At 45.6% G+C, this 142,515-nt stretch overlaps 7 protein-coding genes across 12 annotated transcripts; 5 read left to right on the forward strand and 2 right to left on the reverse strand.

Moving 5' to 3' along the window:
• Positions 1-24,886: 24,886 nt before the first annotated feature.
• Positions 24,887-36,908, forward strand: ccdc80 (coiled-coil domain containing 80). The gene is made up of 7 exons (XM_018750071.2): positions 24,887-27,140; positions 27,703-27,859; positions 30,297-30,433; positions 32,053-32,204; positions 33,038-33,141; positions 34,716-34,799; positions 36,398-36,908. Exons 1-7 carry the CDS (start codon positions 25,419-25,421, stop codon positions 36,718-36,720), a joined length of 2,679 nt encoding a protein of 892 aa, XP_018605587.1. The 5' UTR covers positions 24,887-25,418; the 3' UTR covers positions 36,721-36,908.
• Positions 36,909-38,246: 1,338 nt separating this feature from the next.
• slc35a5 (solute carrier family 35 member A5) lies at positions 38,247-43,671 on the reverse strand. 4 transcript variants are annotated; one of them, XM_018750073.2, is made up of 7 exons: positions 43,372-43,671; positions 42,700-42,877; positions 42,511-42,609; positions 41,439-41,572; positions 41,287-41,354; positions 40,181-40,976; positions 38,247-38,689 (listed from the first exon to the last, which is right to left on the reverse strand). In XM_018750073.2, exons 2-7 carry the CDS (start codon positions 42,827-42,829, stop codon positions 38,618-38,620), a joined length of 1,299 nt encoding a protein of 432 aa, XP_018605589.1. In that variant the 5' UTR covers positions 42,830-42,877; positions 43,372-43,671; the 3' UTR covers positions 38,247-38,617. The 4 variants fall into 4 exon arrangements, 3 of the variants coding, with proteins under 3 accessions (XP_018605589.1, XP_018605588.1, XP_029107273.1); XM_018750072.2 differs by having other exon boundaries at positions 42,700-42,885; positions 43,372-43,670; XR_001966046.2 differs by having other exon boundaries at positions 38,630-38,689; positions 39,926-40,976; positions 42,700-42,885.
• Positions 43,672-43,700: 29 nt separating this feature from the next.
• On the forward strand, positions 43,701-50,433 carry atg3 (autophagy related 3). The gene is made up of 12 exons (XM_018750074.1): positions 43,701-43,928; positions 44,465-44,506; positions 45,722-45,771; positions 46,102-46,172; positions 46,305-46,412; positions 47,834-47,883; positions 47,985-48,066; positions 48,176-48,210; positions 48,331-48,486; positions 49,575-49,702; positions 49,804-49,872; positions 50,056-50,433. Exons 1-12 carry the CDS (start codon positions 43,857-43,859, stop codon positions 50,135-50,137), a joined length of 945 nt encoding a protein of 314 aa, XP_018605590.1. The 5' UTR covers positions 43,701-43,856; the 3' UTR covers positions 50,138-50,433.
• A 2,705-nt stretch (positions 50,434-53,138) lies between these two features.
• slc19a2 (solute carrier family 19 member 2) lies at positions 53,139-61,893 on the forward strand. The gene is made up of 6 exons (XM_018750184.2): positions 53,139-53,345; positions 54,050-54,640; positions 55,076-55,313; positions 55,911-56,103; positions 60,014-60,155; positions 60,309-61,893. The coding sequence occupies exons 1-6, from the start codon at positions 53,217-53,219 to the stop codon at positions 60,513-60,515; spliced, it is 1,500 nt and encodes a 499-aa protein (XP_018605700.1). The 5' UTR covers positions 53,139-53,216; the 3' UTR covers positions 60,516-61,893.
• Positions 61,894-63,835: 1,942 nt separating this feature from the next.
• On the forward strand, positions 63,836-72,609 carry gpr161b (G protein-coupled receptor 161b). The gene is made up of 6 exons (XM_029253036.1): positions 63,836-64,140; positions 65,415-65,820; positions 67,107-67,825; positions 69,577-69,684; positions 69,865-69,990; positions 70,868-72,609. Exons 2-6 carry the CDS (start codon positions 65,462-65,464, stop codon positions 71,140-71,142), a joined length of 1,587 nt encoding a protein of 528 aa, XP_029108869.1. The 5' UTR covers positions 63,836-64,140; positions 65,415-65,461; the 3' UTR covers positions 71,143-72,609.
• An 815-nt stretch (positions 72,610-73,424) lies between these two features.
• On the reverse strand, positions 73,425-104,437 carry dcaf6 (ddb1 and cul4 associated factor 6). 3 transcript variants are annotated; one of them, XM_029253029.1, is made up of 19 exons: positions 104,129-104,437; positions 96,576-96,637; positions 94,525-94,617; positions 93,071-93,256; positions 92,830-92,943; positions 90,750-90,885; positions 89,148-89,359; positions 84,889-84,982; positions 84,045-84,161; positions 83,091-83,378; positions 81,480-81,539; positions 78,340-78,478; positions 78,059-78,165; positions 77,624-77,954; positions 75,358-75,496; positions 74,851-75,007; positions 74,632-74,720; positions 73,937-74,042; positions 73,425-73,733 (listed from the first exon to the last, which is right to left on the reverse strand). In XM_029253029.1, exons 1-19 carry the CDS (start codon positions 104,214-104,216, stop codon positions 73,675-73,677), a joined length of 2,577 nt encoding a protein of 858 aa, XP_029108862.1. In that variant the 5' UTR covers positions 104,217-104,437; the 3' UTR covers positions 73,425-73,674. The 3 variants fall into 3 exon arrangements, with proteins under 3 accessions (XP_029108862.1, XP_029108861.1, XP_029108864.1); XM_029253028.1 differs by having other exon boundaries at positions 77,624-77,957; XM_029253031.1 differs by lacking the exon at positions 81,480-81,539 and having other exon boundaries at positions 77,624-77,957.
• Positions 104,438-107,767: 3,330 nt separating this feature from the next.
• LOC108933108 (mitochondrial pyruvate carrier 2-like) lies at positions 107,768-113,764 on the forward strand. The gene is made up of 6 exons (XM_018749933.2): positions 107,768-107,881; positions 107,956-108,070; positions 109,714-109,754; positions 109,936-110,020; positions 111,629-111,740; positions 113,348-113,764. The coding sequence occupies exons 2-6, from the start codon at positions 107,971-107,973 to the stop codon at positions 113,400-113,402; spliced, it is 393 nt and encodes a 130-aa protein (XP_018605449.2). The 5' UTR covers positions 107,768-107,881; positions 107,956-107,970; the 3' UTR covers positions 113,403-113,764.
• The last annotated feature ends 28,751 nt before the right edge of the window (positions 113,765-142,515 follow it).

The following is a 142,515-nucleotide window of genomic DNA, read 5'->3' on the forward strand; positions in this document are numbered from 1 at the left end:
ATAACAAATTAAACTCAGCAGATTTCAGTTGTAGTTGGACGGTCATTATGGATGGATGGATGGATGGATGGCAGCATACAGACAACTAGTGGCAGAAGACACTGGAAAAGATGGATACCACATGTACCATGAGTACCACACATAGAAGAATGTTCAAATTGACAGTGAATTGCAGGTGAACAAAACACTGACAACTCAAGTGGACCTATCCTGTGTCACGGTGTTTCTCCAGGGCGGGTGCGTCGAACCCAAGCACGGAGCAGAGGAAGCTGGTTCAAGGGGCGATCCATAAGACATGGTCGAGGAGGCAGGCAAGGGTAACCGATATGCGCACGTAGTCCGAAGGGAGAATCCGAGAGGCGTAATTCAAAGACAGGCAAGGAGTCGAGGCAGACCAGGGAGTCAATCACGAGGAGCAGAACGAGGAGCAGGACGAGGAGCAATTACTAGGAGCGCGAGTGAGTAACGAGGCTGAAACAAGGTTCTGCAGATTCCTAAGGTCCGGGCTGCCCTTTTATGTGCCCGGAGCCTGATCAGCCGCCGGTGTTGCTTGTCGCCGAGTTCGTGGGCGTGACATCCTGGAGTCTCTGGAGACCACAATGAGTGTGCTGGGGTTTCTTGTGCAAAGTCTTAGAGGTATGAAAAGAGTGTGAAAACCTGCTCGACTCAGCAGTCCGGTCAGAACTTGTTTTTGTTTGGCATGTCGAAGATGATACAAAGAGGTGAATGTCAAGTTAATGATGGAGGGTGGGGTTACTACAAGTAGCACAACTTGAGGCCCACGACACAACCCAGAAAGAGACCTATTCAGAAGCTTCCTTTTCCTGCCCCACAGTAAAACAAGCCTGCATTTTCACAGCCCATCTCAGGGTCAAGCACACATCCGTCCTCCACGTTTTGAGAACAGAAATGTACTCATGCCAAGGACATGTGACACATTCATGGACACAATGGAGGTCTTTGAGACATTCTACTCATAACTTGTACTTCTGCCCAAAGCACAGGTGAAATGCGAAATATGAAGTGACGAGTGGGACGTGAACATCAGACATCCTCCTCACGAGCAGTAAATTCCATCGCATGTGCAGACATCTTGTAGGTATACTGTTCTCACTGATCTCCATTAATGGAGATGTCACTCACTAGTATGAGAATCTGAGGAATTATGAATATAGCCAGTTACTGAATTTTTGTTAAACAACACACATAAAAATGCTTTTTGTACTTTCAGATCTACATGTTTAAATGTTGCAACAAATCACATGAGTACATTTATATCGGTGACACTTAGCAGCAGGTCTGAACTTCCTGCTGCTCATCTCAGTTTGGGGTCAAGAAGAGGTGATGTCACAAAGAGGCTTAGGGTTAGAGTTAGAATTGCTGAGTCTGTCTGCTGTCAGAGATGTTTTACTGGAGCTCCAGGTTTTGGAAGGGGAACGCCGTGCCTTCTTACCAGTCATGCACATAACGGAAGTTGAATTTGCATGACTGTGTAGTGGAAAAATCCTTCCTCTCCCACAGACTTGGCCTGGATGTGCCCAGCCAAGTGAAGCTGCACCATGGTAACAATGTTCAAGTTCAAGTTTCAAGTTTATTGTCATAGATACAAGTACCATGTACATGTATCATGAAAATCTTCCTAAATGCTTCTCCACAGACTACGGACAAAGACAACAGAAATGTTGCACAAACAAAACAATGACAATGACAGCGAGTAGTGCATCAGCAATAGCAATAAATAATGGTAACAGTAGTAACAATAATGCCAGTTGATAGTCAGAGAACTCAGAATGAGAGAATGAGAATGAGAATGCTTAAAGTGGCAGTGTAATTTACCAATGTGCTTGGGTGGCGCAGTCCAACTCTAGTTATTAAAGGTAGCACATTGGTTAGTGTTGTATACTCTTACAGCAGTGGGGTAAAAGCTGTTCCTGTACCTAGCTGTGCGGGTTCGAATAGACCTAAGCCGTTTTGCAGATGGCAGGGAAGAAAAAAGTGCCCATGCGGGGTGACTACGATCTCTCATGATGCGCATCGTCTTTCTGAGGCAGCGTGTGGTGTAGGTGTCCTCGACTGCTGGTAGCCGTGTACCCATGATTCCCCGAGCCGTTTTGACCACCCTCTGTAGGGCTTTCTTGTCCTGTATGGAGCAGTTGAAACATCAGGATGTAATACACCCTGTGAGGACGGACTCCACAGCACACCTGTAGAAAGTGGTGCGGACTGTAGTGGACATCCGGGCTTTCTTCAGACGCTTGAGGAAATGGAGCCGTTGATGGGCCTTTTTGATGGTTGATGCTGTGTGCTCAGTCCATGTGAGTTTCGTAGTGAGGGCGACCCCTAGGAATCTGAAGCTGTTGACCCTCTCTACAACGTCCCATCCTATGTATATGGGTGCATGAACCGTATCCTGTTTCCTGAAGTCAATCACCAACTCCTTAGTTTTACTGACACTGAGAGACAGGTTGTTGTCCTGGCACCACTCTGGCAGGAGCCTCACCTCCTCTCTGTAGTCCGTCTCATCATTGTTGGTGATCAGACCCACAATGATGGTATTGTCAACAAACTTTATCATGGTGTTGGAGCTGTGACTGGCCACACAGTCATATGTGAACAGGGAGTATAGCACTGGGCTCAGGACACTTCCCTGTGGAGTGCCAGTGTTGAGAATCAGTGGGGAGGAGGTATTACTGCCAATCCGCACACGCTGGGGTCTGTTGGTGAGGAAATCCAGGATCCAATTGCACAATGCAGCACTCAGTCCCAGCCCTAGTAGTTTCTGGATCAGCTTGGTTGGGATGACAGTGTTAAATGCCGAGCTATAGTCTACCAACAATAGCCTTGCATAGCAGTTTTTATTATCCAGGTGAGACAGAAAGGTGTGAAGTGTGTGTGATATTGCGTCTTCAGTGGATCTGTTGCGGCGGTAGGCAAACTGCAGTGGGTCCAGAGTGTCTGGGATGGTATCCTTAATGTGTCCCAGCACCAGGCTCTCAAAGCATTTCATTGCAATGGGGGTCAGTGCCATTGGGCAATAGTCATTAAGGCAGCTCACTGTTTTTCTTGGGAACGGGGATGATGGTGGTGTTTTTGAAACAAGTGGGTACAGCTGAGCTTTTTAAGGAAGTGTTAAATATGTCCATGAAGACAGTAGCCAATTGCTCACTGCATGTTTTTAAAACTTGCCCTGAAATTCCGTCCGGACCAGCAGCTTTGTGGATGATGACTGAGCTAAAAGTTTTTCTCACCTGTGCCACAGATACGGTGAGACCGGCGTTATCATGTACTGTGGGGATTCACAGCGGGGGGTCTTTGTTTTGAACTCGAAGCAGCCATAAAACGCATTCAGTTCATCAGGGAGAGACGCTGCGGCACCTGTCAATGATTGCCTCTGTGGTTTATAATCTGTTAAAGTTTGGATTCCCTGCCACAGCCTATGTGCATCTTGAGTGCAGTTAAACTCCGATTCCACCTTCCTGTTCCCTTTAGTGGAGCTGAAGAAGCTTCCTATGAATCCTTCCCGATGGAAAGAAGGCAGAGTAAGAGATGTGGAATGTGCTTTTCTATAGATGCGTCATGAAAGTCCTCTGTGGTTCAAACCAGCACTGCACACCCACAGACCCCCTGTATCTGATGGTATGTGATGCAACAGCTGTGACTGTAGAGTATTGGGTAAGAAACCTAACCTTGGTTTTTTGCGGTATTTTTTAGTTTTAGACGTAGTACAATTACTCTGGATTCTCACGGAACTTTGTTTGAACTTTGTGTCACCTTCAGTTGGAAAAAGAGACACCCAGCTGGTATTTGAGGTCTGGTCCATTTCGTACATTGTGACTTACTCTTGTCTTCTTCCCTTTCTCTAGTGCCACCTGATGCGTGTAGGAGCTTGGTTCCTCCTTCCATGTATAACACAGGACACAACACACACACAAATCTGGAAGAGATGCCCTCAGACAGGTGCATAGAAAACACACTTAAGTTAACAGGAAGCAGCAGCACCAGTGAATATCTAAGCCTTGGATGGTGTTCCATTAGTTCTTATTCCCAGACCTTGAGGTTTCTGTCAGTGAAACAGGTAATTAAAGGGTCAATTGTTTCTCTGGAGTGAGGGCTACTGTTTGAACCATCCTGATTTCCTCACCTCACTTCTTACTGGTCTGGATGAACAAATAAAAGGAAACCGTGAGAAGGGCTGCCATCCTAAAATTGCACCAGCTTCCAATTCCAGTCCAAAACATGCTTACGTTGGCCACTCAACCATGTGTGTGTGAGAGACGAACAACGTCCAGTTCTGTCCATAAGGTTCAGCGAGTTAGAGGCCATCTCCAGAGTGACAGACAGATGTTAAATGAAAGCTTCAGTTCCAACTCCTAATGTTCCAATATTTGCTTTCCCCCTACTTCACATAGTTGAGTATTGCAGGCCAAAGAGAATATTACAAAGATTTAATAAACACTATCTCTCAGCAATGTTCTGTTTAGTCAAACTTAGCTCCTTCCATGCTCATTACTCAACATTTGGCAAAACGGACTCTCAAAATTTTAGTCATCTTACGCATATCCATCACCATGTGTGAGTTTACGGTTGCTGTTTTCATGGCTGGTTTTTATACGTGGGACCTCATTCCAGATTCTGGTCAGCTCCATGATGAAATGCAAGGCTGCAGCAATGATCTCAGCCCATTTAGAGTGCCACACTGGGCATCCTGCCTCTCCCAGTGCATTTACAATGGGACCGTTCTGTTACAGACGAGCTTATGGACAGGGCCTATTAACTTCTTGAGGGAAATCATTCTTGGACGCTCGGTTCAAAATGTGCAAAACCACACTACAGATGGTCCCTGAGTTACAATGGTCCGACTTACAATTTTTTGACTTTACAATGGTGCGATAGGTGATACGCATTCAATAAAAACCGTACTACGAATTTTGAAATTAGACTTTTTCTTGGGCAAGTGATATGAGGTACGATACTCTCTCGATGCTGGGCAGCAGCAGCGATCCACATCTCCCAGTCTGCCATGCGGTCGTTAGTGTATACAACCGATACTTTACAGTGTTCTGTGTTGCCAGCGTTTTTTTGGATACCCTGCTGTATCTACGTTGTGTTTTCTGAATCCATCATGTGTACGAAACGCTCATCTGTGTCTCCTGTTACTGGTGGGAAGAAGAAGAGGAAGGCAATTACTCTTGAGGAGAAACCCAAGATAATTGCCCAGCATGAAGGCCTCAAGCCCGTAACAGCTATAGCACATGAACTCGACCATCTTAAAGGATAAGAAGTGATGATGTTTGGTAGGTTAGGTGTATTAAATGCATTTTCGATTTACGATATTTTCGACTTACAAAGGGTTTATTGGAATGTAACCCCATCGTAAATTGGGGACCGTCTGTAAACCCAAAACAATTACTGCATGCAAACATTCTGCCACATTTCTTCGATTCAACAAGGAAACTCTTCCTTTCATTAAAGCAGCCGGTCTTCTTTTTGGTGTAAAACGACTCCAGAAACCCAGGAGAAAACAAGCCTACAGGACATAGAGTGTTGCGACAAAGCTAATGGTCTTTGTTTCCATGACCTGTAATGGAAGACTGAACTTTTGTAACAAAAATAGAACCTTTTTTGACAGGCTTAAAAGCTATTAAGGTGTTTTTTGAAATTTTGCAGGTTGCTTCCGCACAATGTGAATCTGTGCTGCTAGCATCTTCAGGTTTTTAATATTGCTGTTATTTTTGTTGCTTATTTGATGTTTTTTTTCCCAGAGTGGCTTACAATTTTATCATTGGCTCTGGAGAAAGACCCCTTAAGACTCTTACGTTCAAGGCATGTTTGGCAAACACACACTAGGTGCTCAATACGGGAGGATGTTTTCGACACGGTGCCTTTTGGAGATGTGAGGGCATCTCCATAGTACCCAGGGAGGTTGAATGAGTCCACTGTATGTCAGCTAACCACAAGAAGTTCAGCCCTGTCCCCAAGACCTGCGTATGACCTTAAACATCCTCTGGTTTCAAGCCACTGCTCCTCTGGGCAGGAAAGAGGTGTAAAATATTTCTTCTGAATTTCAGTCTTTAAGAACCAACATTTTAACGAATCAACCTGTCGGGAAATACAGTTAACCTTGTTTTAGGAGTCCAGCAATGGACTAATCCAGTGTAGCATTTGGCAGAACACGCTGCATCCTGCTGCTGTCCAAGTCCAGGCCTGTCTTCATCTCCACCTATCAAAGCCTTACCCCAGGATTCCAGGCATCAACAGCAAATTACAGGCAGAATAAGCCATTTCCCATGGAGCTAATGATGATTTCACACCCTTAAACATTTTGGATAATTGGAGCTGTGTGTGTGCAGGGCAGTCAGAGCAGAGCAGGGTATATATAGCTGTATAAATGAGGATCCAGGTTTCCGACTGGATACTCCATGGACCAGGGACAGCTGGAGAGTCCTGAAAACACTGAGACATCCAAGCAGGGCCTTTCTAACGCCAGGGTGCCCAGGGCAATGGTCCTCAGAGTGCATGTATCTGCCTGTGTGCTGAAATCCTCATTGGGTGGCGCCTACATCTTGTTAGAACAAGATTTCCTATCTTAAAAACCCTGTGGAACTTTTGTATCTTCATGTTTCCATTGACAGCTCCATGTTGTACTATGATTTATATTCCGCTGTCTCAGCTTGGACAGGCTTTTCAGCTGCAGGTGAAAAACACTGAGTGAGAAACACGGTAAATAGCATGGCATACTGGGATATAGTAATTTTCTGCAGGACGAGGTAGTCTGTCCATTGATTTCACCCCGTCGAGGGGCAAGATTTGTTCTAAGTAATAAAGTAATGCAAGGACGATGACAGAAGAAACTGAGGCTTACAAAATTGTTGCAGTCTGATCGTAGCATTCTCTGAAGATCACATTATTTGTGAGGAAACTGTCAGCATTAGCTTAAATTACTCTATGTTTTTATTCATTCCCCCAGGCTGTCAAATGCTCATTAGCATGAACAAACAGAAACACCCAGCATCGTGCCCGCTCACCAAGGGCAGATTCGACTTCAAACAGGACTGGGTTGCTTTTCAAAGGCCAGGCGCCGTCTGCCTGGTGCAGTGCCAGTGTAGTGGGTGTGTGTGTCGGGGGGGGATCGGCTCCATTCATCGCAGGGCAGAAGAACGATGTACTTGATCAGGCAGCTACACCACCCATATTTCTCCTTTAAGCAAACTCACTGCAGACCGTGGCCCAGCAAGTGGGTGCAGGTCAGGCTGTGTGTAACAAAATGATGGGGATATTCGAGCCATCTTATCTCAATGTTTTTTTGGCATGCAGTTACCGTAGCAACCAGTTTTACAAACAAGCAATTTTTGAGTCTTGCTGTATGGCAGGCCAATGACTGTGGGAGTCACAGTGAAAACAGTCTCCATGGAAACAGGTACACCATACCATCCAAACTCTTGTACACCTCCAGTAGATCTGGTCCAAACTCTGAAATATTTATTTCCCACTCAGATAACAGAGCACAGATGGATTACAGAGGGAAAGATGTGGACTTTGTCTCCTCTTTCAAGTGATAAATTCTAACTTCATTAACTGCATTTTGAAGATCCATGACAGTAATATCTATTCTCCAGTTATGGGGATCAGCTTAGGTGGACTCAAGATCAACACAAAACACCTGTTTTACATTTTTATCAGAGAAAATTGAGCACAGCTAACAATGCTAATATTAAAAAGCAAATACTTGGCAATTTGGTCCTTTTTTTTTAAGTATTACATTTATTATTCAAAATTTTACTGTAAAATGTTTTGTTTTTTATTCTCAAAACGTAAACACATTGACTAATTCTGAAGTTGTACAGTTAATTAAGCATTAAAAAAATCACCAGTGAAGAAGAATACTTTGTGAAGATGCTGATGAAGGGTAACATGAAACTAAGACATCTGAGTTATTTGGGAAATTTTAGAGAGAATCAGAAAGCTGCAGGCAGGTCTTGAATACTTGCAGGACAGCGCTAACAGTGCTGTGGTTTGACTCCTGAACAAGGGACATCGCTTGGGTTCAGTGGGGTTGAGGGTTGACCGCTTGCCCCGCTTCTCAGTCTTCCTCTTAGCCCTATATGGAATGCTGTTTTCATGCTGAGCCATGGAATGTCTTGTTCAAACAGGACGTCCGACTGGCCGCCTGGTATCAGCCTGAGCGCTCATACATTTTGTACAAACCCAATGAGCCCATTCTTCAATGGCACCCAGAAGGATTAATGCAAAACAGTCAGTAAACGTGTGACGTCACCAAGCGGCCACCTCTCTGAAATAACTAGCACCTGTGTCCTGTAAGTTTATCATTCAATAATTCATCCATGGGCAATGAGAAATCATTGGCTGGAAATATCAAGCTCACTCAAATAGGTGGTCCTTCCTGAATATTTAAATAAAATCTCTTTTGTGGGACACAAAATAGATTCCTCTAAATCATTACAATATAAATGTTCCAGAAAGGTTCTCAGAAAAGCATGTTGTGACTTTTATATTATAGTGCACAGCTGAAATTAATAATTAATTATTTACAGCTGGAAGGGGGCGCGGTGGCGCAGTGGGTTGGACTGCAGCCCAACCCACTGCGCCACCGCACCCCCTGTGTTGTACTAAAATAATTCAATTAAATTTCCTTTCTTGAAGTACAGTAGCATTGGCCTTCAAGCCACTGGACCAATCTTGTGGATTGGACGCTGTCAGAAGATGGGCTTCACAGCTATGTGAGCCACATTTTATGAGAGTGTCCAACCCACAAGAGCCACTGCTCCTGGGCCACATCCGAGAGGACGAAGACCATAATTGACAACTGTTGTCACAGGTGACATGGCCAGTCAAAATGCAAGTCATCAGAATTCGCCTGAGCGGCCCAGCGAAGGCTGGCTCGGCTCATTCCCTGTAAATATTGGGTTGCACTCCAAAATACTCCCTTTGCGTGACCCTCAAGAGAGAGACAAGCCCCGGCGACACAGACCGTGCTGGGTGACCACAACCCCAGCCTGATTTAAGCTTTAGGCTTTGATCCACATGGGAAACAGGCGGACCGGCTGGAAGTGGCTTTAGAGTCCCGTTAAACATACCAGCAAAACATGGGAGGTTTGGTTCTAATTATATACTCATTGGAGGGAATAATGTCAAATTACATGCACAGAATCAGTTCGAATATGGGAAATGACATACTGGGAAAAATTATGCGTCTGCAATGACATTTATGAAACAGTACTGTATGCATTCATGGATTTTACAGATGTTGCTTGTAATGGATAGACACCCAGAAATGTCATTTTTTACACTTACATTTATTTATTTAGCAGACACTTTTCTCTAAAGCAATTTCCAATGAACTCTATGTAGTGTTATAAGCCCACACACCTTATTCACCAAGGTGACTTACATGGCTAGATACACTACTTACACTGGGTCACTCATCCATACATCAGTGGAACACACTCTCTGTCATTCACACACTATGGGGAACCTGAACAGCATGTCTTTGGACTGTGGGAGGAAACCAGAGTACCTGGAGGAAACCTATGTAGACACAGGGAGAACATACAAATTCCACACGGACTGAGCGGGTAATGAACCCACATCCTCTCGTACCCTCCAGGCGCTGTGAGACAGCAGTGCAATTTGCTGTGCCACCCTGCCCTTAATAGTTTCTTTACTGCTACAGTCTTAATTTTGTTTTCAAGGTGTATTTCATTATTTTTTTCAGTAAACTGGTTCTGTGTTCTAGAGGAATGTGTGTTGGTATTTTGGCAACCCAATCCATGTACAGAGTGTGTACAGTATATATATTTGTGTGCGTGTGTGTATCAGACACTAACGTAGGTGGATCCAAGTGCTAAAAAAATGGCTTTTTTTGTATCTGTTTCTAGTTGCACCAGTTCACGCTCAACTGAAGAGCTTTCATTACTGGGCAGATGATGCTGAATATAGGATTTTTGCAATTTCAAATTGGCATTGGGACGAATCACAGACTAAATCAATAGTTGCCCTGGACTGAACAGTTGAGCTGAACCAAGTGAAAGTAGACAAGCTGGTAAATCAAGAAATGGCACAATTGGATTTACCTGAGAACACTGAAGGGAATATTCCACTGAATCACTTTCAACAGAATCAGTTGCCATCCTGCCATCCTGGGAAGGGATGTCAGCCCCTTTTCCTCCAGTGAAGACAGATCTTACAACAGATATCCAAGCTCAAATTCCACATTCAGAGGTATGGATATGCTGGTGAAATTTCAAAGCTTTCCGAAGAAGACCTTGAAAGACCTGCAATGAAGAAACACAAGATCAATTTTGAAGAATCCCATCAGTACTTCAACTGTAATGTCCCAACTGATGTCCTATACCACTTCCAAGGTTTTAACCCAAGGCCACAGCATCACAGTTTTGCATATCCTGCCCAGTTCAGATGTTTACATGAGGGGAAGATTTGTCTGTGTGACAAAGCAGAGCCTGTGAGTGCTTTTCTGGCAACCTTAGATGGCTTGTTGCATAAGTGGTTGAAAGATCAAATTTATTTCCCATCTCATGGAGCTTTTTCACTTGTTTGAGTGGTTTTATATTTATTCATTTAGCTGATACTTCTCTCGAGAGCAACTTAGTTGTGAGGTTACAATTAATTACCCTTTTACATAGCAGGATAATTTTACTGGTGCAATTCAGAGTAAGTATTGTAAGTAATTTTAGGAAATCCTGGGAAGTTGGCAGAGTCTGTAACTTGCACCAATAAATTATGCGGTGACTGACAGATTGGTTGAGGGGTGCTGTCCTGGTTGTTGTTCAAAGCTTGTGTTTGTTTGCTTGGGTTTGACATTGCGTTTTCCCTGTCGTTCCTTTCAGGTTTCTATGTTACTCTTTCCATTGATTCTGTTTGTGTTGTTTTTGGTGTGACATACTGTGACTATTAAAGGGCCTGTATTACTGAAACCAAAAAAAGACAGCAGTCTATTAAATGCAGCATCATTTCATGGAACATCTGCCATGGTGTGTTACTCTGAGAAGGGTTCCAGTTAAACTAGTGGTTTAGTGTAAAGACTTGTAATCTGAAGGCTGCTTGTTTAGGAATTCTTTTTTAGTGCTTAAATGACTGCAGTGAAGTATCTGGGTGTATAAAATGGCAAGATAAGTTTCTTAATTGTTTTGGACAAAAACTGGGTAGAGATCAGCTTAATGAGATCAATCAAAATCTTTGTTTTTTATCATTGAAGTGACAGTTGGGTAGTTCAGTAGTTCAGTTCTCATTGCTACTTATAAACCTTGAAAATGAATAGTTGGGAAAATGAAAGGGAATGATCACTGAATTGAATTCCAAGCAGTTTCATGTTCTACTGAAACCACAGGGTGAATCAGTCACAAGAAAAAAAGAAAGAAGCAAGATTGAAGACTTGCAGTACCTTCGGTTGTCTGTCTTGGCCGGCTGGCTTTATTTTGGCAGCTGAGCTAATGAATGGTTTGCTTTCAGGTGGCGTTCTCTATTACAAGGTAGGGACAGGGGAAGCAAGTTTGTCTGTCAGGAAATAGAGCACCTGTTTACCCGCATTCCTTCAAAGACCCAGAAACAAGGAAAACATCCATCCATCCATTCATTGGCAACAACCGCTTGTCCCAAGTGGGATCAAGCTGGCAACACAGGGTACAGGGCTGAAGGGGGAGAGGACACACCCGGGAGAGGACACTGGTCAGTCACAAAGCACCCCAAACAGGGCTTGAACCCCAGACCTGCCACACAGTGGCACCAGCAGAACCCACCGTGACAGGGAAAACAGAGAGACAAAATAAGACTCATATGAACAGAATTTACATGCATTCACTTCACACTAAAAACAAACAAGGATCACCTCTATTGGGCTGGAATCCACCTGTGCTCTATTGCAAGAGTGGGAAACAACTATTACTACCTTTGTGAGGTCACACAACTGAAATAGCAAATAACCTAAGTTCCTCTGTCTTAAAACACTGCTCATAAAACTGTAAAATTAAGTTTTTTGGAGGTAAAAACTTGAGAAAAAAGTAAAGCTTTAATACTTCCCAGAAATGTGAAGACTGTAGCTAAATGGAAAATATGGCACTACTGTGATACTTGCAAGATGAGGTCATCCTGCCAAACTTGGTCTTGGTCCACCAGGTTGAGAAGAGCAATAGTCAGTGAAGTGACCAGGAGACCAGCTACAACAGTGAAGCTGAAAAGTGCAGTGGATAAAATAAGAGAAACACTGTCCATAGATCAACAGTCTCTTCTGCATTGTACACATTTAGCCTCTTTGAGAGAGTGGCTAGACAGAAACCACTTTTGAGAAAGCCCAAGATTAAGTCATGTCCAAAGTTTGCCTGAGGCCATATGACAGACAGACAATGAGACTGTCTGGAAGAAGATTTTGTGGTCTAATGAGACTCAAGTTCGACCTGAAAGCAAAGGGCTATGGTATATCAGATGTTATACCAGCCATCGTCAACAGCCGCTTATCGGAAGCAGGGTTGCAGCAAACCAGAGCTTTAACCACCAACACAAGGTGCGAGGCTGAAGGGGACACATCTAGGATGGGACACCAATCTGATGCAAGGAACCCCAAGTGGGGCTCAAACCCCAGACCCACCACACAGCAGGCACCAGCTGAACCTGCTGCACCACCACACCCCTCTAGATACTATACTATACTATAAAAATCACTATACCACACTACTTTGGTGTAAACCAAACTCAGCCCATCGCCCAGGTTACACCATCGCTATCTCAAGCTTGGTGGTGGCAGCATCATGCTGTAGACTATTTTTAAGGAAGTTCTGAAAAGCCAGTTGTCATGAAGTACAAGATAGATGGAGACAAATATGGGCAAATCCTGCAAGGCAACCCTTTTCATTCTACATGATATCTGTGTTTAGGATAGGCACCCATATCTTAATGAAAAACACATCAGAAACTACAAAGGAATAATGACAAAAACAAAAAGTAATATTGTGAATGTCCCAGCCAAAAACCAAGCTTTTACTCAACTGAAAACCTCTATAATAATACATTTGTTTGCTCTGGAGTAAGTTGGAGCTAATATACTTGGTGTAATGGGCATTAATTCCAAAATCAATATGTACAAAGTTAATACCTAGCTGTAAATGTTGTAAATTTGGGAGAGGAGATTAGCAAAATGTATTACTTTCATTTTTGGCTTAGATGTTGTTCTGTGTAAGTGAAAAATGTAGCATTTCAACATAATTTCCTAGTGCAGAAAAAGTTAATGCACCACTACCTTTATCATTGCATCAAATGCCAAATATTAGAGTCACGTTCACCAAAACAGGGTAAAATACCCTATTTTACCCAATGGGGGTAAAATGCCTAGATGTATATGTGGAACAACACAAATCATATGGCGGTTACAGAAAGCCAGACTGCCCATTCCTTCTGGGCAAGGCGCTGTCTCTACATGTCTGCAGCAGCAGCAAATTCACCACATTTACATGGAGTGTTAATAGCTGAAATGAACATTGTGGGTATTCAGTGGGCTGGATGAATCATGACAGAATGAAATCAAAGTTTTATTTCACTGTTAAAAACCAAGTCTTTCTCCAAATTGGATCCAAGAAATACAAAGAACATAATTTGGCTCTAAATACCAGCAGGACTTCATTGCTATATGTGTATCAAGCTCAGAGGTCACAAGAGGATGTAACCAGTGGTATGCTGAGGTTTCCCAGATTACTCAGCATTCAAACCCCTGCAGGATTTTCCCTGTGTGAATAGATGCCTCTTAACGCAACAACTGCATTAAGTGCAGCGGCAACACTGACATCGTGCAGTGGAATTTTCCGGCGGCCGCAGACTTATATCCTGGCACAACCACAACAGTGGCGGACAGCCGTTAGTCAATCCAAGCGTGCAAAGATGAAGAGTCATAGCCGTTCCCCCTGTAGGTGCCATGTGTTGAACCACTGAGTAGGCTGAATGTTAAAAGACAAATGGAAAATACGTTCGTGAGAGACTACACTTACTGGTGCTATTCTAGTCACTGTCTGTGTGCTTTGGAAGCCAGTCTCCTTTCAGGCTGCTTGTTTATAACTAACGTGTACGTTATGGGAAAAAATGTCAGTGAAACTTATAAAGAAACAGAGGGACGAGAAAGTCTTGGTTGTTGCGGTGATTCAGCTCTGGCCTCCCTCGTATAACACCCTGAATTTGCTCCCCAGAAATAAAGCACTGGGTGAAAAAACTTTTATGGTTATGTTACTGGAAAGATAATTCTAAGATTAAGATTACTCTTGAATTTTTCTTTTGTCTTTATCGCATTAACTTGTTATCTTTTAATATGTTAATGTTGTAACTTTTTATTGTACTGATTTATTTTTGTTTTATTACTGTACTTCATATATCTTTGCGTTTACTGTAAAGAGCTCTGAATAGGTGAGAAACTATATACGTTAGTTTATCATTATTTGTGCGGCACTTTTCTTCTCACTATCTTATAATGTGAAGATTGTATATTAAGCTACTAATAGTTATTTACCAGTTTGTGCTTTTTGGTGATGTTTTTATTGAGCAATTTAGGGTAAGCACTCTGTTCAAAGGCACTACAACAGGAAGGGGATTCAAATCTAGATGGCAACTCTAATTACATGACTTACACTCAAACATACACACATTACGTAACAGATTACACTACCTGCTGCTCCAAAACAGAAATCTCAGTATGAAACAAAAATCCCAATAAATCCAAAACACAAGGGAGGGTGCAAAAAATAGCTATAGCAGCACTTCATGAAAATAAAGACTGAGAATTCATGAATGTTGATCCTGAGTTCATACTAATTTGACTCAGAGCAGTTTGAATCCCATGCATCGTCCCACCACGCTTTTTAGAGAGATTAGCTAAAGAACATTATACGGAAAAAGTTCTTGTTAAATAGGAAATTCTGTAGTAAACGGCATTTGGTGAAAACACTAAAGTAAAAGACATGAATTGAACAAAGCCATGCTGAACCTGTGACCACAATGTTGATGGTTTAAGTCCCACAAGCTTTCCTGTTGTATGGTTGAGCTTGACATTTAATTGTTTTACTAATTATATCCAAATATATAATAAGAACATAAGCAAAGAAGAGAAAAGCCATACTACATCAAAGTACGTTCTGGATAAACAGTTTCTATTTACATCGTGCAAAAAATCTGATAAAAGTAATTTATAAGCCCAGTGAATATGACAGGCCTTCATATGAGGAGCATGTGTATTTTGTTTTACTTATATTTCCATTAATTCTCCTTATTCAATCACAGACACACACACTGGCTGAATCTGCTTGCCCCAAGTGGGGTCGCAGTGAGCTGGAGCCTAGCCTGCCAATGCAGGGCGTAGGGTCAGGGGGGACCCTACTTTTTGTGCTTTTCAGTAACACCAAAAAAGAATTTGTGGGCTATAAATGGTAGAAAAAAATGTGATCACATTTGAAATGAAGGATAAACTGATAGCTTTGAAGTACAAACACAAGCATGAGGTCAGTATTTAGCTTACTTGTGTCACCAGAGCAGGACCCTACGGTGAGATACTGTACCAGACATCACCACCGCTATCAACTATAGGCTTTCACTGTGAGCCAAACATTTGTAGATCATAGCATACAATTATAACTCTTCTAACTGCTGCCACTTTCCCCTGTGTGAATCTATTCCAATGTTACCTGATGACCAAGTATCTGTTTTTCTGTAATTGCATAACAAATTGGAACATATAATGACATAAATGCCAGGCACCTACATTTTAAAAGGAAAATTAGTCACTGGTAAATCACAGTTTCACACTTCAATTTAAAGCGCTGTATTTGCTTTTAAGCTTGAGTAAAAATATTTTTTTTAAAATAAGTATTCACATTAAAGTAATGCAAAAGAAAATAAACTTATTTTGATGCATTATAACTTTCCAGAGATTGCAGAGTTTGAAATGAAATGTCATAAAAAGGTATTGGGTAACAATGAGAGATAATCAAGAATGAAGTCATAGGCTTCTTACAGAAAAGAGCAACCAAGATAAGATGTCACATTTCACCACTGACCAGTCCACTCTTGCTGTCACCTCTGGGAAAAGATAGAAGGCTTTCTGGTTTATGTCAGCATCCAAGTAGACACTTTCGTGTTTTGCCAGGCCACTACATTACCTCATTCCTCACAGCATCCTCAGGCAATGAATCATGAAGTCATAGAGTTTGAGCTGTATTCAGGTTTGGTAGCTTAAGGGAAGAGGGTGCGGTGGTGCAGTGGTTTTGGCTGGGTCCTGCTCTTTAGTGGGTCTGGGGATCAAGTCCTGATTGGGGTGCCTTGTGATGGACTGGCATCCTGTCCTGGATGTGTCCCCTCCAGCTTTGTGCCCTGTGTTGCCGGGTTAGGCTCCGGTTTGCCGCGACCCCACATGGGACAAGCGGTTCCAGACAGTGTGTGTGTATCTTAAGGGTATTACAGGACCTCCCATGACACTGGAACCAGCACCTTTCAAGATACACATTCCTTCAACTACTACTCACCCCTCTCCTCTAGTATTCATTTTTAACACAGTTGGGGAATTAAAAATGCAATATGGCAGTATTGGTGCCTGTCATACCAGGTGCAGTACTGAAACACAGAAATGAACAATAACTTGAGTGAGTCAAGGAGTACTATACATTTTTGTGACCGTTTTGTCATTTAGCTAGGGCTTTTCCCCAAAGGGACTTACAATGTAAGGTCAGTATATTAAGTAGCATGTCATTATTAACCCATTTATATGGCAGGGTAATTTTTCCTCGAGCAGTTCAGGGTAAGTACCTTGCCCAAGGTATTACAGCAGCTGAAGGATTCCAATGCAGGTCAAACCCAGGTTTTCCAAATTGAAAGCAAAAGGTCTGAACACTACACCACCTGCTGTTTCCATGCCCAATAAAAAATTTATCTCAGCATTAAGACAGTAGCAATGTTAGTCTAATTGTTCTCCAACCTTTTGCAGTAACTGCTTGTCCTGAGTAGGGTCGTGGAGCCTATCCCAGAAGGATTGGGCACTAGATTGAGGGAAAGGGCACCAGTTCATCGCAGGGTAGCCACAGATATTCACACGCTAAGGTCAATTTAGAGTCAACAGTTTACCTGAACTGCATGTCTTTGGACCTTGGGAGGAAACCAGAGCACCCAGAGGAAGCCCACACCACCATGTGGGAAACATGCGGACTCCACACACACTGAATCTCTCCCACCACTCAGGCACTGTAAGATGGCAACGCTACTCGCTGTGTCACTGTGGCACCCTTCTAATTGTTTAATGAAAAGTAAAAATAACTCTTGGAAAGTTGCGCCTGGATATTACTGGGCTCCCATTTTTTTTTAACGTGGAGCCACACACAGCTGCAGACCAGAGCTAGAGGGTGCGAGCACATAAACACAGATGTGCGTCTCTGTTCAAAGTGTCGAGGGAGGAAAGAATTCCCAGGAGCCTTTTTCGGCCTGTGTTTCCATTTTTCTGACAACTGGTCCGAGCTGCTGGCTGCCGTTTCAATTTGCACATTGTGCTGCTCTCCGCCGCCTCCCGTTTACCAGTACATGACCTCATATATGGAAACCAGCACAGCTGTGTATCGGACGAAGAGGGTTCTGTGTGCGGCCGGCCTGCGCAGCCCATATCGTTCTGCAGCGCGGCGCTGTGCCTCTTAACTACACCTTCAGCGAACAGAGCAGAAAAACAGCATATAAAGATACACACAGTAACATACGGCTCAGGGTACGGACAAACTGGAGTTCGCCGCGAATAAATGAGCCTTTTCTGTGGGTAATAAGGTAATGATGGTGTGACCCGACCCACTGGTGCATAAAGCGGTCAGGGAGCTAAGGCTACGTGGCAATTATGCAGGACGTGTTCATGCAGAGCTACCAGTTGTTGGTTAGCACCGGCTGCTGTGTCGCGCATGAGGACATCGATATGAGCTTCTTCCAAAGCTCTTCTCAGCCACATTGATGACTAAAGAAGTCTGTTATACTATCTCCCTGCAGTCCACATACATGTGTATGCACATGTATATATACATATATAGCTCTATAATAAGTTCTTCATTATGGTAGCCATTAGTTGACTGTCTTCTTTGTTTGTATCAGTTTTTCTTGCTGTATGCCTGTGTTAAAGAGTTCTGTGTCACTGCGTGAGAAGAGTGCTCTATAAAAAATAAAAATAAATAAATAAATAAACACATAGCTTCCCAGATCAAATTTAAGACTCTGGTTATGGCCTACAAATGCATCAATGGAACTGCTGCCAGATATCTACAAGACTTGATCACCCGCTACACCCCAACCAGACTGCTACGCTCTTCCACATCTGTCCGCTTGGTGGTCCCACGCACAAAAGGTAAAGCACGAAGGTTCTCGGTTCCACTGTGGTGGAACGACCTCCCCCTCTCGCTCAGAACTGCTGAATCTTAGTCCACATTTAAAAAGGCTCTTAAAACTCACCTCTTCCGGACTCATTTCGTCCACGATCTCTTAAGTTCACGTAAGGTGTAAATGTTCATGCAACTTTAAGATCATGCTCGGATTAACCTTTTTGAAGCCACCCCTTAATGTAATGTACATGTTTATATGTATCTCCAAAAAAAAAAAAATACAAGGAAAGTGATCAGGAATCGTCGATATTCGGATAAAGTTTCGTGCAGCTACTCACGTGATGAACACTGGTTCATATGTTGGAAAGAAACTAACTGCACTTAAGAATCACACAACTGCATCTAAGTATCTCTTTCTCCTAATGTAATGGACACATTGTATTTTCTATGAGATGTACATCACTTTGGAGAAAAGTGTCTACTAAATGAATAGATGTAAATGTAAAATGTGTGCATGACAAACACTGCTTTGTGAAGCCAAAATGGCCAACAGCATGTATCAAAATGTTAGCACAAGGGGCTAACGGTCCGAAAAAGTCTGTTTGCGTTTAGCCGGGCTGTCGTTCACCTTATTATGTACTGTACTTCTGCATTTTTATCAGCAGTGCCAACATTGGGTTGCGTAGATGGTATTTACCTTCGTTTCTATTTCAATGGATGTTTGTTCCGTCGTGAAAAAAAAAGGCATACATTTGTTACTACAGAGATTGCACTAAGCCGGTGAGGAATGTTCTGGAAATTTCCGTAACAGACTCCTGGTTGATTTTAATCCAGGCAGTGTGCTGAGTTGTTAAAAAGTGCAAAGGCTGCAGGATGTTGATTTTAGCAGTTTTTCCACACAGTCTAAATAACATGCTTTGTAGTGTTTTGAGAAACTGCTTTAAAATAGACTTAAGTCACATATAGACTTGGAAACTGAAAATATTTCACTCAGAATAATCCCCTAATGAGGATTTCTATGAATAGGTTACCATAATTGCCCTGTGGTTTTATGGTTTGCGTGTTTATTTGCTTTAGATTTGTTTGGGCCTGCATAGGATACCTGGACAACATGACTGAAACAGAGGTGCGATTTATTTATTAAATTAAATTCTGTAGTCATCTAGAGGGGATGCAGTGGCGCAGTGGATTTGGCTGGGTCCTGCTCTCTGGTGGGTCTGTGGTTCGAGTTCTGCTTGGGGTGGCCTTGCAGTGGACTGGTGTCCCATCCTGGGTGTGTTCCCTCCCACTCCAGCCTTACACCCTGTGTTACTGGGTTAGGATCCGGTTTCCCGCTCGGGACAAGCAGTTTCAGTCAGTCTGTGTGTGTTTTCATCTTCTGTAGATAAGTATTATTACTCTCGAATGCATCAGCTTTTCATTTCTTTCTAACTGATGATGTGAAAATATATTCTGAAACCTATGTTACATCACATAGGTCTGAAAACACACACACATTGACTGAAACTGCCCGTCCCAAGTGGAGTCGCGGCAAACTGGAGCCTAACCCAGTAACACAGGGTGTAAGGCTGGAGCGGGAGGGGACACACCCAGGACGGGACACCAGTCCACTGCAAGCCACCCCAAGCAGGACTCAAACCCCAGACCCACCAGAGAGTGGGATCCAACCAAACCCACTGCACCACTGCGCCTCCCTGCACACTAAAAACAATTTGATTAATTTCTTTTTTCTCTGTCACGGTATCACTGTGTCAAAAGTGTAATAAGAAAAATTACCAGTTTTTTTTTCCAATGAGCAATATTTCAGTAGTTAACAGACTTCACCCTCAACACAGAAATTCCATGAAATCTTTTAAAAGATACTATGAAGAACCATCAAGAATCTTGTAGAAGAGGTCACTTGACTTTTTGGACACTATGATCTAGTTGTTTACTCACATGTTTGTGTTTGCATCCTCTGCTTTCTGCCCTTATGCTGTTTTTTTATATATATATTTAGACTTTCATATTCACTTTTCTAAAACCACTTAAAAAACACAAACATGGCTGAATGTATAGTGTTATTGCTTTTTGAGGTGTGCTTGGGATGGGCTTGAAATTAACTACATTTTTTATCCTTAATAAATAATGGAATAAGTAATTTTGTTTTCTGATTTTTCAAGATCCAGCTCATTTTCAGGAATGAATTATGGCTGGATAACTGGGGATACATGTACAGGCAAGGACCAGTGACAAGTTACATATTGTCACCGTTCGAGTGAAGAAGTGTTTTCCTTGTTTTCATGTAAACTGCTTCCAGACCGCTTTCCATTTGTATGTTTGTACTCAAATACTCTAATGCAGTCATCAGGTTTGATGTAATCTGTATCCTCCAGAAATTTGTATATGCCATCATATCCTTCTGAATAAAATTTAGTTGGTAAAAATACAATATAGCTGAGGTGGGATGGAGGTGGTAAGTGCAGTGCTATGCACTAAAGACAACCTAAACAACAAACGTCACATTTACAACAAAGTGTAGGAGGCTATGTAGAAATCTGCCTGGACGTCAGGTGGGGATACATTTCATATTCATTTACATTTACATTTATTCATTTAGCAGGTAGGCAAAATGAGCGAGTTGTCCAGTTTGAAAGAGAGTTCTCGACAGGAAGATGGACCAGCTGGGATGTGTGGGATCTCTGTTTTGAAGAGGGTTGAGTTGTAGGTGGTGATTAGACATCCGGGCAGAGATGTACGAGGAAATGTCTGTAGCTCTGGACGGAAAGGAGAGGAAGAGCTCAAAGCACCAAGACGAATTCCTCATTTGCAGCCACTTTGTTGTATGTAACACTTTGTCAGTGTTTGCCGAAAGATTTTTCTCTGCAGTTTCCTATGAAGCCATGGACGTACAGCTGGTTTTATTTGGCAAAAAAAAAAGTTTAGGGGTGTGTTCTTTTCTGAGATATGAAAAATAAAAAAAACATGCTCCAAAAGTGTCCTTGAAGAAAATAATATGAAAAGCATGAATATGAGAACTTCAGATGGCACGGTTTAAATACAATTAAAATGTCCTGTCAGATAATCAAAACCCCCATCTAAATATATTCTTAAAGACTTTCGGTGTTAAATTATTAACAGAAGTCTTGATGTGTTGTTCTCCAAGGTCTGCCTTGGAACAGATGTGAGAGGAGGCAGGAAGTCCGGTCCAAGTCGTCCCTTTGCAGAAATTCAGCAGCACAGAGACAGAGTCTATCCCCGCCGTCTGCCTTCCAGGTCACGACGTGTCATTGTCCAGCCCAGGCCAACTGGACACAATGTTCCGAGGAGAAGATCCAGCATCCCTCGGGTCCGTGCCCAGTCCACATGGGGTGCTTTCTGGGCTAACTCAGCACACTGCCATTGTGGTTCTGCTCTAAGTGTGGGTCTCACAGCTGCTGCTGCTGCAACCCTCTGAATTATTACTTGTGTTCCTTTTATAAAAGCATCTCACGCTGAATAGTTGGCTTTCGTAAACAGGTTACACAACCCATGTATTTTATTCAGTGATACACACCCATATAACTGTTTTCTTTGATATCTAAGTCAATGTTTTTTCCTGGTAAGTTGTTGGCAGGAATGCTATAATAATGCTCTTTCTCCACTTTTGCTGCCAATTTAATATTAGATATCACAGCTATCGCATCACACGCTGCCTTATAGAAGAGTTGTGTGTTGGTTCAGTTATGCCTCCAGCATCTTCTCTTCATCTGGGGTTTATGTGCTTTCATTGCTGGTATTGACAGTGATTTACTGAAGACTAATTAAGGAGAGCATCAAGAAAGATGCAGCTTCCTGAAAAATACCAACATTTCAGTGCAGAACTGGAAGAAATAAATGGCAGGGCTGTGGGAAGGACACACTGCAGTCTATTTTCTTTCATTTTGTAAATTGAAATTATGCAACTTGGTAGTCAGGTTCAGGTCAGATGTCAAATGTGGTTCTAAAATTGCATACTAAACACTGCTCTGTCAGGGGATCCAACTTCTGCAGAAGTCACTGTGTTACATTAAATTATACAGAAGTACAGTGAAGTTGTGCATTAGATTTCTTAAATTCCTCCAAGCCTTAGAGACAATGCTTCATTCTCTCATCGGTACACATGATAACACCGATTCTATGTTTTTCATCCTGTATGTAACTTAAGCGCAGGTCTGAGAAGCATGCTTTGCCTCTGAACCACACACATACGCAGTCTGAAACCGCTTGTCCCAAGCGGGGTTGCAGCGAGCCGGAGTTTAACCCAGCAACACGGGGTGCAGGGCTGGAGGGGGAGGAAACACACCCAGGACAGGATGCCACTCTGTCGCAAGGCACCCCAAGCAGGGCTCAAACCCCAGACCCACCAGGGAGTAGGACCTGGACAAGCCCACTGCACCACCGCATCACCACGCCCCCTGCCTCTGAACCAAGGTATATCTAAGTTTGATTTTCTGCACTTGGGCTGTTTGGGTGTAGGTTTTATCCTGCTTGATCTGTATTAAGTTTCCCAAGTCTATGTGAGTTTCCACTGGCTGCTCAGGTATCCTCCCACACTCTGAAAATGTGTTTCAGGCTGGTGACTGGGTAAATGGGTGCTTGTCACTTCCCTACAATGTCCCATCCAGGGTGTACCCCTCCTTGCCTAGGGCCCAGTGACTCAGGGATAGACTCTGAACCTCTGTGACCCTGACCAGAAGGATAAGCAGCTGACAATAGTAATGACGAATGATTTAATCAACTCGCTTGTGAGCCTTTACTGAATAAAATTTTGGACTCCACCAAAATAACTCCAAAAATAGATAAGAAAATATAGTTCACATTCAAGTTCAAGTTGTTTTTATTGTCATTCCTCTGTATAGCTTGTATACAGCAGGTGCAAATAAAGATACAAGCACAAGTGAAGCGGAAAACCTGCAGGCCGCATAATACATCAACACCAGGATGACAGATATATATGGATATATTGAGAAGAACACAAGTGAAGGTTTGGGAATTGTATGTTCCCAAACCTGAACGTGTGCAAAAGGGCCTAAGGTATTTTGACCATATACTGTAGTGGAACCTTGGTAAATGCAGTTTTATAGGTTAAAAGTTCAGTATAGCATAACAAGTGCAAATTTTACATGCTGCATAGTATACCTGTTGTTTATTAAGTGCTCATAATGAAGTTGAGTACAATCACAGGATGCATCAGGGCAAGGGCCTCTTGGGATGTCTGCTGGCTCTTGGAATGTTGATAATTTCCAGCTGCCTTGTTGACTCACTTTTTTTCCATTCGCCAAAGAAAACAAACTAATCTAAAGGTACAAAACCACATGGCTTCATACACTTGGAATGCTGATACCAGATTTAAGGTGTAAATACTGATGATGGGGATTGAGTTCAGTTTAGCTTCTAGTAATGCAGCATGTTCAGGTGGGTTTATTTTCTTCAATCTGCAATGAAAATACACGCAATGAAAAATATGTGCACCCAAATGTACAAAATATTCGCTGCTCTAAATTTATTGGAGGTGGATGTTTGGTGTGCAAAGAAACGGTTTGTGACAAATGTCAAATTACACCAGGTGTTAGAAATGCTCACTGTTAAAACCTAGGCACTTCCATAATGAAATATGCATATATATGTAGTACATTAAAATTTGCATACCTTACCTATAAACAGTTATTTTAATCGTGATATATAGTTTAATTTTGACCCACTACCAGCACTACTTTCTCTTGTAGGACCGCAGCACCGACCAGTGTGACACGGTCATTTACTGTATCAGTCCGCAACGGTCAACGATCCCTGTCCTTCACTGATGAGATTAAAAGGAGAAGTGTGTTATTACTACTGTTTATGACTAACATATAACTTTTGTTTTAAGAATACACAAAAGGATGTAAGGAATTATTCGTCAGTTATTGGGGGAACAGTGGTGAAAGTGAAGGCTAACTTAATAGAAAAATAAATGTCTTATTATTTATTTGAATTGAATTTAATGATTTTATGTCTTCGAATTGTTCCGCGGTGTCCACCACCATCTTTTGAAGGGCACTCTGTAAATGAATTGAATAAAATAGGACTGAAAATGCGTTACATATTATTTGGTATTGGACATTTAATTGGTCTCTATTGTATTTAAAAGGTCGAATCACACAGGTGAGGCTTTCGAAAGAACGGGTATGGAGGACGCGCCAGGAGAACGGCGCGGGCGCGCGCACCGACTTGGCGGTCGCGAGGATGACGGACTTCACGGGCCGCTCGGACCCCGCGCGCAGCTGCCCAGGGTTTGGGGGCTGCGGGGCGCTGTTGTGGCCCGTTGTTTCTGCTCGCTGAGGTGGATGGGGGCTTTTCCACACACTTCTGGGAGCGGTTCCAGCCGAGCAGCGGGAGACGACAAACACACACACTCAGCACTCCCCCGTCTCTCTCTCTCTCTCTCACACACACACACACACACACACACACACACACACTCATAGAGCCTCTCTCTCTCTCTCTCTCTCTCTCTCTCACACACACACACACACACTCTTTGTCAGATTTTCTTCCTCATATAAGTCGCTCTGCCGCGCGACAACACAGAGGGACGGAGCGCTTTTTTGCTCGCAGACGGGAGCCGAGCTACTGCGAAACGCGTTAAATGACGGCGGTGGCGCGCGCGCGCGCTCCCTCCCTCGGACCTCGGAGACTTTGACAGCACGACTTGCATCCTGCTCTGCACCGAAACCGTGACTTTTCCATGAGCTTCGGGAGCTTCCATCGCTGCAAAACATGGATATTCAGAGTTTTGATTGACTTCAATATGGAATTACGTTTGATTTTGTAAAACTTTTTTTCTGACGTTTTTTATTCAGTTCTACTTGCCCTTTTTCGGATGTCATTATTAATAGTTTAGTATTTCCATGGGCCTCTCAACGTCTCGTTAATAGAGTGATGTTCTGGATAATTATTGCTTAATTATGCTTTGAAAGAAAGACAGAATTTCTGTTGTTTTGTTAAAAAGCAAACTAAGGGATCAGGGCAAAGCCTATGTCCCACAGCTGGGTTTTCTTTCTTCTGCAGTGGGGTTCCTTTTGACGGAACTTTATGATGAAGAGGATGCTGTTTCTGGATCTGTTTTTTATAGTGCTGTCTTGGGCAGCCAGTGTGTCTGCCTTCGGTCCTGTCAACCGGACGTCAAATGCGGGACGGCTGTTGATCCGCCGCCCCACGCTTAGCACGGATCTGAAAAGTGCTGGTGGCTATAGTGATGCTCGCCCTGCATCTGCTTCCTCTGCTTCACAGAATGGTGGGAAACGCAGGGTGATGCAGAGGGACCAGAGTTTTGGCCCCAGAAGTGGGCAGCCTGGAAGGAGGCCAACTCGGCGGAGGAACCCAACAGGTTTCGTCATGGTTCAGGACGATAGCATGTTGGGATCCCGAGTCCGGCAGGCACGTGTGCCGAGTGGGGCCGGTTCCCCCAACCTCCTTGCCAGCTTTGCTGGGAAGAACCGCGTGCTTGTAATATCGGCCCCCCATGACTCGGATGGCTACTACCGGCTGATGATGAGTCTCCTGAAGCCAGATGTGTACTGCGAGCTGGCAGAACGCCATGTGCAGCAAATCATTATATTCCACCAAGAAGGAGAAATGGGTGGAAAGGTGCGGCGCATCACAAACGAGGGCAAGATCCTGGAGGAGCCCCTGGACACGACGCTCGTTCCTCGGCTGATGAACTTCCTCAAGCTGGAGAAGGGCAAGTTCGGCATGGTGTTGCTGCGGAAAACGCTACAGGTGGAGGAGCGGTACCCCTACCCAGTGCGACTGGAGGCTATGTACGAAACGATCGACCAGGCACCCATGCGGAAGTTTGAGAAGGTGCGGCAAAAGGGCTTTGTGCAGAAGTGTAAGGGTGCTGGTGTGGAGGGTCAGGTGGTAGAGGGTGGTGGGACTGCAACCTCAGCCTTAGATTCAGAGACCCAGGTGGATACACCCAGGGACAGGAAGCCACAGAAGAAAGAACGGAAGCCATTCCAGAAGCCTGCCCCAACAGCCTCATCCCCAGCTACCACAACAGCTAAGTCAACCACCACCCGGCCCACAACCACACGGTCAACCACCACCGTACGTGTCACAACAGCAATCACCACAACACGTGCCACAACGACAACCACCACCACCACAGCACCCCTTACAAATCAGAAGCCCACCAAAGCCCAGGTAACACCCTACTGGATCCCTGCTCCTAAAACCACAGTGGAACCCCAGTATGGCCCTCCAACACGGGAGCACCGGAGAGGTAAGAACAATCCTAAAGTGACGCCACACCCCACAACGCTGACAGATTACTACACCAAGGGCTCTTTGGGACGATATGATGACAACCCCACAGACAAGAGCAACAGCGATCGCAAACACAGCAATGTGGCACCTGTGGGGCACAAGCCCACCAAGCCCAGACTGGGGAGGAAGAAGAACCATGGACAGAAGGTGCTGAGCAACGAGTATGATGAGAAGTTTGACACCAGGAAGCCTGCCACTAATGATTTAGGTCAATCAGAGGTGGAGGACCTTCCCATGAAAAAGGGAAAAGGCCGGCATGACAAGATGGAAAAGAAGAAGAAGTCAGACAGGTCAGGGCGGAGGGACAAAGGAGAAAAGAGGAGCAGGTTAGGCAAAGATGGGAAGGGAGAACATCGTCTTAAGAAAAAGAAGACTTCCAAAACCCAAGACAAAGAAGACTTCCAGAAGCCTTTGAAGAAGCCAGTGTCTCCCAAAGGATCTCTCTCCTCCTTCTTGGATTACTTTGAAAGCAGGCGGCGACTACTTGTAAGTAAGAGCTGGTCTCTGGTTTGCAGAGGGCCTGTTACGTGAATAATATTTATTTGTGTTTGAATGTGTACACAGAAATGTAATATTTCGTTGGCTTTTGTGGAAATGAATAGCTTGCTACCAAATCTTGTAAATGTTTATGTTGATGCTGGCCACATACTTAAATATGTGGGTATTTTTTAGAGGATCGTATCATTTGGGGAAAAAATGATTTCTTGTCTTTTTCATGCATGTCTGCAATCTGTTATTATATGGGTTGGCTTTTGCTTAATTTAGCTCTCTTATTTTTAGCCTAACATTAGTCATGATAGCCCTGTTATTTTTTGTTTGTGTTTTTCTTGTTGGGCATCTGGTAGACAATTTTCTTTTAATTAGCGTGTTGACACCAGTCTTGTGTAGCACACGTCTACCTAGGAAAATATCAAGTTGGAAGGTTTTTACATATAAAAATATCAGTGTTTAGAATATGAGGATGTAACCTTTTAAATGGAATAGTACACCATGTATGCACCTTTACAACAACCAGTGTGTGATCAAAAACATACTTGTGTGCCCCTAGCTGATAACCACTCCAGATGAGGACCATAAGATGTACACCCAGCAGAGGGACGAATACCTGGAACACGTTTGTGACATGGCCGTTCGGAAGGTCTCCATCATCACTATCTTCGGCACTCTGACCAACAATACCATGAAGATCGAGCATTACCAGTTAGGTAAGACCAGCCGCTCCTGCTGTGTTGAAACCATATTTTTAAATCCACCAGTCATTGCCCTTTCTTGAGTTAAGTACTTGTTTTTATGAATTTTTACTCTGCCAATCCATACAGCTTGCAGTTTTTGATGTTGTTAAGGTGAGAACATCACCTTCTAGGAATGTGATTCCACACCCTTCAGCTCACACCAGCTCCAGTTCCTGAAGCCAAGTGTCATGCTTAGGTAACACCTGAAGTAACAATAACAAGAGATCTAAAACCTGGGGACACAAGTTTGGGGGATATGCAATATTAAACCTTCTCGGATAGGTTTTATTTTGATTTGTTTCAAAGTAATCTAGTCCAGAAGGGGTGCGGTGGCACAGTGGGTTGGACCGCAGTCCTGCTCTCCGGTGGGTCTGGGGTTCAAGTCCCACTTGGGGTACCTTGCGACAGACTGGCGTCCTGTCCTGGGTGTGTCCCCTCCTTCTCTCCAGCCTTACGCCCTGTGTTGCCGGGTAGGCTCCGGTTCCCCGTGACCCTGTATAGGACAAGCGGTTCTGAAAATGTGTGTGTGTGTGTAATTTAGTCCATCCTCCCTCAAAGAGGGTGACAGACAATAAGGGGTGTGGGAGTTTCAGAAGCAGTTGGGTTATTAAAATTCATTGAGTCAGGTCATCATGAATTGCAGCAATAAATATTTCCTCTTTTTTTTTTTTTTAACTGGACCATTCAGAGCCATTGGTCTTCAGTGTCTAAGCTTAGCATTGATGAAATAGAAGAGCAGACTGCATCACAAAGGATATTTGTTGGGCTAAACTGACTTACGATTAAATACTTTTTGATTGAAATGTGAGGTTTTTTCCACTTAACTCAACATGCTTTCCATGAAATCCTTGGCACAAACTTGTCGGACTGGCCCCGATTCTCAAATCTAAATACCAGTGATTTGCATGCAATGGGCCTTGAGAACGTCTGTCTGGAATTTTTAATATTACATTTAGCTGACATTTTTCTCCAAAGCAGCTTACACTGTGAAGGTTATAATTACAAACTGACAACTATTTGCCCATTTATACAGCTGGGTAATTTTAGTGGAGCAATTTAGGGTAAGTACCTTGCTCAAGGGCACTACAGCCAGAGGTGGGGATCAAACCTGCAACCTTTACAGCCAGTACTAGCTCTAACCACTACACTACCAGCTATCCCACTCAAGACCCAAAATAAGCTGCCTGATTATCCCGATTTGACCCATGTGTCCCTGTTAGTTAGCTTCCCTCAGACACCTCTTGAACTTGATACCATTCCCTATTGGCATCAATGTTTTTTTCATTATTTTTATTTTTAAACTTTGAAATGATTATTCTGCTTTGTCAAAATCAAACCCGGAAATACATTTATAGGTGTGTTTATGTGATGAATTTCTTTACGTGGCCACCTATTTGGAATTGAGCCTGGTTTTCCATGGGAAAGCCTTATTTTTGTGGTTGTAAGTTACAAAGAAGTCCCCCTTCCCTGTGTTACCAAGTCTCATGCTGCGCTTGTGGAATGTGGGACAGTGATCTGTGATGACTTGAGCAGACAGCGATTACTCATTTCTCCTGTACATCTATCATGCGGTGTGTGCGGAGGCAAGTCTAGAGCCCTGAGGAAAGGAAGGGAGCAGTCCAGTTTGAGGTGACCTCACTGTCCATGTACGTAGTCTCCTCTGTAGATTTGAAATACAGACCTGAAGCTAGCGGTAGACTTAGAAACATTTTGATTTGAAGGCATTCTGAATTTGAGCTATTTAGTCATGAAAGGATCTTATTATCAGGCAGGTCTCAGTCTATTCATGTACTGCTGTACGCAGTGTTCGGGTCTGTCATTGACATACTCTCCATGAGAACTGTTCCTTATAATTGAGAGGGCAACGGGAGATGGAAGATGATCTCAAAATCCATTAAATTTCCTGCTTTATATTTTATAGGTTTGATTTAAATTCTTTTGAAGGTCCAGATGGTTAATTTGGGCTAACCCATAGAGAAATATACTTTGACTTTTACACAAAACATGAGTCACGGGGTAGTGGCCTGTGGTAGGCAGCAGCAAATGTTCTTCCAGGAAACCACCTTCTTATACCGCAAAGTAGGGTTTTTTTTTTTATTTGGATCATGTTTTTGTAGTCATAGTAATGTGTAGTATTTTTCTAAGTCAGAAATTCTAAATAAGATCGTGGTTCTTTTAAACTGTCTTTGAATTCTCAGTTATTTCATGCCAGAGCACAGAGCATTATCACTCTCTTTCCCCTGCTGAGATGAGCTTTCTCAAGAGTGGGGATGCCTCTCTTTGAGTCCAAAATACTCACCCACTTGTGGTGGAACTAGGTTTGCTGCCATTTGACAAGGAGTCTTTATTTTTACCTGACAGCACTAATTGGTATTTTGTGCTTACAAAGTTGTTTCTTCTTCACTCACAGAGCATGACAAGCCCATGAAAGTCCTCAAAGAAGAAGACCTTGTGAACCAAGAGCTGATCATTGAACTGCGCAAGCAATTTGGCATGACGCATGATGACTTCTTCATGGTTCTCACTGACGTTGACATGAAAGTGAAGGTTTGTGTTCCGCCTTCTCTCTGTCCAGTGCAGGGTGACCAGAAATGCAGAATTTGCCAGATCGTAAAACCAACAGTGTCCAGGATTAGGTCAAGACTACACCTTGTGCACACACGCTTGGCATTTCGGGACTGGACCCACTCAGTACCCACAGGACCCATTATAGTTCAGTTTTGCTGACCTGTCATTGTAAACACTCTGGCATGACTGGCTGTATTATAAGTCCAAGTCGTTCTGCTTTCACCACCGTTCTGCTTTCATCCTCATCAAAGATGAAGGGTGTTTAATATTTGCGGCTGACATTTGGCATTAACAAAGAAGCCACTGTCCACCTGGGTGCTGAAAGAGACTTGGTAAAATTGAGTAAGACTACTGTTACTTATTTGATTCTGTACTATGGCAATTCGACTCTGCCCAAACTGACCCTCTGTCACTCATGGGTGTAAATAAACATTTAGAAATGTTTTCATAAAACGAGGAAGTTGAACAATAACTTTGGGCTTCTCAAGTCTTAAGATAATTGCTGTCCAAGGTGTCTGAAGAATGAAAAACCTGAATTATGCAAAAGGTATATATCTTTATGATGCTCAGATTGACCAAAACACTACATAGCATAACAATTTTTCACATAAGAAATAATAGAAAAATTCATTAATGTGAACTAATATGACAAAATGAAATGATTGAAAAGCATGGAAGCCATCCATCCATCATCCATCCATAATCCATCTTTAGCTGGGAGTGCCTTGGGTTCAGTTCTGATCAATGCCTAAAGATACATGGGATGAATAAACACAGGAAATACAAAAAGTTGAGTCATGCAACATAAATCTGCACTTATTGGACAAAATACAATTTTTTGGTATTTTTTTGAGATGCTCCATGTACATTATGATAGGACACTTAGTCAAATGCAGTAGTATCGGGAGGCACCAAAAAACATGTTTTTTCTTTGAGACAGACATGCAGATACAGTTCTCTAACAGATATGCACCAATGCAGTATTTTCTTCAAAAACACTTTATGTAATCAAAAATGACAATTTCGTGGAATAAGGGACTATAACAGTTGATGATTTTTAAATATAAAATAAAAAAAAACACAATAAAATCTGTGTTTTTATAACATTTGGTTTCCTTCAGCAGACGTGACCACAAATAAGGACAAATGTTTGTGTGAAAGAGTGAACGGTGGGCTGCCATGTAACAGGGACCCTCTGTATGTAGCTCACCTTCTATTCTGATAATAATTATTAGGATAATACATTTTATAACATCTGGAAGTAATATGTACGATATGTACCAATATAAGTTTCCGTTGGTCTTTTAAAATTGACATTTACATTAAGACAATAATTGTTTTATTATAATGAACTGCCTTAGTAGATACCTTCATGTAAATCGGAATATATAAACCATATGGTGTAATGCAGTTGTCTGCTGCCGAATATTGAATTAGGTGTTTCAGATTTTATACCTTTCTTAGTTACAGCAGTTCTGAGCCACCTTTCAGACTGGTGGGTTTTAAATCGAATTCTTTGACTATTTTTTTCATGCTATTTATCATAAGTTTATAAGACTGTCTTCTTACCTCTGGTTTCTGATGTTCATCCTCCATAGCAATTTTACGAGGTGCCCATAGCCATGAAAGCCGTGTTTGACTACATCGACACATTCGCCTCCCGCATTAAAGAGATGGAGCAGCAGAAGAGAGAAGGGGTGATGTGCAAAAAGGAGGACAAGCCAAGGTCTTTGGAGAACTTCCTCTCAAGGTGTGTCACATCTGAGCTACGCTGCCATGTGGTGCTCCTTCGGATAACTGTAGGACCATGAAGCGGCTGACCTGGAACATGTACAGAGCTGAATTTGTACTTTGATGCTTTTACATTTTTATGTGCTGGTAGGGTAGTGATTAAAGCTATTGCCTTTGGATCTAAAGGTTATAGGTTCAAATCCTATCTCTAGGTGTAGTACCCTTGAGCAAGTTACTTACCCTAAATTTGCTCCAGTAAAGTTACATATATAATTTAAATAGTTGTAGACATCTTAACATTATAAGTTGCTTTGGAGAAAAGCATCAGCTAAATGAATAAATGTAAATGTTATGAGTAACCTGATGGAATTCCTGGCTGTCACACTCATTGCAATGCATGCTGGGAATCGTGTACCAGGGACAGCCAAACAGTAAACAGCTGGGTTTCTTGACATATATTCTAAAGCAGTGAGAGAATCTGGACCTGGCATAACCAGTGTGCTGCCTGTTCAGCACATTGGTATGAAAGAGAGCCGCATCAGCAGAAATATAGTTGAAGCCAGATGCCGAGATCCATTAAAGAAAACAAAAAAGGCTCGGCCGAATTAAGAAACGCACGGATTATGCCGCCAGCAAAGCAGTTACTCAGAACTGACTGGATGATGTGCATGTTGGCCTCACGTGTATTAAGACATCATGCAGACTATGAAGTAATGAGCATTCGCTTTAGGGCGAATCTCTGAAAATCGCTTGCTTTGTGTTTCACTGGTGTTCGGCACTTTCTCAGGGATGTTTGGCATTGATCAAGATGAGGTTGCCATGGCAGTAGCTGACTGGTCTTTCTGATGCCAGGTTTCGCTGGAGACGACGGTTGTTCATCATCTCCTCTCCCAACGATGAGGAATGGGCTTATCAGCAGCAGCTGTACGCCCTCACCAGGCAGGCCTGCAACCTCGGTGAGTCTATGTCTTCACGCCAGTAGAATAAACCAGGGCAGGGTTCTGGGTACAATGTGTGTCTTTAGCTGTTGCTTTTCTCAGTTGAGATCTAGAAATGACTTAACCAAAGATGGAATTGTACCATACATTCTGCAAAGGTGCCATTCCCAGGGTTTTTCATTTGTTGATTTTGGAGACACCTTTCTCCAAAGCAACATCCCATGAACTCTATGTAGTGTTACCAGCCCACACACCTTACTCACCAAGGTGACCTACATTCCTAGATACACTACTTACACTGGGTCACTCATCCATTCATCAGTGGAACACACTCTCTCTGTCACTCATACCCTATGGGGGAAGTAGAACAGCATCTGCTGGGACTGTGGGAGGAAACCCACACAAACACAGGGAGAACATGCAAACTCCACACAGACTGAGTGAGGATTGAACCCACATCCTCTCATACCACCCAGGTGCTGTAAGACAGCAGCGCTACTTGCTGTGCCACCACACAGGTTGTTTAAGTCACAATTTTATTTTAGTTATTTTCAAATTTACATTTGTTTCATTATAAAGAAAATTAGTTTTACATTTATTAGTAAATATATTAATGTAATGGTTATTAATGTAATATTTTCTTCTCTTTAATAATACTGTATAAATGTATGTTTTCTTAAAAATAGTGTAGTGTGAATAGTTTTTTTTTCAGACAGTATCAGCTTTTCTCAATGTTGCGGGAAGAGAGAGCTGTTGACCGTGTCGTACAAGAGCTATGACTTTAGCAGCTAGAAAGGACCATGTTTGAATGGGTCTAATTTTCATGTAACGTTATCGTGCAGTGCATGTACTGCCTCGATTGGTGGAAATCTTCATCATTGCACCGACTTCACCGTTTTACCCTCACTTTGGACAGTTACACTGTTGAATGAAGCCTTCAGGTCCAAGGTTAGGATTTCCAGTAGCACTTTGGGACTCACTGCTAAAAATGTTTTCCTTGGGGGGAGGTGTGGGCCCTTTCCAGCAACGTCCCTCCCATTGCTGCTGGTTTCCTGTTTTCCGCTGTGGCCAGACAGACTCTACCGCCCTGTCAAACAGTCTCATCTTGTTGACCGTTGCTTGGTCAAACTGTACTTGTCCTCAAAACATAGCTTTATTTTCTTTTTTCCAAAAAGAATTGCGTTGTTTTATATCAACGCCACCTCTCAAAAACACTGCAGAAGCAGGAGTTTAGATGTTTCTATTTCGATAACTTGATAATAATTTCATGTGTCCAAGTGCCTATTATTCTCCTTTGAAGAAGGGGAACCAAATTCAATATTTCCTAGATGGCTTTTGGCTTTAAATAAAGACGTCTTTGTGTAATCCTGGTCTGTACCTTGTTCTCCTCATGGTGAGACCTTCCAGTCCGTTCCATTATTAGCACTGTCAGAGTTTTGTTTGACCGGAGGAAAAGGCTAGACAAATTGTGCACCATAGCTCACGCTTAGACCCCGGCGCAGCGCTCTCACGAGGCTCACATGTAGCGCCTCCCGTTGAGGTTCGCTCTGTGGGACCAACCCGCTTGACGTCTGCTTCCCCCCATCCCCCAGGCCTTCGTCACGTGTCCATACTGAAACTGGTGGGTGTTGACGCCGCAGACATGGGTGGAGTTTTGGAGCTGTACCCTATCAATGGTAAGCCCTCTGTGGTTTAATCCCACAAGGTCCTGTGCGTGTGTGATGAGGAGAGTGGCTGTGATTTTCTTCTGCTAATCAAAGAAAAAAACATTTCCTAAGGCTTTTTTGGATGGGCTGAGTCTCAAAACACTCCTTTCATTACTGGTATATAACCCTGGTAACTGGAACATAAAAGGTCCTCTGTGACTTGGGGGTGGTCCGCTGGATTTGGTTATCTTTTTCACATTGTCGTCCTCCACTTGAATCGCACCATATGCCCTTAAATACTCCCCTTCTGGGAAGTCGCAGTGGAATGTTGGGTGCCCAACAAATAATATTTTGCTAAAGGCAGAGGATGAGAGGAACGGTGAACATACTTTCCAATATGGACCCTGGCACGACCGTTTCGGAAAGAGGCATCCGTTTCGGTGTTTCCAGCGTTGGCGCTTATTAAGGGGAGTCACTTGCAGTTACGCTCTTAAATGTCAGTCTACTTATTCAGGAAATACTAAAGGCTGGTGAGGTAAGAAATATATTCCTGCCTCTTGAAAAAAGTGGCGGGAGAACAACACTGAGTCACCAGCTCAGTCCAGAAGTATATTTTCCTAAGTCCTTTTGGAACACTGCATTTCGGTTGTGTCATCGATTTTTTTCCCCCTTTATTATATTGACACACCAAAGATGATACACAAGCTGCTTGTAAGACTCTTGTATCTGCATCTTATATCACTTAGATTAAGTTCTGAATCAAAAACAGAGGTTCTGTAATTTCACATTTATTTAGCAGATGCTTTTCTCCAAAGCAACTTCTTTGTAGTGTCATCAGCCCGCACACCTTATTCACCAAGGTCACTTACACTGCTAGTTACACTACTTACAATGGGTTACTCATCCATACATCAGTGGAACACACTCTCTATCACTCACACACTATGGGGGAACCTGAACAGCATGTCTTTGGACTGTGGGAGGAAACCCACACAGACACAGGGAGAACATGCGGACTCCACACAGATTGAACGTGAATTGAACCCACCTTCTCTCAACACCACTTAGGCTCTGTGAGACAACAGCGCTACTTGCTGTGCCACCATGCTGCCCCACAGCTTAAGTTCTGAATCAAAAACAGAGGTACTGTAATATTCACAGTGAAATGAAGAGTTGTGGAGACCAAGTGCTTGGTCAATTATGACTTGTTTTTAGAGGGAATTTGTGAGGTTCTTGCCAAAAACTGCAAGGGTGCCAATACTTTTGGCCATGACTGTATGAGTGAGGGGGGTGCCTGTGAAGAGAGTTTAGAACAGGAGTAATATCACTGTTTTTGTCATGCCAGTGATAATCCTTGCTGTTGTGTTTTACATGAGTTGAAGGAGGGAAGCAATGTGTGTTGAGATTCTGTAAACAAAAGCATCTAAACTGGCTCTTGGTGCTGTCAGTTTGATCAGCTGGGTGTTTGATTTGACCAGTTCTAAGTACATCCCTTGTCAGACTCAGTGTTTTTAACTACACTGCTATCTGTTGGTAGAAACATGTCTGTATTTCTCACTAGAGGGTTTCCCTTTTGTATGAGAGGTGGTGAAGTGGCACGCGACTCTACAATCCATCTGTCCTTACAGGAAGTGCAACGGTGGAACGTGAAGGCCTCTCCGCCACACTGGTAAAAGACATCAGGAACTACTTCCAGATCAGCCCTGAGTACTTCTCCATGCTGTTGGTGGGGAAGGATGGCAATGTAAAGTCCTGGTACCCCTCACCCATGTGGTCCATGGCCAATATCTATGACCTAATTGACTCCATGCAGCTGCGCCGCCAGGAGATGGCTATCCAGCAGTCCCTGGGCTTGCGTTGTCCAGAGGATGAGTATGGTGGCTATGGCTACCATCACCACGGCTACCATGAGGGTTACCAGGAGGGCTATGGTCAAGGATATGGTTACTAATCATGGTGCTATGACCGCTGAGCCCGGTGCTTTGTGACTATTTTCAGCGAAGATATGTACAGGGATGAAGGACCTCCCCATAATCATTTCATAGCAACCAACCAGTTCCCCAGCAGTCAGTTATTGCAATAGGTCATTAAAATGTCATACTCAAAACGCCAAAGAGAAGAGTATTTTGTCACATATGGACTTCTCTTTTGTAGATAAAGAAACCTGTATAGATACATTTTTTACACTAAGTTTGTATTTATTGGATTCCAGTTTCTTTTACATTTAATTTGGGAGCGAAAACTATTATTGCACAGAATAGTGGAGCGCAAAGTATGAAACATTTCAAACATCATGTTTGAATATTACTTTTGTGACACATTTCTTATTTATAAACAGTTGTCTTAAAACAGAAACAAAAATATGTCTGAGTATATTGTCCTCTGTCAGCAAGAAATAAGGAAGTCATAAACTGTGCCATTTTGGACTCATGTTTTTGTCCTTATGTTTCTCACTGATTTTCACACTTAATTTTTAATCTAATCCTTTAAAAACATGGAGTAAATGTTACGGTGTTAATTCTCAGCTTTTATAAAATGTTGTAATATAGTTCTGGAATACTGTATGCAAATTCTGAAAACAAATCACCACTGGACCCTGAGATTATCATCTTTTTCATTTTTGTATTGGAAAGATGTCAAATGTACAATAAACTCCATCCTGCCCACACAGTATTAATATGTTTTGTGTTACTACTAAATTATTCAAGATGCTGGTTTGGTGATTGAAATACTTGTATTCTGTCACCCTCTGTGGGGCTCATGAACAAACCATGCAAGCAATTTGGTAAGTGAAGCTGTGCAATTTTCTTTGGGATACATGCAGGTCTTACCCATGTTAAATTCTGCCTGGGATTTTGCACAAAATTTTGCCTGTACAGCAGTACCATCATTTATGTTTTTGCTTGGGCTATTATTCTGAGGCCTTCATTTGACTCTTTCATTCCTGTATAACTATTCCATGTACAAAAGTATATTTCCGTATAGTTTCTTCAAACTTACATTTGTTTTATTCTTTTGATGTACAGTTCAAACTTGTACCAAAAGAACCCACGAAACAATAAATATGTAATTTAGAATGCGATTAAGTCTCTGTGTTCCTGCAATACAATGCCCAGTAGTAAAGACCATTATGCGAGCATCTAACACTTAAGACACAAGGCTGAAACACTGATGTCACAAGAAATGTGTGGAAAGTTTCAACCCACACATTTCTAGCTGCTCACATGGCAGAATTACAGGCAAGTCATCGCAGCGGGACTGTAAACAGAGCTGACACTGTACATAACATTCTCACCGATTGCTCAGTATGCTCTTTCAACAGCTCCACACTGTCAGCTGAGGTCACTGTTGAAGGCAGATGATTAAAAAAAAATAAATAAAACATGACAAATTAACCAAAATGTGCAAAAAAGCAAGCATTACGGCAATATATAGAGCTGGAATCATGTTATCTTAGTGATAGAAAATATTTCTGACCCGTTTTTGAGCCTGGAAAATGTTATGCCTTAGACAAGGTTACCTTAGTAGAAAAAACTACTTATTATATAAACAGTAAGTATTTGGGAGTATTTGAATGATTTGTTGCAGTCGAGCTGCAGCAAATCATTCAGACTTGACGCTCCCCCATCGCTTCGCTGAACTTAGACGGCACTTGAGTTAACCTTGCCCCCTGCAGCCCTCATCCACATTACAATACCTGTCAACAATTATGGTGTTTGTTCATATTTCTCTTCCTTAGTCCCTTAAATAGGCACATTAAGGCAAGTGTTCACACGATTCTAAAAATGACACTTGACGCAGTCGCAGGTCCGAGCACTACTCCTTCAGCGCCCTCTTGAGCCTCACGGTTAGAGAGACTTCTCGTCCTCTGATTCGCTGTCCACGTCAGCCTTTGTTAGTCTCTCGAGCTCCTCGCCATCCTAAAACAGAGCAAGAAGAAAAGTGTCTGCGAAGGCCGTGCGAAACTGCTGCCACTGAAGTTAGCGCATCTTAAATTAAGCGCCGATAAAGACGTGGGTTTTAGAGCCTAACAGCAACAAGACGTCCCTTGGAGTGCAAATGTATGAAATAATCTCCCTTTGTGTGAGAACTGTCTCTGAGAGCTTGACAAATTCCATCCATGTACATTACACACAGAAAACCACTAAAATCATGACTGCGCCGCCTGCTGATCATGAAGTGACACTGCAATGTGGAGGGAAAAGACTTCAATACATTCAGTGAACCGATTAAAACAGGAACAGCCATGAAGATCTTAAGTTAATGGAACAGAAAGTTTAGTTAAATTATTCACCCTCATTTGACCTTAGTTTCAATTTAATTCAATATACTGGTTCCTTGTGTTACAACATGCAAGTTACGGATGTTGTGGATGATTCAAACATTTCCCAGGGAATTTACTTTTACTTACATTTTCATTCTATTATCTAAAACGGCCCTCAGGTACAAAAAAAACACCAATGTGGGGCCGCCTCATTGCACACACGTCTACAGTTCAGGCCTCATGGGTCGACAATCAGTAGCAAGACAAAGAACGCTGTACATTTACATTTATTCATTTAGCTGATGCTTTTCTCCGAAATAACTTACAATTACTTACCTATTTATACAGCTAGGTAATTTTTTACAGGAATAATTTTAGGGTATGTACCTCACTCAACGGTAAAGCAAGTTGAGATAGGATTCAAACCTGCAATCTTTGAATCCAAAGGGAGCAGCACTAACCCCTACACTACCAACAGCCACATTTACAGAAATAATTAATTTTTAATAATTAATAATTAATTTTTAATGTAGCTCAAAGTTCAGAACAATGTTCAAAGTAGGTTTTACAAAGTATTTTCATTTAATACAGCAGTGTCCAAGATTTGTACAAAACGTTACCTATAAATAAATCGAGGGACACACGTTTTATTAAGCTTTCGTGGAACGCGTAAATGAAAAAGTTAAAAGCAGATCTGAAATCGGCAAACGTTGGACATGTTCATGGAATTAATTAATTGGTGGCACTGAATGGGTGCTGGGGAGACTAGATATTTTAACATTGCAAGTTGCTTCGGAGAAAAGCATCAGCTAAATGAATGTGTAATGTAATATTTTTCTTAGCCTTTAAACTGGTTTTAACACAATTTAAATAATAAAAAAACAAGTCTTACACTCCAGTGTAGTGGGATCATATCCAGGTTGTACCGTCTTGTGCTGTTTGCTTCTAGGGTACATTAGAGCACTGCGACCCTTCATTTGGGGGTTATTGATAGTGGAGCATGGAAGTGTAATTATTGCAAAGTATTGTTATTACAACTGTGTTTAGGGAACGTAACCTGTTAGGGGCCATCTGCATTACAGTTTTTATTAATTGCAGCTTAGAGGACCCGAAAGCAAGCCGATGCAGCTGGGAAAGAGTGTCTCACCCCGCGCGAGCGCTCAGACACCTCCCCGTTGAGGACCCGCAGCTTCTCCTGCTGCAGGGCAAACTCGGGGTCCCGCGCCCGGCTTGCATTGTACACAAAGATGGCGAGCATGACCACGGGGGCATGCAGGAAGAAGTCAAGCGAAGGCCGGAAGTCGAAGGCGAGCAGCGAGACACCCGTGATGAGGACTGTGGTGACCTGCGCCGTCAGCACGTGGAACATGTTGTCCCGGAACTTGAGGATGAAGGCCACGGAGAGGCCGAGGGCGGCCGTGACCACGGCCAGGGACAGAGAGTACACGTTGTGGCCGTGGAGGAGGCCGCAGTGCAGGGCGACGGCACGCGACTCCGAGTGCAGCGTCAGCGTGAGCCCGTTGAAGGCGACGCCGAACAGGTACAACTTGCTGTTCTGGATGAAGATGCTCTCCGTCAGCTGCTCTCCCTCTTTCAGGATCTTCTCGTTGTAAATGTTGGCCATGGAGGAGATGAAGCACTGCAGCACCAGCAGCACGTGGCCCAGTCCGAAGCTCTGCAGCTCATGGGGCAGGGTCCCATTTTGCACACCCGTAGGCAAGGCCACGCCCACTTCTCCAGCCCCACCCAAACCAGCCTCGCTGAGGTTCCACCGCTGTGTCTCCACAAACAGCAGGCAGCCATTGGACGGGCTGGACATGCGGCTCGCGTGCAGGCCGTGCACAGCTGTGACGTGCTGACTGCCTCCCGTACCCGTGGTCAGCGATACGATGGACAGGAAGAGGATCATCAGGGATGCCCACTGCACGATGGACAAGCGCCTCCTGCAGGACAAACCACACAAGGGCAGAAGGAAGTACTGTGCGAGCTGATAAGTTATCATTTGATCTGCATGATAATTCATGGGAATTCAGGGATGTCTGGACATCCTTCTGGAACTTATTGTAAATGATGCATCACAACCTTCCGACCTTCAACCCTTGTTTCATATACATTGGTGTATCTGCAGTTTGTCTGTGTCCTCTTTCTGTATCTCTGCTAAGGCCCAGTGCTGTTCATAAAATTAATTTAAAAAATAATAACTAAGGAAGCCACCGAGAGGAAAATTAATTAGTGCAACACAGAGGAACTTACTTCAGCACAACTCTGAACAGTAGAGCTGTGGTCAGAATGACAAAATTGGAAAACAGAACTGCCATAGCCTATGAGTGGGGGAAACAAGAGCACATTTTGAATAAACAGAAGAAGTCGAGTGAAACATTGACAAACATGAGCAGCACACTTACAGGCTGCAGGTAGGTCAACACATAGAAAATGATCAAGTTGTCGAGAAAGTAGAGGAATGCCGGAACAGACCACTTCATGTAGTTCAGGAAGTCGGCGCAAGAAGAGCAGCTGAGCTCTTTATAAGACCTTCCCTCTGAAAAAGAGACCAAGATTGTAAGAAATTAACGTGTAAGTGCATATTTACACTGTTCCATAACAATGTATATAGTCAATAGTGCAGCATGCAACAGAGATGCCATAACAATGTTTTTTTTTTTTTACATAAAGCAATTGCTTCTCTGCTACAGTGCTGCTTAAAAGCGTGCGAACCCCTCACGTCCCTTGGTTTTACCACAAAATGGTCATTTAATGAGACTCATCTGATGCAACAGGTGTGTATTTACAAATTCCATTTGTTCATTTAGAGGAAATCATGTGTGTAGCAAGAACACTGAAGTAGTGCAGGTGGAAATGTAAGTGAACACCAAGTTGCATTGGTTAAACCAAGTAGGTAAGTAGAACCAGGTGTGTAAACCATAAACTTATAAAAATGAATTAATTATTAAGATTTAAGGTCTGGATTTTATAGGCTTGTTTTAATATTTTCTACAAGAATAACGACCATCCCTACAGGGTTCAAATATTTTCAGGCAGCATGTATATAGAAATAATAAAACAAATGTGAGAACATATGTGCACAGACTGCTGGTTTCATCCATCCATCACTAATAACCACATATCCACAGCAGGGTCACGGTATCCGGAGTTTATCCCGAAACCATGTGGCATGACGGCAGGTACACCCCAGATAAGACACCAGTCCATCATAGTGCATTAATGCACAGGCTCGGTCTCTCCCACATGCTAGACAATCCAGAGTCACCGATCCATGAGAAACAAGTGTATTTTGGACTGTGGGAGGAAACCAGAGCACCTAGAGGAAACACAGACAGACATGGGGAGAACCTGCAAACTCCACACAAACTGAACTGACTTCGAACCCGCATCCAGATCCACAACCCAGGAGCTACGGGCACCAGCGTTACCCGCCGGGCAACCATCCAGGCCGGCCGAGAGAGCGTAAACGCCTACCTTTACACATCACCCGCAGAGACATCGCCACGCAGAATATGAGCTTGATGGCCTCTGCCATGAGATTGACAGAAGCCGGTAGGAAATCATACTTGTTATCTGCGAAGAAAAGACCGTGCGTAAAGACACGCCCGAGCCAGCAGAGAAAACGCGGCTAAGCCAGGCACAACAGCACGGCAAGAGAAGTACCTTCGTTCGCCGAGAACTTGAGGAGCAGGATGCGGGAGGTCCCCAGGGTGACGAAGCCGAGGCCCAGCGCCAGCGTGTAGGCCGAGGATCGAGAGCAGAGCTGCGAGCGCGGGCAACAGCGGCCGCTCATGGTGCTCAAGCAGCAGTTTGGCTGAGATGCCACGGCGTGGTAGTCACTCTACAAAACTTTGCCAGTTCAAAGACACGTGACATGTAAACTGTAAAGAACGTGTGTGTATATATAATATTGCATTTACTGCCAGTGTGAAAGCCGTCCCTCATGTGCATCCAATTATTCTTACTTTAGTTTATTATTATTGTGCGTCGGTAGGTAGAAATTAAACCACTAGACCTTCCCCTAAGCCTTATGAACCCAACAACAGGGACTGGAGGTGAGTTCGTAAACTTTATGTATTTGTAAATTCAGCTATATCACAATCAATAGGTTAATAACACAGACCCCTAGCAGGCTTAGGTTGTGTACGTCACGTCAACCTGCTGGACACGTGTTTGAGTCAACACGACTGTCTCTGTGGCAAAGGCGGCTTTCACACTGGCAGTAAATGCAATATTATATATACACACACACTTTTTTATATATATATGTATGTATGTATGTATAACACATACAGAATTTAGAGAGGAAGTGACACTGAGCAACACTGTACCTACCCACGATCCGCCACGCGCTTCCTCTTCTGCTGCTGCTGCTGCTGCTTCGCGCGCATGCGCAACGCACGCTCTCTCGCCGCCTGAAAACGCCCAAGTACTGTCCTAACGGCATGCATACGTTAATAAAATCAACCATTTGTTTGACGTAAAACTAGCGAAATCAACAGACAATAACAAAAAGGCGCTAAATGAACTGAACTAAAAGTACAATGCCGGATTGTTTTATCTTGCAAACATTACAAATCTCTCAAACGGGCGATTGCGTCGCTTTCCTATGATCACGAACGCGTCACATACCGCGAGAAGCGCGATACGGAAGTGAAGGTCATGTGACTTGGGGTCATGTGGGCCAGCGGAGGGGGGGTGGTGGAGTCAGTAAACAGGGTTTGTGGTGTGTATTCGCGAGGAAGTGAAACGGAAAGCGTTTCTTTACCAGCTTAGACTTAGTTGTTGGACAGCGGAGGGTCGGTTGTCCGGTTGCCGACATGCAGAACGTTATAAATTCAGTGAAGGGCACCGCGCTGGGAGTGGCCGAGTTGCTGACGCCCGTTTTGAAGGTAGCTCGGCTGGCTGTGTGTGTGGGGCAGAGTGGTCCCCGTCCCGCCGCACACCGCCCACACACACACGTTGCACGCACTTTCCGTTTTTCTCGCTTTACACCTGACAATCGAGCGTGTTCGCGAGGGGCTCTGCACGTGCCTGCGCTGCGCGTGAAGTTGCTGCCGAAGAGCTGCGCTGTGTCTGTGTCTCGTGGAGCCTGAGCTCCGTCCTCGTGCCGCGTCCGTCTCTCTCTCTCTCGCTGCGCTGCGGCCACACACAGCTTTTTCGCGCTCTTCTCTTCTTTTATTCCTATTAACTTTTGTCAAACTAGTCCGAAGAACAGTGTGACTTGAAATGTGTTGGTTGTTATGAACCTTTATTTAGCGTGGAGATCCAGGTCCATATACAAAGACTTGGAGAGAACAAGCACCCAGAGGTCAAAGGTCACGGGTCTTAGGCCCGGGGTCAGCTCTCTTACTAAGGAAATATGTTTAGGGTCTGGACTTTAACTCTTCAGAACCCTGACTTCATGTCACCCTTTTCCTTTGACCAGGAATCCAAGTTTAAGGAGACGGGCGTCATCACACCGGAAGAGGTATTTAATTTAATCCAAATTAACGAAAGGTGTCCGCTGTGCTCTTCCACTACAGATATTTCAAAGCATTTTAATACTTTGCTTCCTTATTTTTTTTTAATTCGGAATTTGTGTTTGCATTCCTGAGAATTATTTTGGGTCTCATCTACCTCTGAAGTGCGTGTTATAATCAAGGCTGTGGAGTCGGCACACGTAACCTCCGACTCCAGTAACCCAATAATTGCTCCTGCCTGCTCGACTCCGACTCCACAGCACTTCTCAAAAGTTGCACGTTACTTTGGGGGTCGACTTATTGCGACAAATATAGACCTAACCCTATATTACACATCTCATTTTTGGTGGTCGATGTATATGCCAGATCTTATACGCCGGCATATACGGTACATTTAGTCAGAGTCGGTACCTTTCTACCGACTCCAGTAACCTGATAATTGCTTCTGACTCCACAGCACTGTTTATAATCTATGTCCGCACTTAAAGAGCACAGAAATATTTCACTGGCATCCGGCTCTCACACTTATGGTAACATGTATCATCTTAGGATAATTATTTATTAGTTTCACCAATTACACCTATTTAATACTGCTACTTCCACTTGTATGCTCATATTCCTTAGATATGCACATACACATCCATGTTAAAAGTTGTATCACTTTTACCGTATTTATTGTATTCTTTAAAGTTCTAGGTAATATGTTTTTATCCCCTTTAATGTTGCTCTTTATGCTAAATATGTCTAAATGGGCATCTGCCATGCCACATAGCTTGTGTAAATGTTCTTGGCCAGTAAAGTGTTATCATACCTTTAAATTCTCAAGATATGGAATGACTGTTCAGTGTGCAGTAGCTGTGTGGACTTTATAGATTAGCATTAGCAGAGCTTGTCGACGTTTGTACTGCTACGAAGAGGGAAGCTGATATCAGTTATTAATCACTGTTCATGTCTATTGCACTCTCTTGCTTTAAATTTATCCGAATGCTCTTTGAAGAGTTAAAACCTGTGAGGTCATATCCTAATTCCATATGACTTTTGTGAGACTAGATTTTTTTTTCTTTTCATTCTTGTAGTATTTATTTCGTCAAGTGTGGTTTAATGTAGAAATCATCTATAGTTTCACAACTGATAATTTGATCGTACATTGCTGTGTTAAATCTTGTAAACTGTACAATTGTGCATAAGAACACTAATGTGAGGTCACTTTTGGTTTATTTCAGTTTGTGGCTGCAGGAGATCATCTTGTTCATCACTGCCCCACTTGGAAATGGTAAGAGAAACTGTGTGTGGGCACATGATGGGAGGAGGGTGTTTAAAAGCAGGGAACTGAGATCTGCTGGTGTAGACAGTGTCACAAGGCATGTGACTACCGGTCAATGAGGAAAGGGCATGGAGAGTTGGAGGTCAAATGCCTAAATTGGCATTGTTGTCTTTGGAATATCTCTTTCTTTTATTGTTGTATAATTATCAGGGCAGGCAGTCCTAAATTAGACGCAGTTCAACATATGTAATTACATTCATGGAAAATGAATTATGAAATAAGTGTAATTTGTACGGGGTATTGCTGGTATATCCCATATGCTTGTGTTTCTTCTTTCAGGGTATCTGGAGAAGAGTCAAAAATAAAGCATTATTTACCAAAGGACAAACAGTTTTTACTGACTCGTAATGGTAAGAGTGTGTGTCTGTGTGCGGTTAAGTAGTAATGTTGCAGCAGTTATAAAAGTACAGTATTTACACAGTACCACCACCCCATTCCTGCTGTAACGGTTTCTCATGTGCCCTCCCTGTTTTTGTGAGAAGTGCCCTGCTACAAGCGCTGTAAGCAGATGGAGTACTGCGATGAGCTGGAGGCCATCATAGAAGAGGATGACGGCGATGGAGGCTGGGTGGACACCTACCACAACTCAGGTGGGCTCATCTCCATAGGGGCTTCTTGGAGCTCTTCCCTAATGGTCAGGTCATATGTTGCACAACACACAGTGTCGTGTTTGTTGGTGTACATGGTCCTCCAAAGATTTATTTCCTTAATGTTTATTTTATCTATTCTTAAAGAAACTGTGCAATTTTTAAACAACTTTTTTGCACTACCTCCCATACAATCTGTTTACATTTATTTATTACACTGGACACATCACTGCATTTGATCCTGAAATTATTTTTAGTTATATATTGTTCATATAGTATAGTAGTATTACTAGAATTGTGTAGTAGTAGTAGTTCAAGTTGTATTTGTCATATACACAACCATACTTAGTACAACGTGCAGTGAAATGCTTTTCCGACGGTCCGTAATACAGACTGATAATAGAGATAATATAAATAAGGCAGTACAAATAAAGTATAAATTAGAAACATACTACAGAAATATGAATATATAATGATGAAAATAGGATAGAATAAATAATGAAATAAAGTAAGATAAAAAATATGTGGAGTCCAGTATTAAAGGTTAAATAATAAAAAAAAAAGTGCAGTGTTGTGCAGGAAAAAATCTGAGCAATATTCGGCTCAGATAGTGCTCCTTGTGCGTACGGTCCAGTCTCTACTCCATAGTGTTATTCTGGTTAAAAGCCCAAATTGCTTGCGGAAAGGAGCTCCTCCTTATTCTCTCCGTGTTTGCCTTCAGGGAGCAAAAATGCTTCCCTGACTGCAGCAGGGAGAAAAGTCCGTTGTTCGGGTGGCTGAGGTCTTTCACTATCTTCCTGGCCTTGGTCTGGCACTGCTTGCTGTAAATTGACTGCAGGTCAGGGAGCTCCGTGCAGATGATGCGCTCAGCTGGTCGCACCACCCTCTGGAGAGCCTGCCTGTCCTGCCTGGTGATGTTCCCAAACCAGGCCGTGATGCTTCCCATCAGGATGCTCTGGATGGTGCAGATGTAAAAATTCTTCAGCACCCTAGAAGACAGTTTGAAGTCTCTTAAGCATCTAAGATGGTGAAGATGCTGACAATGACTCTGACTTCTTTGTCAGGGTGTTGATGTGATGCGACCATGAGAGGAGAGGTCCTTTTGAGATTTGAACACCAAAGTAGCGGAAACTGTCCACCCTCTCCGCTGGGGCCACGTTGATTTTAAGAGGGTGGTAGCTCCTGTCCTGCTTCTGGCTGAAGTCCACTATCAACTCCTTTGTTTTGCTGATGTTCCGAATGAGGTTGTTCTAGTAGTAGTAGTAGTAATAGTATACATTGTCCTCCAAGTTGCCCTCTATGGTCACACTGTAGTCCAGGAGAAATGCCGTTTCACTCCTATGTATGTCCTAGACACTGCGGGAATGACAATAAAGTTGACTTTAACTTTCTTTTTTCCATTGTATTTGTCAATACCTTGTTAGGTGTTTCAGGAATGACTGAAGCCGTGCGTGAAATCACGTTGGACAATAAGGTAGGTATTTTTACAAACACAAAATAATTGGTCCATCATTGAATTTTGCTTGGGATTCTTGATATGCATGAGTGTATTTCTTTGCGTTTATATGTTTGAAGGACAACATGAACATGAATGTGGACATGGGTGCTTGTGGAAATGAGGACGATGACGAAGATGGGGAGGCAGCTGACATGGAAGGTATGTGCATCAGTAGGGAGAGGCCTAGTGTTTGTGACAAAAAGTTCAAAATAAATGAATAAATTATGGGAATAGTATAAGAAAAATGAACCTCACCTTATCCTTTCAGAGTACGAGGAAAGTGGACTTCTGGAAACAGACGAGGTAGGACGTGCTTACGTATTCATTCTTCGCACGAAATCGGCTCTGGAATGAATGCGCCATCTACAAGTTACCTGTGTGCACCTTGAGATTATCACCTTGTTTCCATGGGTGATCCACCAGGCAACGCTGGACACCAGCAAAGTGCTTGAAGTGAGCAAATCCAAAGCGGAGCCTGGGGGCGAGGACGCCATTCTGCAGACGCGCACCTACGACCTTTACATCACCTACGACAAGTACTACCAAACCCCGCGCCTCTGGCTCTTCGGCTATGATGAGGTAACGGCTCACCTCGGCCTCCTCCGCAGCAGGCACCTTCTGTGTACTCTGCACACAGTGTAAGAGCACTTCGATTGGCACCTTCACAACACCGGTATGGTCTGTGTGAACGGGGTCACCTTATCCTTATTACTGCCCGACTGGCCGCTGATTGGCAGCAATTTACAGCTACTGGCTTTGCGATAATCTGCACAAACTGATTACCCTCGAAATGAATCTTTTGTTCATTCAGTTTCTTTTAGACAAATGCCACTCAAGGGCCTGTTAGCTGTAGAAACAGGGAAGTTCCTTACGAACCTACTTTTTTACTTTGTTCATTGTTACTTTTTTGGGGGGGTATAACTGTGCACCTTGTTGTGCATCATGTATTAAACTGTTGTGCGATAACTCCCTGGAGGGGTTCATGAAGAACTTGTGCTATTCTTTGCACAGCGCCCTTCTTTAAAGGTTGCCTCATAACACATAACAAAAAAAAGAAAAAACAGAAACCTGTGCAACTACAGGTATGCGCTACTTAACGACGGGGTTACGTTCTGTGAAACCAGTCACGGTTCGGCTTCGTCGTTGAGCGAACACCATGGAGTGTACAGTACTGTCTTACATTATGGAACTTTAAGTAGAACGAGTACACTAAAATAATAAAAATTACTGTACAGTAAATACATAAACCAGTAAGTCGTTTATTGTCATGTTTTATGTACTTATACATAAATCGTATATACTTTCATATGTCTAGAAGCACAGTTGGTCTGTTTACAAAACACACTTAAAACATGTAAGCAGCGCATCGCGTTATGACCCATACGACGGCTACGACGTCACTCTTTAAGAATTTTTCAGTCCATTATATTTTTATGGGACCACTGTCGTATATGTGGTCCGTCGCTGCCCGAAACATTGTAAAGCGACGCATACTTGTAGTAACATTTGTGGTAAGAAGGATGCGTAGGAAGCACTCAGGTTGCTCACTGAAATAGCCAAGGGACCTTGTCCTATGGCTCGTGTTTATTGGAGAATTTCCGACTTCTCGAGTTTCTCCCCTGCCTTCACTAAAAGCCTGTTGGTGTGACATTGCCCCTGTCCCTTAGGACCGGCAGCCACTGACCGTCGAGCGCATGTATGAGGACATCAGCCAGGACCATGTGAAGAAGACGGTCACTATCGAGAACCACCCACACTTGCCACCCCCTGCCATGTGCTCTGTGCACCCCTGCAGGTGAGTGATGACTCATTCAGGCCACTAACACTACCTGGGGCAAGTGTTTGCACCCGACTTATCCCTTTTTATTTTTCTTTATTTTTTTTTTTTTTTTGCAGGCATGCGGAAGTAATGAAAAAGATCATCGAGACAGTGGCAGAAGGTGGTGGGGAGCTTGGAGTCCATATGTATCCTCTCTCGAGTCAAAAAAAAAAAATATATAGTGCTTTTAAAAGGTCAATTATGTTGTCTCCAGCTAATTTATTAGGTCAGCGAAGTAGAGTTTCAAGAGCAGGGCTTTTATATTAGGTTGAATTGCATGTGCATATGTCTGCTTTTATTGAACCCTTTTTCTTGACTACAGATATCAGGTATCTTCTGATTTTCTTGAAGTTTGTGCAAGCTGTAATTCCCACCATAGAATATGACTACACAAGGCACTTTACCATGTAAATGGCACTTCATCCACTCACACCTGTGAATCCCTGGGCTTTAAAAGGTGGGGAATTTACCATAATTCCATGAGGGACGGAGCTCTTCTGTATGGAACCCCTTTTCTGGACTGACTCAAGGAACCCTTGGTCTATTTGCATTCTGTTAAAAAGCATGATACGTGGGGATTTCAGAATGTTAAGGAGAGCGGCGCAGTGGCTTATTTCAGGTCTGTGCTTGGTTCACTTACCACAAACGTTGTACTGCTTCATCTGCCCAAGCTTTAGCATTAAAATCCTAACTCTTTGTACCTAAAATGTGCCTGTACGAATTCCAAAAAGTGTATACGTTGGTCGGAACCCAAGTGGCACGGTGCGTTCTGCAACGCAAAACATTTTAGTACAGCTGTTTCATCTTCTCTCCAAAGGGTTTATAAACTGCTTGTGAATCTGGAATCGTCATTATGAGCCCACACATCGTCGTCTTCCTCATCTTCACCCTCTGCACTGCTTTCACAGTGTAAAGGTGTGTCTTTGAGCGAAAAAATTCGAACTTGATGGGAATGGTAATGTAGTGGATTGTGGGAATGGGTGTCAGTGATGTACTGGAGTAGTTCTGCAAGGGCCAGAATGTGTCCATCACCACTTCAGCAACATGAGCTTCTACCTCCACAGTCCCACTATCCCTTTCTCTCGTGTGTGAGGTGGGGTGGGGGGTGTATTTGTCATACAGGCATCTATTCGCACAATTTCAGCATCTGGAAACTTGATTCTCTTGACATGGAATTTATTACAATGATAAAATTGTCCTGGAATTCTGAATTTAAATGTACCCTTTGTAGTTGTAGCTTTTTTTTCTTTTTATTTTTAAACATTATGTGTAACTGCACAAAGGTAATGTATCCAAAATCTACATTATACATATATTTCATCAAGTGGCAGTATGGGGGTATATGTCACATGAAGTGAATTTTTTTTTTTTTTTTGGTAAAAGTCCTGTCGCCTCGTAATTTATCCAGTTGTACTTAATGTACACAGGCTTCTGATCTTGTAACCTGCTGTGTAATTAGACTGATGGTGGTTGCAAGCAAGACCATTGGACATATTCTGTGGTGAAGTCTGTCCATTATGGGTCTAGTATGAAGCCCAAATTTTTTTTACCCCACCATAACTGTTACACATTTTATAAACATACATTTAATATTCATGGAAAGTATAGATTTGAGAGGATTTAATGCATATAAGAACTAATTTCTACCCATTTATAATAAACTGTTCATGAAACGTCACGTTATTGGGTTTGTGACAAGTAGGAAGTTTCCAAATGTCATATTACTACCAGCTACCGTATACACACAAATACAGACATTGTAATGCATGATTAAAAAGCTAAAGGACACCTTTATTGACAAAGATGGGCGTTAGTCCCAACTTTGTTCAGAGTACCGGATATTGGCTATACTTCTTATGTAATAAGTTGCTTATGTCATTTCCCGTCTTTAAAAATAATTTCTGGTCAGCATTCCTGGTGTATTTCGCTCACCTGCTGTTTGCTTTGTTCTGTGACTGCTGTGAGGGGGTTTTGCGTGTTTTCTACATCTCAATAAAACTTATCCCATAAACTTAGGGGAATCGCTTGTACAAATCTTTGTATCTTACACCCATGATTGCACTAATGAAGTACAGTGGTTACATTGGATTTTCCCAGCCTCACCCTTGGCCCTGGCTGTTGCAACTGGACGTGTTCTGCAATCTTCCCGTCAGCTGTTGCTTCCCTTGTCATCCGTCTCCACGCCCGTGATGCTCGTCGGCCACATCTTAACAATCCACGCAGGCCGCCGCAGCCTGAAACTGGCAAAGTTGTTCTAAACAATCTTTGTAGAATTATTCGGAGAAACCTTAAATCGACAACCTGTATGATTGTATTCGTTCCTCAAGTAAATGATGGTAATCGTGGTCTCAGGAAGAAGTGGGGCAGTCGTGGGGCCGCTGGCCTAGGAAAGAGGTATATGAGACGGCGTATGGCCTGAGTCACCCAGAGCAGCTAAAATGTATAATCGTGCCTGAGTTTCGAGGGAAAAGTTGTAAAAGTTTAGGAAAAGCAGTGGTTGATTCAAGTTTGTGAGCTCCATGAAGTACTTTTTATTTTAAGGAATGTACATTTACTCATTTAGCTGACACTTCATCAAAGCAACTTAGAGTTTTTTACTCATTTATGCACCTGGGTATTTTTACTGGAGCAATTCAGGGTAAGTACCATGCTCAAGGGTACTACAGCTGCAGGTGGGACTCAAACCTACAACCTTTGGATCAAAAGGCAACGGCGCTAACCACCACGCTACCAGCTGTCTCTATGTGAAGGGAACAGTTGGGAATGTAAGCAAATTAATTTCAATGTAACGTAGTTCTACATGAACAAGGTATTACACTACTGTGTTTCTACCCTGTGTCATACCATGTTTTTGGGATAGGCTCCACATCACTGTGACCCTGCACTGCACAAGTGTAATGGGTGGCTGGAAGTGTTAAAAGTGTTTTTTATTTAATTGTTATGGATTTGTCTCAGGAATGAACACAACTATACACATTAATAAGTACAACGGTGTGTGTGTTTTAACTGGAGTTTCTTGACTGCAGCTTACTGGTAAAACTGCCTTTTAGTTATAAACAAATCATATTACGAACAGACCCCCTGTTCTGACTGTGCTAGAAAGTTGAGCACCCTGTTTAATTCCAGTTATTTTAAAAGATAAAAAGACACAGGACTACGGATTATGCTGCAACATCCTAGAACTCGTCTTGCGTCGAAGTCCTACGCCAATATTCCGAAGTTGCTGCGCAAATCTGACGCAAGAGAGCCCGGTTACGAGTTCACGCCTCAGAGCTTTGAAAACTCGATTGGTTAATGCCAGTGTCGTCATTGTAGTGCAGCTGCTGCGCAAACACGACGCAATTTGCCCGCCCTCTTTTTAGATCGCTTCGTCGGGTCCGCCCTCAAGCTTCGACAATGTGATTGGTGCAGAGCTGTGTCGTCATCGTCCCCCCCATGTGTCAAAACTGCTGGTGCACATGGACAAGGTCACACATCGCTTGCGCGAAAAATGTCGCAGCCATGGATGTACCCCACGTTTTTACTGTGCGTGTACGGCTTCTTCTCCAGTATGAGACCTCTGGAGCCATTCCTTACCGCGTATTTACTGGGACCGGATAAAAACCTCACCGAAACGCAGGTAAGGCGAACTCGCTGATCACACATCACATGATGATTGATGATGTGCATGTGGTCGCGAAACAGCGTTATCATGTTACATTTCGCAGCTTCTCGGCAGATACATTCCATGATTTTTGTACAATTAAGATGAGTTCAGAAGTGCTCGATAAAAGCTTGAGCGCGAAAGGAAGAAGCGGTAGCGATGGGAAGCGCAAGAGGCGCTACGAGGCTCTTAGACTAGTGATCGCGCTTCCTTTAAACGCTGCAAACACACGAGGTCACCTTGGATACACACTTCTTCTATTTCAGTTTCATTTCGAGTCTTGAAGTTCTCACCCTGCACTGCACTCTACCGTTCCACGAATGATCGGAAATCCGATCATCACATTCTAATCTAAATCCGGAGTTTGTTCAGATTTTGTACCTTACGGGGTAACCATGCCAGGCAGCAATAAATCGGACAAACTTGTGTTTCTCCAATCGGAGTTTCCAGGAGCTCCTTTAAACAGCCCGTTTCTGCAGTGACGGGTATTTGGGGGGGGGTTATCTGATTGATTGAAGTGGTTTTTCATTCATCACACAGATTTCTTGGCGTTTTAAGGCGTTACTGGAAGCTCTCATGCAGTGGTGTGTGTGTTTAGTCCAGCTGAGGTACCTACCTGTCTCCAGAGTGCGTGCGCTGTCCCCCCAGCCTCCCTTAAGCATCTCCCGCTCCCCTTCCAGGTGGTGAACGAGATGTACCCGGTGTGGACCTACTCCTACCTGGCGCTGCTCTTCCCCGTCTTCCTGGCCACGGACTACCTTCGCTATAAACCCATCATCATCTTGCAAGGGGCGAGCTTCGTCGTCACATATTTCATGCTGGTCCAGACACAGGGGATGCCTGCCATGCAGGTGCTGGAGTTCTTCTACGGGGTTGCCACGGCGACGGAGGTGGCCTACTACTCGTACATCTACAGCGTGGTGGAATCGGACCAGTACCAGAGGGTGACCGGGTACTGTCGCAGCATCACGCTCGTCGGCTCCTCCGTGGGCTCTCTCCTCGGGCAGGTTCTGGTCTCGGCCGCCGACGTGCCCCTGCATTACTTGGGCATCGGCATGCTGGTGTCATCCGCCCTGGCCTTCATCGCTCCCTGGTTCCTCCCGGTCGCCAGCAGGAGCCTGTTCTTCCATGACAGCAAGTGCGGGCCTCCTGCCCAGGAGGTCGTGGGAAAGGTCGCCGGGGCCCCGACCGAGAGCCTTGGCAAAGAGAAGGTGGATGAACACGAGTGCAAGAAGTTGCTCCAGCAGGAATGCCCTGAAGTGGTTACTAAGGTGTGATTCGGTGCTACGTACTGCAAGAACCAGAAAGAGAAAGAGGCCGCATCACATTTATTCACTTAGCTGATACTTTTCTCCAAAGCCCCTTACTATGTTAAGGGTACTTCCTATTTACCCATTTATACAGCTGGGTATCTTTACTGAAGCAATTTAGGGTAGGTACCTTATTCAAGGGTACTACAACTCGGGGTAGGAGTCGAACCTGTGGGTCCAAAGGCAGCAGCTCTCACTGTTACACTACCAGCTGTCCCACGTATTTGAGAGACTAAGATGCATTTCATACAGAAAATCCTTCCTATGCAATTAGGGGAACCATGCAGGGACTTGAGCTGGCAACCCTCGGTTACAGGGACCAGACCATATAACACCTTCAGGACATTTCTTTTTTTTTTTCCTAATGCCATGCTTTGTCCCTCCCGCTTCCGCCAGGTTCCAGAAGCAGGCGGCGAGAGCGTCAGTGTGTTCGGTGTGCTGCGAATGCTCTGGGGAGACTTTGTGCACTGCTACTCATCGCCCACCATGCTTGCCTGGTCCGTGTGGTGGGCTCTGTCCACTTGCGGCTATTTGCAGGTGGTCAACTACACCCAGGCGCTGTGGGAGAAGGTTCTACCCTCCCAGGAATTCATGATTTACAACGGTTACGTGGAGACGGTATCCACCTTGCTAGGTAAGTGCCATAGTGATGGACTGGTTGGTCTTGCTGCTGAACCAACAATTTGAATTGTTTTGCCAGCAGTGTCTGTCTGTGAAAATGGTTCAAATGGAGGGTGGGTTGTTTTTTAAATTTAAAATAAAAAAAACTTGCCCTTTTTTTTTTAAATTTTTTTTTTTGTATAAGAAGCAGCTGTCCATCGTATGGTGGCCATCCCTGGTCCTCAAGAAGCAAAGGCTTTTGATGCTTTACCTCTGTTCTTATTTACATTTATTCATTTAGCTGATGCTTTTCTCCAAAGTGACTTACAGTGTTAATCTGTTTACAATTACTTACCCATTTATACAGCTAGGTAAATCTACTGGAGCAATTTAGGGTAAGTAAATCGCTCAATGGTACTACAGCTGGAGGTGAGATTTGAACCTGTGACCTTTGGGTCCAAAGATTCGATCGAACCTGCGACCTTTGCCAAATGTAATGCACGGCTGCGTTTCGGAAACAGGGATGGCCACCTCTGTTGAGGGTTACGACAGAAATGTGCATTTGTGGGGAAACGGTGCTGTATTGTCACACTTGACATTTTTGATTGACCCCCCCCCCCCCCCCACCAAGGTGCCTTGGCTGCATTTGCCGTAAGCTTCGTGAAGATTTCCTGGGCCTCCTGGGGTGAACTGGCCCTGTGCTGCTTCTCGGTGGTCATTGCTGTGGTGATGTACCTCATGGACACCATCCAGAACATCTGGGTGTGTTACACCTGCTACATCATCTTCAGGGCAACCTATATGCTGCTCATTACCATCGCGACGTGAGTATTGCAACTGGACGGACACGGACCGCATGAAACGAAATCTTGTGAAAGTATATTTTTCAGTTTGACTAGGAATGTTGGCAGTTGAATGTTACGGGCCTGCAGGGGGTGTGGTAAAGGACAGACTTGTACAGGATCCTGTTACATAAGTACAACAAGAAACTGCCAGAACAGCTTATATAAATACAAGCCCTTATTCCATACATCAGGATTATTATTCCATACAGTTGCATTTTTACTGGTGTCATTTTCCTCCCTTGATTCTTTTTTTTTTTTTTTTTTGGACTTGTTTCAGACATTTTATGACTGAAGGTTTTGGTTTCTCGGTGTTAATCAGACTATCTGCTTGCTAGTGAAGTGTGTATTAGCATGTAAATTACTGTGGGAACAAATAGTGATGGTGTATGAGCTGGATCAGAGTGGTGCTGCTTAGTCATGTTTTTCCTCACACGTATTCCGTCCGGCAGTTTAGTAATGCAGTCAAGACGTACGCGTTTCCTCGAAGTCTTGGCCGTTAACGGCAGTTAAAATGTAAATCGCTACTGAAACCGTAGATTCTGTAGTAGTAGAATGAATAATGCCAGCATTCATTCATTCATTCATTCATTCATTCGTTCACCTGACTCTTCTCCAAAGGTGAAGGTACTTGAAGTGATTTGCTCATTTATACAACCGGGTCATTTTTACCACATCAGCTGAGGGTAAATTCAGTACTGTGCAGAAGTCTTAGGCACTTAGATGTTTCACAAAAATATTTTAGTCGGTTATTTAACATCTTATGCATTAACGTTAATGGAAAAGAGCATATATTTCCAAGCATTCCCTTTGCAGAAAGTTACAGTATTACAGGGTTTTGTATGTTGTTAAAGTATAAAATAGTAATAAACTACTTTCCAAAGAAAGAACTTGAGGTCTTTGTATGGCAAACATTCTAACTGAAGTAGAAAGAGCTGTATAAAGGCAATAAAACTGGGCAAGGGACAACCATTCTGAAAAATGTGAGGTTTTGTCCGATGTGGCAGTTTAACTCTCAGATCTTGCACCGTGGTAAGAGTGAGTATAGTAAGAAGACACAAGGTGGTCATCCTCGGGACAAGGGCTTGTTGACGATGGTTGGTTGGTTACTGAGCTTTGTAGGAAGTTTATTAATAAAGAGCATTATTTCTGGAATCATTCTCACTTTACAGCCCCCCCCCCAAGTACCTAAAACTTTGGCACAGTACTGTACCTCAGTCAGTCACTACAGGAGGAGTGGGGATTTTTCGACCTGGGCGTTTTGACGGCGAGGTGGCGTTTCTAACCTCTACACTACTGTTCTTCCTGGATATACTCCTGACTGCCACGGTCTGACACTAGATAAGCAGTCATTGATAATTTTAAATCTGTTCTTTCATTAACTTTTATTTCTTTATTTTTTGTAATCATTTAGTCAGGAAGCTGATTTATTTGGCATACGATCAAAGACAGATCTTCAGCAACATAAGGCAAGCTTTAAGCTGTAAAATTGGCTTCATGTAGCCAGAATTTAACGTCTGTGTCATCGATGTTCGTCAGATCCACTGGCGTGGGTGTGTAAGTGGGGCAGTAATCCAGCAGATGTTCTGCAGTTTGTTGCTGCTATCCACATGGGCGTCCAGGGCTGTCTGCTGGACATTTTCTATTTCTTTGAAGTTTTTTTGCTGCAGTTAATAGAGCAATGTCGTCTGCATAGATGAACTTCTTGGATGCTGTTGTTGGTATGTCGGCAGTATATACATTGAACAGCAGGGGAGCAAGAACCGATCCTTGGGGAACACCGTTTTTCAGGACTCTTTTCTTACTGCTGTTCTTCCCTACTGTCATTGTGAAGCTTCGGTTGGTTATCAGAGTTAGTATAAGCTTAACTAATATCTTGTTTGGGATTCTTTAGTGGAGTTTCAGTGCTAGAGCTTTGTGCCAGACCGTGTCGTATGCTGCTGACAAGCCAATGAACACAGCTCTGCTTTTTAGGCCTTTCTGAAAGTTCTCCTCAGTGTTTTCACTTAGTAGCATGACTTGGTCGGTGGTGCATCTTCCCGGTCAGAAACCGGCTTGTTCATCAGGAGCTGTAGGCCGACTTGGCTGGATGCGGTTATAGACTCATCTCTCGAGTAGTTTGTATGTAATGCACAGCAGGCTGATAAGCTGGTAGGTACTAGCTTCTCCTGGTGGTTTATTCGATTTAATTATCCCAATCACTTTTGCATGTTGCCATATTTTTGGAATTTTGTTTTCGAGACATGTTATAGAAGATTCTAAGCCAGTTGATAGTCTGTTTATGATGAATTCTGGGTGTATGTTGTGCGGACCTGGAACTTTACCAGGTTTGAGACATTTGATTGCAGTATCCCTTTCTTGAGGTGAAAACTCTTGATATAGGCCCATATCTGCTGAAGGTTTGTGTAACTCTTCTTTTAGTTAATTGAGCACTTTACAGGAAAACATTTTCTCACGTTCTGCAAATTTGCCACTTTTGATTAAAATATGCAGCCACATCTGCAGCTTTAACAGATGTGGTGTTGGGTTTTTTTTTTTTTTTTTTTTCTTTTTTTTTTTTTTCCCCCCCTTCCTTGTGCCAGTAAATCTGTGGATGGCTGTCCATGCTTTCCACTGCTTCCCTCCAGCATTTGTGCCTGGGTTTGTCTAGGTGCTCAGTGAGTTTGGAAGCTGTGATTTGGACTTCTTCATTAGTTTGAGCACTTTGGTGTTTTTTGTATAATTCTTGACATTCTTCGTCCCAGCTGGGAGCAAAGAGTTTTCTTAGACCTCCACGAATGTGCTTTTTGGCTTTTTCTGTAATAATTTTGGTCAATTTATTGTATAATTCATTTGTTATCTTTAGTTGGTTCTTCAAGACTGCTTATAGCTTCTTCAGTGTCCTTAGCAAAGTTGTTCCTGTTGGCTTTCTGCAGATTCCAACATTTAACTGGGTAGCTTGGTGTGGGCATAATCATTGCAGGGTGTTGTATTATAGATGGTGTATGTTGTGATCTTGGGAATATGCCCAATACTGTTTTTGTTGGGCTAATGGTTTGTGGGTTGTCACATTTTGTTGCGAAAGCCAGGTCTGGCTTCGTGCCACTCTTTCATCTTTATGACAACAAGCAACCAGCCAGCTTTCATTCAGGAAGAAGTTGCAGGTCAGCATTTGATGCCCAGTTCACTAGTTTCTCTCTACAGGCTGAATTACAGTGTACAATATATGCGGAGTGGCTAAAAACTGGGAGAGATGTAAAAACCGCTTTCGGTGGTTTGTACACATTAACGAATTTGACTCCATCGATAGCTGCAGCTATCCATTGAATATGGTTGCTTCTTGATGAAGTTGTCACATCAAAAATTTGTACATCTGACCTTGCTAGCGTGGTGTTCTTTGAAGTTGCTTAATGATATCACATTTGGCAGGTGTCAGTCCTTCAGCGTTAAGTTGTAGAGCTGTTGGGCCGGTCAAGTCTTGGAAGGCTTTTCTCGGCAAAGTTCCTTTTTGTGAAGTTGCTTGCATGGCAGTAGTGAGACCAGTTTCTTCAATTTGAAGAGTGCTTAGCTGTCAGGGACGTTACCTGGGGGGTCACCGCGAGGAGGTAGCGCTTCTTGATGCCCTTGGAAACTGATTTATCCCCGCCCCCCCATAACAAATAGGTGTAATTGGATTCCCTCGCAGTAGGAATTGCTCTAATGGGGATGAAGTCATAAAACAGACCATGTTATTTGAAATTGCTATAATTTTGAAGGTTGCACTGAGGTAGAATCCCTGTGTAAATGTGTACATTAGTAAACCCCTTCAGACACAGGCGTCAGCTGAACGGCAAAGTAGCACTAGTGTACGTATTTTGGACTCAACTGAAATGAACAACTTAATGCCTCCTGACGTCTTGCTTCTCTTCACCAGGTATCAGATAGCAGCTGCCCTTAGCATGAGGCGCTATGCCTTGGTGTTTGGAGTGAATACCTTCGTCGCTCTTCTGCTACAGACCATCCTCACCCTCATCGTGGTTGACACTGCCGGGTTGGGCCTCGATATTTTCACGCAGGTAACTATATTTGGATAAAGAATGCATCAGCATTGTACATTTAGGCAGTGGGGTGGGTGCTTATCTCTCAATGTGCTTGCCATGTTCATCTTATTGATTCCCCCCCCCCCCCCTCCTCCCTCCTATTTTCTGCCCGTGTACTTGCCTCCTCAGTTCCTGATCTATGCCAGCTACTTTGCTGCAATCGCTGTGATTTTCCTGGTGGCTGGCCTGTACAAGGTGGTGGCGCGGTACGGGAAGGCGTCCTCCAGCCCGAGCGACAGCAGCCAGACCGAGTCAGACTCAGCGGGGGGCAGTTTGACTCTCCGCGACACTGAGCTGACACAGGTCGTTGAAGACAAGCTGCAGCCTCAAAGCTAGGAGGCCGGAGTGTCCGTTTTTCTGTTTCTCAAAGGTCAACGAATGAGGAAAGGCCTGTCTTGTGTCTTAGGCTTCTGTTGCATCTATTGTTTACAGAATCGCGCGTTATCCAGCTTGCCTGGGTCGTCATAGTTAGACGTAGCCTCTGTTGAGGCTTTGAGAAGTGTCCTTTGTGCATAAAAAGCCTTTTTCAGCATTGTATGTTTGCACATGGGATGATCAGCACTTAACATTCAACTGCAACACTCAGTTTTTACAAAAAATTGTGTACGAAGAATGAGTTAGAGCTTGAACTTTAGTCATTATACTGTAACTATATTATACCTTTATCCATTTGCTTGTATGATACAAGCAACAGTACTTGAACATGTGCAATTGAGTGAACTTATCCCACTCCTGATGGGCTCCTACCCAGTGAAAAAATAAGTAACAGCTTGTGCAAGTATGTACTCTTGCCATACACTCTGATTATGAATTTAGTAGAAAAGCATTTTTGCCTGTTATATTCATTTTGCTTCCATAATTATGTTTCACACAGTTGTGGCACAGAGCCACACACACATGCTCTCAACCAACTGGAGGTGATCGCTGACAGCAGAACTTTCACCCCGTTTGTTACAGAGCAGACATTCAACACAACAGGCAAGTCAACGTGAAGTACACACTCAAAAACAAGGCAACATTTCAGAAAACTGCAACATTGAATAAATGCTTTTAACTTTACAGAAACTTAACTTTCAGTGGAAGCCAAGGTGGGAGAACAATTTTCCTTTCATAGGGACAGTCAACCAATGACAAGTATTGATTGTCAATCAAATATCACAAGTAAAACAGCAGGTTCATTATTACTTTGCTGATGCTTTTCTCCAAAGTGTCTTATGGGGTTGAACTACTTAAAATGAATTTTTTTTTTTTTTTTTTACGGTCTGTAAATTGTTCAGACTATCAGTACGGTTACTATTAGTTACTGGAGTATAAAACAAAGTGATTTTGCTGTATTCATTACTCTAATACTATATGGTTGGCCACCTGCACCTGTTTAGCTCCTTCATAGCTATTACTTACTGTCACAAAGTGTGGGTTTCCTCCAGGTGCCCTGCTTTCCCCCAAACTCCAAAGTCTTGTGTTTCTGGTGCATTGGTGTGTAACACTATCACCCTGGATAAAAGTGTGAAACACTAAATCAGTGTGTGCCACTTTGGAGAAGTTTCCAAATGTAAATGTCTTGTTGGGCAGGGGTTATGGAAAATTCAAACTCAGTCTTCATAAATATGACAAAAATTCAAAAGTCAAGGTGGGGTTAGCTGTGTCTCTGGGTATATTTTGGTTTTCTAATTTTACATGACTTTTTTTTTTTTTTTTCCCTCCAGTAATATTTTTTTTTCAATAAGAAATGTTAATTTAATCCCCTCACAACCAAAATTTACCAGACATGAGGAAGTGATGGGTGTACAGTATTGCAGTATGTGCTTTGTTCTTGAATGTAAAGGTTATGCACAAAAAATGTTTCCCAGTCTGTGATATTGATACTGTAACATTTATATTATTTTGATAGTAAGAAAGGTCTTAAAAACTGTGAAGTATTTATTGGATTGGATAAATGTCTGGTAGTGTGGAATGAAACTGTGTGTGTGTGTGTGTGTGTGTGTGTGTGTGTGTGTGGGGTGGGGGTCAAGGCTCACTTGCTGACCTGTTACATGTGCTGTTGGGTTTGGTCTAGGGTTGCCAACTGTCCCGTATAATACAGAATCGTTCATATTAAAACCATACAGAACGCGGTTTGTCCCGTATTTTAACCTTTCAGACATTTAAAAGTATTTATTACATATATTTACTACATAAATAAATGTCGTAGTTTGCATAAAAGTGTTAAAATAAGATTAGAAAAGCATTGCAAAAATGGATGTGAAATACAGCTGTGGTGCGCGTGTGACTGTCAGAGGGAGGGTAGCTACTAAGTAGATGACTAGATGTCATCATGGCTACTAATAGTCCACGTCGTAACCGAAAATGATTAGAGAAGTATAAAAAAAGAATGGGGGACAGAGAACCGATGGCTTAGCAAAGTCAGGGAGAATGAGGTTATGATGAAATGTAATTTAAACTTTGTAAGAGATTTTTCTCAGCCACGGTGAAGCAGGCGACGTAAAACAAGATGTGTCCATGGAAAATCGACGGAACGACCCCCAAGGAGCAATTTCCAGTTTTTTTTGTTGCACCCGCCTCGCCCGATGTTAATACAGTATGGTGGGCTATTGTTTTATATATTGTATTACACAGACATGTTTCTTTACACTTGTACCTTTCAAAATATATTACAAAATGTATAATCCATTGGTTAAAATACATTTCCAGTATAAAACTACATTGGATTTGAGTGAGCTAAAAGCAAATGTCTCAGATTCATTTTAGCATTTAATGCAGTCAAGCGGAGTTCTTTTTTACACGTGCGTTAGCTACAGAGAAATTCCGTGTGTCCCTTATTTTCCTATAAAGATCCCGAAAGTGTCCCTTATTTTCTTCTGCAGGGGTTGGCAACCCTAGTAAGTTTGGTCCCTGCTTCCCATATGAAATACCTTGGATATCCTCATCTGAATGTATTGAGATTCAGTTTTTACAGTAGAACAACCCAATTGCTTTTTTCTGAAGGCCTGCTATTATTTGATATAAAAGTGTGTTAATATTTTATTACAATGTGCGACATATACAGCCAAAGCTAACTGCAGTTTAAATCACAATGTATTGAGTTGCTCTGGATATCTGTGCGCCATTGATTGTAATGAAGTGAAGACGTGACAGAAAACTTTTGTGAAGAACTGTTATAATCCTGTTACATAGATTATTTTGTACTATGGTATAATAAAAGTGGAAATTGTGTGCATTTTGTTTTTAAACTGGAACTAGTGTCCTTCCTTTTTTAAAATAAATATATATTAACTTGTAAATACATACAGTACTTGTCTCACAGTAGCCCGGTTAACTCGCCATAGGTGCAAAGCGGGCAACCGGAAAAGCCCGTGCACGTGAAAGAGCTGTGAGGTTCCGTGCCCAGGCCCAATTGGCGGAGAGCAGGTCACGTGATGGGGGTGCGCTCCGCTGCGGGAATGTTTGATCTTCGTTGGTGGTCCCGGCTGCTGAAAGCGCTAAATAGTTAAAATACAAAGCAGTAAACAAAATGAACGCAAGCAAACAAGCCCCAGTTTGCCATTTAAACACTGAAATTAAAGAGTCGTTTGCTCCTGTGCACAAAAGGGGAATAATGGGCGCTGAAGTGAGACAACAGCAAAACTTAAGTTTTGTGTGTGCGTTGTTTAGTGCAGGTCGGTGTTAAATGAGACTCCCCTGCGGAGACCCGCGTCGGTGCGGGTGCTCGAGGGCCGCGCCGTCACACAGACCACCCACAGACAGAGCGCGGCGAGGGGCCCCGGCCGGCCGGGGCGGAGAGCTGGGAGAGCGGGGCGCCAGACACCAGACGCCATTTCTCTCAGCGGCTCCCTTCACTCGCACACACACACACAGCGCTGGCGGACAAGAAAGAGGCCGAACCGGTGACGGAGGAGAGAGACGGCGGCGCCGCCCGCGGGATGATGGTCCCGCCGACGCAGTTTGCATGAGCCCGTCCGCGGTGAGCAGGGACTCGGCACTCGGGGCTCGGGACGGGGCGGTGGGTTGGCGGGCACAGCGGAGCGCTGCGAACAAAGAGAAAGTTACCGAGCGCGCCGCGCGCCCCCCTTCGCCCTCTCATTTTCACACACTAGTTTTACACCATTTCCACCCTTCCTGCGACGTCCAGCGTTTACTTTGTTCGGGTAATACCAGAAGAGCGCGAATTTATTATAATTAGGTTTGAGGAGGAGGAGGGACAGTTCATGAAGGTCCGAAAAGATGTGCGCGCGCCATGCAGTGAGTGGGGTCCTTAACGGCCCCGCTTCGCTCCAGCCTCCTGTTCAGGTGTCGAGGTCGCCAGTGTTGGCGGCGAAGAGCGCGTGGCTCACGCGCGAGCGCTGCACACAGGGACTGCGTGCGCCGCGCGCACCGTGACGCCGCCGCCGCTCGCGGAACCCTTTCCGATCGATGCGCGTTTCGGACGAAAGCGCTTCTCTCTCGACTTCCTGTAAAAATACGTAATTTTCTTTATTACAAACATCTTTTGACACTTTTTGTCCTCGCACGCGTTTGCCAGCCGTGTATTTCGAGTTGATTTAAAAAAAAAAAAAAAAAAAATTGTCATATTGTGCATTGTTTACTTGTAAATATATTAATTTTTTTTTGCACTGTAAAAAATATGTGCAGTATTCTTCTCAGTACTTTATCTGCTGATGTGCGTGTGTTTTCAGCACGCTGAAGAATAAAGTTAAGAAATATGAAACAGATGGAGAGTAATGTGCAGTAGTGATGATGGATGTGACACACACACACACACACACACACACACACACACACTGCTGGAGAGCTTCAGTTGTCCGGCTCTGCTGTTGGAAGCAGCAGGAATTTAGCTGAAGAACTGTATTTAATTTTTAAAGTGGCTGAAGAGTTTCAGGGATAGGCTCTGGACCACGGCGACCGTGCCCTGGCTTGCAGCGTAATGACAGCGAGTGAGTGAGTGTTAGTTTGTTGCAGTGTGTTTGAGGACAGGGCGGGTGTGTATGTGTGGTACCAGATGGTACCAGGCCTTTTCCACACACTACTTGTGTGGCTTCATAATAATTCCACGGATAAAGTAAACTTGTGGGTAATAAGTGGTAAATCCGAAGGAGCGCCGTGATGGAAAGTGTGTGTTCGAGGGGTTTGTGTCAACTCTCCTCTCTCCTCCAGTGCCAGCGCACTGTACTGCCGTAGCCCCCACCCCACTCACGCGTGGTCCCGCACCTGGATCGGGCGCTTCTGTTCCTCTTGCAGGAGCCTCCCAGCATGCAGGCGTCCCCCCCGCCCGCCGCCACCTCACCATGAACGGCAGCGGGAATGCGTCGGCGCTTGGGAACGTGACCGCGGGTCGCGGCGGAGGCGCCGCCGTGCTCGAGTGCGTCTCCATCGTGGCCATCACCCTGCTGGCGTGCCTGGGCAACCTGCTCATCGTGGTCACCCTGTACCGGAAGCCCTACCTGCTGACGCCCAGCAACAAGTTCGTGTTCAGCCTGACGCTGTCGAACCTGCTGCTCTCGGCGCTCGTGCTGCCCTTCGTGGCGGTGAGCTCGGCGCGGCACGACTGGATCTTCGGCGTTGTCTGGTGCAACTTCAGCGCGCTGCTCTACCTGCTCGTCGGCTCGGCCAGCATGCTCACGCTGGGGGCCATCGCCATTGACAGGTGGGGGGTGGGGATGTCGGGTTGGGTCCTTTTCAGGTCTTCTTTCAGTGTTGGAGCACGCTGCCTCGGGGGGAGTGAGCTTTTGCGTGTAGGTGACTCGCCTCTTAATGACACAGACTTCTAACCTGGAGGTTCTCGGTTCCCTTCCCAGGATTGGCGCCGTGCGCCCTTGAGCGAGGTGCTGTAAATCACTGTGAACGTGCCATGACAGTACTCTGTGTTTTTTTCCACTTAGCTGACACTTTTCTCCAAAAGTGATGTACAGTGTTAAGCTACTTGCACTGATTTACCCATTTATACACCTGGGTTATTTTACTGGAGCAAGGTACTCATCTTGAATTACTCAAGGGTACTACAGCAGGGGGTGGGATTCAAACCCGATGGCAACAACCACTACGCTACCTGCTGCCCCAGAACTGAGCTGTGCTACTGTGTAAAGTTTTTGGAATAAAAGCATCAGCTAAATGACGAAATGATGCTCAGATGAACTAGAAAAAGAAACGTTTCTCCTTTTTGAAAGTACATACACTTCGTAAGACATGTCCTGCATATAGCGTTGAGCGTTTATGGAATAAAAACTCATAGGAGTAGTTAACACAATGACAGAACACAGTAAATTATGGACAGAAACTTGATTACTCCAAGCATTGGACGATGGGGGGGAGAACATCTTGCTGCCACATTGACGGTCTACCAGTCAGCCATCGATCAATATCGTCCTATTAGTCTCCTAATATTGCAACTAAAGGAGCCGATTCAATACTTTTATTAATCATTTTGGTGATGCTTTTTTCCTACAGTGATTTACAGCATTAAACTACTTACAATTATTTAAACATTTATACAGCTGGGTAATTTTTTCCTGGAGCAATTTAGAGTAAGTACCTTGTTAAAGGGTATTAGTTGGAGGTGGGATTTGAACCTGTGACCTTTGGACCTAATGGTAGCAGTTCTAACCACTATGCTACCAGTGCACCCCCCCTCCTTTATTTTTTTTTTATTTTATTTTATTTTTATTTTTATTAATGGAGTGGTAATTCAACCCCCTCGTAACAGGAAGTGGCCTAAGGGGCATTTCACAGAACGACTCGTCCCAGTTAGAATAGGAATGGAAGTGCGGTACAAGAATATTACTTTACCGTTTCTATGTCTCTAAAGCTTTGGTTTTTACCGTCAGCTGTGTCCCAGGAGTTAGGAGGATGAGTTATAAAGTTACTCTTAAAACGGGACAATTTTACCACGATGGATTACTGACCGCCTTGGTGTCACAACCCCTTTGCCCATAGGTACTACGCCGTGCTCTACCCCATGATGTACCCCATGAAGATCACAGGCAACCGCGCCGTGCTCGCCATCACCTATGTGTGGCTGCACTCCCTGGCCGGCTGTCTGCCGCCGCTCTTCGGCTGGTCGGCCTTCGAGTTCGACCGCTCCAAGCGCACGTGCACGGCGGCGTGGCACCGCGAGGTCGGCTACACGGCCTTCTGGGTGGCGTGGTGTGGCCTGCTGCCGTTCGCGGCCATGCTGGTGTGCTACGGCGTCATTTTTCGCGTGGCTCGCGTTAAGGCACGCAAGGTGCACTGCGGGACCGTGGTGGCGGCCCAGGAAGAGGGTTCGGCGCCGAAGGACGGCCGCAAGATTTCCAACGCGTCCACTTCGTCGTGCGGCAGCCGCCGCGGCCCCGTGTACTCGGGCAACCAGTGCAAAGCCCTGGTCACCATCCTGGTGGTGATCGGCACCTTTGTGGCCACCTGGGGACCCTACTTGGTGGTGATCAGCACGGAGGCCCTGTGGGGGAAGGGCAGCATCTCCCCTGGAACGGAGATCCTGGTGACGTGGCTGTCCTTCGCCAGCGCCATCTGTCATCCCCTCATCTACGGACTCTGGAATAAGACTGTGCGCAAGGAGCTACTGGGCATGTGCTTCGGGGACCGCTACTACCGCGAGTCCTTCGTGACCCGCCACCGGAACTCGCGGCTCTTCAGCATCTCGAACCGCATCACGGGTGAGTGGGCGGAGCCGAGCCGCGGAGGCGGAGCCCGGCTTTGCGGGCCGTCTCTTGGCCTTTTGCAGCATCTGGCGTCCTTTTTGTTTTTCGGGCACGTGGGCATCTTTCTTTAGCCGTAGCTCGTGAGTCAGCCTCCGCACGGCCGAGCGATAGCGGCTCTTATTCGCAAACGTTTCCTGCGACTTTGTTTTATAACAGGGAAAAGAAAACAGGCTAGAAGTTCTTTCTTTTCTTTGCAGTTTCCCCAGTTAGATACAGTATGTTGCATGAATAACGATATGCATTTTTGTAAAGAGCATGAGATGCAGAGTGTAGTAATGGGTGCGCCCATGCCTCACTTAATGGGGACGTACGCCCTGGATGGGGTCGTTGTGGTCATCTGTCTCACGGATGTTTATAGTGCACTATAAGTCGCTTTGGAGAAAAGCATCGGCTAAGTGAACTAATAATAACAGTAGTAGTATTGAATGCACTCTCATTGTGTTCCACTGATGAATGGATGAGTGACCCGTTGTAAGTGGTGTATCTAGCAGTGTAAGTCACCGCGGTGAATAAGGTGTGTGGGCTGGTAACACTACATAGAGTTGCTATGGAGAAAAGTGTCTGCTAAGCAAATCAATGTAAATGTCTCTCGGTTGCGATATTATATTTACCTTAATCGAGGGCTGTGATGGCTCGAGCCTGTCCGTGTGACGTGAAGTATGAAACAGTATTTGGTTTTCGGAGTGAAAGACGGTAGGTAGTGGATAAGATACCAGTTATGGAAGTGAAATGATCACCTAATAGGGGAAAAAAATGCAGGTGTAAAATTATGTTGTATAAAAAAGGGTATCTTCATAGGCACTTATAGTAGTTTTTCATTGTATGGGACCCCCATTATATATACGGTGTGGTGGCGCAGTGGGTTGGACCACGGTCCTGCTCTCCGGTGGGTCTGGGGTTCAAGTCCCGCTTGGGGTGCCTTGCGATGGACTGGCGTCCCGTCCTGGGTGTGTCCCCTCCCCCTCCGGCCTTACGCCCCGTGTTGCCGGGTAGGCTCCGGTTCCCCGCAACCCCGTATGGGACAAGCAGTTCAGAAGGTGTGTGTGTGTGTGGGACCCCCATTATATGAGGGCTGAGGGTCCTTCTGGTTGTAGCTCCCAACATAACAAAACGACCTTCCTTTCGATTGTTACGTTTGGCTTTTTTCGTGCTCCGGCACTTTCACGTCGAGAGCTGAACAATGCGAATAATTAGCGTTTTGTTATTACAGTGCAGTGCGCACGGGGCGTGTTTAACGCGGGGCACAGAAAAGACGAAGCAGGAAACGATGCTGCCGACGCCAGTCTCCGGAGTGGCACGAAGGTCGCGTTGCGGCCCCGATTAAACCGAGCGGATCGCGACGCGGGAATACGGACGCGTCCCGTTTCGCCGCAGCCATTCGCACAGGCGCAGCAGTTGCTTACGGCGTGAAACGGGTGCGGAATTCGTGGTGCTTTTCAGGACGCTCTGGACCGAATGGAACCTTTGTGCTGCGTGGGAGGGTCCTGCTGCGTGCTGTTCGCCGTGTCCGCATTGCACCGTAAAGTTAGGCGGTTATTAATGGCGTCGTGTGATGGGCTTTAGAGGGACACTCGAAGTATTAGGCCGCAGTACATATACGGTAGGTTGTCTGCGTAACAGAGCTGAGGGGAGCTGTGTGTCGTGTGTGTTGGAGTGAAGGTCACACTGATGCGGTGGGTGGGTGCATGTGTGTGTTTCCCTTCTAGACCTCGGGATGTCCCCACACCTGACGGCCATGCTAGCCGGCGGGGGTCATCTCCTTGGACGTGGGAGCAGCACGGGGGACACAGGCTTCAGCTTCTCTCAGGACTCAGGTAGGTTTGGCGGATTCCCCCCCCCACGCGGTCACATTTGGTCAAACGGCTGCAGCCCACCTGTCTCGACCCGGTGCGCTAAAGCTGCATCGCGTGCGTGGATGTTGAGCAAGACATCGTTTGGGCCGTCACCGGGTGGCCTTAGAGAGGTCTTAGCGCTGTTCCCGTTTCGCCCCCCAGGTACGGACATCCTGTTGCTGGACAACTTCTCCTCGGACTGCTCCTCGGTCGGGCAGCACGCAGCCCAGTCCGGCAGGAGGAGGAGCTCGGTGACCTTTGAGGACCAGCTGGAGGTGCATTCCAAAGGTATGTCCATCGGGCGCCGCGGACCCCACCTCCTTCGGGGCCGACAATGGCCGTCTGTCCGGGGCTTGAGGGGGCTCCCGCTGGTCCCGCTGACAGCTGCGTGTTTTAATTCGGGGCGAAGCCAAGGAATCTGCTCTTTTCGCTCACTTGCTGTGTGTTGCTCAGCTGTGCTACTGTTTCTTCTCATGTTACAAATTTTCGAAGATACAAACTTTTTTTTTTTTTCTTTTCTTATTTCAAGGTTCAACCCATATATCTGCAAACAGCAGTCAGTTGGCAGTAAAATAGAGTGAGAAAGTGGGGCTTCATTAATTCAATGTGCTTCCATGGTGTCTGGTGTTCCTGACTGTTGGTGATCGATAACATGAGGAACGCTGCACTTATTTATGAGATGAATGAGCTGACTGTCACCGCCGAATGGGTTTTATTCCGTTTACAGTCTTTTTAACGTTGTTTCAAGTCGGTAGACGGTAACGAAATGAGTTCCGTGACAGATTGGTGTCCGGTCAATGTCTCGCACGCTGTGTTTGCAGGAACTCGGCAGCCCCGTAGAGGACGGGTGGTTAACGAAACTGGCATAAACAAGCCTTACGATGAATTTTTCGTTAATTGCACCTTTATCTGAGGTTTTACGGAACCTAACCTGTAGGATATCTGTATTAAGTTATTTCTTTGTAGTAGAGAGATTTCTATACAAATCGAATTACGATCAGACTTGCAGACCCACGTTTTTGAGAACTCAGAATATTTTTAATATTTTGAACTCTTTATAGGGAGTAACCCATTAGGCAATAGAACACAATATGGCATTCTACAGTTATTATTAATTCTACAGTCAGAGGTGTGAGAATTGTCGCTTTGCTCTTGTGCATTTCAGTGCACTGCAGCTCCTCCACCGTCCAGATCAAGGCCGAGATCCACAAATCCCTGGACAGCTACGCTTCCTGCCTGGCTCGGGCCATCGAGAGCGATGTTAAGCTGCAGCTCTTTGGGGGGGCCACAACGCTCCCCACTGCCATGCTGTTGGCGCGGGCCCCAACACGGGGCCCGCGCTACCCGGACGGCCAGAGGCTGAGACTGGAGAGCATCGATGAAGGAATCGTGAACGACGACAGGGATGCGGACGAGGAAATCGAAGAGATCTGCGTATAGCTTCACGTAACTGCAGATACATCCGTGATGCTTTTAGCGCCTTCCATCCGCAGGTGGCGTAGGGTGCTACGAACATTGTGTAATGTTAAAGAAGGCAGAAGTGAGCTGTGGAGAATCTTGCTGTGATAGACCACAGTGTCATGCTGTTACCTGTCCGCCTGGACTGCTCCTTCCCACCTGTGGGAACAGACCACACCCAGAGGGGACGTGTCCTTTGGGATGTTAGCTACACCAGGACACCTGTGTGTATGGCAAATCAGGGCTCATCCTAATTCGCCCAATCCTCACTCAGTGATCATGTCCAGGGTGAATGCTGGGTCCCCTAACTGTATCCTTCAAAGCATTTACCCCATTCTGACCTCTGGTGCAGCAAAAAGGATGCTGCATTGTGTTGTGGAGATAGTGATGGAGTACTACGCTACAGTAGTACCGCTTTTATACATATCACTGTAAAAAAAAAAAAGTGCCACTTTGTGGTGTGTAGAAGAGTGTGACCTGACTTCCTCTAGTGTACTACAGGGGAAACTTTTTTTTTTTTTACTTTCATAAAGGTTTAGTTTCTGTGGTACTGTGTGTTTAATTTGCAAGCTTTTAAAGGATGCGCTGTATTTTTTATGTTCACTAAATAGTTTGTTTGCAGATACTGTTGCTTCACTGTGTAAAAGCAGTTATGAGAGTGCTGGTTATGTATTAGATGCTCAATGTTTTCTGTTCACATGATGTCTGTTTTACTTCAGAATTTAATCTCGCATAGAAGGCCTTCATATTTACAATTTTAAGAAATACAGTCCATCCTTGCTGTTTTGGACTGTTTGGTGGAAGGTCTGAGACAGCCACTTACCAAAATAAATCATATTGGTGCAGTTTTGATAAAGGCCTCTGAACCTATACTACAATAGAGAAAAATTACTGTTTGCAATTATTGAGTATTTAAACAGTTAAGACACATTGATTTAAAATGGAGCTACAGAAAAGGCTGAGGTCAACTATAGTTGCAACTTGTACCGACTCATGACAAATTTGATTTCAAACACTCTTTTCAATGTGTTTAGTGCATAAATAAGCCACCAATAGCTCTTTACAGCCACTGAATCACTTTGACTGGTAAATGCAGATACTTTTTTTCCCCCTCTATTTTTGGACAAAGAAATATTCATCTATATAAAAATGATTACACCTTTGGACTTGTCTGAATTACTTTAGAGTGGGTGTAGGAACAGTTAAGTCAATCAGTTCAAGCGCCCATCTGCTAAATGAATAAATGGAAGATGGCCCCCCAAAGCAAATCCGGGAGCACTTTACAAAGTAGAAGAAACTCCTCGAGTGGCCTAATCAAAGCTGACAAATCTCCTAGGAACCCAAGATTGTTGTACACTGTTGCTCTCCGCATAACCTGCAAGTGGAAGTAATTTTACAAGGAGAAGTGGGCAAACAACACATTATGCAAGTGTAGTAACTATTACAATATCCCACACAAGGCTAATTTGTGCAAACTGCACAGCTACTAAATGTCTGAGGACTAAAGGGAATCAATACTCACTCAAGATGGATTTTCAATATAATGAAGAGATTATCATTGATCAAAATGTTAAGTATGTTGTTAAACATACCATAACCAATTGGATTTTTGTAAGACAGCAAAACAGGTCTGAATACTTTCCACATCACTACTGAAATGGTGATGGATGGCAAGTGCATTTTGTAAGGACATCATACTGTATGTAGTTTTCAGTAAGGTTTTTAATATTCAGTTGATCTAGCTCAAAAATGTGCACAATCAACAGGTGCATAAATACAATATATAAAGTTATGTCATTTTAAAAGCTATGTTGTCACAATGCTGCTGTGTCCTCTAGTTTTGGTAGCTGTTGATTCACTCAAAAATATGTAAAATGCTCATCAAAAGATTTGTTTTTGTGACATCCATGTTCGCACACATTAAACAGCTGGAAATCAGTGCTAAATGCTGCTGCAATATCCATACGCAGAGCCCACCCCACGTGTCAGTCTTACTAGGAAATGCTCACTAATGCCAAACCAAGAGTTTTAAAGAGAATGGTTTACTTAAAGCATAATTTCAACATTTTTTCCATAGGTTTACATGCATAACTGCCAAGTATACAAACACTTATTTATCCATTAGCTATATCAAGAAAACTCACACCTTACTGAGTATGAAGCTCAAACAATAGCTTTTGGAAAAGGAGAAAAAAAAAAAAAAAAAAAATTATATATATATATATATATATATATATATATATATATATATATATATTGCACTTTATATTCTCAAACAACACTCATCCCTATTTTCTGACATTTTACTCTTGGGCTGCAGAGCTTGCATTCACACTTTGTCCCCGATGTTCACAAGGAAAAGTTAGTAGGAAAATTTGCTTAAAAAAAGCTAAAAATTGCACTAATGTTTAGATAAGGAAATAGTGTACGGTTTACTTGTACAAATTGTAAGTGTTCAAGTACTTTGTAGCAAAATTTAAAATAAAAAAAAAAAAAAAAAAGGATAACGGATGGCTACTGCTCGTCCTCGTTTTCCTGTCCGGACCCTTCAGACCGATCGCCCTCCATCCGATCTGTGCGGAGAAGAGAAATAAACGTGTGGATCAGCTGATGGGACGATTCAGTACAAGTGTCCTTAGTTTAACTAGGGCTCACTCTTCCTAACTGCTTGTGTTATAATCAAATTGCTTCTTCTGCAGTCATAACTGACTAGTGCTGAGAACGTGGGTGCGGTGCAGGTAAACACTGATCTTTTGCAGACTGTCAGCAGGCTCACCGGTCCTGATGTGGTTGAGTGAGGCCAGCATCCGCAGCATGAAGGAAGCAGGTACCGTGATAGTGTTTCTCGTCTCCTCCAGCATCAGCTCATTGCGTGTGATCACCTGCAGGGGAACCCGGTGGGTCAAGGAGTTGGGGATTAAGGCTGTGTTGAACTGAACTGATACTGCACCAGAGGGAAATGTGCTTGGAGCACACTGGCAATGCTGCCACCCAGAAAACCAAAACACAACCTACACTATTCCATTTACATACATATCAGACTGTGCAAATCTACAACCCTACACATGTAACTAATTTGATTTACTAGGTTAATAGGCAACAAAATAAGAGCACTCATGTTTATCCTACACCTGGGGACGCTGCAGCTTCCTCCTGATAGAAGTAATCAAAATGAAGAATAACAAAATCTTGCTTGATCAGTCTCTAATGTCATATATCCTACAAAGAAAAGGGAATTGGTCAACTTGGAAGGAAAAAACAAACTAGTTAGATGCTGAGTGAGCTCACACTGCCCAATAAATGGATTTAGACAAAATGAGTTATACTTCAGCTTCTTAAAAATACTTACCTGGGAAAAAAACATTTTTTTCTTCCCTCAATAAATGATCAAAAAGCAAGCAAATGCACTTGCATGTGCCAGGTCTCCAGCCAGTAAAGCAGAGTGAGATTACCAGTGTAAATGTGACATACCTCCTCAGCAAGGACTGTGTTGAATGAAGGCAGCTCTTCTAGAGGGGACCAGATCTTGATATCGTAGTCTATTCCAGAAGAGGCAAGAACTGGAAGGAACAGCAAGAGAAAGAAAGAGGAAGATGAAAGCAACATGTCTAAGATTCCTGGTGTTTAGCAAGTCTGAACGTTGGTCTGCTGAGAGTGGAACGCTACGCCGTGCGGCTGTGTGTTACGCACTGGGGTCATAAGGGTGGGGCTGAAGGCAGTTGACAACGTGGTTGTCGGCCTCTAGCAGCATCAAGTGCTCTGCCGTGCGCCGGTCCCAGATGAAGATGTGACCGCAGTCAGAGCCACTCATCACAAAGCTGTTGCCCCAGAAGCAGGACTCCTTGATCTGCAGCCAAAGGAGTGACCACAAGCTCATCGTCCAAAGTACACTCTGAACACACACCTGTATGTGTGCTTTCACTCACTCATTAGCCAACACAGAAAGGTGAGAAACCAGAGCAGTTAAAAGACTTAAAATTATGACTAAAAGGAAGCAGGTTCAAATCCCATGTTCAAGAGGGACTCTAGTGGGACCCTGAAGCAAATTCCTTTAACTCCTGTAAAAAATTCACGACTGTGTAAAACAAACAAAAAAAGTTGCTTTCCAAAAGTCTGTTAAACACAAACAACAACAACAACAACAACAACAACAACAACAACAACAACGATGTTGTGACCAGTCCCTCTTGAACGCACCATTGTCCTGGAGTTGCGGTGGCCTTTGTAGACCATCTTGACTGAAGGTCTCCTGATGTTCTGAGTCTCGCTCTCCTCCATCTCTCGCCTCTCCTTCCTCCTGCGAAACAGCTCCTGAATACGGGCAGCTGCAGAGCGCCTGTGGAGCGTAACCAAGGGTATAAGTAGAAGCCGGTCATGTGCACCTACCCCCTTCCGGTGCATCCTGCTCATACAACACCGCCATCGACAGCTTTAACATTGGGCATCTTCTCCTTAAAGAGGAAAAGGTCAATTGGACCCATCACCGGTTGAGAAAATGCCATGTGGATGACTGAAATGTGAAAGTTAACTGAAGGGCAATTATGTTTCCAGCACATGTAACATATTGCAGTAAATTTTGTGTGTGTGTGTGTATGTGCGCAGTTTTCTGGTGCTAAAAAGCTTCACAATCTGCACCACATAATAAGAATAAAAGTTCTTTGTGGGTGCGGATTTCTCCAGCCTCTCTTCATCCATGTGGGAGCTGAGCAGCTGTCACCTACAAGCTTTCCATAGTGAAAGGTAACAAATGATTATTAATAGCTTCATCATAATATTACAGTCTTAAAGTACTGTGCGGTTCATCCAACCAGGGGTACACAGGACAGTCCAAACCCACACATGCAGGTGCTGCAAACAGGGAGAGTTAGTGCCCTACTCGCATGCCAGCAATGCCTGTCCTCCCCCAAACACACACATCCGAGCCCAACGTGTGAGCACACACCCTTCATCGGTGGAGGGATTGGGGTTAGAGGGACAATCACAAACCAAATCGGGGGGGAGGGGGGGGAATAAAAATGTTAATTAAAAAATTACTCCCAGCAGTTACAGATGACTGAAGGAAAGTAAACAAGCTTTACCTGATCATTCTATCGCCTACTGCGGATCCTCTGAAATTAAATCTACAGAGAGGAACATTTTCTTTTTACTCACAGCGCCAACATCAGGGCTGCTAACAGTATTCGGACCGTGCACTTCATTTCACGCAAATCTTTCCGCCCATGAAACACAGAAATTTCATGACCCTTCAACTTTCTATATGAATAGGGTAACATTTATGCATTTCAAATTTGGCACTGCTGAACAGTGCCAAATGCTGCACTGATGAACTGGTTCTAGAGCTGAGAGCATTTCTGGAACTGACCTGCCCATCCCTCAAATCTTTCAACTGCATATTTAAGCATCCTTCTTTCAAACCTGGAACATGATGTATGTTATGGAATGTCAGAGTTGTCGCAGGACCTTTTTTTAAAATAAATAAATAAATAAATAAATAAATAAAAGAAAGACAGGATCAGAAGAAGCACCTGGATCGGAAAACTGGTGACTCTCCGTAACACCCAAGCAAGTGCTGCCCTACAGATCAGATGGGGATATAATAGACTGGAAAGACACTTGTGAGGAATTCAGGATTTGTTTGAGAGACAGCTCACGTTCCTCAACAACACCTACTTTCCGTGCAAGTTCTCAATAACGTTCGTGTCACGCTATTATAAACAAATAATGCTTACAGTACCTATAAAAAGTATTCACCCCCCCAGACTCTCTCCATGTTCTGTTTTACAAAATTGAACCACAGTGGATTTAATTAGGTGGACTAACACTTTAATTAAAGAATTGTTAATGATAACACTTAACTGTTCACAGCTTTTAATAATTACATGTACATTTATTCATTTAGCAGATGTTCCTCCCCAAAGTGACATACAACTTAGACTAAACAGGAGTGCATTTCACCAACCCACAGACACAGATTACAGGGGCGAAGTAAAATACCACTGTTTATAGCTCATACACATTACGTGAATAGCTGCATACGGAACTCAAAGGGAACATGCTGCAGAAAGGTTTTTTTAACACATGATATAGTGCAAATTTATGGAGATCAGAGAGTTAATCAACAGTTAAGTGATCAATATGAGCTTCAGCACCAATTCCGGTTTGCTTGAGGACAGAAGAAAATAAATGAAAACTTCCTATTGACAAACATTTAGCACTCTTCTCAGAGCAAGACGAATTTCGTTTCGAACGACTGAAAAACGACATTCAGTCTCCGTAACTGTTTTCCCTCAATAAGGTTTCCATCATGTGACTCATTCGATCCACAGCTTTGAACAAATAAAAAGAACAAAACAATATCACTAGTGGTCACATCAACAGTGCACAAGGCGGACTGACTGAGGTGCTCTGATGCCATTAAGGATTCTGGGAAGCAAAGTGTTCAGTGGGAGGAATGGAGACCTACCTTTGCCCTTGTCCACCACGGTATCGGGTGGAAGGTATGAGAATGGGGTCGTCGTCGCTGTCGTCCGAATCCTGATTACTGCGCAACGTCTGTGGAGAGGGTCCACCCTCACCAGGGGGCTCACTCCTTTGGGAAGACTTGCTGGAGTCCTCTGGGGTGGCCCTCTCAGAGTCTCCTGGGGTCTGGGGGCCTGAGTCACCCTCAGCAGGGGCTGTCTGAGTGGCTGACTGAGCTGGTACATCCTCACAAGGACTGGAGGCCTCATCTGTAGTGGCACTTTCCTCTTCTGGAACAGACATACTCGGCTTGGGAGGCTTGGACACAGCCGGAGCTGCTGGAGAACATATTAAGGAGCGTTTCACCTTAAACCTACTGCTTAAGTCAACCATCCTCACTGACAGCTATTCTCAGCAGGTCTCCTCTGCTGAACCTCACCTGGCTCCACACCCTCCAGTGAAGCCTCCTCAGTGCTTGGAGGGGTCTTACTGTCTGCCTCGTCTGGTCTGTGGCTGCTGCCCCTGGAAGTGGACGCCCTGCAGCTCCTTCCAAGGGTAGATGAGAAGTTGGCGAGTGAATCAATCCAAAGTTGGATAAGTGAATACCTGACTAGGAAAGGGTGGGTGAGAGGGGCTTGCTTGACTAGCTCATGGTTGGATAAGATGCCATGGGATCATGGAAGCTGAAGTTAGGACTACACTATGCTCAGTTCTGCTTACCATTCATCAGTGAAGTCTAGTTTAATGGTGCTAGTTGTAGTGCCCTCTGTGCTGTAGTGTAGGCTGAGGACCGGCTCCGCAGCTCCGGCTCGCACACCAGCCGCTCCAGAACCGCTCGAAGCTGCAGCCTCCGTGTTTCCTGGGAGGGTGGTTGTCACACACCGGTTTAAATGCACAAAGCTTCCTGAAGCTTAACACTGACAGAATGAGCAATAAGGTAATGAAACAGAGGGCTGCAGCTGGATTAAAATTCCCCCCCCTCCTCCAAATTTCAGTTATTAATTTTTAAAAAAAAAAAAAAACACACTAAACTTCAAACTTAAGTCTGTCTTTAGCTGAATATTATGGTTATGTTTACACAGAACCGTACACACACTTGCTTTTCACACTACGGGTGAGGTCATGCATGGGATGTGGGGATCTTATCCCAAAGACACGCGCACACACGCACGCAGAGACAGAGGGACAGAGCAGAGAAACACTACAGAGCAAATTGCAGCCAGCGCATCCTAGAGCAGAGCTAGAAACTAGGCACCTGCACAAAAGAATGAGTTTATATGATATGTACACACGCACACACAGTGTCAAACAGCGCTGATCGTTTATACTCGTATTCTCTTTTTGAGAAAACAAAGCGCACTTCCTGGATGTCTGTTGTGCTGTCAGTTTGATGATTCACAGAGTTATGAGGAGAAGTTTGTACATCACTGGTTATTTCAGCGAATCTCTGAAACAGGTCGACGACAGTTCTGTGTGCCGCACACTGAAACCCAATTCCCTTCGGCAAAATACAACCCATACGTTTCCTTCATTTGCTGATCTCGGGATGGAAGGGCTGAAAAAGCTAATGTGGCTTTTGCTCAAGTTATTTTTATTTGGGTTTTTAAAAACCAAATTAAATGAAGAGGACAACAAATAATGTTCTGGTCTCTCAAGCTGTGACTGCTGTTCTGCCTTTTCTCAGACACCATGGGCTCCTCTGAGCAGCTCACCGAACGCTTAAAAATGAAGATCGCTGGAGTTTACAAAGAAGGGGAAAGAAACACAAAGATGTTCAGATAGTTTCGGATGCGCTGTCCATTGTGGAAGTCAAGACCAGGTCTGTGAGACTGAGAAAAACCTCAGAGAGCACTGTCAGAAAAGCCAAGCCCACACCACTGCAAAGAAGCTGACCCCACAGGTCCACAGCCCCGCTTGCATAACAATGATCTGCGTGGGAAAGTTGACAGAAGGGAACCTTTCCTACGACCTCATCACACAAGTCAGAAGGGGGGGGGACGACAATCCCTCAAGTATGGAAAACAAATTCTTACAAAGCTGGGTAAACTCTTTCCGGCCCCAATGAACAAAAACTGAACTTGTTTCTGACAACCAGCGGGGATGAAGCACCCGACGGGGTGGATCTATGACACTTTTGGTTCGAGCAACTGCCGGTGACACAGGAGGAACACGGTCGGTAAAGTAACCGAAGCTGAAATGAGGATGGAAACTTCAGCGAGACGATCAGAACACACATGAAGTACTGAGAGGAATGAAATACTGCTTTGGAACTGAGATCACAGTCCAAGGACACTAATGTTATTGAAGATCTGGGAGGAGATCTCAGAAACACAGCACATGAAGGCCTAAGAATCTTCCTGTGTGTTCAATGCACGGCCTTTCTGGGCACTTGGACACGTTTATTCTGGGAATGTAATAAAATACAAGCGTACTGGCAAGAAAAAGTCTGAGCATGCCTCCCTCCATTTCCTTGTTAAATTGCAACACAGATTCTTTTACTCCTAACACACATGGCATAGAACTTTTTTAAATTATTATTATTAATTATTATTTTACATGCCATGGTCCACACCTGAAATTCCCTCTAAACATGTGGATGACCAAAGAGTTTAATTTTTGCCCAACTTGAAAAATTTACATCTGACTTGCATGGAATTCTGGGATACCTTTCTGGACCTCACTGGAGAGAGCTTTACATCCTGAAAATTACAACCTTTTGCCCTTCTTTTATGCTCTATGAAAGTGGATGCATTTGCAATTTCTTTGTGTACTAGTTTGGTCACTATGTTGCTGTGATCCAGCTGTGTTCATAATATTAAATAAAAAATTAAAAAAGAAAAATTGTCTTTCTGAACTAGAGGAGGAGTTCTTCCACGAAAAAAAAAATTAAAGGCAAGCAAAAGACTTATCCAGCTACAGCTACGGAACATGCTTGAAAACAGTGATTTACCAGGTACTGAGTGACTGGCTGCCCAAACTTTAGCACATGTATATTCACTTTTACACTGAAATTCAACAAAACCGTGAATAAACAACACATTTTACAAAATTTGCAGAAAGATGTTGGGTTTCATGCTGCACCACAGAGAGGCAACACTGGATTCACTTACATTCGACAAACACAATCTGAACAGAGCCGACAAACCTACTGAACACAATTATCATTATTCCATATATTAATACGAGTGCAACTGCAGCTGAATTTTGAAAAGCATCCTTGTTGACAACTGAATTCACTCCAGCCATAATTGATATGCTTTTTTTCATAAGTATATTGTAACACACATGGACAAAATGCAAAAAGAGGAAGCAGTCGACAGGACTAAACTGATGCAGAGAGGTGATGCGCGGTTAAGGCACACACGGACACACGGGAGGAGAAGGTGACTGCGGAGAGGACGACACACAGCGCGTGCAGCATGGACAGCTACTGGAATGGGTGCGCATGTCCTTATGCAGCGAGCTGTTGCACGTTGCGCGGATGAAGGCGTTGCAAGAGGGATCTATGCAAACAAGGCCTTCCTAATCCTGTGAGATGCAGCATCGAGATATTCTTGATACCTCATCCACCTCACATCTCAAACATCTAGCCCTGCGTTTCCAGCGAGCAATCTGGCTACGTGCTGGAGACACAAGCCGTTCAGCTGAGGTGGCATCGGGGGGCGCAGTGTCCGGGGACGTGGCGCATTCAGAGAGGAGCACAAAACTCTAATTAAAGCACAGATCTCAGCTGGTGGGGGGGGGGGGGGGGGGTGGCAGCCCTTGACAAGTAATATGACTACTGTCATGAGGGCAGATGGAGAGCACGGCAGGAGGGACAGAGCCGGACAGGAACAGGAAGACAGAGGGAGGCAACGCACCCTGCTCCTCGTCCAGGGTCATCGATCCGAGCTGTTTGTTTACCGCGGATGAGGGGGAATCTGGAACACAAATCAGACCGGCACTAAAACAACTGGAATGTCAATTGTAAAAAAAAAAAAAAGATACACTGTTTATTGGCTGGAAGTTCAAAGGGACCCCTCCCCCCTCCCCCAACCAAGAAACAGAGATGCCAGGACTGCGAGACAGGTATAGGTGTGCACAGTGGAAACCTGTCCCCTTCCGTTGTGGGATCAGCGCTGCGCATCGACCGCTGTCTTCCTCAGGGAGCCAAGGCCCCCAGTGCCAGGACAACGGGAGCAGATTCTAAACCCCAGCCTTCACTTTCCTACAATAGGGCGGCTCAGGCAGCATCAACAGAAAAATCAACTTGCTGAGCTTCACACACACGCACACATTCCAGAATTAACTGGGAAATCTTTCTCACGGTGCTGCTTTATGACCCCCAATTCCCTACCTAGCTGCTCTCTTGCCATGTTACTTTAAGCTCAGAGCAGAGGGAGAGCAATGGAAAGGGCTCAGAGGAAACAGTCGCATGTTCTGCGCCAAAGAGACACCATCGGGGTCAGGAACGATCCCTCCCGATGATGTCAAGATACAATTCCCTAAGTGGATGTCAAAGTCACGCAACAGGTGGCCATATCACCATGCATTTCCATCTCTTCCCTCTACGACTGGCAGGATCTTAGCTGTTAAAAGTACTCCGGACCACTGAAGATCCCCAGAACATCCACCTGTAGACTTGCCCTTTCAGAGGGGATCTAGTCACACTGCTGTCCATGCAGGTTTAACATGACCCCCCTCATGCTGGCTATAGACCTAATTAAACACAGTGCTGAGGTTAATAAGGGGATGAAGAGACTCTCTGTGAGTGAATCTGTGAGAATGGCACATTGCAAAGGTCTCAGCCCAATTCTCTGTTACACGTGTGCTGCCAGCAGCCCAAGCGAAGAAGGGTGACCCCTGCTGGTCATATGAGCGAGGTTAATTCTGGGTGGAGGAAAGCAGTGCAGAAGCAGTGCTGGGTGCAGCACACCAGCGGGTGGATTGCTAGGCAGCTGGTGGAGGCTATGTTAGGGGATGCTGGTGGAGACCTGTGGGGGAAGCTGCCCGGGCTGGGGAGGCCCCGGAGGATGGGCGCTCACGAGGGGGACGGGCGGCCCTCCGCTCTTCCTGTCCGGGGGGGCCGGCCATCAGAAGCAGCCGCTGCAAACGCCTGCACACTACACTTACCGGCACCCCACGGCGGGCGGGCTCTGACGGGGGGCAGAAAGAAGAGAATGAATGGAGGCTGGGAAGGAGGGGTAGGAGGGGTAGGAGGGGGGGCAAAGCTGGAATAATGACAGGAAGAGAACTGAAAAAGGTGGAACAGGAGGAAGGTGAAGCTGCAGTGCTCCTTCCCACAGAAGGCCTCTCAAGGAGGAGCCCTAAACCACAGCAGCGGATCGGAGACCCCCTGGGGGAGGCACAAACCCCTGACATGCTTTGGTGGTCGAGGTCTCCGCTCATCCTGCAGCACCGAATGTAGCTCCACACAAAGTAAATCTCCTGAAGGTCTGAAAGGTGTGGGACAGGTGCATCTCCTGTCCTACCTGACTGTGTAGGCTGCGTGGATTCCGCAGAGGGGGCGGGACTTGGAACGGGTTGGCTTCTCAATTCCGCGTCGGGCGAAGACAGCAGCGAGGAAGAGGCCGGGCTCTCCAGGGACGAGGAGGTGGAAGTGGGCGGAGCTGTGACCGTTGAGGAGGAGCCAGAGGACGACGAGGTGGACTTGGGGACAGGCTGCGCGGGGGCTTCTGCTGCTGCTTCTGCCTCTGTCTCCATTGTACCCTCAGCTGCCTCTGGGGCGGAGGTGGCCCCCTCTGGCCGGACCGCCGTCCCTGGGAGAAAGAAACTCTCGACACTTTCTCTTCGCCCGTTTCAGTCAAACAAAGGAAGGGAGCATTTTCACCACTCCACCGTATTCAGTACTGTGGAAAAGGGTTCCAGTTTTCTCTCTGCTCTCTCAACTTTTCTCCAGAGAGCGTCAGAAATCTTCTTCGAACATCACATGATGCCCCCCTGTGAATCTCTGTTTTGCCAGCTTCGCTTTTGCTGGCAACAGTTTCAGTAGCAGATAGTCAGACTGGACAGACCTGGCCCACATCAGGCCGCGTTCTTGAATAAGCCGACTCCAATTAACCCCTTAATGACAGTGATGGTAGTTACACGGCAATTAGTTTTACGTGCCTATGACTGTACATTTCATTATCTTCCACACCAAAAAAAAAGACATGGATGGCAAAACCGGTGTCATTTTTCTCTCTCGGACTCCATTCGTGTACTCGTAGAACTAACAACAAGGTCCGGCTGAATTTAGAGTCAAAGCGCTGCAGAAGTTGAGAAAACTGGAAAGGCAGAAATACTTTTCCACAGCATGCTTTGTACAGGAAGTTAGTGGTGCACAGCACAGGGCATCATGGAAGAACTCCAGTGCTTTGCGTACAGAGTCTCTATATCTCTACATAAGTGGACTGGACGGGCTACAGGAGGCCCCTGGTAATTACCCCTGGCTCGCGGCTGGGGGCGTCCCCTGTTGCTCTGGGCTTCACTGGCTTCCTCAAACCACCGCGATAGCATGTCTGACATCCTCTGCATCAGGGACACGTTAGGGCTTTGCTCTCCTGCGGGCAGAGAAGGAAGAGTGAGGAGCCGCTCTGGGTGCAGCTGACCGGGACACGCCCTGGAGTGAGCTTCCTTTGCCAGGGCAAATGAGACCATCCTCTCAGCGGGATCAGCGTTGCACTCACGGCAAGACTTCCTTGGCGATAAGGAGATGGAGGAGATTAGGCCCAGGGCCGATACTTTTCCAGAGAGGAGGAAGGATACAGCCTGAACACACACCACAGTAGCAGTGGTGGAGACACACTTAGCCATGTGTGTAATACACACTGGGTGTAAGACAGAGGGGGGTTCACCCTGGATAGGATGCCAGTCCATTGCAGCGTAGTGCTCAAAGTAATTTATTACAAAATTACATATTACTAAATATTTTGGCGTTTTCATTGCCATAGGAAAAAAAAAAAAAAAAAAAAAGAAACACTTTACAGCATTTTAAGTGACACATTTTTCATCAAGGAAAATTCATCCCATAAGAAATAACGGTAACTGGACTCCTTCACAACAGGGTGATTTCAAGGAACAAATTTTCCCCGCTATGTGAGGAGTGAGTGTACATACTTGTGCTAAGTTTTTCTAAGTGGAGACATTTCTGATGTCAGACTTCTTGAGGTGGGACCAGGAGAACTGTGTCTCTTTAAATCAAGGGTCAACGTAAAGTCCCTCACAGCGGAAGGTAAAAACATGTCACAGCCTGAGAAACGACAGAGGTCTACATTGAGACGTCCTTACCGTCCCGTTCCCTCTCGCTCTCAGGACGTGCCCGGGGTCCAGTGTCGGACCAGTCCCCCCGCAAGCGCAGGCGCTTCACCGGGGGCTGACGTAGCTGTGCGGTGGAGAAAGGGCAACACAAACACCGTCAGCTGCAGCACAGTGGGCTGCGGGGCTTCAACATCTACTGGAGGCTCTACTGCAAATGTGGATGGAGCACAACCTGAGCGCTCAAAGGGCAGGATACATACAGCCACAGCCACAGCCACACACAATTTACCACACTTCCAAGGTCATTTCAACACACCATTTAATTTAAAACACAAATGCTTTTAAATTTAAAGAAAAATACGGAAAACTTCACTATACCACCAAACCCTCAGGGTGCCACAGAGCTGCAAAAATGGCTTATGAATATAAATTTATTCATACAAGACTTATTAATCTGTACAACATGTTTGCCTGTTACCTTTTTCAGAAGTAGAGTGACCGTGTATTTAATTCTGAGCGACAGCTTATATCAGTATCTGAATAGAGACACACACTTGGTTCTCCATCAGTGGTGTTAATCTGGCCATTTCCCTTCATTTTATTAACAATGACACTTGTTCAAACAAAACTAATAATGCATTTCCTGCCTCTTGTCTCACGGACAATCTCAACTAGTCCATACAAATATAAAATAAATAAATAAATAAATAAATAAATAAATAAATAAAGGTCAATATAAATCACAAGTGAGACAGATTCAATACTATAATTCATTTAGGTCACTATTTCTCCAAAATGATATACTACGTTAAGCAATTTACAGTGATTTAACCATGATACAGCTGGGTAATAAATAGCTTTAATAACATGAATATCCTGACATTAGTATAAATTCAGCCTTAATCTCACAATCAAATGAAGGTCATGTAGCGTGAGACATTTGTTAGCAACATCACACTGCATCTCTAACAGTGTAACGCCCTGGCGTTTTGCAGAGTGAAAGACATAGGCAGTGATCTTATGAACCAAATACACCCAAACTACCAAAATGCCTCCATCCAGATCACAGCAAGAGCATTTCTTGGTATAGATACCATATTTTGGTAATATCACTAAATAAATAAATAAATAATTTTTACTCTGAAATTTGAATTAATTTTAAGCAAAATTTTAAGTCTGGGGATCAATTTTCACCCCCCATAAGAAATAAGGCTGATCTGTCCTCCCATCAACGAAGTCACCTAACAAAAGGCTTCACGGAACAAGTTAAACCCATTATGTGAGGAGTGGGTGTATTCAAATAACACGATAAAACTAATTTGCTAAATACATAAACGGGACATAGGTGTAATATGTAATCCCAGCATGTACTACAAGCAAAACATCCTCAGTAATTATTTATCTCCAAGTGTTTTGCTTTAGGTGTTTGCTTTCAGTGAAGGCCTGGGGAGCATCGAGCGGCATGTTAAACACGATGACAGTGCCCCCTCCCACACTGCGGGGGCTCGCTGGCAGTCTGCAGAATCCCATTAGCGCCTCCGTGCTCTGCTCAGAGGAAGAGGTGCTGAGACGGTGGGGAGAGCATTACCCAACCACCTTCACACAGGCTCTAGGAGGACACCCCTGGTTAAAGTGAGGTTTTCAACCTGTCCCCTGGCCTATTCATGCGATTTCCCAGAGCGTTTCACTTGGATTACGTCGTTCTCACAGCTAACATGGTGTAAGAGACACTGTGATTTGCTTTGTGGTGTCCCTGTCCTGGACTATTTCTGTCTCTGACTGATCATCATATGAGACCAGCTCTGTTTTTGGAAAGGCATTCAGGGAAGGGTGTGGGGGGAGAGAGACAAGGATTTGGGTACAGCTGAACACATGGGGCTAAAGCCAGAGAAAGGGAGGGGGGTCCAGCTGGTGCCCTTGCCTTGCGAGTGACAAAGTCCTTACAAAAAAAAAAAAAAAGTATTCCATACGGATCACGCAAGGAATCAACCTCGGACTGATTTGAGTTGGACTCCGCAAGTTGGAGAACCACAAATTCTTCTCATCCATTTCTCCACACTACTCAACTGTAGAAAAGATCGCTGTAGCATTACATGTTCTCTACAGAGGGTCCCATGTTTACATTTGCTGACTGTGGATTCCTAACAAGCCCCTGGTGTCTAATCCATTAGTGCTTCTGATGGCTTCTTCTCACCTCAACTTCTAGCCCATAACTCAAGGCTGCAAATGCACCTGCTGGATTCAGACATAACCACCAGTTTTATTGTGCCAGGTACCATTACCATGCTTCCCCGAAGGCTACCTTCAACATCATTACCCCCTGCATCCCTGCCCACACCATGTACATCTCAATTCTTGTGCCATAGCCATGTTGACGAAGAGAGAGATAGGAGTCTATCAGTAGCTCTTAGAGGGGCTGGATCATGGCCTAATCTCCGCTGCTATGTCAGACACATGACCCGCCTCTTCCTGTCCCTCATGGGGTTATTCATGGTCACAGCTGTTCCTACACTGATGTAACTGTCCCGGGAAAACGACTCTCCTTTGCCTTCCACCAACACTTAATGTGAAAGGAGGGAGAAAATACCCACTGAGAACACTAGCGGTCTTCTACAAGGTGCATCAGAATAACAGTTTGAAAACAAAACCTTTCACATGTGAGAAAAACATTTGGCACTATTTGCACTGCTCTTTGTTAAGAGTTTAGAAACAACCTGTTGTATATAAATTGAAGTAAAATATACTGAAATATAATGAAATCAACTGAACTGACATGAACATTAGAATTTCCTGACCATTGTACTGGTCGACATTAATTACGCTCCATGGCTCCCTGGGCAAATTTCTTCACCGTAGTGCAAAAATAGCCCTGAACTGCACCGGACCTTATCTGTGGTGTATGAATGGCAAAACACCTTTGTGCGCATCATAATAAATAGGTATTCCACAGTTAGTGCCGTCCAATTGCTTTATTTTCAGTTTCCATGGAACCTACAGAAGATTAATTCCAAAATGGGCCCAATCTGATTCACCTTCCTGGTCTGGTGCTACGGGTGCCACACTACGCTGATGATGGTTTTGACGAAGAGGCTGTTCCATGATCTGCCTAGAACATGCATAATGGTCAACCTGAAATGAAATAAAGCAACTGATACACAGAAGAGAATCTTATATCTTCTACATTGGCTACTTGGATGCAATTCCTGTAATGTGTGATTTATGCTACTCCATGCTATGAACGACTACAAAGACCTGCTGGAACATGTCTTTGGTGTGAGCACTTAGGAATTATTGTGCCCTCGCTCGTGCAATTGCTCGAATAAAGCCTGCGCTGAAGCCGACGCCTCGCCGTCTTCCTGATTTCTGCCACGAACCTGACACTTGCTGTAAAGTTCTCTCTGAGCAGTGTACAACTCCAGTTACAGCTGTAGTGCAGGAAACCTCAGTAAAGCACAGCCCTACAACAAAACACACACAGCCATGAATCTTGACATTTTGAACGCGGACACCCACTCAACTGTGTCCACGTGAAGCCAAGTTGTTGGTAGGCGTGGGTTTATCAACATCGCTGTGATGTTTCTGAAAGACGCTCTACCGACAGAAAACTGGTACGTTCCTCTGGGCTGGAGGAAGTTAGATGGCTCCCGTCTGGCCAACTGGACAAGGTTCTTGGTTTGTTCTCCAACCCATTAAGACATCACAGTCAAAACAGGTTGAATCTTGGGTTCACCGACTCCGTAGGCCGCGGTTTGGAAGAGGCAGAAGCAAAACGGTCATGATGTTCAGCTGCTGTCAGGCCAAGGCAGAATTAAGGGCAGCGCTTCAGTTTCGCTCTCCCACAGTGCTACAATGCACCCCCCATGATGCCACACGATCATACACCTCGCTAAGGGTATGCAAGATGTTATAAAGTGATACCAAGCTCAAGAAGACCTTTGGTTCTCTGCCCTCGAAAAGGATTGCATACATATTGGTGCTCCTTAGATTTTGGAGAATTTTACTTGGGACAAACAGCTTTGACAAGAACAGCAGTCTTTAAATTTCAGTCATAAGGTCCTGGGTAATACCCTTAATCTAGATAATCACCATGAATCAAGAATACCCTGCTATATAAATGGTTGAATAACTTATTATCAAACAGGTGTTTTGGACAAATTCATCAGCTGAACAAATAGAACAAAATTTTAAGCATTTTTCGAAGCCTTTTTTGATAAAATGATTACTACACATCTGGTCTCCATGTTATTTTGCATGAGATCATCCTGGAAGAATGGCAGCAGTGCTCTCACCTCCTCCCTCCTCTCCTCAGATGCCCCCTTGAGCTCCCGGGCCTGGTCATCCTTGGGGTCGAACAGGTAGATGTAGTCGGAGGAGTAGCTGACCAGGATCTCCTGCCCATCGCCGCTGTAGCACAGCGAGGTCACGCGGCATGACTTGCTGGTAAGATGTGCTGGGACAAAGCGCACACACATGCCCGTTGTCCCACGGCCCATGTAGTTGCCTGCACATCAAAGGGAGACGACATTACAGCTCCTCAAATTGTCTCCTTTGTGCTTCAGACTGCGTTGAGGTGAGACAAGGTCATCTGGCATGATTTTCGAGGATCAATAAAAACTCCAGATGGCATCTACAGAAGCCCATGGGTGAGAGCTTAGCAAATAGTTCTGCACTGATGCTCATGACTTCCTCCGTGAAGCAACGAGTGGAAATAAAACATGACCCAAGCCACCAGCCCCCCCACATGTCCAGCAAATGGTCAACAAGTAGATCCAGTTTGGCCCGAGTCACACAGTATGGAGGACAGCTGGGCCACAGAGTGTCGGCTGTCACCCGCGATTAAATCACAGCACATAGACAAGGCCTGTGAGGGACCAGCACCTAGGTCACATGACCACAGTGCTTTCTGCAGCCCGTCATCTGAACGTACCCACTGCCTGTCTTCACACACTTCCGCTGACCAGTGTGGAGAAGGGCGTGCAGCAGCACTGGACACACTTATGGACGTCACTGGACAGAGAGAGTCCTGCTACTCATGGAAAACAATTAAAATAGTTGGGGTCAGCTGGTAGCATAGTGGTTAGAGCTGCTGCCTTTGGACCCAAAGATTGCAGGTTCAAATCTTACCTCTGCCCATAGTAATGAGCAAGGTACTTACCCCTAAATGCTCCAGTAAAATTACCCAGCTGTGCAAACGGTAGATAGATTAACATTTGATAGATTTGGAGAAAAGCATCAGATAAATAAATGTAAAACTCTAGTTTAAAAAAAAAAAAAAAGGCCAAAGAGATTGGCTGCCAAGCATACTGTGGCACGCAGCACTCTGGGTTCGGATGAAACAAGGGAGAACACCCAGGCAGCATTCATTGCGAACGTTTTATTAGAACACCGGCACACAGGGAAATAATGCTCTTGGTCCAAGGACCCCGTTTCCTCAAGGACCTGCACCTCAAGCCAGCCTTCCCAGCCTGCTTAGCACCCCCAGGCTTTTTTCTCCATTGAAAAACACGGTCACCCCTTTATTTTGCTACATAAGTCCCCCCACCGGTTGCACACTTACTTTACTCACATTTTTCCCATAATGCAATTATTTACAACAAACAGATTTCTCGCTCAAACTCGGGGTAACGCAGGTCATTACAATGCTATCTCAAAACATACTTTTTAAGAATGCCAGAAAAAATTGAATACGGACATGTCGGTATGAAAATACTTTGATGTTGTGCAAAGTTCCTGTGATTACATGATGACAGATGTGGCCATTTTGACAATTTCCAAAGGAGTGCAGCCAGCACATGTATGTGTTATAGATGTGCTGGTAAATAAAGGGCACGGGAAATGAACTTGGGGATGTGTGCCATCTTGAGGAAGTGCAATGAGGTGGTGACGCTCACCTGTGGCTCTGGTTCCCAGCATTCTCCTGTCATAGATGCGTACCGAGCTGTCAGAGCATCCAACGGCCAGGTAATAGGGGATCAGCGGGCAGATGGAGATAGAGGTGGCGGCCCGCCGGCAGTTAATGAGAATGTCCTGGTGGAAGACAAGACAGCAGGAAAAAGGAGACACACTGTTGGGTTGGATGGAACCTGGAGGTAGCGAAAAGGGAATGTGGCTTTGGAACCCAGACACCAATCTGTGACACAGTCCTCACTTAGAGCACCAAGCCTTCTGGAAAATTCTATATTCCCAATACCCCTTTCTAGTCCTCCAGACAAATACAAACTGCACTCAGTGATTCTTTTTTCCTCCATATTGTAAAATCCATTATATAAACTGGGCACTGTGCAGAAACATCATTTACTGGAGATATTGCATTCACTCCCCTTTGGGGATTTCTGTCCCAAACCCAGCCCCATGTCTCACCACTACCTGAAAAAGAAATTCATTTTAAAAACAGAGTAATGTTTACAATCGACAAAGAATGGACAAATTCCTCACAGCAATAAAAAAAAAAAAAAAACATATGATCAGAATGCATTAAGTGACCTGAGCAACATATCAGAGCTGTCTTTCACAGCTTTAGCCCAATCTCAGATATGAAATGAGAAAAGTGGCACCACTGCATCAGGTCCATAATGCTCGGGCTGCCCATTCGTACAACACTGCTTTTTTTTTTTTTTAAGGAAAAAAAAAGGGGGTCAATAACACATTCCTTTTATTTTTGCAGACCTTCTCAGCAGGATCTCTATTTGAGAAACCGAGATGTCTGAGCTACACAATCAGGAAGACAGGTGACGTCCTGATATCTCTGACCTAAAATGTCCACATTAACTATGCTTTAAACTTCCGAAATGATGCAGATAAAACTCAAGGAAGGTAATTTCTGCAGGCCCCATGCGAACATTACAAAAGCTTTCCATGTGAAAGTGTGGCTGCTTTGCCCTCATATGGAGAGCTCATTCCATTGCAAGTTCTCCCTGCTTCTCCTCCTCAATGACTTTTTGGTCATGATGAGTTATTAGTCCTTGACCTATTAGTTCTCATCTCATTACAACATATCAACATACAGGTTCAGGTGCAGCAGATCTGTAACTCAGCATTATACCTGGTCGTTTGGAGATGATGGAAGGTCATCTATATGTGCTGAAGTGTTCCCTGCCTCAGCATCCAAGAAAAAAAAATGTGAAGCTCATCCATTCCCACCTTCCCACCCCAGTGCATCTTCATAGGTGGAAGATCTCAGCGCTCTTTTAAATGTGAGGTCTTTCTGGGCACTTTGTGTTTTTTCTGGGAATGTGATGGGATACAAGTGTACTGGAATGGGGTTCACTCCAAAAATTCAAAAAACAAAAAGTTTGATTAGTCCTCCTCTTTTTAAACCACAACTCAAATTCCTTATTTGGTGATGCTACAGCAGCTAGAGCACTTACCTTCATATACTGAGAAATGAAATGTGTTTTAGCGCTATGATCTGCACACAAAGTTCCCTTTGTTAAAAATAAGTGGATGATTTCAGTGTTTAATTTTCTTTAACGTGAAAAATTAACATTTCTTCTGCATGATCATTCTAAGGAAATATGGAATGTTTGGAGACCCTCCCCAGAACTTAAGAGCGCTACATGACCATACCTTTAAAATATTGCAACCTTTTGATCTTCTGCCCTTGTTTCACATACGTGGACTCATTTTCAGGCTCAGGGAGGCACAGCAAGTAGCACTGACACCTGACAGCACAGTACTCGACAAACCAGATGTACTTTGATGACCATGTGCCCATTTCTAAAGGTCTTTGTTGGGGGAATGCTTATTTTTAAAAAAAAAAAAAAAAAACACAGCATGGAAGAACAGCGTGAGCCTCACTACTGGTTACCAATGAAGCAGACATACCAGGGGACTCCCATTCAAACTGCACCAGAACAGAGAGCCCAAATTCAAACGACGCAAACCACAAACTAAGCTCCAAAATCCAGCCTGTGTTCAGGGAGGAGGGGCATGAGTGACAGTCTTCCCACAAGTCCCTGACCCCCTTCTTACATCTTTACAATCTTCTTTTGTGCAGCTGGTCTTCATGCGAATGTCGAACCACCGGACGGTCCCATCTTCACCGCACGACAAGAAGGTGTAGGGGTCATTGGGGACCGTCATGATCTGCCAACAAAGAAGAAGGAAGTGGAGGACTTACTAAGCCTCTCAGCATCCATAGCAGAAGGTGAGCTAAAAGAGTAGCAATAACAGCACTACTTGGTAGAGCAGTTTGGTGTCATGTGACCCCCACCTCATAGGCCGTGCCATAGTGACACGTGAACTGGCACTGCCTGTTGATTTCTGCGCTCTTCTCCGTGTTAGTGTAGAAGATGATGCCATCTCCAGAGCAGGAAACAATCTGCTGATCGTTCGTATGAGGCAAGAACTTGGCGCTGAAGATGTTGGCCCGGTGTCCTGAGCGAATAGTGGCCTTGACCTGGCCGAGGGGGTGACGTTAACATGCTGTTACGTGACAAAGCCTCTTCCACTTTCATAGTCCGATGATACAAACACGGGTGAGTTTACACACAAACCCCAACACATACAGCCACATAAACCCAGGAGCACTGGTGCGTTCATAGAAATACATTGTCCTTTAGATATTTTTGAAGGCTGCCACCAGATACACAGGAATTAACAATAAAAATAAAAAAAAAAATTCCTCTTTTATAAGAATGTAAAGCAAGGCTGAACGCCTTTTCACATCCATTCACACCACCTCAAATGCAGCTTATTGAGTAAAGCTGATTCACACAGATAAATATAACGATAGCAGGCCGGCAGGCCAGCAACGTGAGCGTGGTCGAGCCCTCGGGGTAAGGTCACCTGTAACCAAGCGGAGGAACTAACAGGCGATAGGGTCCTTTAAAAAAAAAAAAAAAAAAAAAAAAAAAAAAACCCACTGATTGCCCACTGTCTAAAGGAGATAAACAGGAAGCTTTTTTGGCAATCAAAATAATCCACCCACTGTTCATCCCTTAAGACACTTCCTACAGGAAACAATCGACAGAGCACACGGTGTTCACAAGTGGTGCAAAACAAACCATCAACCGCATTTCCATCCAACTGCTTCACTGGGAAGTACCCTACGATAAACATAGCTGGGCTTATTAGACGAAATCATAGCATCACAAGAAGATGCATTAATACTTGGGGCTACAACTGAAACAAACAAATGTGTTGGGCTATTTTTGGAAAAGATAAACTCACTTCTACTATCATAATTAACAGTGAGACTTTCCCTCACAAACTAAATATACTATGCAAAACCAACTTTTGTAGTAAACTTGTGTATGGTCCTTAAACAGTTAAAATACCTGAGTGAATATAAATATCACACGACCAGTATAGTTACCATCCACTGCATCAGCTATATTATTAACCTTTATAAGGCAGACAGTTTTGTTCATGGAAAAATACCATGTTAGTAAACCAATTTTTTGCAATTTATGGTAACTGTTGCAGAAGTGGAGATTTGAATCCGGAACCTTCCGACGACAAGGCAACGGTCGTAACATACCGAGCTCCCTGCTCCTCCGACAGAGAATGAAAATAAATGGGGTTACGTAACAAATAGAAGAACAATTTATTAAGAACTGTGCCACCTCTGTCGTAAGAAGAGCTCAGCGATTTGGTGTGGTTTGTCGCCTGCAAAGGTTCATGGGTAATCTGTCGACTCCTTTCTTTCACAAACTCGCATCTTACCTTCCTGTTGTATGGGTTGGTGATGACTAAGTTAGTGTCATCGGATCCTGAAAGGATGTACTCCCCTGTGTCATTCCAGCATATTGTGTTCACCTGCAGACAGGCAGAAGAAAGCAAAGAACATCTGGGGAAGTCGATAGAATGAGCCGCAACTGCAACTGTCCCCTCTTGCTTCCTATGGAAGTGTTTTCAGTTGAATGCCCAGTACAGAGGCTGCGCTGACACTTACACCTTGGCACCCAAACTACGCAATCCTGTGCTTTAGCACAAGATGTCTTTGTAAAATGTTCTGGGCTAAATAAAATCTTAAAGTGCCTGAATGTAAGAAATGCATTTTTTTATTAAAAAAAAAAAAAAAAAAAGAGAAAAAAATAGAAGAATCCACACACATTACAATGAAACGTTGAGTGCTTTGCTTTTGTAGAACACACACACACACACACACTTGCTGAAGCCGCTCGTCCCAAGCAGGGTCGCAGCGAGCTGGAGCCTTACCCAGCAACACAGGGCAGGAGGCTGGAGGGAGAGGGGATACACCCAGGACGAGATGCCAGTCCATCACAAGGCACCCCAAGCAGGACCTGAACCCCAGACCCACCAGAGAGCAGGGCCCGGTCAAGCCCGCCGTGCTAACGTGCCCTCCCTTTTGTAGAACAGGCACTGGTGCCTTACAGGTTTGCGCAATTAAATGTGGGTTTGATCCCATCCAGTGTGTGTGGAGCTTGCAGGTTCTTTCCGTGTCTATGTGGGTTTCCTCCCACAGTCCAAAGACACGTGTTTTAGATGAATTCCAAATTGCCCTCTGTGCGTGTGCGTGGTTGACAGACAGACTACACTGAAAGGCTATCATCCCATTCGGAATGTACGCTGCCCCATCGCTCCCTATGCATCCGGGATATGCTCTGGACTACTGAGACCCTGCACTGGGATTGACGGTTACTGATGAGCAAGCTTAATCAAAAAGACCTGATTATCAGCCCAACGTAAAGAGAGCAGCTCACTTCTCAACACGATCTTGGGTCTTCGGGACTGCAGTTGATGGCATGTCCCATGTAAATCAGAGTGGAGGTAAAGGTCTACCGTGTTTCCCTGACTTGTCAGAATGGCTCACCCAATACCACACCTCATTGTCCAAAATCTAGGTGCAGGCCTTCCCTGTCTCCTCTCCATCTTGGGCCAATTGCATGCATGATGGTTTACATTTTACATTTCCATTTATTCATTTGGAAAAAAGCGTCCGATAAAGAGTTCATTGGAAGTCGCTATTTAGTGTTATCACCCACACACCTTATTATATGTAAGGTGACTTACACTACAAGATACACTACTTACAATGGGTCACTCGTCCATACATCAGTGGAACACACTCTCTCTGTCACTCACACACTATAGGTGAACCTGAACAGCATGTCTTTGGACTGTGGGAGGAAACCAGAGCACTCAGAGAAAACCCACGCAGACATGGGGAGAACATGCAAATTCCACACAGGCTGATCAGGGATCAAACCCACATCCTCTCACACCACCCAGTCGCTGTGAGACAGCAGCGTTACTCGCTGTGCCCCCCAGAGACTTGGGTTTCAGTCAGTGTTTGAATGTGTAGCAGTGATTGCATTTTGTGATCCCTTCAAGTTACTTTTTATTAAAATGGCTAGAAAGTGAAAAAGTGACTTCTGGTGGCGATCGTAAATCGAGGCAGCATTTCCGTCCCCAGCTAAAATAGATTGCATAAAGCATATATCATCAGATCATGTCACCTAAAGTGAAATAAAGCGGAGTGTATATAACATGTTAGTATGTTATATTACTGACAATGCAAAAAATTCCACAAAGGGTCTATTTTAACTTTGAGGTGGTGATACTAAGAGATGTACGACATCTGGGTAGAAAAGGTGCAATGAAAACACTTTGTGACTTTCCAGTTGTGCAATCGTTGCAGAACGAGTGAGCACGAGGATGGAGAAACAGATTTCCTAATGTTGAAATAGTCAGACACAGTCTGAGCTCTTGCTGTGAACCCCCCCCCCTTCCTTCCCCATTCTGGTACTCACACAGCCATCGTGAACGTTGAGTGTAGCTTCGAGTTTGAGCCTCTGCACGAACTCTCTTCTCCCTGGAACCAGACACACACCCGAGCATTACATCTAAATGCAGTTTTCCTAGACATCAATCCAGGTGCAAACTGTGTATGAGAAACTATGAAATCCAACAACAGAAAGCAAATATTTAATTCCGTTAAAGTTATTTCTATATATTGCAGTTGCCAACATAAACTTTCCAAAAAAAAGAAAATCTGAAATTTGTATCATAAACAGACAAGGGAAATTAATACAATACTAGAAGAGGAGAGGAGAGAAAAAAAGAAAAAGGAAAAAAAAAAAAAAAAAAAAAAAAAATTATGGGCACCAAGACCAACAGACTGTCCAGCACACAAGGGCATGGCAACCTTACATTTTGGTTACCAAGTTGTTCAGAAAAAAAAACAAAAAAAAAAAATGCACAGAAGGTAGAGATCTCACCACTTATGCAGCAGGGATATTTTAGTGGAGAAATTCAGGTAAAGCACAAGGTAACAACCTTCATTGTAAAAAGAGCCCTAACCATGAGACCGCCAACTGTAGACTGTACTTGAAGTTGGAACGTGTGGCACCGAAAAGGATCTCCCATTGTGTCCCGAGCTTCCCTTCCTCACAAAACAACATATTACATACAGCAACGATTCCACATGGACACAGAAGACGATCAGAGCGCGCACACCCATCACCCGGGGGCGACACAAATTTTAGGACGTCTCAGTTGCTGATAAAACCAGCGACGGAGAGTACAGGGTCCACGACCCAGTCCAAATTAAAGCGTCCCATTCGATTAGAGAAGGAGAGCGAGACAACGGAATTGCCCACCAGAGGGCAAGTGGGCCGTGAAGCCTATTTCAGCTCCGTTTTCACCGACTGCTCGTATCTCATCGCACACAAAAGCAGGACGCGAGAACAGCGAGGACGGAAATCAATACCAGTATCCGGCATTTCGCAAGCGACTCGGACGTCACGAATGGGCGCCAGGCTCATCAGCGTCGTCGGGAGCACCACTAACAGCTCCGCATCCCGTCTCCGTCTCGGCAGGATTCCCGTTACCGGGGCGGCACCGGCCTTCGAGCACCGAACGGATGGAGGCTGCGAGTAAAGGGGCAAATGGATGCGAGGCCCACTGCTCAAACATCCCCGGTGCAGCGTGGCTTTAGAAGGACCGACTGTGCGGTATCACTCCTTTCTGCATTACTTCATTAGCAGAACAGGTTGCTGCGCCTAACGTGAGTGCCACGAGATTTCGGCGGACACTCAGTGCGTCTCAAATTTAACACCCTTTTACAACATGTGGAAAGAGGAACGCTGATTCCGATAGTCCCAACGACACATTTTGCATTTACAGTACTTCATTTAGCTGGTCAGCATCAATACTTTTCTCCAAAGCAACTTACTGCGATAATACCCACACACACTGGCTGAAACCACTTTTCACAAGCAGGGTAGCAGTGAACTGGAGCCTAACCCAGCACCACAGAGCGTAAGGGGGAGAGGACACACCCAGGACGGGACGCCAGTCCATCGCAAGGCACCCAAAGTGGGACTCGAACCCCAGACCCGCCAGAGTGCGGAACCCGGCCAAACCTGCTGCGCCAGCACGCCCCCCTCATGCAGTGATAACTTCGAACCTGCGACCTTTGGGTCCAAAGGCAGCAACTCCAACAACTACCCTACCAGTTTTTTTACATTAACAGACAGACTTAAATGCAAGTTATTAAATGTGGTTAGCTGCCGAGCCTTATAGATTTCTCATTTTCCATAACTCGACAGTTGTTTTGAACATAGCAAAGGTGAAGCAAAACCGATGGATACGTTCCTCAGAAATCAAACAATGCTTTTGCATTTTTCACAAAGGAAGAGTGGAGACCTTGGATTTCACCTGCAGCAGAAGTCTCAACAGCTTTTGTTCCTCCCGTTGGGTGTCCATCTATAACCTTTGTTGGGGTTCACATAGCCCGGTCGTTGACATTCTGGGGGTCTGTCAGTGCTCCCACTGGAGATTCCCCTCATTCATTATGACCCACGGTTTGAACAAGCTACATACACTCGGCGCCAAGTTCAATGGGACGATCAAAACGCCCACTCAGAGCCGAGGGTGCGTCCACCCAGAACCGGGACATCTACTGACAGCTGTTGGTCAGCAGGACAACGTACAAAATTTGCACCGAGAGCCTAAACGGAGCTTCGCACAACATTATTGGCTGGTGGCAAAAAAAAAAACCAAACACAGAAGCAGTAAGAAATGACAGATGTGTTTTTCCTGTTTAAAATAGACCGGCGCACCGGCACATGAGCCTGTTCAACACCACGCCAACAGGCTCTAGGCTTACTGGACCAAAAGGTGGGGGGGGGGGTCAATCCTGGTGCCCCCATGGTTGGGAACACACCCCCCGCATCACCAGTTCTACTGCTGCCTCAAATTAAATGCTGATTTCTCCCATACCAGATCCTCGGGATTTACAAATAAAGCAAAGCGGAGTCAACACTTCTGCACCGCCCCTGGGTTAAAGGTGGCCGATGGGTTCCAAAAATACCACCCCCACGTGAGGCTTTTAAAAATAGAATGAGTATGATACACAACAGCCTGACATTCACTTGACTCAGGGCCCCACAACAGCCTGCTGGGGTGGAGGAACTGGATGATCTCCTTTCGATCCCCAACACACACACACGGCATCGCCTAGAGCCGCTGCTGGGTTGGAAAAGGTGTGTGTAGAGCAACTGAAAGCGGAAATCCCTGCGCTCTCCGGATGCACACGCGACTGAGACGTGGGCTTCCTGCTTTTGCGGTCCCTTCTGAAATGAAATGTCACACTGATGGGGGTGCAAGTGGGGTGAAAAGCGCAGCTGTATGCAGCATCCATATTTATCACCTTGTTACTAGCACAAGAAAACCACAGCAGAACTTCCTCCTCACAAGAAGCAACTTGGGGTTTGGGCTGCGCTCAACAGTCACTGGACATGTTTCGAAATTTCGTCTTCATTTCCCGTTTCATGATTCTCAGAAACTAAAAAGGTATTTGTGGTTCTAAGCCTCGACATGTCAAACCTCCCTCGTGCCTCTGCGGCACAATGACCCGATTTCGCTCCTTAATCACAGTAAAACCATAATAAAGTCAGGTATCTCCAGCCTCTTGCGGGAACGTACACCACCCCCCTAGGCTGTGTCACAGCAGCACCTGAATAATGAGCCAAATATTTTCGCTTCCCCGCAAGCCATCAAGTGCTTAATTATGTTATAATACACTAATGCACATACCAGACAGACATTTCAAGCAGTTATATTTACTTTGAGGGCAGCTGATCGATTTCATTGCGTACAAAAGGGATTCATGACAAAAGGCTGAGGCGGAAAAGCATTTTTGGCCATTTACCAGGTTACCCTTGAAATGCGTCCCAAATGTACCGCAGACCTAGAGGAAAAGGCCTAACAGCTATAACATTTTACAGGGGACCTTAGAAATAAGGTTAGAATCGCACGTGCCGGCTATCGTTGCACCATGCGACGGGCCTCTCCCTGTCCAACATACACACGGTCCAGAGCTGAGATCGGCTCCAGCGAACGTCCTGCTTTCTCCCACACTGGCACACCGACGCAGGACCTCAACCGATGACAGACAGAAAACCTTGGATTTCAAAAAGCACACACTGCTCCTCATTGCATTGCCCGTGACTCCCGGCAGAGACGGGACGTCAGAAATAATTGGGTCCGCACTGGTTCTGATGACACCTTCGTTGACCCACAATCTTTCCTAAAGGCATACAATAAGTCACTGAAGGGGGGGGGACTTTCTAAGCCAAACGGACGTGACATCAAGGAGCAACATCCCAGGTATCAAAGGTTATTACTGTCCTGAAGACCCTCATCTTTGTCCATCCCCATGAAGCACTACAACCTATGATCCACTTAACCACGAGGTGGATGGAGGACAAATTATATCGTGATACCGAACAGCAAACTTTTTTTCAATCCCAGATTTTCCACTTTGAGCCACATTTACAATTTCACACGACAAATATTGGAGCATTAAAAAAAAAAAAAAATTCTCAACCTCTTTCTCAGGAAGGAGCATTAAAGCACACGATCGTTCTTCCAAGTTGGAGGCCATGATTAAAAAGCTCATATCGGCCTCTTCTGTATTCCTTTAATCCTTGTTCAGGAAGCCAGGCGATGCACTTAAAAGAAACAGCAGCCCTGCTCCTCCTTAGGGGCTCAAGGCAAAGATCCTCTATAGCGGTACCATGGTAGCATGCCAACCGCTGCTCACCATCATGGCTTCGAAAAGCTTGCTTTGCGACCACGTACACATACGAAAGAACCGTCAGGTGAGAGTGACAATGCGCCACTGGTGCGACGAGTACAACAGCGGGGGTCGCAGATGCCGATCAATTATTCATTCCTCGGCAGCACTCAACAGGGTGTCCAGCGAGCCCAGCCACAGTAGGGGCGGGAAGCCACACAGGTGCCAGATAACCAATCTGTGCACCAATTCGGGGTCTCCAAGAGGTGCGGTGCAAAGGAAACTGGCGCATGTGGGCAAGTTGCGTGCAACAGGTCACATCAAGCATCTCCCACCTAGCAGGGTCATCATGCAGCATCACTCATCGGCACTGTCTGGCGTCCAGTAGATGCTCCGAGACCAAATTGAGACGGTCAGCACTGAAGCAAAGAGCCTTGATCTGACATCATCCCAAGGTAACAACACGATGGAAGATGAGGCGTCCTACAGAAAGGCAATTCATGTGCGTGTCCACAGTTCCATTGAGAGAATCTTAACGCCATTCCAACGCCTCGCCAATAAGCTGGGGCATAAGAACAGCCAGGGTATGCTCTTCAAATCCTGCCATCAAAAATTCGACATAAAAACAACCGATTTCTCGCCTAACAGCCGCTTTCGATTGCATTATACGTTTAAAATGTACTGCAGTGAAATGTTGATACAGCAGTTATCTGGATTATGGGCTATGGCATTCTTCTCATTTAGTTTTGAGATTTAAACAACGTTTATGTCTTTTTAAATTTGACAAGTTTCAACTTTAGAATTTTTTGGTGAAAAATCATTGTCAGCTTCGGAGTATTTTACATTTATTTACTCTATTCGCTGTGCTACCGTGCCACCCGTATTTTAGAAAGAGAGGTTCATAATCAATAAAGTTAGCAGGGTGATTCGGTAGGTCTTTACCGGAGTGTCTGCTGAGTAAAGACTGATCCTGGCAGGTGAAATCTGCTGAGGGTGACAAAAAACAGAGGACCTGACAGTCTGACTGACCCCAGCGAGATGAAAATGACCAGAGTGGATCCTTTACCTGGGGACACTTCAAAATAAACAAAAACTTAACATCATCTTGATAATGAGCATTATTTGTGATATCAGTGTTTAATTCACATAAAGCATAAGTCCAGGGCACACAGAAACACTCAAAGCTGAACTATGTTTACTACATAATTTCAGAATTAAACTTCTATATGGTAAACCAACACACAAGTAAATTTGAGAAATAAACTCAATTTCCAGGAAATATATTACATATAACCATTTCATAAGTACAGTGTTCAGTTTCAAAACTCAGCCATAGGTATGGTTTGTCGAAATATTTCAAATTCAATGAGTTTCAATAACTGTTTCGTCCTGATTGGGGCTGCGGTGATGCAGAGCCCATCCTGGAAGCCTGGGGTGAAGGGTGTACACCTTGGATGGGACACCAGTCCATCACAGCATAGCAACACACACACAGTGACTCACCATTCACATACTAAGGGTACTTCACCTGAACTGCGGGAGGAAACCAGAGCACTTAGAGGGAACATGCAAAGGTCACCAAGAAAAAAGTATGAATCAAACCCAGCCGCTGAGAGACTGGAGTGCTACTCACTGTGCCACTGTCCCACCAGAAATATTGAAATTGTAAATATTTAGCTGACACCACGTTAGATAAATATCATTAGGTAAATTACTGTGAAGTTATCCATTTGCTGATGCCCCCCCCACAAAGTCACCTACATTGTTAAGGTACTTATGATTTACCTATTTATACAGCTGGGTCATTTTTATTGCATCAGTCCAGGGTAAGTACCTTGCTCAAGGGTAAAACAGCTAGGTGTGTGGTATTCAAGCAAGCAACCTCTATGTCCACAGGTGGTAGCTCTAAACACTATACTACCAGCTGCCGTTCTTACAGCAGGGCATTCTGACTTCATCAATTCGTGGTAAATATGCTGATCAAGGGTACCGCAGCTGGAGTGGGATTTGCACCAGTAACCAACACATCAGGATGCGAGAGTCCTGAACAGCCCAAGCACAATGGCACAGTAAAATCAAAAGGAGTTAAAATTAAGCCATAATTCAAAGTACATGATTTCCACCCCACTGATGAAGTTCCCACCACCAGGGTCATTTCCACCTGCTCCTGGAAGCGTTCCTCTGATTCAAGGTAAAAGTTGGTAAAACAGTGGACTAGACAGTGACGCCGGGGGTGAACGTGTCCGCAGGCCAGGACTGCCGGACCACCCAGCGCGCGAGCGTACGTACGTACGTACGTGTGTACACACACACACACACACACACACGCACAGTGTGAACCCCAGGCTGAAGCCAGAGCCCTTTTCCCACATCCAAATCCAGCATGATGGATGAGCCACCAGCTCAGGGCTGAGCACAAGAACACCTCCGTGGACCACATTTTACCATATGTTTTACGCTACCGCGGTCCAGCGCCACCGCAGAGCCGTCGCACGTCACCAGAAGCTGATCGCACTCTGACTGAAAATGTTCTAATATCACATGATGTTTCAGGTCAGGCTGCTTGTTTGGGGGACGGTCCTTCATGGGTATGTTGGTTGTGGAAGATGTAGGCCAGTCGTGGATTTTGAAGCCAGGGAGGGGATTGTTTTCCATTTTATGAGTTTTGAATGTATGTTACTGGAGAGAGACTTTATGTTACTGTGCGTATTGTGACAATGTATGTATTCATGCAATGAGTAAGTTTTGTTGACCAACCCAAATGGTTGTTTTTGGATTTGTTTGGTTGTAAACTTATTGACAATTGTTTTTAATTGTGTATTATATTAACTTTATTTTAATAAAGTTAAAAACAAACAAACAAACAAAAAAACATCAGTAAAAGTCCACGCAGTAACAGAGCTGTGTGCCGCGGGACGTGTGTCGCGAGGGTGAGCGCGAGCTCCTCGGGCGCGAGCGAGGACGGCCGGAAGGAAGAGGCGCTTTAACGGGCATCATCATCCTACGGGACGTCAGTCGGCACTTTCAACACACACAGCGATTTACTTTCGCATCGCATTAGCTCGCTGCTCAGGTATCGCAACAGACATGTCATTTTTCTAAAGGGACAACGCAGCGGCGTCTCGCGCGGCACCGCGCCGCTACAAACAACAATCAATGGTCATTATATGATTATTTTAGGTACACAGTTGAGTTTGACACCGACCCCTGCCTGCCTGGTCTGGTACCCTGACAGTGGCAGGTTTCATCCTCCCCGCCCGACGTTGTCCGACCGCCCCTTACCCAGGTAGTTAATCCGGACCGAGTTGGGCTCGTGGAAGCCGATTGAGCGCTTCCTCACATCCCAGATGAGGTTACCGCAGCCGGACATGGTGCTCAGACACCCTGTCTTTTAAAAATGACATTGAAAGAACTCCGAGCCCAATACTCAGGTTTCCCTTTCCCTCGGATTCTGCCGTGCCGCGTCTTGTCCGTCGCTGTGCGTGTTAAAACCCCAGTGTCCAAGCCTGTGTCTCGTCAACCGTCCACCTCAGAAGCTCGGCTCTCCCCACTGCCCTTTCGCTATTTACTTCACTTCTAAACACAATCGAGCGGAGCGCCGCAGCCAATAAACGGCGAGCTCAAAATACCGCGATAACGGGACCACCTTTCATTATTACGGGAGCATTGGAGGGTGTCAAAGCAACGCGACACCGCGCAGCATCTCGGCAGGCTGGTATTTGTAGTTTTTCTGTGACTGCGCGGGCAGTGAGGTGAAGTTTATCATCTTTCAGTACTACAGTTTCATCTGGTGGGACTTAACCAGCACTCATCACCAAGCCCCAAGAGTAGACAAATCTAACCCGGTGACAAATTACATAAAACATGATTTCTAAATGACTTCCTCATTTATTCAGTCACAAATATTTACCATGAGAAATAGTAAGCACATGCCACACCCCTCCTAGGATTCAGTAAATTGTAGAAGCCGCTGCAAAAAGTTATGAGTCTCTATAATTTCCAGAATCAGTTTCTTTATTAGTTTGTCAATTTCTTGCACTGCAATAATCCTGGCCCAGACAGACCAGGCACCTGTTAGCATCCTCACCCATGTCCCAGTCCATATGTCTTCCCACTAGTCAAACCCAGGTCCAAGGTCTACCCTTCCCTCAGTGTCTCTGTCCTTTCCTAAAATCCTTTTGAATCGGTGCTTGTAAATCATCCCACTCGATGATTCTGGTGACCTTCCTCGTGGAATGTAGGGGGTAGGCTTCACCCAAACCATCAATCATCATCATTTGCAGTCTTTCTGTGCTGTTTCCTGCTTTTCCAGCTACCACTAAACTGTTCCTGATTGTCAACCTGTCTTTTTCTGGCTGAAACTAGATAACCTACCTCAAGCACTTATTTCCTATGTCTTGTGATACATTGTCAGTGAGTAAATTAACACAGTTGCAGAACTAAGGTCAACAACTACGATTTGAGCCAGAGTAAAACTACAAAAGAGATACCTACACTGCAATAAACAAATATTTAACTAACTATGAGCAGTGACACTCATTAAGCAGTGGCATTAAGTGAAACAGCATTAAGCAGAGCTGCACATGATGGGTGGGGGATGCTGTGGCACAGCGGGTTTGGCCTATGCCTGCTCTCTTGTGGGTCTGGGGTTCGAGTCCCGCTTGGGGTGCCTTGCGACGGACTGGCGTCCCGTCCTGGGTGTGTCCCCTCCCCCTCTGGCCTTACGCCCTGTGTTGCCAGGTAGGCTCCGGTTCCCCGCGACCCTGTATGGGACAAGCGGTTCTGAAAATGTGTGTATTTTCTTTTTAAGCAGACACTGGAATTAAAATAAAAGCTTTTACTACTTCTGCACTGGGGAGGTTTCTGGAGGTGAAACTGTAAACCTTTACAAGCCTTCACAAATTTAATAACTCTGTAGATTAATGATCTAACCAGTCACTCGTGACTAAGACCTGGGCTGGGTCTCCAACACAGAATGATTCACACTTGAGTTTAAAAGTTAAGTACTTGATACCAACATCCATTCATCCATTTCAGCTACTTATGCTTGTTAGGATCACAGGGAAAACAGGTGAACTAGAGCAGACCATACATTCTTTTCCAACCAGTGTCCAACTCCTCCTGGCGGATCACCAAGCATTGTGGGTGGCATGGTGGCACAGTGGGTAGCGTTGGTGCCACACAGCACCCAAGATGTGAATTTGAACATGAGTTTTAATCTGGCTCGGTCTGTGTGGAGTTTGCATGTTCTCCCTGATCGAATGCTTCCCAAGGGCTTCCTGTAGTGTGTGCATGTGCGAGTGAATGAGAGCATTACATTCTTCTGCTCTATAAATGGATGAATGACTAGGGAGTTTAGTGTAATGTTTTTAACATTGTAATGTGCTTTGGAGAAAGGTGTAAGCTAAATACTGAACAATATTAAATACTTTGGAGAAAAGGGTATGTTAAATGAATAAATGTAACGCTCCAGTTTATACCCACAGTGCAAAGAAATATGTTTTAGGAGATCTGGGGAATATAAATTACTTGCTTTACATTACTCCACTGTATAATGTATACTGAATGGCTGTAGGTGGTTGAATGCAGTACTTCTGGCATTGTAAATGCTTTGGACAAATCATCTCTCAATGCATAAACCTCCAGTGGGAGGAACCTAGGAGGTATTCTAGGATGCTGGTTTCCACTGGGCTGCTTTAAGATCTCTAGATGTCCCTCAAAAGGCTTTGCGCCCAACTCCCACAACTGACCTTGTGGGAGGTGATATCCTGGAGCCTTTTCAGACTGAGCTGGGCCAAGCTATACTGTGTCTCTGGTGTGCAGGTATTTGCTTTGCCTTAGGTTTCTGCTTAAGTTGTTGGAAGAAAAGGAAAAAGCAGATTTAATGGGAATGGTACCTCCACTGTGTAGATACTATTGGATGTAAATATTTCCAAAGGGGGAGGTGCAGTGGGTTGGACAAGGTCCTGCTCTCCAGTGGGTCTGGGGTTCAAGCCCCGCTTGGGGTGCCTTGCAACAGACTGGCATCCTGTCCTAGGTGTGTCCCCTCCCCCTCCTGCCTTACACCCTTTGTTGCCAGGTTAGGCTCTGGCTCCCCACAGCCCCAAATGGGACAAGCAGTTCAGACAGTGTGTGTGTATATTTCCAAATGTGAGTGTTCCATACATAGACAAACAACACCATATAGCTTACCCACAGGGTAACTTTGTACATTCATTCATTTAGCTGACACTTTTCTCCAAAGTGACTTACAATGTTAAGAAACCTAGAGTTATTTACCCATTTATACAGCTGGACAATTTTTACTGAAGCAATTATCTATTAACTATCTTGATCAAGGTACTACAGCCAGAGGTGGGAATTAAACCTATGATCTTTAGGTCCAAAGGCAGCAGTGCTAACCACTATACTACCAGTTGTTCTGTGTTTGTATTGTGTAATATTTAAACTGAGGTATTTAAGACGTCCCTCTTTCCGAAAGCAAATAAAACCCAAAACAGGACAAAAGTTGTTGCCAAAGCAAGCGATTGGTTATTAACTGGACCGGATCCGCAGAGGCGATGGCTCCGTTTGCCGCGGGGTGTCGCTATTCAGCCGAGAGATTAGACGCACCTCTAACATACAGTCCAATTTTGAAGGAATTTACGAGACGAGGTGACCGGTGATTGCGTTTAGAGAGAATTTAGAAATTTTTTTTAACATATACACTTCAATTGTATTGGTGTGTTGCATACGGCGAGCAAAAACCCCCGATGATATGTGTAAGACCTTTCAGATGGAGGTGACCTAGCGAAGCGGTGGAAGACAGGAAACCGAGAGCCGTGATTGGTTGGAGGAACATCGGCTGGGATGTGATTGGCCGCACTGACTGGGGCCGAGTTGTGATTGGCTGCTGTGCGAGGTGCGGGAAGCATCTCTCCACCAAGCGCCACGCAATGCTTTGTTTTCGCGAAACAGCGAAGGAGCATCGGCTTGTGGGGGGGGGGACAGCGGCGCTGCACTGCCGGAGACAGACCGTCCTCTATGAGGACCTAGGTGTGATACATCGTGCACCGATAAAAAAAAAAAAGAGCAACGCCGGGAAGTGTTACGATTAACATTTTTTGTAGGAGGCATACGGAGACATGGCTTCGGTAGGACTGAGAGCAGTGTACCACAGGACCCTGGACAAGATCGAGCTCATGCTGCCGCCGAAACTGAGACCTTTTTACAACCACCCCGCAGGTAATGAAATAATACGGATCCGCGCGGCGAACCTCGATGACACCTTCAGTTTCACCACAAAACGAAAACCCGACCTGGCGTCATGTTCATCATCATGTCCGACGTGGTGCATCGGATCGAGTCGGTTATTTATCGCTTTTGATTTCATTTGTTAATGTATTGTTTCGACACGCAACCGTCAGCGTGTGCGGCCGGCTGTCAGTCAGTGGAGAGAAAGAAAAGCGAAAGCGCCTTTCTTAGTTACTATTTTCTTTTTTCCTGCCATCCATTGTGCTGTGCTTTAAACAGCACGGATTGTGTCTGATCCGGCAGAAAATGTCAAATAATAATAGCAGTTCCAGGTTTCTTGTATTGTGAGATCTAAGTCTCTAGCGTGCCTCAAATATATTTGCAACTTTGTGCCATATATGTCGGTTAGAATCCCATTTATTATGGGTTTTAAATGGACATTTTCTTGTTTTTATCTTCTGATCTGCGAACCACGCGTTCTCTTTTTTTTGCATAAACGCATTTTTCTTTTAAATAACGCTTTACGTTTGCCTCGTTCATTCTTTCTGGATCGCCGTGGTTTCCTGCGGAAAGGACATGTTTGCTCTTGGGGAATTTAGCGATTTTCCCGGTCCGAATTGTTCCTTTTGTGTGGATCGTCACTAAAGGTTTGTGTCGAACGCGAACTCGGTCGTACTATATTTTTGGCTGCGCTCGTACATTTGGGAGTGAACGCGGAGGTGAATGAGGACAGAGTGCACATGACTAAGAGGGCGTGTCAGAGACACACACCCTTCGCGCTGATTGGCTGACAGGGTGACACCAACTGCCTCTGAATGGACCGATTCAGCCGTATTAGCATATAATTATTTAAATACACATGTGGGCTGCTGCGCAGGTTTGGAAAGTCTTCGTGTTGAACCCTGGCCATTAAAATTCCACAGATTTAAATTTATATTTACTACCTGCAGAGTTAAAACAGCCACATTCAAGAAACTGAAAGTACAGCGGAGGGTAAATTACAGCCAAAAATAATATTGTGCACATTAAACTGAAAAGTATATAGACTGGAAATAGCCAATATTTTTGAAAAGTTATATCTTAGATATTAAAAAAGTTGGAGAATTTGTGGTTATTCCAAATGCTTTTGCACTCTTATGTTGCATTGCATTCATTTTTACACAGAAGTGTGTTTCTGTATATTTTAAGTAATTTGCTCAGAAGTACTGCAGTGACACATGGGAATTTAACCCTTCAGGTTACTGGTCTGGCACTACCAGCATTCCTTGATTCCTTGTATCTGTGAGCTCTTGTAATTCTCTTCTTTGACAGAGGTTGTAAGACTGAGTGTGTAATCAATCAGTCTGATTTGTCTCGCTGAAATATATTTATTGCGATTAGTCTGAAAACTTTAGTACTTGGTCTAGGAATAACTGCTGGCCTTTGCAGATTGGTGCTGAGCGATTTCACTGGAAGATGTGTGTGTTCGACAGAATAGATTGAGGCATCACCTACCTTAACTGTGATCTTGGAGGTTAATGGTATTTTTTTATTGGAGTTGTGCTTCTAGCTGTTACTTTTCATGGACTTTTTTTCATGGACTTCTGCTGGGCAGCGTGAGATAACGCTCTTTCTGCCTGTTTCTTTGTCAACAGGTCCGAAGACTGTTTTTTTCTGGGCTCCGGTGTGCAAGTGGGTAAGGGTCCCCAGTTTGTTGTTGTTTCAGAATTCGGGCTCGGACAGCTTGGTTCAGGATGTGGCCGAAGCTCCAGTAAATATGAGGTGAATACATGAGAAACTGCCCTGTTAAGGGCTGAAGCGTTTTGGCCAATCATTAATGTGTGTTTTTACTTCTCGCTCCCTCCACCTCTCCGCAGGGCTTGGTGATGGCAGGAATGGCAGACATGACGCGGCCTGCGGAGAAGCTCAGTACCTCCCAGTCCACAGTCCTCATGGCCACAGGTGCCAGACCCAACCAAGCTCCGATCTTGCACTGTTCTTGGACCATGACCGGGCTGCTGATTTTATTACATTAACATTTATTCATTGAGCTGATGCTTTTCTCCAAAGCGACTTACAGTGTTAATCTACTTAGTTATTTACTCATTTATACAGCTGGGTAATTTTTACTGGAGCAATTTTAGGGTAAGTACCTTGCTCAAGGGCATTACAGCCAGAGGTGAGAGTCCAAGCTGCAAGCTTTGGGCCCAAAGGCAGCAGCTCTAATTATTATTTTCAGAACTAGCGCTCACATCAGCTGGATGCTGAGTTGAGGTCCGGCCTCGGCCGGCCGTGCCAAATTCCTAAGTGCTCGGCGTGGTGGAGATCCCAGCTGTGAGCTGAAAAGAGAGACTTCGCACGTGAGACGAATAGAGCGGCACGTGATTATTGTCTGTGGTTTAATCACAGACAATAGGAGGAGGAGGACGTTGAACGGAATACGAGTGGTTTCAAGGGTGGCGAGGAATGCAGTAAATAAGATACAAAGCTAAAGACATATGCTGGATTTGTGAAGGGTCGGTAACTGGTGTAAAAAGTACCTTTAAGTGTATGGAGGGAAACGGAGCGTGTCTGGGAACTGCTGCAGCAGAGCTGGGGAGACGTGGGGAGACTTCCTCGTCTACTTTTTTCACCGCGTTCCTCGTGGAAGGAGCTTGCAGCAGCGCTCAAACTTTTGACTGGTACTGCATGGGGTCCGGTGGACAGTTCCCCGTGGCGCTGGCCTCGTGCCGTCCTATCGCAGCACGTCCGCTGCGTTGGAAATGTCATCGTTCGCGTTCAGGAGGATGAATCCTGGAATTCAGGTCAAGTGGAGACGCTGATGTGGGACGTTTCAATATTTGACTTTGTTTCGCATTGGGCAACAGAGCACATCACATGTGGACCCTCCAGCTGGGCAGTCTCCTCCCGCCTTTACCTTTGCCCCAGAATCGGTTCAGTCATGGGTGTTTTTTACACCACTTATCTGCCTTTCTCATGTCCAACATATGTGGTTATTTTTTAAAAAGAAAATCCTATTCGCTGTTTTTTTTTTGTTACCATGGAAACGACATTCTGTTCAACATGGTCTCATTTTCTCATTTCTGAAGCTCCGCGATTAAACCACAGGCAGTAAACAAGCGTTGCAGTGTCAGTCTCGCGTGCGAAGCCCCCCCCCCCCCCCCGGTTTTTCCCGTGATGCAGACGCCGAACGCACGACCTCTCGTCCTTCAAACGCTCTACGCGCCGCTTTCTTTGGAAGTTGTTTCCATTAAGCTCCGCGTCTGTCCATTCTGGCAGCGCAGGTGCGCTGATGGATTGCTCTGCAGTGTATATTATTATTTTATCCGCTTTAAATCAAAGTGATTTACATCGTCACCTGTGAAGAGAGTGCGCTCGGTAGTTGCTCAGAGGTGCTAAAATAGGGCCACCATAGGGTGGACCCATGAAGTCTTCCACCATTCAGTGCACCCTTGTGTCGGGAGCAGGTACCCTTCTTAGGGATAGGTGGGATTTACATCGTTTTTTTGTGACCATTTGGTGAGGATTCCTGCATAGATCACATCTCATGGGTGCTTTTCTGCCTTTCAGGGTTCATTTGGTCCCGGTACTCGCTGGTGATCATCCCCAAGAACTGGTTCCTTTTTGCTGTCAACTTCTTTGTGGGCATGGCTGGATCCTCCCAGCTCTTCAGAATCTGGAGGTAGGTCTCTCCCCCCCGCCGATCACGAGTGTCACTAGGGGCCTGGTTTCCTTGACCTCTGCAGAAACGTGTGTTATTCATTCCTTCTTGTTCAGAAACTGCTTGTCCAGTGTAGGGTGGTGGTGGTCTGGAACCTGTCGAGGAAACGTGGTGGCTGCTGGTAGCATATTGATTAGAGCTGCTGCCTTCACATCCAAAGGTTGCAAGTTTGAATCTCACCTACTGCTCCAGTACCCTTCCGCAAGGTATCAGGGGTAGTCTCTAGCATAGGAGTTAGGGAGAGTGTCTTGAAACCGTAAGGTTGTTGGTTCAAGTCCTGCCCCACGTCACTGCCGCTTTGTCTTTGAGCAGTGGATTTACCCTGAGCTGTTCTAGCATAGCAACCATTGTTTTCCCCTTTTTCATTCTCGCTAACCACTTGTCCTGCACAAGGTCACTGGTTTGGAGCCTGTCCTAGAAGCACGTGGCACCATGTGGGGTGCACCCTGGGTGAGGTGTGAGTCCACTGCAGGGCAATCACACAAACTCGTTCAATCACACACACACACACACACACACACACACACATACACGCACTGTGGGCAGTTCAGAGTTATATATTCACCTGAAACACATCTTTGAACTGTGAGAGGAAACCAGAGCACCTGGAAAAACCAATGCAAACATGGGAAAAACATGCAAACTCCACTCAGACTGAGTTGGATTGGAACCCACATCGAGCTGGGAGGTGCCAGTGCTACTCACTCTATTCTTAGCTACCCCAGATTTTCCAACCATACATAATAATAATATTAATAGCTGCTGTTAGTATTTGTATTACTGTTACTATTATTGGTAATAATATTAGCAATAATAGCAATGGGAATAGTAACAATGAGCCATAAAGTGTTATAGAGTAATTATTGAAGGGAGGCTGCTTTGTTATATTGTTACTTACTAATTTACCATAGCAGCACAAGAATGTAATGTAATTTAGAATGAATGTAATTTATTAATATTTTAGTATAAACGGGTGTCAGCTTTGGGCTCGGGCTGTCAAAATTTTTATTTTTTGAAATGAATGGCAGTTGTGTTTTTGAGTTACGGGAGTTTGTGTGACGTCAGGTGTGTCAGGGACGCAGCACCTTTGCAGGGCGGGAGGACTGTGTTGCTTCAGTCCAGGTTTTGTCGCCGAAATACGCAACTAAGTCGCCGGAGAGGCATCCGTCCCTGCGCTCCGGCTCCTCGTCCTCCTGCCCGACTGCGTTTGGTAAACAGCAGGTGACTTTGTCCTTGGCCAAGAGCAAATTCCTTTGGTGTTGCTCCATTCCGCCTTTTCTAAAGAGTGCTTATCGGTCGTCGCCGTTGGACCCGATACACCTGGACATGGGCTGCTCGCACTCGCCGAACTGTGAATATGCAGGAACTTGTCTGTCTGAAGGCAGCCGCATGTTAAGGGTCAACTCTGCTCATCCTTGTATTGCGAATGTGTGTTGTTCTCGTTCTGGTTGCCATCGGCAACGCTGTACACTTGTGAATTGCGGATTTTTTTGGGCTGTTTTCACCTCCTTAAGTGCACGTGAATGGCTCCCCGGCCTTTCACGCTGCTCTCCTCCCTTTTTCCGCAGGTACAACCAGGGCCTGAAGCAGCAGCAGCAGCAGCAGGCGGCTGTGGAGCCATAAGCTCCGCCCCCTGCGGTTCGGAAAGGCGGGGAGAAAGGACGTCCTCCGGTGGTCCGACACGTGAGCCACCGAATTCCACCGACCTCCCGCCTCTGACCTCAGACGAAATGGGAGAAAACCTTTCATATGAACATTGTGTAACTTATCATGGTTTCACCCTAAAGCAATACCTGTTCCAGTGCGGTGAAGTGTCCACTCGCTCCGTGAATATAATTTAAACTTTTATTCCACAGAATGTCTTTTTAATATGTTTTCGGTTCATTTAAAAAGGTGACTTTTGGCGTTCGCCGTGAAATCAAGGGAAAGGTTCTCCGACGTGATCTCTGTAAAGGAACGTCTCCCAATAAATATTACAGTAAGCACTTGTGTCTGGTGGGTTTTTTTTTTTTTTTTCCTTTTGAGGTTTCCTCACGAATAAAATGAACAAAAAGATCTCGGGCCTCTTCTTTCCCGCACATAAGCGGCGCTGCACCGTGCCGAAACGTGCGGCATTCGTTCAGTCCTTTGCTGGGCCTCTGCGCTGCAGCCAATCGAGTTACTAATAAATTCTCGAGGGAATTTATGAGGGAAAACATGGGATTAAAATGCGACTTGGCAGGAATGTTTCAGGATCACACATATATATGTGTATATACTCTGTGTGTGTGTGTGTGTGTGTGTGTAGATATATATATATATATATATACACACACACACACACACACACACACACACACACACACACACACGCAGAGTATATACTGAATTTATATACTGACTCTGCCCAACTACTTGTCCAGGCCATGGTGACATCCCATCTGGACCACTGCAACTTTCTCCCATGTGGCCTTCCTGCTACTGCCATCAAACCTCTACGGCTGATACAGAACGCTGCTGCACAAGTTGTGTTTGATTTGCTAAAGCGTTCCCATGTATCTCCTCTACTCATGTCTCTGCACTGGCTTCCTATAGCTGCCCGGATCAAATTCAAGACCCTGGTTATTGTCTACAAATGTGTCAATAGAACTGCTCCCAACTATTTACAAGACTCGATCAACCGCTACACCCCAACCAGAACCCTTCGCTCATCTACTTCTGCTCGCTTGGTGGTCCCAGGCACAAAAAAGCAAAGCATGGAGATTCTCAGTTCTGGCTCCGTTGTGGCGGAATAACCTCCCCCTCTCACTCAGAACTGCTGAAACTCTGTCTACATTCAAGAAGGGTCTGAAAACTCACCTTTTCCGGACCCATTTAGCCCAAGATCTCTCCAGCTCATGTACGGTGTAAATGTTCACACACCGTAACTTCATGATCATCCCCGGGTGAACCTTTATACAGCCGCTACTCCAGTATTGTATGAGTATGTTTGTTTGTGTATTTTATTAAAAAAACACTAAATGTAGGAAGGTTACCAGGATTCATCTATCCTGCGTTTTATGCACCTATTCGTGCGATGAACCTCGGTGCATAAAGTGGAAAGAAACAAACTAAGTTTACTTAAGAATCGCACGCCTGCAACTATGTCTCTCTTTCTCCTAATTTAATGTACAAATTGTATTTTCTCTGAGATGTTCGTCGCTTTGGAGAAAAGCATCTGCTAAATTAATAAATGTAAAAAAATATATATACACACATTTTATATGTACTTATTTTTTTTAGTATGTATTATAAAATTATGTATATATATTTTTACATCTGTTTAAATATGGAGCAGAGCTAGATTGTGGCTCTCAGACTGACATTAATATGAAATATGAACCAGTTCCAAGCTTCTACTGGATTCCAGTGTCCGGGTTCCATCTGTTTTACTATATGTGGAGTTGCAGGTGCTTGCCAGGCATATTTTCAGGGTCCAGCAGGATCGCTTGGCCCGGAGAGAGGCCGGAAAGCAGTTGTTGACTTGGCCGCACAGCCGGGTTCTGCGTGTCGCCGAAGGGAGCTGCGATGCGCGGCTGCGGGTGCGAGAGCGCGCCGCTAAAATTAGCCGCCGCAACAGAATACGCTGTAATCGCACCTGAAAGGCGCCCTCTCCCGTGTCCACGTGTGTCCTGTTCCAAGCAAACTAACCTCCTTGATATCTTAAACATCTGTTTATTCACCGGTACAAGTCTCACTGCCGTCCGGCTGTGATTTAAAGGAATACTTTTATCTTTCAGAGCTGGATGAAGAGACGTTATGCCTGACCGAGACCTGTAGTTGGAAGCTATATTTCATTTCACAATTAATATTGCACCTTTGGATTTACATGGTTCACTAAGTTTTGTTCTGACAGATTTTATATGGCAGTAAATAAAGGTTTAGATCTTGGTTGGATGAACAACCCTTAGGTATGAGCTGAGGCCTTTAAATATGACACTGTGTGCTGGCCTGTTGATGGTGTCCAATCGAACCCGTGACCACCAGCTTACAAGCGCTGCTTCACCAGTCTAGTGGTTAGAACAACTGCTTTTTGGACCCGAAGGTTGTGGGTTTGAATCCCACCTCCAGCTGTCCTACCTTTCAGCAAGGTCCTTACCCTAAAATTTCTGGATTAAAAAAATACCCACTTTTGTAAAGAGGTATTTCTGGGGAAAAGTGTATGTAGGTGATGCAGCCAGAGGCTCCTGGACACTAGGTGGCGCTCTAACTCCACCACAATGAGCCTCAACGAACCCCTGTTAGGCCTCATGGGTCTGTTTTTATACCATCATTAGTTCTCTAGTAATTTACTATAGTTTGAGAGACAGATTGTATTTTAACTATATTCACACCCCAAGTTATTAGGTTCACGGTGGATAATTATTTTTTATCTTTATAATATTTTATTTCTGCTCCGTAAGAAGGTATGAGCTTTTCTGTACTCTTGTACTGTGTGCTGTGTGGATGCAGTCTTTACTAGTCACGCACCGCACTCCGGTTATAACTGTCCTGTAGAAAATTATAGTTTGCGATGAATCATCGGGTGGGAAAGGATCAGATCTTTTCAAAATGGAAAACATTCCTCTGGCCTGTCGTTGGAGAGAAGACCTGCAGCAGGAGCGCCCTCCTCTGGAGGACAGAGTGTGTTTGGAGGTCGTGTGCGTTGACCTGAGCACTAGGATATGAGGGCTGTCCCATGTTGTGACATAAAGGACACAGGTTTTTGGGCAGCTGGACACTGGATTGGATCCTGCATCATCATCATCATCATCATCACCCTCCTTCGCTCCTTTTCAAGAAGGTTTCTGTGGAGCTCCATTCAATTTTGGAAATACTAGAAGGCAAAGGGGGGTGTGCGGTGGCACAGCGGGTTTGGCCGGGTCCTGCTATCTGGTGGGTCTGGGGTTCGAGTCCTGCTTGGGGTGCCCTGCGACAGACCGGCGTCCTGCCACGCTTGCTCAATATCCTTAACCGCTTGTCCAAGTCAGGTTCTCGGTGGTCCAGAGCCCCTCCCAGAAATACGCTTGGGTGCACGCTGGACAGGATACCAGTCCATCAGAGGACTTACTGTAATTAATCATTAATTAATTATTAGTTAAATACAAATGCGCAGACACATATGGAGCTTCTCCGAAGCGATGTGCAACTCAGGGTAAATTAAAGTATGTTTCATCACTAGAGATACAGAGGTAAAGTACAGTCAGCCAGTCCAAAACCACCATGCATTACCATTAAATTGCACATAGTGCCTTTACACTGCATATACTGTAGTACACATTACACTCCATGCAATACCATTACACCGTTGTACTGTGCGTACGGAACTGACAGGGAGTCCGTTTTTTCGAACGGATAATTTGGTGAATGTCAGTGGAGTAGTAAAGGGATCCTGAGAGCTGAGATCTTCTCAGACGTTACACGAACGTTAATGACACATCAGTCCCGCGTAGTCGGTGTGATATTAATGCACAATTAATTTCTGCTGTGTGTTTCAATGCCGCAGGTGATGAACAGGTCACGCGCGGTGCCTGGGTCCGAAAGCTCGGCCTTCGCTTTCTCCGCTCTCTCTTTAATGGAATTAAATTGTGCTGATTGTCATCGGAGCGGTGAAATTTGTCCAACTTACCACCTAGTGAGAATTTACCGCGGTGCGGCATTTACTAAAGATACTTTGACAGAGACGCTGTTAATGACCTGGTTACATTAAAACTAAAAAGCCATTAAGGGGGCTGAGTGGACGTCTCCCTCGCTGCTGGTGTGCGTTGCGGTGCACTGATGTCTGACCGGTAACCGGAGAGGCAGAACCTCCAGCAGCCGTTGCCGGGGCGACGGAGATGACTCATCGCGAGCCACTTGCTCGAGGGGCTGCTTCTCGGTGGCACTGCTGCCGTCATCTCTCACAAATCCCCAATCTGTGACACTATTGGCATCACACACACACACACACACACACACACACACACACACACAGGGTTAGGGTTAGCACCATGTGCACTTAAAAATCTGAAGACAGAGATCAAATCTTCGTGGATATGCAGGGTGGGGCACAGTGCTTATGGAAATGCGCTTGTAACCGGAAGGTTGTGGGTTCGCGTTCCTGCTGTAGTATTAAGTAGAATGTCCAGCTACATGTGCTGTAGGACATTGAATATAAGGATCTTTAATGTATGAAATTTGAGGCACATGTTTGTCCTACACACCGCTGAGTGGTATGAAGAGCTTGTTCTCACACACACACACGCGAGCGTGCAATACTGCTCGATCGATGACGTGCGGTGAGGACGGCTAAAAATAGCCCGTTTGAGTGTTGTGCGTAACGTCAGAGCTGCCACACGATCCAGATGGCGTGGCGATTCCTGGCTCGAGAGCACCTTCCAGTGCTTTCTTCTGGACGGGTGCCAGGTGGGGGGTGAGGCTGAGGGTTGGGCCGTGAGAGGATCGCAGTGGATCGGCAACGCGGGGATTCCTTGCGCACACAGGTCCTGGGCTTTGTCCTACCTGTTATACATGTTAGATGAAGAGGAGGGAGCCAGTCTCTCTGCTACAGCACGTAGGACCTACTGCTGGCTCCCTGTTTGCGAAATATTTCACATTAAAATCCAAGAAATAAACAGATGAAACGGTTATGTTTCATAACCACGCCAACTTTTGACAGCAAGTCTATATATTAAATATATTATTTATGAATTCTTTGGTAGGGGGTGCGGTGGTGCAGTGGGTTGGACTACGGTCCTGCTTTCCAGTGGGTCTGGGGTTCGAGTCCTGCTTGGGGTGCGTTGCGATGGACTGGTGTCCCGTCCTGGGTGTGTCCCCTCCCCCTCCGGCCTTGCGCCCTGTGTTACCGGGTAGGCTCCAGTTCCCCGTGACCCTGCATGAGGCAAGTGGTTCTGAAAATGTGTGTGTGTGTGTGTGTGAGTTCTTTGGTAAATAGCCAGAGGTCATGGCTGTAGCTGCGGATGACGTTGCAGACCGAGAGGGAACCCGAGAGCCGCCCCGGGCACTGAACCCGACCCCCCATCCTTCACTTTGCAGGTGGTGAGCCCACCAGATGGCTCCACATCCCCATTTCTCACATGGATCACCAGGCACAATCACCACAAACACCACCCTTGGGCTGAATCCCAGTAACCCTGATCTTGGCAGGGGGTCTTCACGGACCGTCCTTTGTCTACACTCTTTCTTGATATGTACAGTATACAGTCACCTGCATTATACATTATATATAACACACAACTATGTACAGGTGGTCCCCAATTTACAAAGGTGTGACTTCTGATTTTTTCAACGGGGAGCTGGCAATAGACATTCAGTAGAAACTATACTCTGAATTTTGAATTTTTCCCAGGCAAGTGATATGCGGTGCGATACTCTCTCGCATCTCCCAGTCTGTCACACAGAGGTGTGTGTTAGGTGTATTCAATGCATTTTCGACTTACTGGAACCGAGCGTAACACCATCGTAAATCGGGGACCACCTGTATATGTAACATGTTCTTTAAAATCTCACTCACACACACACACACACACACACACACACACACACACACACACACACACACACACACACACACACACACACACACACACACACACACACACACACACACACACTTTCAGAACCGCTTGTCCCATACAGGGTCACGGGGAACCAGAGCCTACCTGGCAACACAGGGCATAAGGCCAGAGGGGACACACCCAGGACGGGACACGAGTCCGTCACAAGGCACCCCAAGCAGGACTCGAACCCCAGACCCACCGGAGAGCAGGACTGTGGTCCAACCCACTGCGCCACTGCGCCACTGCACCCCCGTTCTTTAAAATCATACCACTTTATATATCCTGAGTGTTTATCTTGGAATGGGGGGCACAGTGGCGCAGTGGGTTGGACCGGGTCCTGCTCTCTGGTGGGTCTGGGGTTCGAGTCCCGCTTGGGGTGCCTTGTGACGGACTGGCGTCCCGTCCTGGGTGTGTCCCCTCCCCCTCCGGCCTTAGGCCCTGTGTTACCGGGTAGGCTCCGGTTCCCCGTGACCCCGTATGGGGCAAGCGGTTCCGAAAATGTGTGTGTGTGTGTTTATCTTGGACTAAGTGAAAGGCACGTGAATCCAATACATGAAATTAGATTTCATGACATGTTGGGACATAGATGGTCGAGAGCCCAAATAGCCATGTCTGAACACATAACCTATCGCTCCACTACACCTGGTACTCATGCAGTCGTGAGGAAGTCCTCAATTTCTTTCTGGACAGATGCCCAGCCTGGACTCACCTGCGTCACACTCACCAGAAGGAGAAGAATACCGCCAGTAACCTTGTGTGGGCTATTACCCATAGGGCTCAGTGTTACAATTCAATATATTACCGTTTTCTCAGCTTCTTAAGCTCCGTATCACATTTTCACATTAAGCATCCTACAATGCCCTGCTGTATTTCATAAAAAGAATCGAATCACAAATCCAAATTTAAAGCAACAGAAAAAATATTGAAGCGGAAGGCTGTTCTATTCTGCCCTCCCTTCTTTCAAAAGTCGGAAGCGGAACCCTTCGTCAGCGATACGCAGCAATGAGGGCAAGACGGTGGAAGCCTGGGAAACACTGGAGAGAGGGCGACGCGGCAGCGTGACGCGAGTCTCCAGTAAGACTGCAACACAGTGGTCTCCTTGAGGCTCCAACCCCCCCCCCCCACCCCCCGCCATGGAGCGTCATATCATCTCGCTGATCTTGCCTGGTGGAGGTGCTCATTGTACTCGAACAAGAGGTCTCAAGTGTTCGCGGGGAGCTGCGGAGTCAGTGGAGGAGGGGCAGCATTGTTACCAAGGAGAGACGCGACACATGGGCTTGTCCTTCCCAGAGGGCCCGCTAACCGCTTTCCGGACCCCTGCGTCTATCAGCAATCTCTCCAGCTTCGAGGGCATTCTTCGTGTAAATAGACGCTCGAAGTCACCTTTGAAGACAGTGATAAGAGCTCAGTTGCAGAGTTCAACAGGGGAGATAGTGGTGCTCCGCAAGGCGACTGGTGTCCGCACGGTGGGCCAAACAAAACAAACGACAAACAAAGGCGATGTGCTACTCAGTAGATGTGGTACTCAGGGCTGCGCACGGCCGTCCGGCGCGCCTTTTCTTCTGAGTGCAGAAGTGTGTTCAAACTGTCGATCAGCGCCGTTCGTGTTGCTGTCGGTGTTCGGAGCCACTGACTTCATAAAAACGTATTTAAAAATATGTACGGAGAAACAAGTGCTGTGATCTAGTGTGTGTGTGTGTGTGTGTGTGTAATATATCCAGCAGTGGCACCCTGGTGTCAACCACCTTAATGTAGCATATTAATAATTAGGCAAATTAATGTTTTCATCTTGTCCAAATGAAAATTGAAAAACAGGGCTCACTTATGGAGAAATATTTGTGTGTGTGTGTGTGTGTGTGTGTGTGTGTCACATTTGTCCTCATTGTCACATTGGTTGCTATTCCATTCACATCCTATACAGTGACAGCGGTGCTGCCAAAATCCCAGCCCCCACCTCCTCACTCAGCGCCCCCCACCCCCCTGAGCCCTGCCTTCGCTGAAATGCCACCAGAGGAGAAAACCTGAATTAATGGAGTCTTTGTGGTGCCGGGCAGCTGATCGTTAGCCTCTTCCCACGAAGCCTCCGAGAGAAAGGTCCATTCTTTCCCTGAAAGCCGTGCTGCCGCGGCCATTAGACGGAAGCACGGCTCGCTCAACCCCGTGTCGGAGAGCCGAAACTCCCCCATCATTATGCGTGACCGGTTTGTGACATAGGAAGTTTCTAGAAGACTAGATCATTTTGACTGCAGATGTTAAAATTGCAGTCTGCACCCTGGTGAAAGGAAGCCAAACCTCAACACCACCCCTAACCCCAAACTTAATAAGGGGGGCAGCAGGAAGCACAGTGGTTAGAGCCACAGCCTTTGCACTTGAAGGACCCAGGTTCAAAACCCACCTCTTGCTCTAGTAGCCTTGATCCCCTGCGCTCCGACGTACTTTACCACTGTACGTCATCAGTGTGGATAAAGCACTAGTGAACTGTGAGTTTGAGTCCCATGTGGTGTGGAAATATAGGCTGTGTGGGGTGTCTGTCCATGTGGCGTAGTGGTGAGATCCTCCACTTGTAGGACCAGGGTTCAAACAGTATGGTACCCTTGATCATAGCACTTACCCTGAACTATCCACCCATCTATTTTCTTGACTGCTTATCCTTCTAGTCACGCCGACAAGAGGGAGAGCAGAGAAGCCCAGACGTCCCTGTCCCTCGCAACTTCCTCCAGCTCAGCCTGGGGGATCCCCAGCCGTTCCCAGGTCAACTGTGAGATATAATCCCTCCAGCGGGTCTTGGGTCGACCTCGGGGCCTCGTCCCAGTTGGCCGTGCCCGGTATACCTCCAAAGGGAGGCGCCCAGGGGGCGTCCTTACCAGATGCCCGAACCACTTCAGCTGGCTCCTCTCCATGTGGAGGAGTAGCGGCTCTACTCTGAGTTCCTCCCGGATGTCCGAACTCCTCACTCTGAGTCCCACCACCCTGCGGAGAAAGCTCAGAACTTATACAACCCTAAAGTAATACAGTAAAAACTACCCAGCTGTTTAAAAGGGTAATCTTTGTAAGGTGCTTTGGAGGAAAGCGTCATCTCAGTGAGTAAAGGGGACTACAGTGTGAGCTGGATGGGTGCAAAGAGCCATCGCCGACCAGGTTCCGGGCAGGGTGTGCTGCTCGCCTGGCCAGTCAGAAGCACCGCTGTTTCACTACCCTGGGTTAGCAACATGTCCGTATTCTTGGTGAGATACACTCCCAGGCAGGCTATGAAAAACCACTGCTAGCAAACCGAGTGTGAAAGTGTCCTTTGCATGCATAGCCCCCCTGCAGGAGAGCGTAATTGGCGCGACAATTTGTTAGTGGGCCATCTGCGCACTCCTGTCATGGGCGGATCGCCCGCGACTGCAGTCGCTCCCGTCCCCCGGTGCGGGGCGAACACGGTTCACGGGTCCTGTAGGATGGGATCCAGCTCGCTGGTGCAGTTTGGACGGCGCGGCACTTTGGAGGCGAGGCCACGAAATCAAAGCCCTCCAGGCACGGGTAATCATATGTTAGTCACTCGATTTGGCTGGTGCAAATTGGGTTTTTCATATTTTCGGAGGTTGCGTCAGGATTTGGACAGGCTGGGGGTTGATTCGAGCCTCCCGATAGTGGAGATGAGCGTTTCCGATCCCTCGGATGGCGGGAAAGGCAATAGCGTAAGCGATACAGCGACTGCGAGAAAAGCCCTCAGATCCAGGAAGCGAAAACTGTAGCTCTGGAGCTGAACCACGTGCCAAGAAAATTATAATTATAATTTAAAGCATTTCCCAGGAAAGAGAGGACTGGAGAAGTGACATCTCGGTCTGCGCACATGGGATCATTAAGACTGGAGTGATTGGCCTTGACGTGCCATTCATTCTGCAAAGAAATCCGCAGAGCATTTGACATATAGATGATGAAAGATGTGGGAAAAGAAGGAGTGAATCGTGATTGCTGCGTTTCATTAGATGCATTAGAAAGGAAAAAAGCGGTATCTACTAAATCAATCAGGCTGTTTCAATGCGGCAGACTGAAACCTGCCGGCCCCGAGTCATCAGGGGGCGTTGGGCTGGTGGGTGACGTTGCGGTTGGAGTCGCACTCGCCTTGAAACTTTAAAATGTCAAAATCTGTACTTCAAACACCACTCCGGCTCCATTACCCTCGAGCAACGTACTTAACTCTGATTTGAACCAGTGTCACTAGGGTGATGCGGTGGCACAGAGAGTAGTACTGCTGTCACACAGCACCTGGGTGGGGTGAGAGGACATGGGTTTGATCCCCGCCCAGTCTGTGGCATTTGCATATTCTCCTTGTGTCTGCGTGAGTTTTCTCTGGGTGCTCTGGTTTCCTCTCACATTCCAAAGACATGCTTTTCAGGTTCCCCCATAGTGTGTGAGTGAGAGAGAGAGTGTGTTCCACTGATGTATGGATGAGTGACCCATTGTAAGTAGTAAATAGATCTGGGTAAATCATTGTATCTTACTTATCTATCTATGTAAGTTGCCAGGAGCAAATGTTAGTCAAACAAAGGCTAATAGTAATAACAGGGTTTATTGTGGTTCGATGATTGACGGAGCCATTTGAGGATCTGGAATTTCCATCCACAAAGAGTTTCTGGTGACAATGTTCATAGATTGGGTTGGTCACACCTGGCTATGACACTGTTAAAGTGCTGCTCCTGGATTGCGGCCATCGCTGAAACGGTGACCCACAGGAGGTGGCGAGGGCATCAGCGTTCACTCTGGACAACTGTGCCTCAAGTCTCAGTCTGGGCTAGAACTGGAGAGCCTGGCTTAGCTGGTTGAACCTGGAGCTCAGCCAGGGTCGCGTACCAGGTGGCAGCATCGAACCCCAGGTGCAGAGATCCTCCTTGATTCTCCTGAACAATATCTCCATGACACCTCACCTGTGGCCATCACTGCTATTTCCACCTGACAGTCATCATATGCTGGCTGACCTCTGACCATCTCAAAATGATCCCTCCAACTGCTACGTCCATAACATGAATAATGCATATTTAATGAGATGACATTCCATCCCATGAGTTCACACACACACACACTTTCTGAACCATACAGGGTCGTGGGGAACCAGAGCCTAACCTGGCAACTGAGGACATAAAGCTGGAGGGGGAGGGGACACACCCAAGACGGGACGCCAGTCCATCGCAAGGCACCCCAAGCGGGACTCGAACCCCAGACTCACCAGAGAGCAGGATCCGGTCCAACCCACCACGCCACCGTGGCCCCCTTCCCCGTAAGTTCAATGGCTTAAAAAAGTCTTAAGAAAATGATTAAAAAATCAGCACATCCTGCTCCAGAAAATGTGTTTGGTATATAAACATGTAAGAGGTCCTATTCTCTTCACATCTCTGTTTACTTGTTACAGTGTGTATACGGCGTGTGTACAGTGTGTACAGTACGCAGCTCCTGTCTGCCGTCGCTGTACTGGGACAACGTGCCTGTTTAGTATGCGATCCGTGCTCTCCGATCATGCGTGTCAAAGCATGAATGTGCTCTTTATGAGCCGTCCCGTCTGTGTGTGCACTGAGCGTGCGAGAACACACACACACACACACACCCCATGCTCTGCTTGACAGCGTTGCCGTCCTATCACGGAACCTCTTGGGTTAGAACACATCACTAGCTGCTCATTCTGCCCCGATGTGAATGTGCTCTGCTGTATGACACTGCATATCCAGTAGTAATTATGTTTATTGGATAAGTCGAGCAACGACTGCCACCCCTCACTTTCTTTACGCCGGTAAAAGCATCCATTAACAATGTGTCCATTAAAAAAAAAAGGAGAAATTTCACTCCTTTGAACAGAGTCAGTCCGCAACGGGAAGATGAGCGCAGATGGGGTCATGTGAAATCACGACTGAGAAGTGTATTAATATGAAACCTGCGGTGCATAATTTACGTGTTTATTCAGAGCGATATTTTGGGAAGGAAACCATCCTTGTTGCAGGTGCAGCACGCCCGTGTCTCCTCGTCCTGCGCCCACGTGCACTGCAGTGTCATCGTGCTGAGTGTTAAGCTGAAGGCAGTGGGATGGGTGAGGTTAGAACGGGCACGCAACTCAAGGGCCGAAAATGGGGCGTCGAAGGGTGCGAACAGGGGCTGTGAGTGGTGCTGTGGGTGGGCGGCACAGTGCCACGGCGAGTAGTGCTGCAGCCTCACGGAGCTTGGGTGGTGCAAAAGGATGTGGGTTTGATCCCCGCTCAGTCTGTGTGGAGTTTGCATGTTCTCCCCGTGTCTGGTTGGGTTCCCCCCGGGTGCTCTGGTTTCCTCCCACAGTGCAAAGACATGCCGGTCAGCTTCACCCGTAGTGTATGAACGACAGCGAGAGTGTGTTCCACTGATGCATGGATGAGTGACCCAGTGTAAGCAGTGTATCTAGGAATGTAAGTCACCTTGGTGAGTAAGGTGTGTGGGCTGGTAACACTACATAGAGTTCACTGGAAATTAATTTGGAGAAAAGTGTCTGCTAAATAAATAACTGCAAAGATGTAGTGGAAGTTCCAAATAGCAGGACTTGGACGCTCCGCTCTACAGCCTTTAGGAAGACACACGACCCCCCCCCCCGGCCATCTGCATGACTCAGCTTCAGCAGCCTTTCAGTGGAAAGCCTCCCCTACCCATCTGCATCCCATCCAGAGCCAAGCACCTTGGGAACTCAGCAGGGGGCTCCGACGGCCCATCTAGGTGGCACTGATGCAGTAGGACAGCAGAGACGCTTTCCCAGCAGCCGCAAGGATCCGAAACCAGGGTCGTAAACGTATCGAGAACGCAGTGGGCTGCTGTTAACAATGGATACCTTTGTCCCCTGCACCGTGCTAGCGTCTGGCAGGAAGGGAAGCTTGGCTCTTTACTGGGTTCCTGGCCTCGAACCATCAACAGGCTGAAATTAGCATGTAGGTCCGGCGCTGAGATCATATTTTATTTGTCCGAAGCTGCGCTAAGCAGGTGCCTCTCGCACCGCTTTGATGTCGAGGAGCTGGTGGGAGCCACATGGTTCGAATTCCTCGGGAGAGGAGAGCATGATGGCCAGATTATTATATTGCTGGTTTATTTTTGGAGCAGCAGACTGGAGCTCCAGAGCGGCCATGAGAGCGTTCGGCTGGCAGACAAACTCGAATCTGCGGAATCGCTTACAAATTATTGACATTTGTTCATTTAGTGGGAGCTTTTCTCCAAAGCAACTTTTACACCAATTTGCCCACTTATACAACATAGTGTTTTTTTTATCTGATCAATTTAAGACAAGTACCTTTGTGAAGAGTACTACACCTGGACTTGGGATTTAAACTAGTTAAATTTAAAAATTACACTATTATTAATCTATTACTATGCAGGAGCTAGAGGCAGAAATGATCCATTAATGTCTGGTGGGGGGGATATGTAGAGAAGACATATTTCAATGTGTTTCCATTTTCATGGAGCACATATGTCAGTGTGGAGACCATCCTTCTATAGCCTGTCTTTACTTCTTGCTCTGCAAACACTGTTTACTTTGCACAGGCCTTAAATAGAGCCGTAATGCACGTTCCATTAGAGCACCCCTCAGTGGGAGGTGCCCAGTAGACTCGTACATTTATTTATTAGACACTTTTCAACTCTACTCTTTTACAACTCCATGTAGTGTTATGATGACACAAACCTTATTGACTAAGGTGACTTACACTGCTAGATACACTACTTACAATGGGTCACTCATCCATTCATCAGTGGAACACACTATGAGGGAACCTGAACAGCATGTCTTTGGACTGTGGGAGGAAACCAGAGTACCCAGTTGAATCCCGCACAGACACGGAGAGAACATGCAAACTCCACACAGACTGAGTAGGGATCGAACCCACATCCTCTCGCACCACGCAGGCACTGTGAGACAGCAGCACTACTCGCTGTACCACCATGCTGCTCAGGAGCTCTTCCCAACAGCTCCAGGAGCTCCTCACATCTCCATTCGATGTGAAGACGGCCACTCTGCTGCGGTCTCTTGCTCCCCAGCCTCCTTTGAATAGATGTTGCTCTGCTGCGAAGGGAGGCTCTTTGATGACCGAGATACTCAGTGTGCGTGAAGGCAGAAGCTGCAAGGGGGATGCTGTGGTAAAACTGTGGGCGGCTGGAGGATCCAGGCCTGAAACAGTGGCTCGAGCTGCAGTAACCCTCAGGGTAACACCGGGGTAAGGAGCTACATGTGTACTGAGGGCCTTGCTACCTGCAGCTCTTAACACTGGGGCTGCTCCCTCGCTCAAGTTCCCATTCACATTTATGCCTTTCTGGAGAGCGATGTACGACTCAAAGTAAACAGAAGTGCATTTCACCAAGAGGCGAAGAGCTTCAGATGCCGACACTGTACTGCAGAAGCACATCACATGAGTAGCTGCATATAGAATTGGTAAGAAACGCAAAGGTGATCGTGACACATCATGCAAAGCAAGCTCACGGAGCAGATAGGAGATCAGGAGAGAAGCGGGTCTGAAAGAGATGTGCTTTGAGACCCTTCATAACTGTTGAGTGGGATTCAGCAGTTCTGAGGGACACAGGAAGCTCATCATGCCACACTGCAACCGGAAGTGAGAACCTTTGAGGTTTTGATTTTAGACCTCTTGCGCGCAGGTCCAACAAGCGGCCTGAGGTGGAGGAGCGCGATGGTTTTCCAGTGGGACATGCTGCTGGTGCGTCGCTGTTTTCAGGAGACGGGACCGAGCAGCACGTCCACACCCGTACCTCGCGTTAAAAGTTTTTCGAGGACCTGCACGATTTCTTTGAGCTTTCTCAGAGTCACGTGCCTGGCAGGAAAGTCCGAGTTTCAGCTAAGTGCGGCACCGCTGAACAGCCGCAGCCTAAATACTCCTTCTGCGGACGTCCTTTGTTTACTGTCTTATCTGTTCGAGAATTAAATCTCCCCATATTTTAATTTATTTCTATAAACAACTATTTTGCGGGAAGAGCGGAAATACATCCAGGAGCCTTTTATAAATGTCACAAGTGTCCGTGAGGCAAGCCAAGAATTTATATTGCCAGCGTAATAAGATTAGGGAACATTCAATGCCTTTCTAAATAAAAGAGATTTACACCACTTGAAAAAGGATTTCAGTAACACCCTCTCATTTTCAAAACTCTGCCAAGAGTATTTCAGGGAAAGTTTAACGAGAATACCCTGTTTTACTGGTGTCTATTTCCACTCTTTCTCATGCCGACGTTCAGCTACAGTATATGATAATATTCTGCTTCCGTTTGCACTGGCAGGTCCGCTCCGCAGGGTGTCTCTCCTTGGAATGGCTGTTGTGTTGCCGTTTCCATGGTAACTGGTCTTCTGTGACCCACGTCTCTTCCTCAGCGTCTGCACTGAGTGATAGCTGCTCAGAATCCAAATGAGGATTCAACGAGTCGAACAAAAGGGGTGAATGTAAAAAAAGAGGAGGAAAAACAAGTTTAAACAGACATAAGACGGTAAAAGTGAGTTATACTTGTCAATGGCAAGTAGTGTTAATGATATAACAAAATGCTGGCAGCTAGAGTCATGAGAGCCTTTGAGAAAAATGACATTTGAACACTTTTAATGCAGGTCTTTTTCACAATGTGGAGCCTCATATCAGCCTTTGAGCATTCATTCATTCATTCATTCATTCATTCATTCATTCATTCAACTGACACTTCCTTCCAAAGCAACCTGCAACGATCTGTCCACGTGTAGAGCCACATGAGTGTTGCAGTTTACTGATAATTATAATTAGTTATTATAATTATATAATTATAATAATTGTATAATTTATAAGTGTGGTTTTGATACATGACATCAATCACAGATACTGAAAGTCGTGAGTACTTTTCGTTGGAGGCCGATGATTGGAGTCATGACACTGTGTAATTGTGTTTTTGAACATGTGATTTGTGGAGCTCTTGGTGTCCAATGACGACTGTGCGGAACTGAAGGCGAGTTGTTATGCTTGGTATCTGTTGTTCTAACTGGTGTATGATGTTTGTTTTTTGGTTATTTATGGAACGTTGTTGGTATGGTCTTGTTTTTTGAGTATGTTGAGATATGTGTTGGTATTGGGGTTATTTTAATTCCAAATACTGAGTTGTGTATTTGTAAAGTTTTTCTATTTTCAAGTGGAGAAAAAAATGTGTACAGCTAGGTGATATTTTCTGGGGCAATTTGGGAAAAGTGCTTTGAGCAAGGGTACCGAAGCAGGGTATGGGATTCAAGCCTTCCAAGGCAGGGTGGTAGCACAGTGAGTAATGCTGCTGTCTCATAGCACCTGGCTAGTGCAAGAGGATGTTGGTTTGATCCCTGCTCAGTCTGTGTGGAGTTTGCATGTTCTCCCTGTGCCTGTGTGGGTTTCCTCCAGATGCTCTTGTTTCCTCCTGCAATCCAAAGACATGCTGTTCAAGTTCACCCATAATGTGTGAGTGATAGAGAGAGTGTGTGTGTTTCACTGATGTATGGATGAGTGACCCATAGTAAGTAGTGTATCTAGCAGTGTAAATGACCTTGGTGAATAAGGTGCGTGGGCTGATAATACTACATAGAGTTCATTGGAAGTTGCTTTGGAGAAAAGTGTCTCCTAGATAAATGTAAACCTGGCCCTTTCCAGCAGAAAGCAGTAGCACTGACCAGTAGATGAGCTGCAGTACATCTCAGAGACATGCCAATTTGTCTGTTTTCATGCCTGATGTTGTATACACACTGCCAGGTTAAAGAGATGGGAGACGGGACGCAGCTCATGCTTTCCTTTCCATTTCTGTGCTTGACAAGTCCTACATGACTCTTAAAAAAATGCTGAAAAAAATCGTATCAGTACTTTAATGACACACACACATTTTCTGAACTGCTTGTCCCATACGGGGTCGCAGAGCCTACCCGGCAACACAGGGCATAAGGCTGGAGGGGGAGGGGACACACCCAGGACAGGACACCAGTCCATCGCAAGGTACCCCAAGCAGGACTCGAACCCCAGACCCACCGCACAGCGGTCCAACCCACTGCACCACCACACCCCCCGCTTTAATGACACACACACACACACACACACACACACACACACACACACACACACACACACACACATTTTCAGAACCGCTTGTCCCATACGGGGTCACGGGGAACCGGAGCCTACCCGGCAACACAGGGCGTAAGGCCAGAGGGGGAGGGGACACACCCAGGACGGGACGCCAGTCCGTCGCAAGGCACCCCAAGCGGGACTCGAACCCCAGACCCACGGGAGAGCAGGACTGCGGTCCAACCCACTGCGCCACCGCACCCCTCTGCTTTAATGACATTCAAAGTTAAATATATAAACAAGACTTAAACCTGGTAGAAAAAATTGAATATTTTCAATTAATAAACTTGGACAAACCATCAGTTGTCAATCGGATGAACACCATTTTCACGCTGGTCTCCCACCGTGGCTTAAGATGCACCTGAACCCAAAAATGTTTGCGGATTTTTGCCTTCTTAGCATGAGTGGGGCGCTACCAGTAGGGGGTGCTCCTGTGCCGGTTGTCAAAGCAGAGCTGAATGGCAAGGTGAGGCCCAACATATGGTTTGCGTCTAGACTCTCGCTGTCCAATATGACCGATGACCAATGACCTGAGCCGCCACGAAGAGGAGAGACAAAGAGGTCAATCCTTGAAGCATGGTGACCCCGAGTGAGGTTCTAACAGGTGGTCGCAGCATTTTGACTCAAACACCACCTGCGAAGCTGGAGTGAACACACACACACTTTCAGAACCGCTTGTCCCATACAGGGTCACGGGGGAACCGGAGCCTACCCGGTAACACAGGGCATAAGGCCGGAAGGGCAGGGGACACACCCAGGACGGGACGCCAGTCCGTCGCAAGGCACCCCAAGCGGGACTCGAACCCCAGACCCACCGGAGAGCAGGACTGCGGTCCAACCCACTGCGCCACCGCACCGCTGGAGTGAACATTGCATTACATTTTCATTTGTTTATTTAGCAGACAAGGGGGTGCGGTGGCGCAGTGGGTTGGACCGCTGTCCTGAGTCCATCACTGTGAGCCAAGAGCCAACAGCTGCAGATGGTATGTGCTCATTTTATTGCCATGGTAGCTATGGTAGATACCAGGAATGAAAGGCATGTTGGGGAATGAGTGAGATGTGCGGTGCAGCTCCTGCACTATCCTGAAACATTTATAAAGACCTTGCATACCACAATTTACAGATAAGATAATTTCCTGCACCTTGTTTTCACATATTTAGGATTAGGGTTATGAGGTAAGGAGTAGGGTTATAGGGTTAGGGCTAAGGTTGGGGACACAAAAAGTAGGGTTTTGGGGTTAGGGACACAAAAAGTTGGGTTATGGGTTTGGGTTAGGGTTAGGGGCACAAGAAGTCGGGTTATGGGATTAGGGTTAGGGACACAAAAAGTTGGGTTATGGGGTTAGGGTTAGGGACACAAAAAGTTGGGTTATAGGGTTAGGGTTAGGGACACAAGAAGTAGGGTTATGGGGTTAGGGACACAAAAAGTTGGGTTATGGGGTTAGGGTTAGGGACACAAGAAGTCGGGTTATGGGATTAGGGTTAGGGACACAAAAAGTTGGGTTATGGGGTTAGGGTTAGGGACACAAAAAGTTGGGTTATAGGGTTAGGGTTAGGGACACAAGAAGTAGGGTTATGGGGTTAGGGACACAAAAAGTTGGGTTATGGGGTTAGGGTTAGGGACACAAGAAGTAGGGTTATGGGGTTAGGGAGACAAAAAGTTGGGTTATGGGGTTAGGGTTAGGGACACAAAAAGTTGAGTTATGGGGTTAGGGTTATGGTTAGGGACACAAAAAGTTGGGTTATAGGGTTAGGGACACAAGAAGTAGGGTTATGGGGTTGGGGTTAGGGTTAGGGACACAAAAAGTAGGGTTATGGGGTTAGGGTTAGGGTTATGGTTAGGGACACAAAAAGTAGGGTTATGGGGTTGGGGTTAGGGTTAGGGACACAAAAAGTCAGGCTATGCGGTTGGGGTTAGGGACTCAAAAAGTAGGGTTATGGGGTTAGGGTTAGGGTTAGGGTTATGGTTAGGGACACAAAAAGTAGGGTTATGGGGTTGGGGTTGGGGTTAGGGACACAAAAAGTCAGGCTATGCGGTTGGGGTTAGGGACTCAAAAAGTAGAGTTATGAGGTTAGGGTTAGGGACACAAAAAGTTGAGTTATGGGGTTAGGGTTATGGTTAGGGACACAAAAAGTTGGGTTATAGGGTTAGGGACACAAGAAGTAGGGTTATGGGGTTGGGGTTAGGGTTAGGGACACAAAAAGTCAGGCTATGCGGTTAGGGTTAGGGACACAAAAAGTAGGGTTATGGGGTTAGGGTCAGGGACACAAAAGGGAGGACATGTGACACCTTAGCGACACAACAGCAGCAGCAGCAGATCAAACTACTCCATGAAGAACATCTCTACCACCTTGCAGGCTTTTGCAGACAGAGCCATGGAGACAGTCAGCACAGAAGCCAGCAAAAAGTTCTCTTAAAGGGACAGATGGGGGCAGTAGGGCTCCTGTCCCTGTGTTGCGCAAGGTCCAGGGTAAAATTCCTGGAATCCTCCCAGTGGAGCGAGAGGGGGAGTGGCCTGGGCGGCCGCCAGGCGGCAAAGCCGCACCACTGCCGCTTTGTGCGCCGCCTCTCCAGGTAGGAAGTGACGACCCGTTGCTGGTTAGAGGACATGGAAGGACAAAGGAGCCGAAGCCTGATTCCGAGCTCATCTTCCATGAAAGAGCTTCCCGAGAGGCCTGCAGGCTTAAAATGAATAAATACATTGTGTGACGCCAAAAGCCCTGACAGCATGCTTTATGTGGACTTCAAATATTAATGTGTGGTAGAACATATTGTGGAGCCCAGGGCAACCTAATACATATTTCAGCAGCTCTTGACACTGAAATCCTCACACTCATGGGAGGACACCCTGCTCGTGGCCCTTATTTCCCCGATTCTCTGCATGTTTGATGTGACACCATGGCTGGAGTTGTACTGACCGCTGGCTTTGACACACAACACCTTCTTAACCACTTCCAGGAAGCATCGCAGAGGTCATCGAGGGCGTTCGCCATAAGTCTGCCCAATGTAGAGTCGGAAATACCTGCGTTTGCCTTCTCTCCTGTAATTGTCAGTGTTTTACTCACTGAAAAATAACCAGTTAATGTAGTCGGATGTTTACGTTTTGTTATTAAGTCCTGCTGCTTGATGCGATTAAATATATAAAGGAAAATTTTCCTGCGTTTGCGATGTGGAGGTTAAGCTGCAGAGGGGAAAAGGAAAACGTTTTCAAGAAATACTCCCAGAATGCTTTGCTTGAACAGGGAAGAAAAAGCAGTGGTTAAGTGACATGAGAAGGTCAAGTGATCAAAGTGGAGTGGGTCACTGGTGACAGTTAAGGAACTGGACATTTACATTTATTTATTTAGCAGACACTTTTCTCCAAAGCAACTTCCGGTTAACTCTATGTAGTGTTATCAGGCCACACACCTTATTCACCGCGGTGATTTACACTGCTAGATGCACTACTTATACTTGGTCACTCATCCATGCATCAGTGGAACACACACTCCCTCTCTGTGGGAGAACCTGATCAGCATGTCTTTGGAGTGTGGGAGGAAACCAGAGCACGCGGAGGAAAGCCACGCAGACAACCCGCAAACTCCACACAGACTGAGCGCGGATCGAACTTACGCCCTCCCGCACCACCCAGGCACTGTGAGACAGCAGCGCTACTCGCTGTAGCGCCGTGCCGCGTACATAGCGAACGCACTCGCCACGGCGTTCTGCAGCAGCTGTGTTGCAATACCTGGCAGGTGGCACAGCAGTTATTTCCATCACCTTTGGACTCAAAGGGCCCAGGTTCAAATTCCTTCCTGCTGTGGTGCTCTTGAGTAACACACTTACTGAATTAACGTTGTAAAAATGATTCAGCCGTGTCAAGGGGTAACACAGTGGAAGCTGCTTCGAAGGGAATGGTCGATGAAATTGGAGGAAGTCACTTGGAATTGAAGCACAAAAACTAGGCCCCTTGGCAGGGGGGGGCACTCCCATGCACTTGTGTTTCTTACGCCGGCAGGCGGGTACAATATCGCACCAAGGGTACGCAGCAGGTCTTCGCTGGGCCCCAGAGGCTAAGAGCCCAACAACAGGGCTTTGAAACAGGAGCCGGGGGGGGGGGGGCATGGGACACCGAAAGCCTCTCCCTGGCACGCTTGACCGCTTTGACCTCGAAGAAGGAGGACTTGTTTCTCCTCTTTGAGAAAGCTGTCCCAGGCCGGAGGCTGCGCGCTCCCAGAAGTCCACTGGGGCCCCTATGCGGTGGGCGACGCCACTCTACGAGAACCTCGTTGCGCGTGTGTGTGCATGAGTATGTGCTTTTGTCCAGGCCTGTCTCTGTTTACACATGCTGGCCAGTGTTTATAGTACACATTAAATTTACGGCAGACTTTGACCTTCAGCGGGTACGAGCGTCTTAAACGAACCGGCCGTGCGATCGGATCCTCCAGCCTCGAAGCCAAACCGATTCCGAACGTCTGCGTTTGCTCCCGTTGCGCCGAAACACCGCTTGGGACGCGCTTCTTTTTCTCCTCGACATCCCGGCTGCGTAGCCACAGGCCGCCGCACGTATACGGCGAAGGGAAAACCTGGATTGAACGAGTGATGCGCTCAGACTCTGCGTTTTTAAATTCGTGTAATATTTCACATTCTTCTCTGTTTATTTTCACGTGCACGCTTTTCTGGTTTTATTTAAGATCCGATCCAAGCGTGCGTTTTGCCGTTTGGAAGGAAAGCGGCTCCGTGGGCTGGTTACTCTGGGCGTCAGACACGCATAATTCGATTTTGTTTGAAACGGTTCTTTATTTCGCTCGAAAATGTCTGCGGGGAAGGAGAGAGGCACAAAGTAAAGACGACAGTGTGCGTAAACAACACTTTTCTTATTATATATACTATTAGAGTACACGCTGTACTCGTCCCTACTGTAAATGCAGCACTTTTTTCTATTTTTTACATGTTTGCTAAAATATTTAAAGCGCCATATTTATGAAATCTGCAGAGACCACAAAGCGCGGAGGCGATTTCGCATTCATTTCTCTACGGACGGCTTTGCCATCGTCTCCACGGACAGGTTTCCGCACAGATGCGCACCGGCGTATTTCACCGCGCGGGGAAACCAATGACCCTCCACATGCTGGACTGGATTCTCTTCTTGGGGGAAAAAATATTGCTGCAGTTTACGTTTGGGTTTAGATGTTGGCAGCGTAGTGGTCGGAGCTCATTCGTTTAGACCCTCAAGGTCTCAGGTTCAAATCTCACCTCTGGCTGTAGTGCCCTTGAGTAAGTTTCTTGCCCTTAATTGCTATAGGAAAAATACCCAGATGTATAAATGGGTAAATAGTTGTCGGAAACTCAGCATCGTAAGTCGCTTAGGAGAAAAGTGTCAGCTAAATGTAAATATTCCACCTGCCTTTCTCAGATGCCATAAGAGGCAATTATATTATTTATTTGATGCCTGCATCTAAGGCAACCTGCTACTTTGTGTCAAAGTTTATCAGATTTGCATGTATTTATTTTGCAGACACTTTTCTTCAAAGTGACTTCCAAGGAACTCTGTGTAGTGTTATCAGCCCACACACCTTATTGACCAAGGTGACTTACACTGCATCGCTCATCCACACATCAGTGGAACACACTCTCTCTCTCACTCACACACTATGCGTGAACATGTCTGTGGACTGTGAGAGGAAACCAGAGCACCCGGAGGAAACCCACACAGACACAGGGAAAACACACAAACGCCACACAGACTGAGCGGAGATCGAACCCACGTCCTCTCGCACCACCCAGACGCTGTGAAACAGCAGCACTACTCGCCGTGCCATCGTGACGCCCTCTCTCCGACGGCAACCTTTTACGGTGACCTCGGAGCAGCTGAAGGAAGGAGGACGACTCGGAAATAAAATGCACAATAAAAAAAAAGTGCAAGCTCTTCATAAGATCTCACAAAAGCATTAGCAGAGGAAGCTGCAATGAACGAGACACTTATTTAAATAAACAGTTTATTCCTGCCCTCTTTGCTTGTGTTGGAGAGGACTGGAGCAAAACTGGAAGGTGGCAGACTTGTAATGGCACCTAGCGGTCATTAGGGGGCAGGCTGACCACTGATGGTGAGTACTGCCTAACGGTCGAGCCGCTGGATTGCGAGGGTCGCCGCGTCGCCGCTTGCCTTCCGGTTCAGCAGGCAGCTAACGGTGGGACATGTGGGAAGCACCCGCCGACGAGAGGAGGAGAAGGAGCTCGCAGTTTTTACGAGATTTACAGGCCTGTTGCATCTGCGCTAAATCAGTGAAAACCATAACAATCCAGTCCGCTTCCACTGGGCGCTGAAACTCTGCTGTGCCAGTGCGTGGCCTGAAACATACGAGAACCCAGCTGTTTGGAATACAAACAAGGCGCTCTTCTAAAAATAACAACACAAAATAAATCTGTGCGGCCGCCGTTCGGCAGCGTCCGGTGGAGGTGCCCCGGCGCGGTTCGGTGTCCCCGAGGCCCACTAAGGAGTGCTGGCGCCACACCGTCCCAAGAAAAGAGGCCGTCTGGTACCCTTTACGCTGCCGTCTCTAAATGAATGAAGGCACACGTACATATACATGATAAAAAATTATTTTAGACATAGAGACCGTGAAGGGACGTATAATTAGCATGTGTGATTACATAATTTATAGGGGGTGCGGTGGTGCAGTGGGTTGTACCGGGTCCTGCTTTCTGGTGGGTCTGGGGTTCGAGTCCCGCTTGGGGTGCCTTGCGACGGACTGGCGTCCCGTCCTGGGTGTGTCCCCTCCCCCTCCGGCCTTACGCCCTGAGTTGCCGGGTTAGGCTCCGGTTCCCCGTGACCCCGTGTGGGACAAGCGGTTCTGAAAGTGTGTGTGTGTGTGATTATGTAATTTTTAAGGTCGTTATTTCTGAAATCACACGTGAAAAACATTTATGCGCAGAACACGAATTTGCATTCGACGACAAACCGTGCTGGGAACCAAACCACTTTTCAAGACTGAAGTTTGTTAAGAGAACAAATAGATACAAAGTATTGACTGTGTAGTGAATTTATCTACGCTGCAGCATTTCAAAGAGACGGGATGGAGACGCAGCCGAGGATTTTTTACAGGATATAGAAGGCGGCAGATATTTCATTTTCAAATAAACAGTTTATTTTCATTCACTTTTTCCAAGATTGCAATTTATTTTTCAGTTTTACTAGCAAATATCGGTGATGCAGGCTTAGGTCGAAAGCAGCCCCGTAAGATGCAAGACGTTACCCCGGTACACATCTCCAGCCGACGTGCCTCCCCATGACCTTGGGAGTGCGAGTGACCTCATCGGTACACCGTTAGCGGACATTGACTTATCTTTGAGTGTATTGTTCCTCTCGAATGTCCTCCCCATGTGGGGAGCGGCGCAGAGTGCGCTACAGCTGGCATGGAGAGCCCGTTACCTGGGACCCACCCTTCCGAGTCGGGCCATTTTTCCCTAAGCCGAGGAAACACCGTGGTACACGTCCTTTGAAACCCAAACACCCTTCGGTGTGAACGGGGATATGAAACGGAGGGTTTGCAGCAACTTTTTCCACAGGTCATGGACCTGTGTCGGAATTCATCGAACCTGCGTACAGCATAGAAGGGACTGGTTCCGCTGACTCTGTTGCGGGGGGATTGTGGCGTGGCGCCCCCTTGTGATCGGGGTGCAGGGCTGTGGGTTCCGTGCAAGTGTCCAGCGGGTGAGTCGGGGTTCGCGTGTGTGGGTGTGGTTATGGACATCGGGGCCGCCCTCCCTGTCGAAGATCCCGGGACCCTGCCGATTGCCCGCCTGGCTGACCTTGCGACTGTCCCCCGCCCCCACGCACTATAACCCCCCCCCAGCTTCGACGGCACTCCTGGCTCGCGACTCTTCCAGGAAGACGATACGCCAAAGGCCACCGGTCGGGCGTGAATGAGCTGATCCGGGAACAGCCGGGGCCGCCCCGGGGGAGGGGACGAAGGGTGGGGTGGAGTGGGGGGGGGGGGCAGCTGAAGGTTACGGTGCGGAAGTGTCATTGTGCCAGCAGAGCCCGCGGGCTCCTTGCGTACACGTGACCCCACGTGAGAGGTCCCACTATCCTTTCACGCATGGGTAAAGAGGTAGGCGGGGCCTGTGTGGCCTGTTCATCAGTCTAGAGTGTCCTGGGCTTGACTTCCTCTAAGTGCTACAAGTGGGGGGTGTGTGTCCTTCAGTGTCCATAGATTAAAGCTGCTGAGAATAAATTTAGATAAAATACTGACATATATATATATATACAGTATGTATATATACTATATGTACACGTACATATATATCACATTTTATAATAAACTATGTAAGAATGCGAAGGTTTCAAGGATATCATGCAATGTGATACAGACGAGAGAGATGAAAGCGTTCATTGGGGTTGAAGATGCTCATTTTTTAAATATTTCTTGCTGAGGCTGGTATTTTAAGGGATGCGAAAATAAACACCCATTTAAAGAGTCACTTTCCTTTAAAATGGGGAACCGGTTCGCGTTCTGTGAAAGTGGAATTCTTGGTTTCCTGATGACTTACCTGGTGGGGGGGGGGGGGGGGGGGTCACCAGCAAGACGGAAGGTCAATGCATGTGGCAAAAGGCAATTTTTTTTTTTTTGCCCTTCAAGATTCCTGTTTACTGCCTGGTCCGTTGTTCCAGCAAGTGAAGGTGAAGTGGACGCAGCACGTCTCGTACTGTCCACGCACCCAGCGGGCAGGATATCTGTCTCCTGACACACACACACACACACACACACACACACACACACACTGCTCATCGCCAGTCAGGGCTGGTCCAATCCTGAGCCAGCAGAAATATCCATAACTGTGTTTGATTACTGCACTTAGTTAGTCATTTAGCTGACACTTGACAGTAATTTATATATTTAACAGCTGGGTAATTTTTACAGTATCGGTTCAAGGTAAGTATCACGGTATCAAGGTAAGTACCTTTATCAAAGGCGCTACAGCAGGAGGTGGGATTTGAACCCAGGTCCCTCAGGTAGAAGGAGGCAGCCCCAACCCCCATACCACCCACAAAGTAATTCAAATCTCATATTTATGCAAATTTTTTTGTGAATTTACCTATTTCACTACAATGTCCAGCAGTCAAAAAAATGATAAAAAAAATAGCAATTTCAGATAAAAGCACAAGCTGAGAATTGACACAAATATGATATTAACTGAGGATCCTTGGCTCTGTGCGTGTGTGTGTGTGTGTGTGTGTGTGTGTGTGTGTGTGTGTGTGTGTGTGTGTGTGCGCGCCCAGCCCATGTCGCTGCTCACTGTAGGTTATAGGACAACTTGTTGCCTTTTACGCAATAGAGGTGTAGGACAAAAGACCTTTGCTGTGACCTTCCCGTTACTCTCCCCAGCGCTGGCGGAAGTGCTTTTCCAGGTAGCCGGTTCTGGCTGAGAGCGGTCAGTTTCGTCCGACCCGTCCTTGCGATCGTTTTACGAGGTGGGATGGGTCGAGGTGGGGGGGGGGGGGTCCGCTCCGATGACCTCGGCCTCGGGACCGAGCTCTGCCCGGACTTTGTCCAGAGCCGTCGATTAACCCTCTGCCGGGCACCAGTAAGAAGCCACCAAACGCCACTGGGATTTTGGGGATTGCGGGTCAGCAAAGACTCTCAGTTTCCATCGTCCGCACACTTCGGCTGGGAGCGCCGGGCTGCTGTTACACACACTCCTCTTTCCTAACACAACTTAGTCCAACTCCCATCGCATATTAGCTTGTTGATGCAGATGACAGTATTAATTACCCTTTAATAGAGTGGGGTATTTCACTGGAGTGAATCAGCTCGAGATCCGGACTCAGTGGCGCTACAGCTGAGTCCCTCCTGGGACTCGCGAAGCCGCAATAAAGGGGCGTGAGTTTCCCAGGAGCCCTCCTGTCCATCATGTTGCAGGAACAGAGCTGGTAAGGGGGATCTTCGACAAACCCTCCAGGGGCTCGGGAGCGAGGATCCCTCCTTATGTCGCTGTCTTGTAACCGCCCCCTTACCATGTGAATAGGGGCTCTGAGTGGTACTGTGGGCGGGCGGCACGGTGCCACAGCGAGTAGCGCTGCTGCCTCATGGCACCTGGGTGGTGCAAGAGGACATGGGTTCTATCCCTGCTCAGTGTGTGTGGAGCTTGCATGTTCTCCCCCATGTCTGCGTGGGTTTCCTCTGGGTGCTCTGGTTTCCTCCCACACTCCAAAGACATGCTGTTCAGGTTCACCTGTAGTCTCTGTGTGTGTGTGTGTGTGTGTGTGTGTGTGTGTGTGTGTGTGTGTGTGTGTGTGTGTAATTTTCACTGTGTTGGTTCAGGGTAAGCACATAGCACAATGGTACTGCAGCAGGAGGTGGGATTTGAACCCAGTTCCTCTAAGTATTAGGCAGTCACTCTAAACACTACGCCACCCACTGCCCGGTTTACCGCACCCAGGACTTGTGGAACAGAACCGCACTGGGTCCACATCCCTGTAGGAAGAATTCTGCGTGACATGGAGAGCATGCAAAAAGAACCACGGATTACTGGAAATACTCGCGTCCCGACATCCAAACACAGCACCCGTAAAAGCTGTGCGTGCTCCTGGGCAGCCTGGACAACACCAGTGCGGTACGACCTGGACAGGTGAGTGAAAGCAGAGCGACCCGCAAGCGCCCTGCATGTCTGGGAACTGTCAGCGAAAACTGAGAAGATGTGATGCCTCATTTCCTCATCCAACTCGTTCAATAAGTACATTGAGAAAAAAAACATAGAAACTTCCAGAAAGTTTAATGAGACCTTTGACTGGTACTTTAAATGCAGAATTTAAGGAAATGCTATATTATATTATATTATATTATATTATATTATATTATATTAAGGGGGCGTGGTGGCGCAGTGGGTCGGACCGGGTCCTACTTTCCGGTGGGTCTGGGGTTCGAGCCCCACTTGGGGTGCCTTGCGACAGACTGGTGTCCTGTACTGGGTGTGTCCTCTCCCCCTCAAGCCTTTCGCCCTGTGTTGCCAGGTTAGGCTCTGGCTCCCCATGACCCCAAATGGGACAAGCGGTTCAGAAAATGTGTGTATGTTATATTATGTTATAGTTTAATTTGTAAAACATTAGGAAATTCCACAGCAGGTCCCACCCCACACAGCTCCCAGGGACCGGGGAAAGGGCAGGCGACCCTGCAGTAATTTTTCCGCTTGCTTTTCAGAACAATTCCCAGGAAGACTGAGGATCACCCTTGGCGGGGGGGGGGGGGGGGGGGGGGCATGCCCTTGAGGGGCCTGACAAGGACTTTCCGAGAACGGCCCCAGCCGACACGTCAGGCCTCAGAGGCAGAGAGACAGAGAGGGACGCGGCGGCCGTGATACCCGTCTGCCCCGTGAGTCGGAGCAAAAATAATTCCGTGTCGCCATGGCAACAGCTAAGTTTGGGCCGGAGAGGAATATCAGGTTCATTCACAAGCTTCTCAAACCCTTGATTCTCAGCAGTTTGGCCCTGCTGAGCAAAGGAGGAGGAGTGTTTGGACAGTATCGCCGAATGTTTATGAATGGATAATCTAATAAGTAGCTCATATCGAGAAGGCTTTTAGACGGACTTTGAGAAATATACGTTGCTAAACCTTTGTTTTTGTTTCCGCGGGGGCTTGCCGACTTTCTGCTCTTCTCGGAACCGTGGACCGGGCCCTCCTGCGTGGGAGAGCTGGAAATACCCCCCCCCGTGGACCTTGCAGAAACAGGGGTGCACAAAATGCGTACCGACGTACATCCAGACCGTGTTATTACCGCGTTATTATAACTTCTTCCATTCGTTTCAAAGGCGATTTTAGTACTGTTTTTTCTCGTCCTTAATACTCGAAGACACTGAAACGCACAGACACGCACGCTTGCGCTCCGGCATGTCTAGCACCTCTTCCACGCCAGATGCCCGGCTGTGCAGCTGTTTCAGTTCCCGAGCGAACGGAGGGAGAAATGTTAGCGGCTCCTTAAATAAACGGCTGCCCTTCCGCGGCCCTCGGAGCGCCGTCCTGCCGGGGCGACCCCCCCACCCCGGGACACATGCCGACTTGTGTTTTACCAGCTGTTTCGCCTCTTGGTGCGCTCACGCTGCCTCTCGAATCATTCATTCT

The sequence above is a fragment of the Scleropages formosus genome, chromosome 1 (genome assembly GCF_900964775.1).
Source record: "Scleropages formosus chromosome 1, fSclFor1.1, whole genome shotgun sequence".
Taxonomy (NCBI): domain Eukaryota; kingdom Metazoa; phylum Chordata; class Actinopteri; order Osteoglossiformes; family Osteoglossidae; genus Scleropages; species Scleropages formosus.

Excerpts from the sequence above, each read along its gene's own strand:
- atg3 (XM_018750074.1), top strand. The coding sequence starts at position 43,857 with ATGCAGAACGTTATAAATTCAGTGAAGGGCACCGCGCTGGGAGTGGCC. Across the intron at positions 48,487-49,574 it reads GGCTCTTCGGCTATGATGAG|GACCGGCAGCCACTGACCGT; the intron begins GTAACGGCTCAC and ends CCTGTCCCTTAG. Across the intron at positions 49,703-49,803 it reads TGCTCTGTGCACCCCTGCAG|GCATGCGGAAGTAATGAAAA; the intron begins GTGAGTGATGAC and ends TTTTTTTTGCAG.
- ccdc80 (XM_018750071.2), top strand. The coding sequence starts at position 25,419 with ATGATGAAGAGGATGCTGTTTCTGGATCTGTTTTTTATAGTGCTGTCT. Across the intron at positions 27,860-30,296 it reads GATCGAGCATTACCAGTTAG|AGCATGACAAGCCCATGAAA; the intron begins GTAAGACCAGCC and ends CTTCACTCACAG. Across the intron at positions 30,434-32,052 it reads ACGTTGACATGAAAGTGAAG|CAATTTTACGAGGTGCCCAT; the intron begins GTTTGTGTTCCG and ends CATCCTCCATAG.
- slc19a2 (XM_018750184.2), top strand. The coding sequence starts at position 53,217 with ATGTCGCAGCCATGGATGTACCCCACGTTTTTACTGTGCGTGTACGGC. Across the intron at positions 55,314-55,910 it reads GACGGTATCCACCTTGCTAG|GTGCCTTGGCTGCATTTGCC; the intron begins GTAAGTGCCATA and ends CCCCCCACCAAG. Across the intron at positions 56,104-60,013 it reads CTGCTCATTACCATCGCGAC|GTATCAGATAGCAGCTGCCC; the intron begins GTGAGTATTGCA and ends TCTCTTCACCAG.
- dcaf6 (XM_029253028.1), bottom strand. The coding sequence starts at position 104,216 with ATGTCCGGCTGCGGTAACCTCATCTGGGATGTGAGGAAGCGCTCAATC. Across the intron at positions 81,540-83,090 it reads CACGCAGCCTACACAGTCAG|ATTCCCCCTCATCCGCGGTA; the intron begins GTAGGACAGGAG and ends TTTGTGTTCCAG. Across the intron at positions 74,721-74,850 it reads GCCCCACCCTTATGACCCCA|TTCTTGCCTCTTCTGGAATA; the intron begins GTGCGTAACACA and ends TGTTCCTTCCAG.
- LOC108933108 (XM_018749933.2), top strand. The coding sequence starts at position 107,971 with ATGGCTTCGGTAGGACTGAGAGCAGTGTACCACAGGACCCTGGACAAG. Across the intron at positions 109,755-109,935 it reads GGGCTCCGGTGTGCAAGTGG|GGCTTGGTGATGGCAGGAAT; the intron begins GTAAGGGTCCCC and ends ACCTCTCCGCAG. Across the intron at positions 110,021-111,628 it reads CACAGTCCTCATGGCCACAG|GGTTCATTTGGTCCCGGTAC; the intron begins GTGCCAGACCCA and ends TCTGCCTTTCAG.
- slc35a5 (XM_018750073.2), bottom strand. The coding sequence starts at position 42,829 with ATGAGCGGCCGCTGTTGCCCGCGCTCGCAGCTCTGCTCTCGATCCTCG. Across the intron at positions 41,573-42,510 it reads TCTGCGGGTGATGTGTAAAG|AGGGAAGGTCTTATAAAGAG; the intron begins GTAGGCGTTTAC and ends TCTCTTTTTCAG. Across the intron at positions 38,690-40,180 it reads TGTCTGAGCGCTCGCGCGGG|GATGGCGAGGAGCTCGAGAG; the intron begins GTGAGACACTCT and ends GCTCTGTTTTAG.
- gpr161b (XM_029253036.1), top strand. The coding sequence starts at position 65,462 with ATGAACGGCAGCGGGAATGCGTCGGCGCTTGGGAACGTGACCGCGGGT. Across the intron at positions 67,826-69,576 it reads CATCTCGAACCGCATCACGG|ACCTCGGGATGTCCCCACAC; the intron begins GTGAGTGGGCGG and ends TTTCCCTTCTAG. Across the intron at positions 69,685-69,864 it reads CAGCTTCTCTCAGGACTCAG|GTACGGACATCCTGTTGCTG; the intron begins GTAGGTTTGGCG and ends TTCGCCCCCCAG.